Source organism: Sus scrofa, chromosome 14 (assembly GCF_000003025.6).
Source record: "Sus scrofa isolate TJ Tabasco breed Duroc chromosome 14, Sscrofa11.1, whole genome shotgun sequence".
NCBI classification, from domain to species: domain Eukaryota; kingdom Metazoa; phylum Chordata; class Mammalia; order Artiodactyla; family Suidae; genus Sus; species Sus scrofa.
Window position 1 is genome coordinate 11,827,857 of NC_010456.5, and position 144,179 is coordinate 11,972,035.

Below are 144,179 nucleotides of genomic sequence, written 5' to 3' on the forward strand. Positions count from 1 at the left end.
CCTGGCCCAGGAACTTCCACATGCTTGGGGCATGCCACCCCTCCAAAAAATGTGCTGTTATTTGTTTTCCATTTTAACAAATAAACACTCCCATGGACCCCAGTTTCCTTGCCAATTCTTGCCCCACTTCTCTGTACTTTTTTTTTCTTTTTGGGGGCTACACCTGTGGCATATGGAGGTTCCCAGACTAGGGGCTGAATGAAGCTGCAGCTGCCAGCCTCCACCACAGCCACAGCAACACCAGATCTGAGCAGCGACGGTGATCTACTGGTATTGCTAATGGCAATACCAGATCTTTAACCCACTGAGAAGGCCAGGGATCGAACCCACATCCTCATGGATACTAGTCTGGTTGGTAACCTGCTGAGCCACAACAGGAACTCCTCTCTGCACTTTTTTATGACAAAACCCCTCAAGAGCTGAAACTCATTATTTGAAATCTCTCTCGTCTCAGTCATAAACCCACTCTGGTCAAGCCTTCACTTCACCATTCTATAAAACTGTTCTTGTCAAGTTCTCAGCAATCCTAGTTAATTTTCAATCCTCCTCTCCCTTTTTTTATTGTTTTTTAATTTATTGATGTATATTTAATTTACAATGTTGTGTTAATTTCTGCTGTACAGAAAAGTGATTCAATTATACACATATATATTCTTTTTCATATTTTTCCATTATGGTTTATCATAGGATATTGAATATAGTTCCCTGTGCTATACAATAGGACCTTTTTTTTAATCCATCCTATATATACTAGTATGCATTTATTAGTCCCAAACTCCCAGTCCTTTCATCCCTCATCCTCCCTCCTCCTTGGCAACCACAAATATGTTCTCTGTGTCTGAGAGTCTGTTTCTGTTTCATAAATAAGTTCATTTGTATTGTATTTTAGTTTCCACATGTAAGTGATATCATATGGTATTTGTCTCTCTCATTATGACTTACTTCACTTCGTATGACAATCTCTAGGTCCACCCATGCTGCTGCAAATGGCATTATTTCATTCTCTTTATGGCTGAGTAATATTCCATTATATACATATACCACATCTTTATCCATTCCTCTGTTGATGGACACTTAGATTGTTTCCATGTCTTGGCTATTGTGAATAGTGCTGCTATGAACACAGGGGTGAGTGAATATTTTTGAATTATAGTTTTGTCTGCATATATGCCCAGGAGTGGGATTGCTGGATCATTTGACAACTCTACTTTTAGTTTTTTGAGGAACTTCCATACTGTTTTCCATAGTTGCTGCACCAAAGTACGTTCCCACTAACAGCATAGGAAGGTTCCTTTTTCTCTACACCCTCTCCAGCATTTGTTATTTGTACACTTTTTAATGATGGTCATTCTGACTTGTGTGAGGTGGTACCTCACTGTAGTTTTGATTTGCATTTCCCTAATAATTAGCAATGATTAGTATCTTGTCATGTGCCTATTGGCCATCTGTATGTCTTCTTTGGAGAAGTGCCTCTTTAGGTTTTCTGCCCATTTTTCAATTGGGTTGTTTGTTTTTGCTGTTGAGTTTATTAGCTGTTTGCATATTTTGGAAATTAAGTCGCTATAGGTTTCATCATTTGCAAACATTTTCTCCCATTCTGTGTGTTGTCTTTTCATTTTGTTTATGGTTTCCTTTGCTGTGCAAAGCTTATAAGTTTGATTAGGTTCCATTTGTTTATTTTTGCTTTTATTCCTATTACCTTGGGAGACCTAAGAAATAACCTAAGAAAACACTGGTACGATTTATGTCAGAGAATTTTTTTTTTTTTTTTTTTTTTGGTCTTTTCTAGGGCCGTACCCGCAGCATATGGAGGTTCCCAGGCTAGGGGTCTAATTGGAGATTGGAGCTGTAGCTGCCGGCTTATGCCAGAGCCACAGCAACGCCAGATCCAAGCTGTGTCTGTGACTTACACCACAGCTCACGGCAATGCCGGATCCTTAACCCACTGGGCCCGGATCCTTAACCCACTGGGCAAGACCAGGGATCGAATCCTCAACCTCATGGTTCCTAGTCGGATTCATTAACCACTGAGCCACGACGGGAACTCCTGATGCAGTTTTGAAACCCTCCTCTTGTTGACCCCTCAACAGCACTAGAGCTAGTGGCTCACTCCCTTCTCCATAACATACTTTCTTCACTTGGCTTCTGGGACTCTCATTTGCCTGATTTTCTTCTCACCTCTCTGGAGGCACCTCCTCAGCCTCCTTTCCAAGTTATTCCTCTTTCCTGCTGATAATGAAGTGCTCTAAAGCTTAGTCTTTGGTCTCTTCTCTTTTTTATCCACGTTCACCCTACTTCATAGATTTATCTTTTTTTTTTTTTTTTTTTTTTTTGCTATTTCTTTGGGCCGCTTCTGCGGCACATGGAGGTTCCCAGGCTAGGGGTCAAATCAGAGCTGTAGCCGCCGGCCTACGCCAGAGCCACAGCAACTCGGGATCCGAGCCGCGTCTGCAACCTACACCACAGCTCACGGCAACGCCGGATTGTTAACCCACTGAGCAAGGGCAGGGACCAAACCCGCAACCTCATGGTTCCTAGTCGGATTCGTTAACCACTGCGCCACGACGGGAACTCTGTCTACTTCATAGATTTAAAGATCACCTATAAGCTCATAACTCTCATTTGATATCTCCTGCCCCCATCTTTTTCCTAACTTAATGCTCAGTAGGCATCCCAAACACGTGTCCAAATTAACACCCCTACCCATACTCCCCCACCAAACCCCTCTCCATCTACAGTCTTCTCCATTTCAGCTCATGGCAAATACACAGTACTTAGTTCCTCAGTCTAAAAGCTTCTGTGTCACCCTTGATGTTGATGCCTCTTTCTCTCACATCCCGCATCTGGCTGTTGGGAAGTCGTGCTGACACCTTCAAAGCATATTCAGAGTCTGAACACGTCTCACCACCTCCACTGTTTACTACCCTGATTCAAGTCATCATCATCTCTGGCTGTGTTCAGTGGTTCCCAAAGTTTACCACACATTGGAATCACCCAAGGATCTAAAAAAATACTAATGCCTGGCTGCCACCCCTTGAAACTTTGATTTAATTGGTACTGGATGTGACCCGGACTTGGGTTTTTCATGTCTCTCTGGGCAATTCTAATGTGCAGCAAAGTTTGGGAATCCCTGACACAGGTATGATAATAGCTACCCAACTGATCCCCCTGCCTTTACCCTTCCTCCCTACAGTCCATTCTCAGCACAGCAAATAGAGCTACTTTTAAATCTCTGCTAAAAACTCTCCAATAGCTCCTCACATGATTTAGCATAAAAGGCAAAGGCTTTATATTGCCCTACAAGGTCTTAGAAGTATTGCACTGTCCCCCACCTGACCTCATCCCACCACTTCTCTGATCTCTATTCCACTTCCCTCACCCATTGCTCAAGTTACAGCAGCCTCCTTACCTTCCTTGAACACACCAGGCATCCTCTCCCCCTAGGTCCTTTGCACCCTCTACCTGAAATATTCTTCCCCTGCATATCAGATATTAGTACAAATGTCACATTCTCAATTAAAACTTAAAATTTCCAACTGTCCAGCCCATCTCTCTCTACTGAGTGAGGTTAAAGGGTGATGAAGTAGATAATGATGTCTGCAGATAAGAAAGATTGGGGAAAGGGGAGATTTGTAGTAAAGGCAGAGTTCCGTTTTTGGACATGTTAAGTTACTGATACGTATTAGACACCCAGATCTAACAAGATGTCAAATAGGGATGAAGTTGGGAATGGACTATAAAAATGGGAGCAGACAGATGGTGTTTAAAGCTCTTGTACTCTGGGGAGCACCTTGGGGAGATAAGGCTGAGAAGTGATCCCTGTGGTACACCAATATTTTGAGGTGAGGTATAAGAGGAGCCAACCAAAAAGACTGAGAAAAGTAGACAAAACCAATAGGGTGTGGGGTCCATTCGTAAAAGACATTCTGGGTAGCTAACTTATGCCACTTGGTACCAGAATAACAATAAGGACAGATAAATACTACTGCTTTTGTCCTGATGGGCAGTCACAAAAGTTGACCGGGATAGTTTCAGGGTCATGATGGAGTCAAAGACTTGGAGTTACCTCAGTTCTAGTGGGAAGCAAGAAATTGCAACAGCACATATTCCTGTCTTTATGTTAATGAGAGGGGTTCTTAATTTCTGGTCCATGAATCGAGAGGATCATGGATGGGTTTCAGGAAAACATGATCATAACTCCTGCCTCCAAACTTTACAAAACTTAAGTGTGTGTTGGGGGGTGGGGTGGGGAGGGGAGGGTTGTTGTTTGCTTGGGTGTTTTGGGGGTTTTGGCTGCACCTGTGGCAAATGAACGTTCCCCAGCAGGGATCAAATCTGTGCCTCCGCAGAGATCCAAGACAGTCCTTAACCCACTGCACCACACCAGGAATTCTGTGTGGGTTTTTTTTCTGGAGACACCTCCAGAGCTTTCATGATGGTTATTGATATGTGCCATTCATTTGAGACCAGGGTGATCAATAGGTTACTTCATTCCTGCAGGGTCCTTTCTTGGCTCTAAATTTAATTTTCACTCTGCCAGCTGGCTCCTCCTCCCAGATCCTCACTCACATTCCCACCCAGCCTGACAGAATGCACCCTGGGCTCCTACACCTTTATTAATTTTTTAATTTTTTAAATCAAAGCGTAGTTGATTTACAGTGTTAATTTCTGCTGTACAGAAAAGTGATTCAGTTATACACATATATATTCTTTTTAATATTTTTTTCCATTATGGCTTATCCTAGGATACTGTATATAGTTTCCTGTGCTATATAGTAGGACCTTGTTGTTTATCTATTCTACATGTAATAGTTTGCATCCACTAACCCCAATCTCCCATCCACCCTTCCCCCACCCACTGCCTTTGGCAACTCCAAGTCTTTTCTCTGTGTTTGTAAGTCTGTTTCATAGACAAGTTCATTTGTACCATCTTTTAGATTCCGCATAAAAGGTATTTGTCTTTTTGTCTTCACTTATAATGATAGTCTCTAGCTGCACCTACACCTTTATTTACAAACCACTCACATTCACCCTCTTATTGAGTTCCTGCTCAGCCTCTGTCCCTAAGCTTTGTCCAGCCCCTGACCACCACATCGACGTTTCTAATGCCTATACTGCCACTGTATTCTAAAGCTTGCATCCTGCAGCCCTTGACCCCTGCCCGACTGCCTCCGGAGCCGTTTTACCCCGCCTCCTGCGGCTCCGCGAGCCGCCGCTGGGAGGCGGGGCGGACCCTTGCCCTTTTCAGAGATCAGCTTTACGATACGTGGACCGTCATTTTACGACAGGACGGGGTTGCTTTGTGGCTGTCGATTTTCTCTGAAGTCCGAATTCGAAGATACTTTTTCTGCGGTGGCGGCTGGCACGGCAGTGGGGAGATGAGGCAGAAGCGGAAAGGTGCGCAAGGGAGGGGAATCTGGGCGGGAATGGTAGAGAAGGGGCGAACCTCGGGCCGTCACGTGCTGAAGCCAGTTGTTCCCTCGGGAATCCGCTGCCTGACCCAGTCGCCGCACCACCTGTAGCCCATCTGTGGACTCTAGCCTCTTGCTTTCTCATTTTTACCTGTTGTGCCTTTTAAACAAGACTATCCTTTCTCTTCCTTTTTGGCAGTCTTTTGCATAAATGACAAGAAAAGCTTTATTTCAGGGAACGCCCTCCAAGAAGTTAACGTGGTAGTTGGATTTAACGCGTTTGTTTTTACGACTCATTTCACGTGCTTTATAAAAAAAAAAAAAAAAAAACCAACAATGGTGCCTTTCAGGAGCCTTCTACTTAGTATCTAGGTTATGTGTATTCTCTTTATCTTCAGAATAATTTTTTCTATCTTTATTTTCTTTATTTTGTACACTGTTGACCCTTGAACGGCGCGGGGGTTGGGGGGCACAGATCCCTGCACAGCTGAAAATCTGAGCATTGCTGTCTCTGCCTTAGAAACGAAGGAACTGGTAAATAAAGCACCCCAAGGGCAGGAAGCCGAAACGTTTTGGATGGAATCAGGACACAAATCCTAGTTCTTTTGATTCCACATATTATAATCTCTAATCAAGCGCAAACTTCCCCATACTTAATTTAAGGATCTGTAAAATAAAAATATAGATACTATATTTATTGAAAAAATCCACATTATCAGTGGAGTACGCAGTTCAAACCCACATTGTTCAAGGATCATTTGTACTTATTTTCTTTAAATACTACTTTCATGTTTTTAACTCCCAAAACTTGAGAACATATAATTCTCCACCGTGTATTGTGTCCTATTTAAATGCTTTTGCCTTGTAGCCAGCTTGTGTAACCTGTACTCTGTTCTTACCAAACCCTGTCAAAAAGCCTCTATTCTAGTCAGCACTCCTGCACATATAGATGTTCCTTCTGGATTACCCTGTTTTGCTTGTCCAAATCTTGCCTTTTCTTTAAAAAATCCCTCTGTGATTGATTACTTCCATGAAGGCTTTTCTTACTGTTTTACTTCTTCAGTTAATTCTTGACACCTTCAGTGCTGTACAAGTGTTTTAAAAAATCTTTACATGCATACTTCATTTTATTGCACTTAGCTTTAGTGCACTTCACAGATATAGTGGTTTTGTTTTTTGTTTTTTTTTATTTTGTTTTTCATTTGAAAGTTTGTGGCAACCCTGTGGCGAGCAAGTCTATCAGTGCCATTTTCCAACAGCATTTCCTCACTTCATGTCTCTGTGTCACATTGTGGTAATTTCCACAATATTTCACGCTTTTCCATTATTTTTACCTTTATTATGATAATCTGTGATCAGTGATATTTGATGTTACTATTGTAATTGTTTTGGGGCCCCATAACTGCTGTGTAAGTTGGTGAACTTAATTGGTAAAATGTGTGTGTTCTGACTGCTCCACCTGTTGGCAGTTCCCCCCATATCTCTCCCTTCAGGCCTCCCTGTTCCTTGAGACACAATGATATTGAAATTAGTAACCCTACAGTGGCATCTAAAGGTTCAAGTAAAAGAGTCCTACATCTCTCACTTTAAATCAAAAGCTAGAAATGATTACGCTTAGTGAGGAAGGCATGTTATGTCAAAAGCTGTTAGGCTGAACACTAGGCCTTTTGCACCAGAATTAGCCAGTTGTGAACGCAGAGGGAAAATTCTTGAAGGGAATTGGAAATGCTGCTCTAATGAACATATAGAATGTTAAGAAAGTGGAACGGCCTTATTGCTGGTACGGAGAAGGCTTCAGTAGTCTGGATAGAAGGTCAACCAGCCACAACATTCCCTTAAGTTAAAGCCTAATCCAGAGCAAGGCCCTAACTCTTTAATTTTGTGAAGGCTGAGAGAGGTGAGAAAGCTGCAGAAGCTAAGTTTGAAGCTAGGAGGGGTTAATTCATGAGGTTTAAGGAACGAAGCTATCTCCATAATGCGAAAGTAAAATGGAAGCAGCAAAATACTGATATAGAAGCTGCAGCAAGTTATCCAGAAGGTCTAGCTAAAATAATTCATGAAGGTGCTACACTAAACAACAGATTTTCAGTGTAGATGAAACAGCCTTATATTGGAAGAAGATACACCATCCAGGACTTTCATAGCTTGAGAGGAGATGTCAGTGCCCTGGCTTCAAAGCCTCAAAGGGACAGGTTGACTCTTGTCAGGGGCTAATGCAGCTGATGACTTTAAGGTGAAGCCGATGCTTGTTTACCATTCTCCATATCCTAGGGTTCTTAGAATTATGCTAAATTGACTCTGCCTGTGCTCCATAAATGGAGGAACAAAGCCTGGGTGGCAGCACATCTGCTTACAGCATGGTTTACTGAATATTTTAAGCCCACTGTTGATAGCATATTCCTTTCAAAATATTACTGCTCATTGTCAGTGTACCTAGTTCCTCAAGCGCTCTGATGGAAATGTATAATGAGACCAAATATCCATTCTGCAGACCATGGAGCAAGGAGTCATTTCATCTTTCAAGTCTTATTATGTAAGAAATAGGTTCTGCACATGTCGAAACGGCAGGAGAACTAGAAGTAGAAATGGAGTTTGAAGATGGGACTGAATTGCTGCAGTCTAATGATAAAACTAATGGATGAGTTGCGTCTTATGGATGAGCAAAAAAAGTGGTTTCTTGAGATGGACTCTACTCCTGGTGAAAGATTGCTGAAACTACAATAAAAGATTTAGAATATTACATTAAACTTAGTTTATAAAGCAGCAGCAAGTTTTGAGAGGGATTGACTCTAATTTGAAAGACATTCTCCTGTGGGGGAAATGCTATCAAACAGCATTGCATGCACCAAGCAATGGTTCATGAAAGGAAGAGTTGGAGTTCCCGTCAGTCATGGCTCAGTGGAAACGAATTTGATTAGTATCTATGAGGATGCATGTTTGATCCCTGGTCTCGCTCAATGGGTTAAGGATCTGGCGTTGCTTTGATCTGTGGGGTAGGTCGCAGACACTGCTCGGATCCTGTGTTGCTGTGGCTGTGGTGTAGGCCAGCAGCTACAGCTCTGATTCGACCCCTAGCCTGGGAACCTCCACATGCTGCAGATGCAGCTCTAAAAAAGGAAAAAAAAGAGTCAATCAATGGGGCAAACTTTCACTGTTGTCTTAGTTTAGGAAATTACCTGGATTTCCTGTTGTGGCTCAGCAGTAATGAACCCGATTAGTATCCATGAAGACATGGGTTTAACTCAGTGGATTAAAGATCTGGCGTTGCTGTGAGCTGCAGTGTAGGTCGAAGATGTGGCTTGGAGCCGGTGTTGCTATGGTGTAGGCCGGCGACTTCTGCTCTCATTCAACCCCTAGCCTGGGAACTTGCATATGCCACAGGTATGGCCCTAAAAAGACAAAAAAAAAAAAAAAGGAATTATCACAGCCATCCCACCCATCAGCGCCCAGATCAGTAGGCAGCCTTCAACATTGAGGCAAGCCACTCTACCAGCAAAAATACTGTGATTTGCTAATGGCTCAGGTGATGGTTAGCATTTTTAGGCAATAATTCATTAAGTGGTTTTTTTTAAAAAAGAAATGCACATTTACCCTACAATACAGGGAAAACAAAAAATTCATGTAATTTGCTTTATTTCAGTATCTGCTTTATTGTGGTGGTCTGAAACTGAACCTGCAGTATCTCTGAGGTCTGTGTTTTTATCACCTGAGTCCCTCTTACCCTCTAAATAAATTCTTACGCAGAACCTCAATATTTAAACAGATAAAAGCCTAACTGCTTTCATTGAAATGGACAAAGAGACCCTCCCTCTTCTCCTGCTTCCCCTCTACCGTCACCACCCCCAGCCTCTGTTACAGGTTTCCTCGGGTGCTTTTATAGAACTGGGTTTCAGGGTTTAGAAAGAATTTAGCCTTCTGTTATAATAGACTCCTTTTTCTTTCATATTGTTTTGTAGGTGTTAGCTTTGCCTCATTAAACTAGAGGTGGCTTACTACTGTGGAAAAAAAACCACCTAAACTGGAGAAAAGACCTGGATTGGAGTCCTCACTATGTCATTTACAATGATGTCTTAACTTGCCTTAACTTTTCACACCTGTAGAATGGGATAACAGTAACTCCCTTCCAGTGCTGTTGTGAGGTTTCAAATGAGATAAAGTCAATGAAAGGGCTCCCTAAGCACTGTGCTTCTCTCTGATTACATCATTATTTTCAAACATCAGCTTTTTTTTGCGGGCAGGAGGACTGCTTGCTTGGAGCCCCCAAGCTGAAATCTCAGTTTTTATCACCTGAGAGGGACTGGTGTTTTTTGTCTTGAGAGAAAGAGGTTAGATTGGCCTGACTTGGGTAGCTGCCCATCCTTGAACCAGTCAGCTGTAATTGAGGAGATGGGGTCATGTAAGAACTTGTCAGCATCTGCTGTTGCCTTTTAGATAAGAAGGGCAGCCTAAGTTGCCAGGAAAAGGTTATGATGGTGGATAGACTATATTTTAGAGATGCGTTAAGATCACGTCTTTGTATTTCAAAGTAGTATTACATTGCTTTGTAATTCCACTTCTGGATACCTGAGACAGACAACTATTCCTATTCCATCTACCTCTACTCTGAGAATTGGATGAAATAATGCATCTGAATGTAATTTCGGGAAATAAAAGGAAGCTATTTTAACTACTTTGGCCTTTTCCTGTGTGATTAGGTTCTTTTTCCTCATGTTTGTCTTGACTCTTTCATGTATGTTTGCTTCTGAAGTGAGCTCTTCCCAAATATGGGTGAAGCCAGGTTTGTTTTAAAGATATAAAATATATGAAAAAAATTGTAAACAGTAAGGGTTTAGTGTCTTATGAACTTGAGCTATTCATTTAGCATATTGGAATGAGTTTGGAAGGAACACTGCTAATAAATTCAAAAGCTTTTACTGAATAATATGATTTTTTACATTGTCAAATGTTATCTTTCCAGGAGATCTCAGCCCTGCTGAGTTGATGATGCTGACCATAGGAGATGTTATTAAGCAACTAATTGAAGCCCATGAACAGGGGAAAGACATTGATCTGAATAAGTAAGTGAGTCTATAAAAAAGAAGGTAACCTTTTTCTTGGATAGTAGATCTCTTTTCTGGAATTATCAAATACTACTGATTCTATCTCATGTTTCATGTTTTAGTTGAGACTTTAGCTTTCTGCCCTGTCCAGTCATTATTTATGACAGAATTGTCTCATAACTTAATAATGCTGATAGCTTTAACATTTCTTGGGAAGTTACACTATAGCAGTCACTGTTAGTAGTGCATTGCATATATTAGCTCAGCTGATCCTCTCAAAAACTGTTAAGAGGTATGTGCTTATATCACCCTCATTTGACCAGTGGGTGCCCTGAGGCAGAGAAAAGTTAAATAACTTATCCAACAGCAAATAAGTGGTGATTGGCAGAGCTAGAATTTGGAATCAGGTCTTCTGTCTCCAGAGCCCGGGTTCTGTCCTTCTGTGTTATCTCATTTCCATCCTTTCTCTCTTCCCTGTGTTCTCAGAAGAAGCGGTAGCTCTCTCCCAAGAAAACTCTCTCTGGGGCCCTTGATTTCATCCAGCCATTCCCTACTGTTGAATCTCCTTGACAGGTTCATCCACTTCCACTACACAATCATGTTCGCCTTTGACTTTATTACATCTTCAAGTAAGAGTGGTCTTTCATCATAGAGAACAGACTTGTGGTTGCAAGGGGGTGGGGGAATGGGAGGAAGGAGCAGGAGTTTGGGATTAGCAGATGCAAGCTATTATATATAGGATGAATAGAAAGTTCCTTGGTGGCTCAGCAGGTTAAGGATCCAAACACACTGTCACTGCTATGGCAAGGGTTTGATCCCTAGCCCTGGAGCTTCTGCATGCTGTGGATGCAGCCCCCAAAAAGGGAGAGGGGGGATGGATAAACAACAAGTTCCTACTTTATAGCACAGGGAGCTATATTCTATATCCTGTGATAAACCATAATGAAAAAGAATATAAAAAAGAATGTATATGTATATATAACTGAATCGCTTTGTTGTACAGCAGAAATTAACACATTGTAAATCAACTATAATTTTAAAAAAGAGAGAAGAAAGGAAGAGTGGTCTTTCCTCTCTGCATCTTTTTGTTTACTGTATATTCACTATATAGGTCTGCTCTGGTGTAAGTGTCTTTCCCCCACCACCCCCAGGTCAGCAGCAGTCAAACCTCTACACACACAGCCTTTTCTCAGCCCCTGGCTTCTATTGCTTGAGATACTGCAGTGTTTTTCACCCCTTTCTTGGAACATTGTGCTCAATAAAGATTTGTTAAAGAAATAAGTAACCATTCTTTCTTTACTCTGAAGACATTATATGTTATTGATGTGTTTTTTCTATCACATATTTAGCATGTTTTTTTCCCTATCTTTGTTGGCGATACCCCTGATTACTCAAATCTTTTGTTTCTCATGAACATTTCTACTTCTTACATATTTTTGTCATTCTCTCTGATTTGGCACCTCTAAAGCTAAAGTGGTATCTTCCTTAAAACCAGCCCCTACTCAGATGTCCTCTTTGCCTAATGGTTTAAACCTTCATCCAGGCTTGAAACTCTAGTGTCATCTTTGAATCTTTTTTCCTTAGGTCCAATTAGGGTCGAAGTTTTGCCTACTCTTCAGTATGACTCCTACTTCCATTTCTTTTAAAACTTAAGTCTAGACTACTGCAGTAGTTTATGCTTTCAGTTCCTTTTACTGTCTAGCTGAATTAATTTTCCTTCATCTCATCTTTTATCGTGTCATTTCCATGCAGGAACCTTCAGCCTAACACCAATGCTTATGGAATTAAATGCAGCTTCCTCAGCCCCTTATGTAAGGCCTCTTGGTCTGGCTTCAGCTTACTTTTCAAATTTTATAAACTTCGCTACCTTTACATTGAAAACTACCTACTTTCTGTCAAGTTGGCCTACCTGTATTTTGTAAAATATGTTCATTCCTGGTTTTGCATCTTCACATAAGCTAGCCCATCTGCCCGCTTTTAGTGTCATTTCTGTGTCTTCACTGCCTTTCTGAAGCCTGTTCTCTTTTTCTGTGCCTGTTTTCCATGAATATCTCCCCAGCACACACCGAGTTCCTCTCTTGAACTCTGAAAGTGTTCATTGTTGTGTGTGTGTTTATTACATGCATATTTATGTCTGGCAGATTTTTTGTGCATACCTGTGTGCAAACATGCAAACATAAAGCATGAAACAGCTATGGCTTACACCTCCCAACATACCAAGTGGTCTCCCGTACTCATGTCAGAGACTCGATCAACATTTGTTGAAATGATTCAAACACCCCATAATATTTCTAGATGGATTAAAATGAGAAGAGAAAGGGACTATTAGGATTTGGCTAGCAGCCGCAAATCTAAGAGAAGCTGGTAAAACCATAGAGGAAAGCAAAGAATATGGGATAGGATTCCTTCTGGGGGTGAGGGGTAAGGTTACAATGAGAAAGGGACCAATGGGTCTTCTGAAGTGCTGATCATACTCTCTCTTGGAGTGAGTGTGGTTGTTAAAGTATATTTATATGTTTTATGTTCTGTTCTTTAATATTTTGTGTTAGAAAAATCTTAGAAAAACATATACTTTATTTCCTGTTTGGTTCTGCATAGCTTTGCTTTAAATTGTTTTTGTTTTGTTTTGTGGCTTGAGACAGTGGTTTGCAACCAGGCATGGCACCCTCCTCCCCCAATCAACCCTGAAGATATTTGGCAATGTTTGATGCATTTTTGGTTGTTATAACAAGAAGGGGTGCTGGTGGGTAGAGGCCAAGGATGCTGCTAAATATCGTAGCATGTACTGAATGGTCCCCCACAACGGAACTGATGTGATCCCAAATACAGGAGAGAAAATGGTAGCATCCTTTGAAGCTGGAGCCCTACTGTGAAGGAGACCTACATTGTGTCACTGTCCTGGGCCCCTTCCCTGTAGTCATTAGTACTCCACAGTGAGAACAGGAGGTCAGGGATTTTGTTCTCTTTCCCTCACAGTTGTAAATGTTAAAGCCACTTGTCATCTAGTGAAAGCATAGGGAGTGACCAGAGGTGATGATTTTATTTACAGATTATCCTCTTGGTAGCTTGTCCGTGAAATACTGTGGTCTTGATAATTCTAGATGCTTTATTTTCAGGGTGAAAACCAGGACAGCTGCCAAATATGGCCTTTCTGCGCAGCCCCGCCTGGTGGACATCATTGCTGCAGTCCCACCTCAGTATCGGAAGGTCTTGGTCCCCAAGTTAAAGGCAAAACCCATCAGAACTGCCAGTGGGGTGAGTGATTCAATTCATCACATATTGATTGTGTATCTGTTCTGCCACAGATTCCTGCCTCCATTTAACACCTAGGTGATGAGGTGGGGGTGGGGGATTCAGACTAATAAAATTCATATGTTATGATACATGCTGGAGTGGAGATGTGCAGAATTTGCTGTACTTTAAGGAGTAGCTGATGTTACGGTTTTTGGTGTCTTTAAAGTGTAGGTCACAGCTTGGTGACTACCATAAGGTGGTAAATAGTGTTCAGCTTAAGGTCATGTCTTAGAAGATTGATTTTATAAAAGGCACTTTTAAAAGTTAATTCTATATGAGGTATCTGTGAAACATTCGACACCATGGAGGGTGATATGGGAGTTCAGAGGACAGAGATGTCCCTGAGTAAAAGGGACCAGGGAAAGCCCAGGAGGAAACATAGAGCTTGATTGGCATATAAACGGAGCTCGTGTAAGCAGAGAAGAGCAGCTGGAAGAGCAAAGGAGGCAAGGGCATGGGACCTAAGGCACAGAGGGAAAGATGACATGAGAGGTGTGTGTGCAGGGAGCTGCGGGTGTACCAGACCCACTGGGGCTAACAATTCATTTTGGAAAGCAGCAGGAAATTGGGGTGAAGAGTTAGTTTGCGATGAGCTTGTAAAAGATCTTAAATGTCCTGCAGAGATGCCAGATAATAGGAAACTGAAAGATTTTTACAAAGGGAACTGATCAGAAGCAAATAGATTTTCAGAAAATTATTTTGGGAACAAGATGTAAGGTAGCTTGGAGTCAAAAAGACTGGCTGGGATATTCTTGGTTTGACCTAGGTGTGAAGCATTAAGAGCCTGAGTTAGTGTAGGGCCTCTAGGATAAAAAGGATGAGTGTGAGAGATATGAGGGAGGAATTGATAGGATTTGGGCCCTCTTAAAACGTGGTACCCAGAGTTGAAGTCCGTGTTCCTGATGTGATCTAAGATGTCCAGTCTGTTATTTGGATGGGGACAGTACACTTCTGGTAAGTACAGCTTATATCACTTGCTGGGGAGCCATATAACCTGGTTTTTATTGCATTTATGACTAACTAAACCCCCAGAACTTTGACGCATAATATACCACAGTCCTGGTCTCTTCTCCTTTGTACCTAAGTGTTTTGGGTTTGTTTGTGCCTAGTGTAAAAGGCTTTTACAGAAAATTTAATAGTTCCAAACCTCTCACCTCCCATTTTCCCCTCCAGGCAACCACTTTTAAGTCTTAGCTGATTTCTTGGCATTTACTTCTGTGTCCATAAATAAGGTGCTTTCTAGATGTCTTGAATTTTCAGTTTGTGGCATTATGCATGGCCTTGCCTCTATGGAAGACGCAGGTTTAGCAGCCTTTGGACTGGATGGTGCACCTGCTAGATAATACTAAATAATAAGGATGAAAGCCATACAAAATGGGATAAAGTATAGAATAAGTTTCCTATTTGTCTCAGCATATTTTCCATTCCACTTCTCTAGAGGGAGTCACTTAATCTGTTTCTTAAGATCCATGATATAATAATCTGTGTGAATGTAATTGTTTAAATGTATGTATTTTATTCTGTAAAAAAAAATAAAAGTTTCAAAAAAAGAAAAAAAAATTGCCTGTTAGACCTCTCCCCTTTGACTGTCTATACACCCTTAAGTGTAGTATGACTAGAACCTCAGACTTGCTCATTCATCTTTCTTGTCTGTCTTAGTTCATGGTGCCCCCATGCCCTTAGTTTCCAGAAGATCTGAAATGCATTGTCCATTCCTGCTACCACTGGGGGGAACATTCTGGCCTTTATTATTTCTTATTTAGATTATTTCAGCCCTTTCTTAAAGGGCCTACTTTGTCTTACCTGCACCAAATAAATCCATCTTCTGCAGTGTCAACAGAGTGACTTGTTGAAAACATCAGAAGTACACAGCTGATTGTCATTCCCTGGCTTATATGCATTTTAACCTCCATGCTTTTATTCCCTGTGATTACTGTGGTGCTTTGTTTTTATTTTTATTCATTTTTATTTATTGTTTTTTAATGGCCGCACCTGTGGCATATGGAAGTTACTGGACTAGAGGTCTAACTAGAGCTGCAGCTGCCAGCCTACAGCAACGCCAGATCCTAGCCACGTATGCGACCCACACAGCAGCTTGTGTCAACGACGACGAGTCCTTAACTCCCTGAACGAGGCCAGAGATCAAACCGACATTCTCAAAAAGACAACATTGGGTTGCTAACCTGCTGAGCCACAAATAGAAATCTCCTGTTTCTATTTTTATTTTTTATTTTTGGCAGAAGTTAAATGTGTTCCGTTACTTTGTGTGTAATGATTTTTATTTTTTTTCCATTATAGCTGGTTTACAGTATTCTGTCATTTTTCTTTTCTTTTCTTTTCTTTGTCTTTTTGCCTTTTCGAGGACCGCTTCCCACGGCATATGGAGGTTCCCAGGCTAGGGGTCAAATCGGAGCTATAGTCACCGGCCTACGCCAGAGCCACAGCAATGCGGGATCCGAGCCGCGTTTGCAACCTACACCACAGCTCACGGCAACGCTGGATCCTTAACCCACTGAGCAAGGCCAGGGACCGAACCCGCAACCTCATGATTCCTAGTCGAATTTGTTAACCACTGTGCCACAACGGGAACTCCATTCTGTCATTTTTCTACTGTATAGCGTGGTGACCCAGTTACACATACATGTATACATTCTTTTTTCTCACATTATCATGCTCCATCATAAGTGACCAGACATAATTCCCAGGGCTACACAGCAGGATCTCATTGCTAATCCATTCCAAAGGCAATAGTCTGCATCTATTAACCCCAAGCACCCCATCCATCCCACTCCCTCCCCCTTGGCAACCACAAGTCTATTCTCCAAGTCCATGATTTTCTCTTTTATGGAAAGGTTCATTTGTGCCTTATATTAGATTCCAGATATAAGTGATATCATATGGTGTTTGTCTTTCTCTTTCTTACTTCACTCAGTATGAGAGTTTCTAGTTCTATCCATGTTACTGCAAATGGCATTATTTCGTTGTTTTTGTGGCTGAGTAGTATTCCATTGTGTATATATACCACATCTTCCTAATCCAATCATCTGTCGATGGACATTTGGGTTGTTTCCATGTCTCGGCTGTTGTGAATAGTGCTGCGGTAAACATGCGGGTGCGTGTGTCTTTTTCAAGGAAAGTTTTGTCTAGATAGTTGCCCAAGAGGAGGATTGCTGGGTCATATGGTAGTTCTATGTATAGTTTTCTAAGGTGCCTCCATACTGTTCTTCATAGTGATTGTACCAGATTACATTCCCACCAACAGTGCAGGAGGGTTCCCTTTTCTCCACACCCTCTCCAGCATTTGCTATTTGTGAACTCATTAATGGTGGTCATTCTGACTGGTGTGAGATGGTATCTCGCTGTAGTTTTGTTTTTCATTTCTCTAATATTCATTTTTTGAGCTTGTTGGCCACCTGTATATCTTCCTTGGAGAAATGTCTATTCAGGTCTTTTGCCCATTTTTCAGTTGGGTTGTTGGCTTTTTTGCTGTTGGGATGTATAAGTTGCTTGTATATTCTAGGGATTAAGCCCTTGTCAGTTGCATCATTTGAAACTATTTTCTCCCATTCTGCAAGTTGTCTTTTTGTTTTCTTTTTGGTTGTTTTTATTTTTTTTATAGAGCAGCTTTAGGCTTACAGAATAATTGAACAGAATGCATACAGAGTTCCCCTGTACTTCATTTCCGCCTCTCTCAGGTTGCCCTGTTATTTATTATTAATACCTTGCATTGATTTGATACTTTTGTTATACTTGATGAACCAATAGTGCTACGTTATTATTAACCGAAGCCTGTAGTTTACATTAGTGTCCCTCACAGTGTTGTACATTCTGTGGGTTTTACCAAATGCATAATGTCCTGTGTCCACCATACAGTAGTATATGGAATAGTTTCACTGCCCTAAAACTCTCCTGATCATCCTTTCCTCTGCTTCATACTTCTGGCAACCACTGATCTATTTACTGTCCTTGTAGTTTTGACTTTTCCAGAATGTTACACAGTTGGAGTCAGTATGTTGTGTAGCCTTTGCAGATTGGCTTCTGTTACTTGAAGAGTACACTTAAGGTTGTGCCATGTCTTTTTAATGGCTTGCTAGCTCTTTTCTTTTCAGCACTGAATAACATTCCATTGTGTGAGTGTGCTACAGTTTGTTTATCCGTGAACCTATTAAAGGACCTCCCGGCTGCTTCCAGTTTTTGGCAATTGTGATGAACAAAGCTGTGATAAACATTTGTGTGAAGGTTTTTGTGTATACAAATTTTTCAACCCATTTGGGTAAATACATACTCAGGGGCACGATTGCTAGGTCATATGGTGAGAGTATGTTTAGATTTGTAAGAAACTGCCAAACTGTCTTCCAAAGTGGCTGCACCATTTTGCATTCCCACTAGCAGTGAATGAGAGTTCCTGTTGTTCCACATGCTTGCCAGCATTTGGTGTTGTCAGTGCTCTGGATTTTGGCTGTTCTGTTACATATGAAGTGATATCTCATTGCTGTAATTTGCAATTCCTGAATGACACATGATGCTGAGTATCTTCTCATTTTTTTTCTTTTTTTTGCTTTTTTAAAACCACACCCATGGCATATGGAGGTTCCCAGGCTAGGGGTCCAATCCGAGCTACAACTGCCAGCCTACGCCACAGCCACACCAGATCCGAGCTGTGTCTATGACCTACCTCACGGCAACGCCAGATCCTTAACCTCCTGAGTGAGACCAGGGATCGAACCACAACCATGTGGTTCCTAGTTGGAGTCATTTCTGCTGCGCCACAACGGGAACTCCCATTCTCATGTACTTATTTTTGCCTCCTGTATGTTGTCTTTGATGAGGTATCTGTTCAGATCTTTTGAGCTATTCTTAATTGGGTTGTTTGGGTTTTTTATTGTGAAGATTTAAGAGGTTTTTTGGTTTTAATATTTGTAAGATACATATTTTTTATCAGACATGTGTTCTGTAAATATTTTCTCCCAGTCTGCGGCATGTCTTTTTAGTATCTTTCTCAGAGCAGAACTTTCAAGTTTTAAAGTAGCCCAACTTAGCAACTTTTTCTTTCATGGTTTGCATTTTTGGTGTTGTATCTAAAAACTCATTTCAAAACCCAGAATCACCTAAATGGTCTCCTATGTTATCTTTTAGAAGCTTTTAAGTTTTGCATGTACGTTTAGGTCGATGATCCACTTTGAGTTGTTTGTATTTGGGTTTTTTGTTTGAACATCATGATTAGTATCATTAATTACAACAGTAGCTACCATGTGTTGCCCACCTACTGGAGCCTGGCCACTGTGCTGCTGTGTTTTCAAATTAAATCCTGAAAATGGTTTTGAGAATAGGTAGTATTGTCTTCACTTTACAAAGTCGGAAAATACACAGAGGCAGAGAAGAGATTCAAAGCTTCCTCTCTCTGGCTGACTCCAAAGTCATTGCTTTTTCTACCTTATTGGTAATTTTTAAGCTGTATCTTAGAAAACTACATGATCCTTACATGTTTTTTAAGAGCTGCTGTAGGGAATAATAGGGGAAGCCATGGGAGCAGGTTCCATCTCTGCTTCACCCAGGGCTATTGCTTTTCTCTCCTCTATAAATTGAGGTTTCAAGTAAAACATTACTTGAAAGGGGCATTCTACCACTTAAAAAATGTTTGAAAGCCACAGGACATTGCTTCCCCAGTCCACACTACCCCCTGCCTTCTTAGCTTAGTTAACCCTTACTCAGCAAGGCTATCAGCTCCTTAGGAAAGCGTCCCTAACTCCCTTGGTCAGGCTAATTAATTGCCTTCTCTGGGTAGCCTAGTATTTTCTACATGCTTCTTACCATGTGGTTTTGAAAAACCCTATTTCTCTTGTGCCTTTATCCCCTGCTAGGTGGTAGGATTTCAGAGGACAGAGGCAGTGCAGTCATATTTTTGTAGTCTTGGGACCCACCTGCTCTGTGTGTCTCAGAACCTGGCCTATGTAGTAGACCCTCAGTGAAAGGTTGGGAAATTAGATTGACCTCATCGGTGAGTGGTATGTGTGGTTTTGTCTCGTTTTAAATAAGAGCATTTGTTTGAAAATTGTAGTTGTTAATTCAGATCTGCAGATTATTTTAGAATTTCTCTAGATTGCTATTTAATGATTTAAATTTTAATAATTTTTGTTATGAAAAACAATCACAGACTTATAGAAAAGTTGAAAATCCAGTACAAAGAACCCTTTCTCCCAGAAACATTTGAGAGTCAGTTGCAAAGGCGATGCCTTTGAATACTAGAGTGTGTATTTCCTGCAAACAAGGACATTTTCTTCATCACCACAGTACAGCCATCAAAATCAGGAATTTAGCACTGATACCCTATCACTATCTAATCCTCAGACCTCATTCAAGTTTCAACAGCTGTTTCAATAACAACCCTACAGGACCCGGTTCAGAATCACTTGTGGTGTTTAGTCGTCATGTCTCTTCAGTCTGGACACTTTCTCTGTCTCTCCTTGACTTTGCTACCTTAATACTTTTAAAGATTTCAGGCAAGTCATTTTGTAGCATTTATCTGGATTTGGTTTAATCAGGTGTTTCCTCCTAATTAGATTCAAGTTTGCATTTTTGACAGGAACATCACAGAAGTGATACTGAGTTCTTCTCATACCTTGTCGGGTGGTGCATAGTTTGTTGTCCTCACAGGACATTCTGATTAAGGCGATGTCTACCAGGCATCCCTTTTGTAGTTAGTGATTCTTTTCCACTTTGTAAATGAGAAATTTTCTGTTTTGAAGTACTTTGACGCTATGTAAATATCCTCTTATCAGACTTCCAATTTCCTTATTCATTTGTATGAATGGATCAATGGTTTTACCTATTTGGTGGGTTGTAATCTGTTCGTATTTTTTTTTTTTTTTGATGTGCAAATTTCCCCCGCTTTTGACCAGTGGGGCCCTTTCACGCTCATTTCTGTTTCTTTTTTAAATGTCCTCATCATTCTTTGAGCAGTTTCTAGCTTTCTGTCATAATAAAATGTTTTAGGCTTATCTTGTACTTTCATTGCCCCATACCTGGAATCAGCAGTTTCTTCAAGGAGCCCTGGTTTCTTTTCATGGAGAGGGGTATTTAGAAATAAAGGTCTGGAGTTCCCGTCGTGGCGCAGTGGTTAACGAATCCGACTAGGAACCATGAGGTTTCGGGTTCGGTCCCTGGCCTTGCTCAGTGGGTTAACGATCCGGCGTTGCCGTGAGCTGTGGTGTAGGTTGCAGACGCGGCTCGGATCCTGCGTTGCTGTGGCTCTGGTGTAGGCTGGCAGCTGTAGCTCCAATTAGACCCTAGCCTGGGAACCTCCATATGCTGCGGGAGCGGCCCAAGAAATAGCAACAACAAAAGACAAAAGACAAAAGACAAAAAAAAAAAAAAAAAAAAAAAGAAATAAAGATCTGAGTGCTAAATGTGCTCAGGGATGTCAGCATGCTCCCAGACTCTCTCAGTGGACCAGGCTAGGAAATATATATGTATATGTGCATACATGTGTGCATACACATTTATGTAACACATTTGCATCTATTTATTTGTGTATATATATATATATCTATGTATATATTTAAAACTGTGATTCTTCAATAGTACCTTTAATTTCATCCAGCCCACAGAGTTCATTTTAGTTTTTTTCCATTTTCATAACTTTTTTCTCTGACAGTAAGAAACCTGGCTTGCATTCATCTTAATGCACACCCTTATTTGACCAGCTGCTCCCATATGTAACCAATCTTGTAACTCCGCCATCACCTGCTTTCACAAGGAGATGCTCTTCTTACCCCATTTGGGTTCTGAGAGACTTCTCTGAGAATATCTTGCACACACTCTGAAGTCTGGCTCCAACTAGTTACATAGTCTCTACGCTAAATATCGTGGTCTAGTGGGAGGAGTTTGAATAAAAAAGGTTAGGTTTAGATATAAAGTAATTTGTTTCTTGTAAGCTATTTTAGTAAAACCAATCAGACACAGCAAGGAAGAATAAAAATCACCATGACCTCAAAAATTAGTGTCTTACTTTGCACTTAGTTTATTGTCAAATGTAATACAAACCAGTGTATACAATGTATATGTACATTTTGACATTAACAACATTAATCTTCAAGATTAACAATATTGGAAAGAGATCACCCTTGTACTCATAGCTCAGTTAAAAAATTATAGCATTACCCTTTGAACCCCTTTGTGTGCCTCCTTCTGTTTGCATTCCTCTCCCACTTTCTTTCTTTTTTTTTTTTTGGTCTTTTTGCCATTTCTTGGGCTGCTCCTTTTGGGCCGCTCCTGCGGCATATGGAGGTTCCCAGGCTAGGGGTCGAATCAGAGCTGTAGCTGCCAGCCTGTGCCAGAGCCACAGCAACACGGGATCCAAGCCGCGTCTGCAACCTACACCACAGCTCATGGCAACGCCAGATCCTTAACCCACTGAGCAAGGGCAGGGATCAAACCCGCAACCTCATGATTCCTAGTCGGATTCATTAACCACTGCGCCATGACGGGAACTCCGTCTTCTCCCACTTTCTGAGAGATAACCACTCTCCAGAGTTTTGTGTGACTTATTTCATAATTGTTTTTTATTAATCTTTCCTTTATAGATTGCTGTTGTGGCTGTCATGTGCAAGCCCCACAGATGTCCTCACATCAGTTTTACAGGAAATATATGTGTGTGAGTATGATGGTTTTGATCAGCTGTGTATGTGTCTTTATGGAACCAGTAAGTCCCCTAGAGCCTTGATTGATCAAATCAGTGCATGCTGGTAATATTTAAAACTTTGACTTAATAGAGTCATAAGTTAGTTCTATGAAACAAGCAGCCGTTAATAGGATATTTCTTTTCTTTTTTTTTTTTTTTTTGGTCTTTTTAGGGCAGCACCCACGGCATATGTAGGTTCACAGGCCAGAGGTAGCCTATCAGAGCTGTAGCCTCTGGCCACAGCCCCACCAGATCCGAGCCAAGTCTGGGACCTACACCACAGCTCAGGGCAACACTCGATCCTTAACCCCCTGAGCGAGGGCAGGGATTGAACCCACATCCTTATGTATGCCGGTCAGATTTGTTTCTGTTGAGCCACAATGGGAACTCCTAATAATAGGATATTTTTTTTTTTGCATTTGCTTTTTAGGGCCGCACCCACGGCATGTGGAAGTTGCCAGGCTAGGGGTCTAATAGGAGCTAAAGCTGCTGGCCTATACCACAGCCACAGCCACGCCAGATCCAAGCCGTGTTGGTGACCTACACCACAGCTCATGGCAATGCTGGATCCTTAACCCACTGAGCGAGGCCAGGGATTGAACCCACAGCCTCACAGTTCCTAGTTGGATTCATTTCCACTGAGCCAGGATGGGAAGGGAACTCCTAATATTTCAATGCTATAAAAATGAAATATAAAGATTTTCTTTTGTTACAGTATACACTACAAGATACATAGGTTGGACTGGGAGTTTGGAGTTGGTAGATGCAAACTATTACATTTAAAATGGATAAGCAATGAGATCCAACTGTATAGCATGCGAAACTATATTCAGTCTCTTGGGATAGACCATGATGGAAGATAATATAAGAAAGGGAATGTATATGTATATATGACTTGGTCACTTTCTGTGCAGTAGAAATAGGCACAGCATTGTAAACCAGTAGTACTCATAAAAAATTTTTTTAAAGCTGAGAATGTGAAAAAGTGTTTAAAAATAAATTAAATGCATAGATCAAAAAAATATAGGTTACAAAACTCAAAGCAGTAGATTTTCTGTTAAACTTGATGAATGAAACATGGACATATGAGCTGCCTAAATTCCATATGTCAGCAGTTTAAAGTGAATTTGGACCAGAAAAGTGTCAAAATAAAAAGTAATCCTTGTAAATATTTTTTAATTTAGGTAATTGGAATAATTAGTATGTATGATTAATTTGTATGATTAAAAATTAACATGTATGATTCCAGATGAGAAGGTTGATCGGGAGAAAGATTTTCTTAAGGGTAATCACCATGGGTATTGATCCAAATTTAGGAAAACTTGAGCCCTGTTATTTGTCCCCAGAAGCTTATACTTGTAAAATAATAGTGACTTGGGAGTTTCCTGGTGGCTTAGCGGTTAAGGATTTGATGTTGTCACTGCTGTGGCATGGGTTCAGTCCCTGGCCTGGGACTTTCCACATGCTGTGAGCATGGGCAAAAAATAAAATAAAAATTGGAGTTCCTGCTGTGGCACACCAGGATCAGCAGCATCTCTGGAGTGCTGAGATGCAGGTTTGATCCCCTGTGAGGCACAGTGGGTTAAGGATCCAGTGTTGCAGCAACTGCTACATAGGTCGCAAGAGCAGCTCAGATCTGATCCTTGGCCCAGGAACTCCATATGCCACAGGGCAGCCAAAAAATAAAATTACATAAATAAATAAATAGCGACTGCAATATTCTGAAAATGGCTGAAATAGTGTACTATTGCAGATATTGCAAAGGTAGACTCTTCAGTTAGGATTTGAAAATGAAACTGGTTCAATGACGATTTTATGGAGACTGTAGATACTTGAACTAGACTGTTGAACTGGGTTTCGTATCTGACATTTTCATCCTTTTGTTGCATTGGCAGATACTGCCCTGGTGGACCTGATTCAGATTTTGAGTATTCGACTCAGTCTTACACTGGATATGAGGTAAAGTAATGTGACACTGTCCCGAGGCATGCTACATCCATGCTTGACCCATGGGGCGCTTTTACAAGTACTGGTTTTTAAAATTTTTGTATTTTTTAATTTTTTTCCTGATTACAAAAGTTATTCATTCACCAGAGTATTTGCTGAGTGTCTACATATATTGCTCTAGTCACTGGAGAAATACTTTCATAAGCCCTTACTGTTATTGCTGTATGTCAAACACCGTACTCAGTGCTTTACAACTTTAAACCATATAGCGGCATTTTGAAGGGTGACGCTGTTATTCTCCCAGTTTGTGCATAAGGAAACTGAGGCCTAGAAGGCTTACACAGCTGGCCTTGGAAACTCAATCCCTAATAAGTGACAGAGCTAGGCTTTGACTTCTGTGCTTCTCAGCAGTACATTGCCCTGCATACAGCCATGAAAAACAAGTCAGGACTCTGGTCTTGTGGAATTGTCATTCTAATCCTGGGGGTAAGACGGGTAAGGAAGCAAAGAAAGAAATAGCAGGCACTGGTAAATGCAAAGCAGGGAAGTAAAGTCAAGTAAGGTATAGTCCCGGGTACGTAAGGTGTATTTCAGCATTGGTGGCTTACGAAGGGATGGTCTGAGGAGGTGACATTTAAACAGCCCTCAGTGACAAGGAGGAGCCTTTCAAGAATATCAAGAAGGAGCGTTCCCAGCAGAGAGAATAGCTAGAGCCTGGAGCCGGGGTGGGAGTGATGGTGGGTGCTCTGGAGCAGAGCATGTAAGGGGAGAATGAAACTGGGGAGACAGATGACACAGGGGTTGTAAGCACTGCAGAGAGTTGAGGTTTTGTTATAGGGGTCATGAGAGGCCATTGGGGTGTGAGGCAGGGGAGTGATACACCCAGTATAGGTTCTTCGAAGATCATTTATTTGATGGCTCTAGGGGGGCAGGATTGGAGAGGGGGCGAGAGTGAAGCAGGAGGCCAGTGAGAGGCCTTCGAAATATTCAGCCTCTTCAGAAGAGGCCAGCAGCCAGCAAGCCATGTGACTTTCTTTTCATATATGTGGTTTTTCATTTTCTTACCTGTTTTTTCATAGTGCACATTTTTAAAAAATAAAAAAAGGAATTTTTCAGTGAAAAGATTGCCTTTCATTGCTCTCCCCTAAGCACCCCTTTTCTGCTCCCAGCCCCCTGAACAATCAGTATCATCCCTTTCCTGTTCAGCCCTTCAGAGATATTCTATAGATAGAAAAGCACAAACATATTCTTTATCCTACCTTTTTATGCCAAGGTAATCTGTCAAAACCAATCACCTTGCCTTTCCCACTTAACAGTGTATCTTAAAGAACTCTTTGTATCAGTGCATTGTTTCATGGCCATAGACTATTCCATTGTGTGATAGCATAAAGGCTTTTTGTTAAGCCATTACAAACAATATTGTATTTAATGACCTGGTTTAAAGGTTATTTTATCAAGTAACCCTGTTGAATATGTGTGCACATCTCTGTCTGTGAGCAGTAGAACCAGTTGGTGGCCCTGGGCATTCTACAGGGTTTACACAAAGATGTAACTTACATGATCCAAGAAGATGCCTGCTGTTGAGACACTTAGGACAGCGGGAGTGCGGGCCTCCAGATGCTATGCAGGACCTTATTTTGAACCCTGACAAGACTGAGAAAGAAGAAAGCCCAAGAGAATTTTATTTTTAATACAACCCTTTTGAAACTACTTTTTATTTTTAATTCAGTGTAGGCATAACAGAATGTTTCTCTTTTTTCTTAGCCAACCTCCATGCGAGCTATCCGTGCCAGGTATGACCCTTATCTGCAGACGAGACACCGAATAGAACAGGTGAGGTTTTAAAAAGCATTTTAAAATTAGATTTTTATACTTAGATGGTATTATTGCTTGATTTGAGTTGAACCTGAAATAAGAACTAAAAGAGTCTTTCTCTCCTTTGTAGGTTTTTAATACCTATCTGAGGGAGGGGTACTATTTTGCAGTACCTCCCAAGGTCAAAAACACCGCTTCCTTTAAAGCCTGTATTATTTTCTGTAAGCTTTTTATTCTCTGAAGTTCTTTCAATTTGTAGAAAGTTATTTATGGTATGAAATTTATGGAATGTGGATGTGTGGAAGGTCTTAGTAGGTGGGTGGATTAAATCTTAGCTTCCAAGAGGCAGGTGAGAATTGCTCTGACTTTTGTTGGGGAAAGAATAGGGAATTAACTGCATAGTGGGATGAGGGACACTTGGGAGTTTTGGAGTTTTTCTTTTCTTTCTTTCTTTCTTTTCTTTTCTTTTTTTTTTTTTTTTTTTTTTGACTTTTTAGGGCCACATCTATGGCATATGGAAGTTCCCAGTCTAGGGGTTGAATTGGAGCTACAGTTGCTGGCCTGCACCACAGCCATAGCAACGCCAGATCTGAACTGTGTCTGTGACTTACACCATAGCTCATGGCAACACTAGATCCTTAACCCACTGAGCGAGGCCAGGGATTGAACTTGCATCCTCATGGATACTAGTCAGGTTCTTAACCCACTGAGACACAACGAGAACTTCCTGGAGTTGTTCAGTATAACAATTGTGGTGGTGGTTACACAGTGCTAACTAAGGATTTATAAAAACTCACTCACTTGTACACTTAAAGTTAGTAGGTTTTATTGTGTGTAATTATACCTCAGTATAACCGATTGAAAACAAGTACTGTGTAAATGGTCTTGCCTTGTTCAAGAAATCTGAACTTAATACAGATTTTCTTTTTCCCAACTTTATTTTAAACTTGTCTAGTTTAAAATAACGTGAGGACTGTCTGTAGTTTTTACAGTTTCTAGTAGGGCAACTAGAACATCTCAGAGGGAAAGTAACACATACCATAGTCATAAGTTGCATCTGTGTTTAATTGTAATTATTAGTGAATACCATCCAGTTCTAATTTTCATGTCACTGTTCCCTAAGCATATGTGGGTCAGGATTGTCAGGTAGGAGACAACCAAACCTGGGAGGAGCCTACATAGATTCTAAACTGACCATTGTTCATTTTTGTTTTTAACCATGATACTTAATTCATTTGAAATGTTTCAGTAGAGTTCAGAATGTTGATGTTTATCAGAAAGGAGCATGGTTTTGAAAGATTTAGAAACCAGCAGAGAGCAGTGATTCTTTTCTGAACTGTAAATGTACTGGGATCACCTGAGTGACTTTCCCAAAACACATGCCAGATCTTCACCTCTGGAGTTCTGATTAAGTCTGGTTTAAGATCCAGGCAAGGTATTTTGAAAAAACTACCAGGAAGATTGTTATGTATCCTTTGTAAACACTCATAGGTATAGAGTATTATTTTAATGTTGATAGCTTTGTACACATCCTTACAAATATATATTACGTGTGTATGCATATGCATGCACGTATGCTTATGAATGGTAACAATTTACATATGTATAAGGATGTATGTATGTATAAGCTATTTACTATTTTCAGAAACAAATATAAAAAAAGGTAACTTTTTGCCTATATTAAATGTGGACATCCTCTTTACATTAGAGTTCATAATTTATAGTCTACCTGACCTAGTTTTTTCCAAGCCTAAGATATGGCAGGAAATTTAAATATTTGTTTTTAAAAATTAGAATCTGAGCTTATTGTAGTTGAAAAACTGAAAGATCTGTACCATTCTGTCCCCAAGTAGAGGAGACAACATATATCAGATTTTATCAGACTTTTCCTACTCCCCCCACCCCCAAACAGGCTGAAGTGCCACCTGTGCCTAGAATCTTCACAATTGATTTAAAATTTTAACATTTTAGGGAGTTCCCTTTGTGGCACAGCAGAAATGAATCTGACTAGAATCCATGAGGATACGGGTTCCATCTCTGTCCTCGCTCAGTGGGTTAAGGATCTGGCCTTGCCATGAGCTGTGGTGAAGTTTATAGTTGTGGCTCAGATCTGGTGTCACTGTGGCTGTGGTGTAGGCTGGCAGCTGCAGCTCCGATTCTACCCCTAGCCCAGGAACTTCCATATGCCATAAGTGCGGCCCTAAAAAGCAAAAAAAAAAAACAAAAACAAAAACAAAAAAAAACTTTTAACATTTACAATTGCTTTCTCACTTTTTCTTTCTGATCTCGTGTTTGTTTTCATTTGCATCAAGTCCTGATTATGTTGCGTATAATAGTCTTCTTTGTCCCCAGTGCTGACCACAAAGTCTGGCATAAAATATATAATCAGTAAATATTTGTTTATTATGTATTATTATATTTGCTTTACTGCCCTCTAATTTATATTCTGTGTCTTTTTAAATTTTCACTTAACTTTGCAGGTATTGACATCAAACTTCCTGTTCCTTACTTTTAATTCTTAATCTTCCTCATTTGAGCTATCATCATTTTTCTTTAATATCCTGGAGTCTTTTTTTTTTTTTTTAATCCCATTGAATTCACTTAATATGTTTAATTACTTCTGTCTCTCTCTCTCTCTCTCTCTCTCTTTTTTTTTTTTTGGTCCGCTCCTGCAACATGCAGAAACTCTCAGGCCAGGGATATAAGCCACACCACAGCAGTGACAACACGGGATACTTAACCTGTCGAGGAAGCCGGAAAACTCCTAATTGCTTCTCAGTTTTAAACTATACTGATGAAGACATTGGTGATGTAAAATTAGAAATTTGCAATACCCTCTTAGGGTAGTTGACTGTATCTTTCTAATGGCTAATGAATTTATATGTCTTTCAGTTAAAACAACTTGGTCACAGTGTGGATAAAGTGGAATTTATTGTGATGGGTGGAACATTTATGGCCCTTCCAGAAGAATACAGAGACTATTTTATTCGAAATCTACATGATGCCTTATCAGGGCATACCTCCAACAATATTTATGAAGCAGTCAAGTAAGAAATGCTTATTTTATCATATTCTCCACAGTGGTTGTCAGTTTATCCTCTGAGCAGCAGCTTATGAGAATTTCTTTTGCTCTGTGTCAACATTCCCAGTTCTTTTGGGATGGGGAGGGGAGAGGATTTCGTTCTTTTTATTTGCATATTTTTCATGGTTGTAAGATTAAATAAATTTGTTCCCCAATTTTTTGAGATATAATTGACACAAGGCACTGTGTAAGTTCAGGGCGTACACATAATGATTTGATTTCGCATGTGACATAAAATGATTGCCATAATAAGTTTAATTCACATTCATCTTCTCATGCAGTCCTAGTTCTTATAGTTACTTCTGTTTTGTGAGGAGAGGGATTATGTTTCTAAAAAGTGATATGGGTCATTGGCATTAGTATTCTCACAGAATCACTGTGAGATCTTTTCAGCCTTAGTAGGCTGGCCTAAACTGCAGGAGTAGCTTTGATTGGGCTGGGTGAGCTCACCCTAAAGAGCACTGGGGGTGCTCTTAATCTGAAAGACTGCTATCAAATCAACAAAACAAGTGACTGTTATCTAATAATTATTGCTTTATTAATAACTTTTTGAATGAATCATTTATTCATTTCAAATTCTAGTTGACAGAACAGAAGAGAATTACGCATTCTTTTAATATCTTACATCTTAATTGTTAGTAAGAAGAATACTCAAGTTTCATATATAGTTCTATGATTTAAAAAGTGAAAGTCTTAAGTAGTTTTATTGTCAGAAATTTCAGGAATGCCTAGCTAAGTTCCTACATACTATTCCCTCTTATTTACTAAACATTAATTGAAGGCCCGCTAGGGACCATGCACTGCCTGGACATTGGAACAACACAGTGAACAGGATGGATGTTGTCCTTGCCCTCATGAGGCTTACATTCTACTGGTTCAGCAAATAACAAACAGTGCATGCTATGATGGAGATAGACTACTGTGATGGAATGGTTCTATGGGTTCTGTCCATGAAGTGGTATTTAAGCTGAGACTTGAAGGCTAAGGAGAACTCAGTCAGGCCAAGCTCAGGGAAAAATGAGACAAAGACACTGAAATGAGGAAGAACTTGAAGTGTTCCAGGAACAGAGAGGAGCCAATGTGGCTAGATCCCAGCACACAAGGGAGTGGATGTTCTGAAGTAAGCTCGAAAAGTTAGGTATGGGCTGGATCATGCATGCTCTTGAGGACTTAAAAACTGTTTTGAAATGCTGTCGGAAGTAGGTGAATGGTTTTAAGCAGGAGAGTGACATGTTCAGGTCTGTAAGTAAGAAGGTCATTCTTGCTGCTGTCAGGCTTTGGTTGTAGGACGTGATCGAGGGCAGTGCAATACACTGAGATGGAAAAGACAGAGGGAAGAATACATTTGTGGGAGAAAAATCAAGAATCTTATTTTGGATTCCCCAAGTTCGAAATACCCAGGATACTTTCAAGTGGAGATGTCCATGGGCTATGCCAGAGATGTCTGGGCTGACAGTATAAAATTGGGGATTATCAGCTCATAGATGGTGTTTGTAGCCATGCAAATAGACAGGATCACCGTACGGGAGAGTTTCAGATCTCAAGATATACCACATGAAAAACAAAATTTTTTTATTCTTTTTTTTAAATTAAAGTATAGATGATTGACAGTGTTGTGTCAGCTTCCACAGTATAGCAAAGTGACCCATCATACATACACATCATTCCTTTCTTTTATTATCTTACATCATGATCTATCCCAAGAGACTGGATAGAGTTCCCTGTACTGTACAGTAGGACCTCATTGCTTATCCATTCTAAGTGTAATAATTTGCATCTGCTAACCCCAAACTCCCAGTCCTTCCCACTCTCTCTCCTCTCCCCCTTGGCAACCACAAATCTCTTCTCTATGTCTGTGAGTCTGTTTCTGTTTTGTAGAAAGGTTCATTTGTGTATTTTAGACTCCACGTATTAGTGATATCATGGTATTTGTCTTTCTCTTTTTGACTTCATTTAGTATGAGAATCTCTAGTTGCATTCATGTGGCTGCAAATGGCATTATTTCGTTCTTTTTTTATGGCTGAGTAGTGTTCCATTGTACATATATACCACATCTTCTTAATCCATTCATCTATTGATGGACATTTAGGTTGCTTCTGTGTCTTGGCTACTGTGGATAGTGCTGTTATGACTATATGGATGGAAAAAGCAATTTTTAGGGCAGTTTTTACGTATGATGCCATCATTTTTGTGTACATGCATGTGTTAATATAAACACCTGGAAGAGATGGTAGAGTGATAATGGTCATGGGCATTAGAGTTGAGAAATGGACTTGAGAAATGACATTTATATTTGTTCTGTGTACAGTGTGCTGGGCATTGTGAAAAGTATTCACTTATTTAATACTCATACGAAATCTTTGAGTTAAATGTTTAAATTATCCCTATTTCACACTAAGACACAGAGAGATTAAGCATTTTGCCCAGGTACACAGTTGGTAGAGTTGGGCTGAGAAACCCAGTCAGCTTTGCTTTCAGAGCCTGCATTTCGCTATAATGCAGGCCAGTGTACTGAGCATGTATCCATGTGTGTATGGGCACGTATGTGTGTATACCATCAGAGCTTCAAAATGCTGGGAGAATGTGGTTTCTTTTTGCATGCCCTCTCTTAGTGCCTTCAGGCTTTTTCTCTGGCTTTTCTTTTATATTGGGGAAGAAGGCCATGTAGCTAATTATAAGGTTGTTCAAATAGCACCCTCTTAGAGAGTTTTTGGTAGGGAAATAAGTAGGACCAAATTTTGAATGAACATAAGGGTGCTTTCATTACCCTGTAATTAAAACAGTTCTTGGCACATAGTAGCCATGAGCAAATGTGTGAATGCATTTTGAATGTTCAGTCTGTTGGCCAGATATTGACAGCTTATGCCTGGGTAGAGCTGCCTCTTGGAATTAGGGACAAGGGCATCTTTTTGTGCTCTCCCTTCTCCTATTTCTTAACTTCTTTTGCTCTCCTTTGGGTTTATAAAACTGAAAAAAATGGAGAGACCTTTTCATAAGTGTAACTAAATCTTGAGGGTAGTTTGGGAGGCCTGGGTAGAATTAACAACTGAGGGAATATGTGGGAGCAGCCTGCTTTGTTGGGTCGCCACTAGAGGATGCGACAAGTTAGTTCTATGTCCATGAATCTGGACTTTGAGCAACAGCTGGCCAGGGAGATCTCCATCCTGCAGGGGCTTTAGTAACAAGATGAGATGGGACCATATTTTTACTGCTCATTGAAAACCTTGATCATTCACGAATATGAGTCATACTTAGTAAAATGCTGAAGTCTGTCAAACTTTAGAAGAGTAATGATGTAATCCAGCTCATTCTTCCTAATAATACTGAAAATCAGATGATAGCTTAGAATAAAGTGCAGTTGGAGGAAAAACAGCCTTAAATAGTTCAAAGCCCCATAACATTAGGACATCAATAGTACCTAGGAGGGTTACTGACTGAAAACCATTGAACTCTTGAGAATTCCCTCTCAGGATAATGTGTTTGGACCATCTCATCTTTCCACCCGTGCTTATGCATTATATATTCTTTTCTCAGTGCAGCTGTTTTCGTGTTGCAGACCTTGCACATTAAGTGGATTTGAGCCATAAATATCTTGGTCTTCTCCGCCCCCAACCCCCTTGAAAGTTTGCCACAATGCTATTCAGCCTATAGTTTGGGAGCCCTGGGTCATGTGAGCTTGGCCAACTGGAGATCTGCATAATGAATTTTTAGGATGTGGTTAGTTTGACATTTTCACCAATTGAAACTTAAAAGTTTTTGTTTTGTTCTTTGTGTGTGGTTTTAGCCTTATTTTTACAAAATGGTCCTGTGTCTAGTGGGTAAATTATGTTTTGGGGATGAAAGTGACTTTTGTCCTATAACCTCAGATCATCATGTGGGTGTAGAAAAAGCCCTTTGGAGAAGAAAGCCTCTTTCTGTAATGGACTAGGCAGAGCCAGCGTTGTTTTGTTTCTGTTCTTGAATTTGCCTCAAGAGGGCAACAAACACTCTACTTTCAGATAAAAATTTATATGTGGTTTGAGTCTTCATTGCAACAAATCTCATGAATGGCTCTTGGGAAGTAATAAGAGTACACTGTGGGAGCCATAAAACCACCCATAAATGTTACACTGAATCCTGCCAACCCACTATTGACATGTTTTGCTCTTTTCTCCTGGTCTCTGTACTTTTATGAGATAATCTGCAAAAAGGTGATTTGTGGCATCATGTTTGCTTCATTGAGGTAAATGTTTACTGCCAACCCCCTATAATAGAATCGATATTTGTTTTTTAGAGAAACTGTACAATTTGAAGTAGTTGTTTGCTTCTAGAGACTAGAACTAGAGACATAGAACAGTATTTTCAGATGTTAACATCTTTGCAAAATAAAGAGCAGTCCAGAGATACTGTTTTTTGAACATGTTTTCTTCAAAATTTTTGGAAGATATATTTAACTTGCTATTCTCTAAGTTATCTTGCACAGAGGGTGTTCATGAAAACTGTTTGGGTTACCCAGGGAGGCCCACCTCTCAGATGTAGGGTGATGATTTCATATTTATTTTACTAGTAGCTGACATTAACACAACTCCACAGCTATAATACTGACTTTGACTAGCTTGGCATGGGTGATTGTTTTTCTTTTAAAGATTAATTTTAAGTTAAAGGTTACATTTTGTGACGGTTGCAGCAACGATATGTAAGGTTAGAAGTCTTTGTTCTAATTAGGGTCAGTTCTGCTATCAGCTCAGGTGTGTCCCTGCTTTGCTATCATGTGTCTTGTCTGATTCAAGTTCGGCTTTTTTCTTAAAAGATTAGAGTGAGGATAAGGAAAAGCCCTAACAAGGTGAACTTGGTTAGTAGCAAGCAGTATGTTGTATCCTTGCAGATGGAAACATTGGAAAGTGAGTGAACACAGAGTTCAAGGACAAAGCAGGTATGGTTTCTGTGGAGGCTCATTAAATCAAGCAAGGTGATAGTCACTCATTACTATCAGCTAGACTGAGACATCGGTGGTCTCCAGAGAGCATCAATTACTGGTGACTGTCATCCTCTAAAAGTCATAGCTCTGGAAATGAAAAGGACCGGTGGTGGGATCTGAGTCACCCGCTCGCCAGAGTGCAAATGTTGTCAAATAACTCAGAACAGCTTTTTAAAATAGTTTTATTCCTTTTTAATCAGCCTTGCCCAGAAGCAGTTTTGCATTCAGTTTTTAATGCTCCTTGGCTCTTTTTACACGATGCAATTTAAGAGGGTAGTTACCCATCAAGAAGTGGGTGAGTCATACCTTCTCCCTGTGGAATTTTTAATTCATTTCCGTTCTTTCCTCTTTTCCCCCTCCATCAGTGACTTCAAATCTTCCAGTTATCTCCTCCATTGTCTTGAAAAAGTGAGGGTGCGAGATTATGCTGAGTACCAGGCTCAGAAGACAATTTCATAGACTTGCAGAGTAATGAAGAAAGCAGAGCAGCTTGAGCAGGCCTGAAAGTGACCGCTCTCCTCCTGGCGAGCCTCAGAACCTCCTGCATTTCTGGGCTTTGGCTCTCATACCTGCCAGCCCTCCCTTTGCATATTGACCACTTTTACTTCCTCCCTTGGTCAACTAGATTTTTATAGATGGTGACCAGGATTATTAGCATTGGCAGGCTGCCCTAGGACATGATCTTAGCCATCATAGAAAGAGTTGATATTAGTTATTTTCTTCCAGTGTTTTATTTCAAACAGAAATTGAAAGAAATTTCCAGTGAACATTACATACCTGTTAACCTAGATTCTTAAACCTCCTTATCCAACTCACCAGTCTTCTCTCCATCCATCAACCCCTCTTTTTTTTTTCCCTGAGCTATGGCATTTGGAAGTTCCCAGGCTAGGGGCCAAATCAGAGCTGCAGCTGCCAGCCTACACCACAGCCACAGCAATGTAGGATCCAAGCCGCATCTGCGACCTACACTGCAGCTCACTCACCATCCTGAATGAGGCCAGGGTTTGAACCTGCATCCTCAGAGGCACTGTGTGGGTTTCTTAACCTGCTGAGCCACAATGGGAACTCGTGCTCTCTCTCCTTTTTCATTGCATTTCAAAGCAGGCTATAGGAGTTCCCTTTGTGGCTCAGCAGTAACATACCCGAGTAGTATCCATGAGGACTCGGGTTCGATCCCTGGCCTGACTCAGTGGGTTAAGGATCCAGCGTTGCCATGAGCTGTGGTGTAGATCGCAGATGCAGCTTGGATCCCATGTTGCTCTGGCTGTGGCACAGGCCGGCGGCTACAGCTCCGATTCAACCCCTAGCCTGGGAACTTCCATATGCCGCATGTGCGGCCTGAAAAGACAATTAAAAAAAAAAATTACGCTGCAGACTTCAGTCCACTTCTCTCCAAATACATCGTCATGTACATCATTAGTTCACTGTGGTATTTTCTTTTCAAGTAAATTTACATATAGTGAAATGCACAAATCTTTTGGGTATTATTTGATGGGTTCCAACATGCATATATGTGCACAACAAAGCACTAAGATATAGAACATTACCATCATTCCAGAAAGCTTCCTCCTGCCTCTTCCCATTAAATCCTTACCTGCACCTCCCAGAGGCAGCCATGCTTCTCATTTTTTTTCCCTTTCATAGATTGGTTTGCCTATTCTAAAACCTCATACAAATGAAACCAGATAGCAATATACTATTTGTATAAGGGTCTTTCACCGAGCATTATATTTTGAGATTGATCAGTGTTGGGTGTTTCAGTAGCCCTCACCTTGTTAGTGCTAAATAGGATCCATTGTACTCAGAGACCCAGACCACAGTTTGTTATCCATTCTGTTGATGAGTAGCTGAGCTGTTTTAGTTTGTAGCTATTGTGGTAAAACTTCAGTGAACATGCTTGTGCTAGTCTTTGTGAATATATGTATTCCTTTCTCTTGGGTAATAACTAGAAGTGGAATTGCTGCATCATATGTTCAGATTTAATTGCCAGACATTTTTCCAAAATGGTTGTATCATTGGGCTCCCACCAGTAATGTAAGAGTGTTCAGTTGTCCCATATCCTCACCAGCATAAAGTGTTGTCAGTCTTTGTAAGTTTAGCCCTTCCACTGGGTATGTATTGGTATCTCACTGTGGTTTTAATTTGCATTTTCCTGATAACTAATGGTGTTGAACACTTTTTTTAGGTGCTTATACTTTCTGTATATATTTCCTTCGTGAAGTGTATGTTAAAATCTTTTGCCCATTTATTATTGGGCTGTTAGATAACCTGGATTCTAGTCCTTTGATAGATCTACATTTTGCACATAGGAAAGCCCAGTCTGTGGTTTGACTGTTCATTATGTTAATATCTTTGAGCAGAGTTTTTTGTTTTGGTAATCTATTTTAGCAGTTTTTTCCTTTCAGTTACTACCTTTGTATTAGCTCTAATAAACCTTTGCCTGCCTCCCAAAGCAAGAAGATATGCTCCTGCATTTTCTTCTAGAATGATTTTAGCTTTTGTATTTATCTTTCATACTTAGGCTTGTGACCCATCTGGAATTAATCTTTATGTGTAGTGTGCGGTAGGAGTTGAAGTTTTTTTCCATATACGTATCTAATTGTTTCAATATTACTTGTTTAAAAACTTCTTCCCTTTCCCATTCATATTGTATTGGCATCTTTATCAAAAATCAATTGGCTATAAATTTGGGACTGGACTGTCTTCCGTTTGATCTGTTTTTCAGTCCTTGTCAATACCACACTGTCTTGATTACTGTAGATTTATAGTTTATAGTGTATGTCTTCTAACTCTGTCAGTGTCTTTCAAGATTGCTTTGGATACTTTAGGTCCTTTGCATTTCTATATAAAGTTTATTCTGTCAATTTCTATTAGAAAGTATGATTTTCAGGTAGATGTAAGGTAGGATTGAAGTTGTGTTTAAACTATATAGCAATATGGGCTAAATTGCCTTTTTTTTTTTTTTTTTGGCTGTACCTGTGGCATGTGGAAGTTCCCAGGCCAGGAATCAAATCTGCACCACAGCAGCAACCCAAAAGCTGCTTCAGTGACAGCACCAGATCCTTAACCTACTGTATACCACAAGAGAACTCTAAAATTGACAACTTAACAATGTTGAATAGTCCTATCTATGAACATAGTCTGTCTCCTCTTTTCCTTCAGTGTTTTTTAAAATTTCTCTTAGTAGTCTTCATTGGAGAGATTTTGTAAGATTTTCATTAAATTTATTTAAAAATATTTTTGTTTGTTGATGCTCTATTAAATGAAACCTTGAAAAATTTTATTTTCACATTGTTTGCAGCTAGTGTCTAGAGGACACAGTTCCTTTCTGTGTATTAACCTTATATCATATGACCTTACTAAATTCACTGTTTAGTTCTAAAAGTTGTTTTCGTGAATTTGCTAGGATTTTCTTCAAAAACAATCATGGAATCTGCAAATATAGTGATTTTTAACTTTCCTTTTTGAATTAGCATGCTTTACTTTTTCTTGCCTTTTTACTCCGGCAAGGACACTGTACAGTGTTAAATAGAAGTGGTGAGAGCAAGTCTCTTTGTTTTATGCCCAGTAAATATAGGGAAAACATTTAATATTGCAATATTAAGTACAGTGTTACTTATGAGTTTTTGGATACATTTATTGGATTGAAGAAGTTTGCTGAAAGTTTTATCATTAACTCATTTGTTTAATGATTTCTCTGCAACTATTAAATGATCAAGCTTTTCCTCATTATTCTGATAATGTAGATTAATTTGATTGATTTTTATTTGGTCATAATGTATTTTCTTTTTTATATATCACTGGGTTCATCTTGCTAGTACTTTGTTAAAGGATTTCGTTCATGAGAAATGGTGGTCTGTGATTTCCTTGTATGTAATTTCTTTGTCAAGTTTTGGTTTTACTGCTATGCCAGCCCCCTATAAAACAAGTTACAAAGCGTTTCCTCCTCTGTTTTCTGAAAGAGTTCATATAAGATGAACATTATTTCTTCTTTAAGTGTTTTCTATCCAACTATTCAAGACTGGAGTTTTCTATATGGGTTTCAGATGGGTAATTCAGTCATTTTTAATAGGTAAAGGGATATTCAGATTTTGTTTCATCTCTGTCCATTTTGTTAAATTGTATTTTTCAAGGAATTTGTCTGTTTCATCCAAGTCATCAAATTCCCGTATTCATAATACTCCCTTACTATGTTTTTAATGTTTATAGGATGTTAGTGATCGCCCCTCCTTCAGGCCTGATGTTGATAATATTTGATCTCTCTTTTTTTCTTGACTAGTTAAGATTTATCAATTTTGTTGTTCCTTGCAAAGAGTTAAGTTTTGGTTTTGTTTATGTCCTCTACTTCATTCATTTCTGCTTTTATCTTTATTATTATATTTTCTTTGAGTTTTCTTTGCTCTTCTTTTTTCTGTGCCTAAGTATATAATGGTATAGAGCTTTTTTCTTTTCTAATATAAGTATTTAAAACTTTAAGTTTTCCCCCTAGGCACTGTTTTGGCTGAATCCCACAAATTTTAATATGTTGTATTTTAATTGTTTTTCAATTCAAAATGTTTCCTAGGAGTTCCCATCATGGTGCAGCAGAAACAAATCCGACTAGGAACCATGAGGTTGTGGGTTCAATCCCTGGCCTTGCTCAGTGGGTTAAGTGGGTTAAGGATCTGGCGTTGCTGTGAGCTATGGTGTAGATGGCAGATGTGGCTCGGATCTGGCGTTGCTGTGGCTCTGGCATAGGCCAGTGGCTACAGCTCTGATTCAACCCCTAGCCTGGGAACCTCCATATGCCACAGAAGTGGCCCTGAAAAGACGAAAAAGACTAAAAAAAAAAAAAAAAAAAGTTTCCTAAAATCCTTTGTATTGTGACCCATAGATTATATAGAAATGGGTTGTTTAATTTCCAAATTTCCAAAAACGTGGAATTTTTTTCTTGATTTCTTAATGTTATTGAATTCTACCTTAATTCTGTTTTGGTCAGAGAAGGGTCCATTCTGTAGAGTTTCAGTTCCTTAGTGTTTTTTTGATTGTTTATTTGTTTGTTTGAGACTTATTTTGTGGCCCAGCATATATGGTCTCTCTTGGTGAACATACTTATATATATTTGAAAGAACATGTGTTCTGCAGTTGTCAGATGTGATGTTCTATAAATATCAATAAAGTCAAGGTGGTTTATAGTGTTGTTCAGATGTGATTAGAGAATTACCTATTTCTCCCTTTTGTTATGTTAGTTTTTATTTCACTTATTTTGAAGATCTGCTGCTGGGTGATACACATTTATCACTGATATGTTTTCCTGGTGTATGAGCTTTCTATTATTAGAAGTCACCTTTATATCATTGTGAAATGTTCTTTATCTCTGGTCTTGAAGTTTTCTCTTTTTTTTATGTTACTACAGCCATTACAGCCTTCTGGTGCTTACTGTTTTCCCTATGTATTAGCTTTTTCTATCCACTTTCCATTCAGATGTGTCTCTCTATTGAAAATTGGTTTCTTACAGATAGTAGTCTGCAGTAGTTGAGTCTTGTATTTTTATCCATTTTGACAATATCTTCCTTTTGTGTGTGTGTGTGTGTGTGTGTGGTGTGTGTTTGCCTTTTCTAGGGCCACTTCCTTGGCATATGGAGGTTTTCAGGCTAGGGGTCTAATCAGAGCTATAGCTACCGGCCTACACCACAGCCACACAACGCCGAGATTTGAGCCGCGTCTGCAACCTACACCACAGCTCACAGCAACGCTGGGTCCTTAACCCACTGAGTGAGGCCAGGGATCGAACCCGCAACCTCATGGTTCCCAGTCGGATTTATCAACCCACTGAGCCACGACGGGAACTCCAGTGTCTGCCTTTTAATTGAAGTGTTTAATCTGTTAACATTTGACATAATTATGATATGATTGTATTTGCATCCATCAATTTAGTCATCCCCCTACTTTGATTTTCAGAGGCCAAGAGTAATGGTTTTAGTTAGTGCTGTCATTATCTAATCCTGTATGATGCATTTTTTCTATATCCTTTAATAGGGAATGTCTTAAGAGAGAGAATCCCATATGTCTAGCACAATGCCTTGAAGCGAGAAGGTACTTAGTATATGTTGTTAGATGAATGTAGTGGAAAGAACCAGCATTATAATTTAAGAATTAGATTTCGGGCTTATTTCTGTTATTATATTATTATCTGGTTTAAGCCACTTATTTGTTCTGCGCTTTAGTTTCTTTTATAAAATATGAGGAGTAGGACTATTATCTCTAAAATTACTTCTTTTTCTAATATTCTGTGGTTTGAAGATTTCTCTTAGAATGAGAATCTTTATCTAAAATGTGTGTTTGAAAATTATTTTTCATCTGGCAGTCACTTTCTGCTAATGACAATTTTTCTGTAATGCATTTATGTGTATAGCCTTTAAATTGGAACATGAATACCATAGTAAACGAATGTGTAATAACCGTGATTGCTTTTTTCTTTTCTATAGTACTGTGTTGCTGTTGGTTCTTCAGCTGTCTCATTAGGAGTGTAAAATGGTAGCATTCCTGTCAACTAATGAAAGAAACAAAACCCAAAATATCAGGAGCTGTTATTCATTTATCTTAAACTTTGTCAGCTAGCGTGGTCCTTGATTAGACTCTAAGCTGTGTTAAACAGGTTAGTTTTTCATAGGGTTAACTCATTTAAAAATCAGAACTCTGTTCCTCTCTATATGATCAGTTTGTGTTGGGCAGAACCTTTATTTTATTTTATTACTCAGTTTATTACATTTATAGTTGTACAATGATCATCACAATGCAATTTTATGGAATTTCCATCCCACACCCTGGTGCATCCCCCCACCCCCAGCCTGTCTCCTTTGGAAACCATAAGTTTTTCAAAGTCTATGAGTCAGTATCTGTTCTGCAAAGAAGTTCATTGTGTCCTTTTTTCAAATGCCACTTGTCAGTGAAAGCATTTGATGTTGGTGTCTCATTATCTGACTGACTTCACTCAGCATGATAATTTCTAAGTCCATCCATGTTGCTAAAAATGCCTGTATTCCATTCCTTTTAATGGCTGAGTAATAGTCATTGTGTATATGTACCATATCTTCTTTATCCACTCCTCTGTCAATGAACATTTAGGTTGTATCCATGTCTTAGCTATTGAAAATAGTGCTGCAATGAACACTGGAGTACATGTGTCTTTTCGGGTCATGGTTTTCTCTGGATAGATGCCCAGGAGTGGGATTGCCGGATCAAATGGTCGTTCTAGTTTTAGTTTTCTGAGGAATCTCCATACTGTTTTGCACTGTGGTTGCACCAATTTACAATCCCACCAAAGTGTAATAGGATTCCTTTTTCTCCACACCCTCTCCAGCACTTATTGTTTGTAGACTTTTGGATGATGGCCATTTGGGCTGGTGTAAGGTGGTGCCTCATAGTGGTTTTGATTTGCATTTCTCTAATAATGAGTAATGTTGAACATTTTTTCATGTGTTTTTTGGCCATCTGTATGTCTTCTTTGGAGAACTGTCTGTTTAGATCTTCTGCCCATTTTTTGATGGGGTTGTTTGTTTTTTTGGTGTGGAGCTGCAGAAGGTGTTTATAAATTTTGGAGATTAATGCCTTGTCAGTTGATTCATTTGCAGAGATTTTCTCCCATTCTGTGGGTTGTCTTTTCATTTTGTTTAGGATTTCCTTTGCGGTGCAGAAACTTTTTAAGTTTGATTAGCTCCCACTTGTTTATTTTTGTTTCTATTGTCAATACTCTGAGAGGTGGATCTGAGAAGATGTTGCTGTCAGTTATATCAGAGAGTGTTTGGCCTATATTTTCCTCTCAGAATTTTATAGTGTCTTGTCTTATATCTAGGTCTTTAATCCATTTTGAGTTTATTTTTGTGTATGGTGTTAGGGAGTGTTCTTATTTCATTCTTTCACATGTGGCTGTCCAGTTTTGCCAGCACCACTTATTGAACAAGCTGTCCTTTCTCCATTGTATATTCTTACCTCCTTTGTCATAGATTAGTTGGCTGTAGGTGTGTGGGTTTAATTCTGGGCTTTCTATCCTGTTCCACTGATCTATATTTCTGTCTTTGTGCCAGTACCATACAGTTTTGATGATTGTTGCTTTGTAGCTGGGGAGCCTGATTCCTCCAGCTCCGTTTTTCTTTTTCAGGATGTCTTTGGCTGTTCTGGGTCTTTCGTGCTTCCAAACAAACTTTAAAATATTTTGTTCAAGATCTGTGAAAAATGTCCTTGGTAATTTGATAGGGATTGCATTGAATCTGTAGATTGCCTTAGGTAGTATAGTCATTTTGATAATACTAACTCTTCCAATCCAAGAGCATTTGTGTTCTCTTTGATTTTTTTGATCAGTGTCTTAAATAGTTTTTGGAGTACAGGTCTTTTGTTTCTTCAGGCAGGTTTACTCCTAGGTATTTTATTCTTTTGGATGTGATGGTAAACGGGATTGCTTCCCTAATTTCTCTTTCTGATCTTTCATTGTTAATGTATAGAAATGCTGTCAATTTCTCTGTATTAATTTTGTATCCTGCAACTTTGCCAAATTCATGGATGAGCTCTAACAGTTTTCTGGTAGTCTTTAGGATTCTCTAGGTATAGTATCATGTCATCTGCAAATAGTGATAGTTTTACTTCTTCCTTTCCAATTTGGATTCCTTTTATTTCTTTTACTTCTCTAATTGCTGTGGCTAGGACTTCGAAAACTATGTTGAAGAGTAGTGGCGAGAGTAGACATCCTTGTCTCGTTCCTGATCTCAGCGGGAATTCTTTCAGCTTTTCACCATTGAGAATGATGTTTGCTGTGGGTTTGTCGTATATGGCCTTTATTATGTTGAGGTAGGTTCCCTCTATGCCCACTTTCTGAAGGGTTTTTATGAGAAATGGGTGTTGGATTTTGTCAAAGGCTTTTTCCGTGTCTATTGAGAGGATCAGATGGTTTTTTTTCTTCAGTTGGTTGATGTGGTGTATCACACTGATGGATTTGCAGATATTGAAGAAACCTTGCATCCCTGGGATAAATCCCACTTGATCATGATGTACAGTCCTTTTAATGTACTGTTGGATGCAGTTTGCTAGTATTTTGTTGAGGACTTTTTTTTTTTTTTTTTTTTTTTTTTTAGGTCTTTTTGCCATTTCTTGGGCCACTCCCATGGCATATGGAGGTTCCCAGGCTAGGGGTCCAATCGGAGCTGTTGCTGCAGGCCTACACCAGAGCCACAGCAACACGGGATCCGAGCCGCATCTGCAACCTACACCACAGCTCATGGCAATGCCAGATCCTTAACCACTGAGCGAGGCCAGGGATTGAACCTGCAACCTCATGGTTCCTAGTTGAATTCGTTAACGATGGACCATCACGGGAACTCCCATTGTTGAGGACTTTTGCATCTATGTTCATCAGTGAAGTTGGCCTGTAGTTTTCTTTTTTGGTGGTATCTTTGGTTTTGGTATCACGGTGATGGTGGCCTCATGGAATGAGTTTGGGAGTGTCCCTTCCTCTGCAATCTTTTGAAATGGTTTCAGAAGGATAGGTGTTAGCTCTTCTATAAATGTTTGATAGAATTCGCCTGTGAAGCCATCTGGTCCTGGACTTTTGTTTGTTGGACATTTTTTAATCACAGTTTCAATTCCAGTTCTTGTGATTGGTCCATTCATCTTTTCTATTTCATCTTGGTTTAGTCTTGGAAAATTGTACTTTTCTAAGAATTTTTCCATTTCTTCTAGGTTTTCCATTTTATTGTGTATAGTTGCATATAGTAGTCTTTTATGATCCTTTGTATTTCTGTGATATCTGTTGTTACTTCTTTTGCATTTCTAATTTTATTGATTTGAGTCCTCTCTCTTTTTTTCTTGATAAGTCTGGCTAAGGGTTTATCAATTTTGTTAGTCTTTTCAAAGAATCAGCTTTTCGTTTCATTGATCTTTTGTATGGTTTTCTTCGTTTCTATTTCATTGATTTCTGCTCTGATCTTTATGATTTCTTCTTCTACTAACTTTAGGTCTTGTCTGTTCTTCTCTCTCGAGCTGCTTTAGATGTAAAGTTAGCTTGTTTATTTGAGCTTTTTGTTGTTTCCTGAGGTGCGCTTGTATTGCTATAAACTTTCCTCTTAAAAGGGCTTTTGCTGCATCCCATAGGTTTTGGAGTGTTGTAACTTTGTTGTCATTTGCTTCTAGGTATTTTTTAATTCCTCTTTGATTTCTTCAGTGATCCATTGATTGTTTAGTAGCATGTTGTTTAGTCTCCACGTGTTTGTGTTTTTTGCAGTTTTTTTCTTGTTGATTTCCAGTCATATAGCGTTGTGATCGGAAAAGATGCTTGATATGATTTCAATTTTCTTAAAGTTACCAAGGTTTGATTTGTAGCCCAGTATATGATCAATCATAGAGAATGTTCCATGTGCCCTTGAGAAGAATATGTATTCTGTTGCTTTTGGCTGGAGCATCCTATAAATATCTATTAAGTCCATCTGGTCTAATGCTTCATTCAGGGTCTGTGTTTCCTTATTGATTTTCTGTCTGGATGATCTGTCCATTGCTATAAGTGGGGTGTTAAAGTCCCTGACTATGATTTTGTTATTGTCCATTTCTCCTTTTATGGTTGTTAGCAGTTGTCATATATATTGTGGTGAACCTATGTTGGGTGCATAGATATTTGAAATTGTTATATCTTCTTCTTGAATTGATCCTTTGATCATTAGTTAGTAACCTTCCTTGCCCCTTAAAATGTTCTTCCTTTTAAAGTCTATTTTGTCTGATATGAGTATTGCTACTCCAGCTTTGTTTTGATTCCCATTTGCACAGACTGTTTTCTTCCATCCTCTCACTTTGAATTTGTATGTATCCCTAGAAGTGAAGTGGGTCTCTTGAAGACAGCATATATATGGATCTTGTTTTTTTATCCATTCAACCAGTCTATGTCTTTTGGTTGGGGCATTTAGTCATTAACATTTAAGGTAATTATTGATATGTATGTTTTTATTGCCATTGTATTAATTGCTTTGGATTTGCTTTTGTTGCTATTTTTTCTTTCCTTCTCTTGTTCTTTCCTCTTCTGGTTTGATGACTATCTTTAGGGTTGTATTTGAGTTGATTTTTCTTATTTTGCTTGTGTATCAATTGTAGATTTTTGGTTTGCAGTTATTCTGAAGTTTTGGTATAAGAGTCTATATATATACAAGATTGTTTTAAGTTGTTGGTCTCTTAATTGTAAGTGCATCTCCAGTGTCCTGTATTTGTACCCTCGTCTCTCACTAGTTCTGATTTTGGTGCCATAACTGTGTGTGGATGATTTCGTATCTTTATTGTATACATTCCTTTACTGGTGAGCCTTGTCATTGGTGGTATTTTTGTTTCTGGTTTTGGCCTTTTCTTTTCTGTCTAGAGAAGTTCCTTTAGTATTTGTTGTAAGGCTGGTTTAGTTTTGCTGAATTCTCTTAGCTTTTGCTTATCTGTGAAGCTTTTGATTTCTCCTTCAAATCTGAATGAGAGCCTTGCTGGGCAAAGTAGTCGTGGTTGGAGGTTTTTTCCTTTCATCATGTTAAGTATATCATGCCATTCCCTTCTAGCCTGCAGCGTTTCTGCTGAAAATTCTGCCAGTAACCTTATCAGGGTTCCCTTGTATGTTATTTGTTTCTTTTCCCTAGCTGCTTTCAAGATTTTCTGTTCGTCTTTAATTTTGGTCAGTTTGATTAATGAGTGTCTCCAGGTGTTCCTCCTTGGGTTTATTTTATATGGTACTCATTGTGCTTCCTGGATTTGAGTGAGTGGTTCCTTTCCCATGTTAGGGAAGTTTTCAGCTATTATCTCTTGGAATATTCTTTCTGTCCCTTCTCTCTCTCTTCTCCTCTTTGCACCCTATAGTACGGATGTTGGTGCATTTAATGTGTCCCAGAGTTATCTGAGACTCTCTTCATTTGTTTTCAATCTTTTTTCTCTTTTCTGTTCTGCTTCCGTAATTTCCACTAATCTGAACTCACCACACTTATTCATTCTTCTGCCTCCTGTATTCTGCTGTTGGCTGCTTCTAATGAATTTTTTATTTCAGTTATTGTATTTTGCATCTCTTCTTGTTTAAGTTTTATATCTTGTATCTCTTTGCTTACTGTTTCCTCTAAATTATCCATCTTTGCCTCCAGTTTATTTCTGATGTCTTGCATCATCTTCAGCATCAACAGTCTAAAGTCTTTTTCCTGGAGGCTGAGAATCTCCTAATCACTTAGCTGTTTTTCTGGGGTTTTTCCTTTCTCCCTCATCTGAGTTATAGTTCTCTGTCTTTTCATTGTTATAGGTTTTTGGTATGGTGACCTTTTCACAGATAATAGAGTTGTAGCCTCTCTTACTTCTGGTGTCTGCCCCCCTTGTGGCTGAGGTTGGTACAGGGGCTTGCTGTAGGCTTTCTGATGGGAGGGCTGATGCCTGCCCACTGGTAGGTAGAGCTGATTCTTATCCCTCTGGTGGGTGGGGCTTAGTCTCTGGATGGATTAGATGCACTCTGTGCCTGGAGGGTCTTTAGCAGCCTGTTTACTGATGGGTGGGGCTGTGATCCCACCTGGGTTGTTGTTTTCCCTGGGGCTTCTCAGCACTGATGGGTGGGGCCAGATTTTCCCAATATGGCCACCTCCAGAGAAAGGCACACTGCTGAATATTCCCAAGAGCTTTGCTTCCAATGTCCTTCCCCCACGACAAGCCACTTTCACCCCTGTTTTCCCAGGATGTCCTCCAAGAACTGTGGTCAGGTTTGACCCAGATTCCCATGGAGACTTTGCTTTGCCCTGCCCATGGGACCCTGTGCAGGTGAAAATCTGTGTGTGCCTTTTAACAATGGGGTCTCCTCCCCCAGTCCCATGGAGCTCCTGTGCACCAGCCCCACGGGCCTTCAATGCTGGATGCTCCAGGGGGCTCTTTCTCTCAGTGTCAGATCTCCACACATGAGAGTTTGATGTGGGGCTCAGAACTCTCACTCCTGTGGGTGAGTCTCTGTGAAACAGTTACTTTCCAGTCTGTGGGGCTTCCCACCCAGGAAGTATGGGGTTGCTTATATGGTGTAATTGCCCCTCCTATCTCTTGATGTGGCCTCCTCTTTGTCTTCTGGGGTAGGACATCTTTTTGACAGTTTCTGGTCCATTTGGTTGAAGATTGCTCAGCATTTGGTTGTAAATTTTGTTGTTTTTAGGCGAAAAGTTGAGCTCCAGTCCTTCTAGTCCGCCATCTTAATATGAAGTCCAAAAGCTTATTTTATAGACCCTCTTGACGTAACTGCCAGTGTCTAGAAAGCAAACTTGACAACCAGACCACCATCACAAAAGGAAAATATGTTATTTTTAAATCCTCAAACATCCAACTCAATCATTCTTAAAGTTAGAATGTCATTAGCAAGCATTATAAAGAACATAAAATTTTGTTGAGATATTTTCTAGATATGATTATAGCCAAAAAAGAGAATGTGTTTTGTGGTGCTGCTACTGAAGAATTACACCAGTAACCCCAGATTTTATTTGGCAATTCAAACAAACCTTCGGCTGTCCAATGAAGCTTATAAATTCTGCTTACTTGTTTTGGGACTGCAGTTGCAGAAGAGAGTTTGTACATTGTGAGTAATAAAAATCAATATTTTGTCTACATACCGTTACTGTTTTCTTTGTGATTTGGTTTGAGCAGGTTGAGTTTGAGGTGGAGAGATGTCCACATTGGAAAGGTTCCATAAGCCTCTCAGGAATTTGGCCTAGACCTTCAGTGACATTTCACAAAGGAAATGTAATGTAAGGCACATCCAACTTAATGAATGACAGAGGTTTTAGAGAGGACTGCAGCATATTACTCAGTAATCAGAGCTGTCCTTTGATGCCACAGCCTTTTTGGAGTGAATCAAAACCAGTTTATAGAAAGTAATAAAGGGTCTTGCACATTGGCGTGCTGTCTTCCTTCTGTGTCCCCCTTTGGCAGGGGGAGCTTAGTATGAGGGGACAATAAGTAGTAATAATAGATGTCACCTTTATAGGTCACTTTCTTTCTTCCAGAAATAGAAGCATGCTTTGTAAGAAATCATTTATATTCACTTACATTTCTGCCACTTCTAGCTCTTTGTTTTTAAGTGGTTCTTGGTTTTACCTGTGTGTCTTATCCCACAGCTAGATTGTTGAGCATCTCTTGGACAAGAACTGCTGTATCTTTTACTTTCTGTAGAATACCCAGCCTAGTGTTAGATACCTTCTAGGGTTAACTGCTTGCAAGAGTAGAATTATCTAGAGGCTGCTGTGGGAATAAAGAGAGACCTTCTATATCTTCAGTTATGCCTAATTCATTTATTCATTTTCATGTTTGTATTTTTCCCTTAATACTGAGGGAGCATTTTTATTGCTGAAGCCCCTATCTCCAAACATATATGAGCCTTCTGCCTTCCAGGAGCTTCTAGTATAGGTGGATAGACAGACATATCCACAAATAACAGGACAAACTCTATTCATAGTACTGGCAGGGTACTTTGGGGATGGGAACACATACCTACTGAAGGGCTCTGGGAAGATATCCGGGAGGAGACATGTATTTGAGCTTTGTCTTAAAGACTGGGTAGCATTTGGTTTTTCTTTGCTTTTGTATTCCCAGGTGATTGTCCCATCTTCTCCTGCTACCCAAATGCCCCCTAGTTTAAAAAAAAAAAATGCTATCAACATAAGTTATTGTCTTAAGTTACGCTTCACAGAGCACATTAGCATCTTTTATAGTTGGTGCCCCTCCTATGACATATAAAAAAGTATAGGATTCAACATAGCCCCACACTGGTAGAGTATAGGCTTATATAAAATAACCCCATAATGCCGCAAGAAGGGAAGTGGAATTGGAATCAGAAAACCTGGGCAGAAGTCCTGACTTTGTTCCTTGAAAGCTCATGATTAGAGTTGGAAAATGTACATTTCCTAAATGCCCAAGAACATAACAAGTCTGCATCCTCTCCCTACCCCCCAAAGGTATGGTGGTTGAATTCATTACTAAAGGCTGGCTCTCTTAAATGATATGGCAGGTTATGGCAGGCCATAAAATTCCGGCTCAGATATTTTGCTTAGATAAATTAAAAGCCTTTATGCACATATTTGCATATTTTAAAAACCAATCCTATTGATGTCTTCACATCTGTGTTAAATGAGGAGGCAAGATTTATTGATATGTAGGACTAAATATAGCATTAACAAAAAATCCTTTAAAAATGATCTTATACTGTATAAGATGACCTTATACTCTGTCCTTTAGAAAATACTCCACTGTTTTTGCTCAAATTTGGTAAGAATTTCTGCTTAATTATTTTTCAGAAGAGAATACAATTCTAAAGCGAAGATAACAGTAAAAGCCTTTTGTAAATAGAAAATAATATCTTTTTAAAACTTCAGTTATTTTTTATTCCTCCATTTCTGTTTCTGTAAAAGGTAATGGCATCCTCCCCCCACCCCAAGGAAAGATGTTTTTGAAATAGAATTAACTTATTGTTTGAGAATGAAGTTTTTCTCTATGTCCTGTACTATATTCTAACTGCTTATGAAGAGACCTTATCATCCTTGCAGCAGCTTTCTCTATCAGTCTTGCGTGCTGCTTTGATGATTTGTGCAACAGAGATTAGCTAGTGAACGTCTCTTTCCTCTAGACAAATTCCCATCTGCGCAGTTGCCTATGGTTTTTCTCAGTAACATGGGGTAATATTGTACTGCCAGGCTTGCTTACCTAATGGCATCCTTTTCAGAAATACTGTTCTTTGGAAGTTCCTGTCATGGCTCAGTGGAAATAAATCTGTCTAGTATCTATGAGGATGCAGGATTTGATCCCCAGCCTCGCTCAGTGGCTTAGGGATCCGGTATTGTGGTGAGCTGTGGTGTAGATCGAAGACTCAGCTTGGATCTAGCATTGCTGTGGCTATGGTGTAGGCCAGCAGCTACAGCTCTGATTCGACCCCTGGCCTGGGAACCTCCTTATGCCTCAGGTGCAGCCCTAAAGAGACAAAAAAAAAAAAAGAAATACTGTGCATAGATTTCCCACTGTGGCTCAGCAGGTTAAGAATCTGACTAGTATCCAGGAGGATTCGGGTTTGATCCCTGGCTTTGCTCAGTGGGTTAAAGGATCTGGCATTGCTCTGAGCTGTGGTATAGGTCGCAGACGTGGCTCAGATCTGGTGTTACTCTGGCTATGGCGTAGGCTGGCAGCTGCAGCTCTCATTGAACTTCTAGCCTGGCAACTTCCATCTGCCACAAGTGTGGCCCTAGAAAGCAAAAAAAAAAAAAGAAAAAGAAAAGAAGAAGAAGAAAGAAAAATACTGTGCTTTATAGAAATATCAATTAATAGTTTTATGATATAGTTTTGGAATACCTGGTTATAAGATGCTCTCCCTTTGTTAAATACACTCATTTATAACTTTCTGCTTCTTGGTTTTGTTTTGTTTTGTTTTGTTTCCAATTAACCTTCATGCAGTTTACTTTCTCCATAATATATTAGTGTTTTAATTTTAAAAAATAATGTTTTTCTCCAAAGACTATAATTGGTATTCCAAGAAGGTGAGTTGAGTATATTCCTGTGGCATTACAGACTGCTGTTACTGCATGCATGCCTTGGTCCCTACCTCTTTGAGGGCATGGGACTTTCTGATCTGATTGTCTCAGAGAAGCCAAGTGGTTCAGTATCCTGTCATAGGCAAGATGTGATAAGATCCAAGTCCTTTTTCATCTTAGGATTCATCATTTGGTAACTGTGAACTAGTTCTTTAGTTTTTGCTGCCTCTGGTAATCCTATATAAAACCTTAGAAGTACAGTAATAGTGCAAAAGGCTTTGAATGTCTAGAGTAAATGACTTCAGAATCATTAAGGTGATTCTTAACCTTTTTACTAATGATTATTATTAACATTTAAATAAGTTAGTTTTTATTGACAGTTTTGAATGAATGAACTTAAAGGGAACAGTAGTTAGAAAACTATGAAGGTTTTATGTTTTTATTTTTTACGAAAAAATATGAACTTCTTTGGAAAGAAGGAGATTAAATGGTTAATAAAAGACTTCTCTCATCCTACCCAAGGCATTGAGAAAATTGTGAAAGGGGGCACCAAGAATATTTATTTCATTCTAGAACGTTTGAGCAGTTGCAGAGTGAGAAGAATTATTTCATTCTAGAAGTTGAAGAGGAGACATCTAATGTCCTATGCTGAACTGTTCAAGCAGTGTGGTAGAGTGAAACACACAGCAAGGATTTTGAAGTCAGGTAGACCCACCTTCAAATCCTGACTTGAATTGAACTCTGTGCCCTTGGACAAAGTATTTAATCACTTTAGGCACTTCAGTTTCTTTATCTGTAAAATGGGGATGGTAGACGCTGTGCAAATTGCTGCCGGGAGCATGCACTGTATGGAGAGTGTCGCACAGTCCCTAGCCACAGTGGCTTCTGTAAATACTAGTTCATGTCCCATCACATCATCAAAGAGCCCACTCAGCAAGTCATTTTTTACTTTTCTGGATTTTAGGCCACCATGAAGGCTGTTAACTCAAACTGCTTGAATCTAAAATGGTACTCATGGAGTTCCCTTTGTGGCTCAGTGGGTTAAGAACCCAACTAGTATCCATGGGGATGCAGGTTCAATCCCTGGCCTCACTCAGTGGATTAAGGATCTGGCATTGCCACAAGCTGTGGTGTAGGTCTCAGGTGTGGCTCGGATCCTGAGTTGCTGTGGCTGTGGCATAGGCTGGCAGCTGCAACTCCGATCTGACCCCTAGCCTGGAAACTTCCATATACCACAGGTGCAGCCCTTAAAAGAAAAAAATAAAATACAATGAAATAAAATAAAATGGTACTCACTACTCTGATACCTGGTTTTCAGTGAAAGAGAAAAGTGATTTGTAATTTTGTAAGTCATTGCAAAAATTAATAAGTTTGGCAAAAAGACTTTGTGTGTGTAGAAGACATTTCATGTGAATTATTCCTGTGATCATTAAATACCCCCGCCTCTCCACTTTCTTTTGTTTTATTTAATATGACTAAAATATGGAGTGGAAAATAATAATGCAGCTGGCTTTCACTTACATGAAAAATCGTTGCTAGGAATTGGAAAGTGGGGTTTTCACAGTTGAAATCACCGCTTTCAGGAGATGATGGTTGCAGCACCCTGCAGGAGATAATAATGATAATGGTGATGATAGCATTACTGTGCTGGCTCAGTCACGGCCATCCCAGGAGGTGTAGGGACTATTATCCTCATTTTGCAGATAATGAACCTGGAGCACAGAGAGGTTAATAACATCCCCGTTTTCATAGTTAGGAGGTAGCAGAGCCGGGATTTGAACTCAGACGGTCTTGCTCCAGAGCCCATGCTCTTAACCACTGGGCTAAAGCTGGGAAGACAAGGGGAAGATGTCCTTTAAATGAGAGCGAATGTCCTGAAGTTGTATCAGGTTGCTTACCTTCGGTTTGCTTAACAGGTATTCTGAGAGAAGCCTCACCAAGTGCGTTGGGATTACTATTGAGACCAGACCAGATTACTGCATGAAGCGGCATTTGAGTGACATGCTGACCTATGGCTGTACAAGGCTGGAGATTGGGGTACAGAGTGTCTATGAGGACGTGGCCAGAGATACCAACCGGTAAGACGGTGGCAAATAGTCTTGCACAAGCCTTCCTCTCCCCCACTGATTAGATCTGTGTTCCACCCCGTCTGAGGCAGAGGTCTAGGTCCCCTCCTTGCCAGGGTCATTCTTCCATCTGCTTAATTTCTCCATCCTTGAGTTTTTCAGTCTTTCTCTGCTGGCTCTTTTCCAGTGGCTTATAAACATGCTCATCTCTCTTCCTAGTCTCGTCAAAAGAGCCTTTCCCATATGGAAAGCAGAAGGCAGGGCTCAGGGTCGGTAGTTTAAAGTAGAAAGAAGGCCAAGGAGAATAGGCACAAACAAAAAGGTTTGAACAAGAAGGAAGCCAGGATGAGGCTGAAGAGGTTAGTTCTTATAAACCAAATGCCAGTTGGCAGGGTGGTGAAAGAAAGGCTAGTGAGGTGATGGGTATAAACTTGGAGACATTTGGGAGTCTAAGGAAGGAGAGGAAGGAGGGTCGATAGAGCCATATGACATTCCGGCTTCAAGGAGGAAGTATATGTTGAGCTGGACCTTAAAGGCTGCTTCATTTTAATCGGTAGACATGGTGGAGGGTGGTGCTCGGAGATGGAAGAAAGAGAAAGGCACAAGTCAGCATCTTAGAAACAACCAAGAAGAATCAGGCTGAGGGGGGTGAACACTTCCCTTGAGCTAATAGAGGTCTATGAAATATTTTTGAGCACAGGAAGAATCTGATGGATCTCTGACTTGAGAAAGCTTACCTTGACCCGGGTGCATTCTTGTAGGGGAAGGTTTGATACCAGAACGTGGGTTGAGCTGCTGCAGTAACCCAGGCTGTGCTGGAGAGGTGCCTTGGAGATGGAAGGTCTCTCGAAGGTCAGGGAAACTTCCTGAAGACAGTGACATCGAAGCTGAGACTTCCAGGAAGAGTATCAGAAGTCAGGTGGAGAAGAGGAAGATTGTTTCAGGCAGAAATTAAAATACGAGAAAACTCCAGAGGACAGGAGCACATAGCGCATTTAGGGAATCTGAGTGGTTTTGTTTGGTTGGAGTGCAGAGCGTGAGGTGGGAGAGTGGTGAGAGGTGAGGCTGAAAAGGGTAAGCAGAGGGCCCTAGGAGTCAGCCCAGCGAGTCTGGGCTTTAATCCAAGGACAGGCCGCAAGCTGAGTTGTGCTAATAGCATATTTGCATTTTAGAAACATCGCTTTATGGGGGTCTCAGTGTGAGGGTGAATGAGGAACAGTCTAGAAGGGAGACCAGGTAAGAAGCTATTACAGCAATTTAAGCAAGAAATAATATCCTGGAAAGAAGTGTTTGGTGACTGAATGGAGATGAGGGTAAGAGGGATGGGTAGTAGTGAGGCTGGAAGGAAGATGAGTTTCATTTTGGATAAACTGACTTTTTAGATACCTGTGGAACAACCAGTTGAAGGTTTGCTTTAGAGCAGGGCTGCCCAGCAGAACATTCCACAGTGACTGGAATGTTTTGTACCTGTACTGTCCACTGTGAGAGCACAGCCGAGGAACTGAATTTTTCATTTTAATTAATTAAAGATAAACTTGAGGAGTTCCCATCATGGCTCAGTGGAAACGAATCTGACTAGTAACCTCGAACATGCAGGTTTGATCCCTAGCCTCGCTTACTAGGTTGAGGATCTGGCGTTGCCTTGAGCTGTGGTGTAGGTCTCAGATGTGGTTTGGATCTGGCATTGCTGTGGCTGTGGTGTAGGCCAGCAGCTACAGCTCTGATTCACCCCTAGCCTGGGAACCTCCATGTGCCTCAGATGTGGCCCTAAAAAGATGGGGGAAAAAAAAAAAGCTTAACTTGAATAACACATGTGCCTCGTGACTACAGTATTGTCCAATACAAGTTTGGAGTGTAGGATATTTGGGTGTGGTGTCGCAAGAGAGGCCTGGCCCAGCTGTAAGTGGAGAAGTCATTAGCAAAAAGCCATTCGAGATTGAAGCCGTGGAAATGGATGGGAACCTTCACAGAGTAGGATGGAGTCCATGGTTTCTAGGATTTTTTTGTGGTGAATGGGAACGTCTCAGTGGTGAAAGGATTGACACAGGGCTTCAGTCTATGGTAGCCCCAACTGTTATTAGGTTTGTTTCTTCCTTGGGTGTAGCATTAAAATGTTAAGATGATTTATCCTGCTGGCCCCAAATGAGTTTGTCTTGTCACTAAATCATTCTCTTACTTTTTTTAGGACTCTCCAACCCACCAGAGTGAAATCTACTTTGCATATAGATATCTCTCTCTCCCTCTCTCCTCTCCTTTCCTTCTCCCCTCTCCCTCCCATCCCTCCTCCTCCCTCTCTTTCTCCAAGTGAAATTATTTGTAAAAAGAGAGAGCAGAACAAGATGTTGCTTCTGCATGGTTTTGAGCTCATTATTTTTGTGTGTGTGTGTGTGTGTGTGTGTGTGGCCACACCTGTGGCATGCGGAATTTCCTGGGCCAGGGATCAAACCTGAGCCAAAGCAGTGACAATGCCAAATCCTTAACCACTATACTACCAAGGAACTCCCTCATTATTCTTGTTTTTTTACTTATTTACATTAGCAAGCTTATTTGCGTTGATGCTGCCAAACCAAATAATTTGAATTTACATTGACTCTTGTTACCCCCAGTTACTTACTGTCAGAACTTTGAGTAGGGGCATAAGGGGATTCTGAGAAACAGCTCAGAAGTAGAATTATCTTTTCCAGGCCTTCTCAGAGGTGGAGATGTAGAAATGACTTTCTAGGATTTCTTTTACCCTAACCATATTATTCTTTATTGTGGAGCTGCTGCTACATGTCTCAGAGATCATTTTCCTTCTGTACCTTGTACTCATGTATTTGTGTAACAGATAGTGACTTTTCTTTACTCAGGGGCCACACTGTGAAGGCAGTTTGTGAGTCATTTCACCTGGCCAAAGATTCTGGTTTCAAAGTTGTGGCTCATATGATGCCTGATCTGCCAAATGTGGGACTTGAAAGAGACATTGAACAGTTTACGGTAAGTGTCCTGAACTCCTGGAGCGTGCCTCTGCATGCTGCCTCTGCCCTCTCTGCTCTTTTTGATTATTTACTGTTGGTTTTCTCCACAGTATTAAAGCAGTACATCCTCATTATAACAGAGTAGAAAGGAGGGGTCACTTATAGCCCCAACACCAGATAAAACCCTCATGTTGTAATACACTCCCGGGACTTCCTTATGCATTAGCTTTTTTAGGGCATGAGGTGGTTTTTACATCTGTACACACAGACAAAACTAACATGTGTGACAGGTAATTATTTTCATAGCTTTTTCACTTAACATTATAACAAGCATTTGTTCCTGTTATTGCCTGGTCTCTGTTAAAATGTGAGTATGCTTAAATGCTTAATTTCTTTGGATAAATTGGCCACACTTTGCTTAACCACTTCCAACATTTTTTTAAACTGAAGATGTTATTAATTTTTGATATTATAAATAGACTGCATGTAAACGGTTTTATGCCTATAAGTTTTTGTAGTATTTAGGATTATTCCTTTAGGATACATTTCCTAGAGTAGAATTAACAGGTGAAGGTATAAACACTTTAAGAATCTTAACCATATTAATTAGTTGCTTTTCCAAAGGTTGTAACAATTTATACACATTTTAGCAGAGTTATGTTTTTCCCCAGATAATTCTCTCCTGTTTATGTATTTTATACACACACACATACACATACATACATTTAATGTTTTTATTTTTGTTGGTTTGTTGGATAAAAGTGCCATTTCAATTTGTATTTTGTGGAGTTCCCATCGTGGCACAGTGGTTAACGAATCTGAGTAGGAACCATGAGGTTTCAGGTTCAGTCCCTGGCCTTGCTCAGTGGGTTAAGGATCCGGCGTTGCCGTGAGCTGTGGTGTAGGTCGCAGACTCGGCTCGGATCCCGCGTTGCTGTGGCTCTGGCGTAGGGCCACAGCTCCGATTCGACCCCTTGCCTGGGAACATCCATATGCCCAGGGAGCAGCCCTAGAAAAGGCAAAAAGACCAAAAAAAAATTTGTATTTTGTAATTATAAGTAATAAATTTTCAGGTTTGTATTTAATGTGTATAATTCTTTCATCTTTTTGGATTGTATGTTTTTGTCCTCTGACTACTCAATTGAATGTGAATATTTTTAATATTAACTGTATGAACTTTCTAGGTAAGGACATTATGGATTCATTGCTTTTTATATTTGTTAAAAATATTCCCCCCCAAAAAAAACCCAAATATTTTCCCCAACCTAACGTTGGCCATTTACTTTTGTCTCTGTTGTCAGATCTGTCGTATTTACTTATTTATCTAGTGATGATTTCTTCAATACTTCTAAGCTTAGAACTGCCTTTTTCTTCCAGGATTTCATTAAACAGTGAAAGAAAATGTTCTGTTTTCTTCTAGTCTTCTTTTCTTTGAATTTTTATACCTAATTCTGGGGCTTGGTTTTACTTCTCACATGTTAGCTTGATTCATGTTGTCTTGGGAAATGGGATTGGTCAAAACTCTATTTTCCTTCAGATTCTCAGGTAGGGAAAGGAAAGTGCCTGAGGGATATCCTTTTATCTTATGGCTGCAAACACAGCACACAGCAGTTCCCGCCAGGGATCAAACCCATGCCATAGCTGTGACCTGAGCAACAGCCGTGACAACGCTGGATCCTTAACCTTCTGCACCATCAGGAAACTCCAGGGATATCCTTTTAGAGAAGAGGATGAAAATAATTATCAAGTTATTTCATCTACAAAAATACATTTATTTTGCTCTGATTATTAGAGTAGAATTTATCATGCCTTATTTATGAAGTTAATAATTCTTTTAAAGTATATTTTTATTATTTCTAAGCCTATGAATTACAGCTAAAGTCCCATTTATAAGACAGCATTAATTCACATGTTCACAGATATTACTAATTTCCCCACATTGACTGTATAATAGACATGAAGTCTAATATCTTCTCATTAGTACTCTTAGCCGAGTACTCAGACTTCAAGCCCTAAAGGTACCTAAGACACACTTTTCTTTAATATAGCTTAGGTGGGCCAGTGATATAGCCAGAACTCATAACTTTAAGTACCCTTGGAAAAAAAGACATGTCAAGTAATAGCAAATGGCTGAATCTCACTATTCATTTTCCTATAGTGTCTTTAAAATAAAGAATAGTTCAGAAATAATATTGCAAAGACAGCCCTTCATGTAAACAGCTTTATCTGCTTGTTTATAATCTTCTCAAAGAAACCCACAGGGAAAATGCGTAGACCATATGCCTTTCCTATTGCAACCTAGCAAATGAGTGACAAAATAGAGCTAAAATGAGAAATCTGATTTCTCTCTAGAGGAAAATTCTCTGAAAAGTTAATTTATAGATTGCTTTCATAGGATAATGGGAAAAAATAATAACAAACCTGAACATGCACTTCACAAACAGGATATTCAGATATTCAATAAAACTATTCAAAAGTTCTCAAAGTCATTAATCTTCAAGGAAATGAAATTTAAAATTATAGCGCATGGCTACTATATATTTGTCAGAATAGCTAAGAATAGCTAAAATTAAGAAAGACAATAGCAAGTGCTGGTAAGAGTATGGAACAACTGGGATTCTCATTTACTGCTAGCAGGAATATAAATTGGCACATCATATTAGAAAACTGTTGGACAGTATCTGCTAAAACTGAACATATATGCATACTCCATGACCCATGACCCAGCAATTCTACCCCTACGCATATGGACACATATATTTACAAAAGACATGGTCACAAATTACTGTGGGTATTATCATCAGATTGGGAACAACCCACATGTCCATTAAAGCAGAATGTATAAATAAGTTGCATTGTAGTCAAACAATGAAATACTATAAAAGTAAGAGTCAATTAATTATGACTTCATGCACCAACATGGCTGATTCTACTCAACATAGTATTGAGCAAAGGAAACCAGGTTCAAAAGATGACCGAACATACAGTTCTATTAACATGAAGTTCAAAAGCTTTGGGTGGAATTGTAACTGGAAACAGACATGTGGTGGGCTTCTAAGGTTTTGGTAATGTGTTTTTTTCTTGATTTGAATATCTGGGTGCTGGTTACATGATTTGTAAAAATCTCTCATACACTTAAGTTTTGTGTACTTTTCTATATCTAAGGTATTTCCATAAAAATTTTACTGAAAAATCTCAAAACTAGTTTTTGTTTAGGAACTCTTGTTTGGGCCTATTTGGAATTCACAACTTTTCCTAAATTAGTAGGCAGTACATTTTACACTTTTAAAACTTTTTTGGAGTTCCTGTCGTGGCTCAGAGGTTAACGAATCTGACTAGCATCCATGAGGATATAGGTTCAATCCCTGGTCTTGCTCAGTGGGTGAAGGATCCGGCATTGCCATGAGCTGTGGTGTAGGTTGTAGATACAGCTCGGATGCTGTGGCTGTGGCGTAGGCCAGCATCTACAGCACCTCTTGGACCCCTAGCCTGGGAACCTCCATATGCCTCGGGTGCAGACCTAAAAAGCAGAAGGAAAAAAAAAAGCCTTCTTTTTTCCCTATTTGGATTCTGGAGCCAGACTGGGCCTAGTTTGAGACTCCTGGTCCCACCACTTAGTAGTGGGTGGTTATAGTTTGTTCCACAGTTTCATTTCTGAAATGAAGCTTTTGGGAAGATTGGCAGAGATGATACATGCAGCACACTTAGAAAAATGCCTGGTGCATTGTGAGGTTCGGTACATCTTTGCTGCTGCTGTTGTCACTGCTCCCACTACCCTGTATGTCATCAGACAAGAAGTCCTGTTTGCCACTCCCTCTGAATATCTTTCAAAGCTGTCTCCTACTCTTCATCCCCACTGCCACATCTTTATAGTTGATGCTTTTGTCAGCTCACTGCAGAGGTAAACAGCTTAGTTAAGTCACATGGCCACAGTAATGTTCTCTTCTAATGTATCATCCACATTGCTACCAGAATGATATTTACTAAATTAATTTTTACCTTTATAATATAAAAGGTATTAGTTAATAAAATTGTTATTAAATAATATTTGAAAATCCACTGAGTCTTTTAGGAGTCGTCTCAAAACACAGTTGTCCTCTGCTGCTTTCAGCTGTTGGTGGGCTTGGGGATCCTAATATTTACCGCTGTTTTCTTCAATCCATTGCTTGGCTTGCTTTTTTCTGATTATCAGTAGATAGATTCTCTTATAACCTGTTAATTCTTTTTTTTTTTTTTTTTTTTTTTTGGTCCTTTTTGCTATTTCTTGGGCCGCTCCCGCGGCATATGGAGGTTCCCAGGCCATAGCAACTCCAGATCTGAGCCGCGACTGCAACCTACACCACAGCTCACGGCAACACCAGATCGTTAACCCACTGAGCAAGCGCAGGGACCAAACCCGCAACCTCATGGTTCCTAGTCGGATTCGTTAACCACTGCGCCACGAGGGGAACTCCTAACCTGTTAATTCTTTTAACTCTCTTCCCATTCTCCCAGTATTGTTAAGTCACTATTTTAGTGACATTAGTAGTCAATGTTTACACTACAATTTTTATGTAAATTATTATGGTTCACATGGAACCAAGTAATATACTATGCTATACTTTCTTTTCTTAAATAACTTTTGTTTTTCCTAGCATTGGCAGTAAAAATGTCTTTTTTTAAATTTGCTTATCAGTTACCTGAGTTGCTGTAACCTTCAGATGTGCCTTCTGGGTGTTAAAGCCTCTTTCTCTTTCTCTTGCACATGCCTATCAGGTCTTCTCTGAGATTCTGCCCCCCCCCCTTTTTTTTGGCTGTTTGGGCTGTACCCCAGGCATGTGGAGGTTCCCAGGCTTGGGGTCAAGTCGGAGCTACAGCTGCTGACCTACACCACAGCTCACGGTAACGCTGGATCCTTAACCCACCGATCGAGGCCAGAGATCAAATCCACAACCTCATGGTTCCTAATCAGATTCATTTATGCTGTTCCAGAATTCCTCTTAATTATTTTTTTAGGCCAGAGACATAGCTCCTGGAGGTCTTATCTTCTAGCTCCACACTAGACTGGCACTTCTCTGTGCCTGGTTCACAGGGCTCTTCCTGAGGGCTCCTCAACTCTACTCTCTGGGGTTAGATCCTTTGGTTTTGGAAATCAAGTTAATGCTTTTTATTGGTTTATTCCTTTATTGAAACACATTCCCTGGAAGCTTTCTAAGAGATAGTTCATCATGGGAAGTGAGCTTTTTACATGCTTAAAAATGTCTCTCTTCTACCATTACTCTTCAAGAATTCTATAAAATTATTTCCCCTCGTTTTTTAAAGACATTGGACCACTGTCATATAGCTCTTGTAGTGCTGTTTAGGAGCATAATGTTCTTATTCCTTAATCCTGTAGTATGTATTACCCTATTACCTGTTTTTTTTTTTTTTTCACTCTGGAAAATTTTAGGACCTTCTCTTTGTCCTATATGTTGTGAAAATTCGCAGGGGTATGTCTGAAAAGTTTTTTTAAATTAACCATACTATGTTTTGAAGGACTCTGTCATCTGAGAAATTTCCTTGTACTACTGTGTGTTTTTCCTCTTTCATTTTCTGTGTTCTCTTTCTAAAACTCCTATTATGCATATTCTTTTTCATCTGTCTTCTTTTTCTGCTTATTATTTTCTCACTTTATCTTTCAATTTTCCTGTTAGATGTTTTTGTTACAGGTTTAATTTCCAAGAGTTCTTATATTATCATTGTTTGGTTTTCTGTAGCATCCTATTGTTCTATGGGTGTAATATATCTTATCTCTCTAAAGGAATTATAGGATTTTTTTTAAGTTTTATTTTTCCTTCATGCAATGCCTCTGTTTCTTTCAAGTTCCTTTTTGTCTTTTTGTTTTGGTTTGACCTTCATGTTCTAGACTTTGCTCCAAGTATCTGCTAATCCTTAGCCAAATGGTCAACTTTAAAAGTAAGGGGTGAAAAACCAAGCTCTTTGTGGCTATCTGCTGGGATGCCTGTGGGATGTTCATGCAATAAGCCCTCCTTTCCTTAGGGGATTCCCATATGTCAGTATCTTGAACTCGTATTTAGGGCCATTTGATTAAACCAGAGGTGAACTCTCTTTTTCTTGGGGAGTGTGTGTAGGTCACAGAAAATTGGCTGCTGGCGTCCAAAGCACTGGGCAGGAGTCCACCAGTCACTGTGCTGGCTTTCACTTTATCTTCCTGTTGTCAAGCTTTGATCCTCACCCAGATCTTCTTTGTACCTGGAATCTCAGAGTCCAGTGACTTTTAGTTTCTCCAGGGAATGAACAGGTAGGTGACTGCCTATAGAAGGACTAAGGAATAGGGGCAAATCCCTCTGTGTACAGACTTTGCTCCCACGCTCTCTTGCATCCTGCCTGGTTCCTGCTACTTCTGCTCCATGAGCTTTCCTGGGACTCTGATGTGACTGAGCTACTCTTTCATCCATATCCCCTTGTGCAGATAGTATGTTTGCTGTTTTCTTCATTTGCAAAGTCATTTACCAATCTTCCATTTTCTGTCTTGCCAAAATTTATTGCCCCTCCTGTCTCATCTGATGTTCTCTTTGTTCTTCTGGGTTTATGCTTTTGAAAAAATTATTTGCTGTTATTTTAGTATGATTTTGAACACGAAGGGAAAAAACTCCACATATTTTAATTCTCTATGTTTAACCAGAAGTCCAAAACTAATTCTATTCATCAATATTCTTATGAAAGAAGTATTTCAGCCCACATGTCTCCTAAATTTATTATGTAAGTAACCAGAAGTAATTTACTGAAGTCCTTTGTTCCAGTATGGATGCAGACTAGGTAGAGAGTGACTTGCATACATACTCTTTGTGGATGGCTATAGAATATTTATTACAGATGTGATGAATCTTTAATATATAAATGTTACAGAGAAAATTACAGTTGCAGTAGAATAGCCCTAAGAGCAAATGGTGCACAAAGATTATAGCATTTAAGACTACAACAGAAATCAATGAGAGAGATCGAAAAGTCTATAGTCATATTTCTTCGAAAAGCAAGTTAAACAATAGAAAGCTCTGCAAGAAAAATGTAGCACAGGATAAAAAAGCATTTTCACAGTTCACAGATGCAGTACCACTGGCTGCATAGACGCCAGCGCTGGGATCGGGGTGAGAGGGAGCTGTGTGAGTCCACCCTGACTCCTCCATCACATGCCAAGCAAAAGCAAGATAAGAGCAGCTTGGCAGTGCAGAGTCCTGGGAAGGAGAATGCCTGTGTCTCCTTGCTCCATCCCAAGTCAAGAAATAAGGCAGCCAGCGGGGACGATACAGCACAGGAAATGACTGTGTCAGAGGAGACAAATCAGATGTATTGCTCAGTGGCCAGATAATGAATGGCAGTGTCTATCTGGGTTAGGATTGGTGCCAGTTGTCCTGAGGACAAAATACTCATATCCAGGGGTAGGCATACTTTTTCTGCAGGGGGCTATTTAGTAAACATTGTAGGTTTGCAGGCCAGCTGATGATCGGTGTCAGAACTTTCAAAAGCTTAAACAGCTAAAGGTATTCCAGTATTTATTTATTGATTTATTTGCTTTTTAGAGCTGCATCTGTGGCACATGGAAGTTCCCAGGTTAGGGGTTGAATTGAAGCTGTAGCTGCCGGCCACAGCAACTCGGGATCTGACCCACACGTCTGTGACCTACACCACAGCACATGGCAGTGCCTGATCCCCAACCCACTGAGCAAGGGCAGGGATCGAACCTGCATCCTCATGGATACTAGTCGGTTTCCACTGCGCCACAATGGGAACTGCCTTTTTTTTTTTTTTTTTTTTTTTTTTTTTTTTGTATTCCATTTTTAAAGGAGGAGACAGTCTGGAGGTGAAAGGTGAAGACAGGCATCAGAGAAATTGTCACTGTGATGATGTTAAGAAAGCAATAATACAGAATTCCAAAAAAATTGTTTTAAATGAAACAATTTGTATTTGAAGGTCAGGAAGGCTTCTCTAAAGAATTGGCATTCGAGCTGAGACCTGAAGATTAGCTCGATGAAGAAAAACTGATGAAATTTCCAGGTGGAGGAAATTGCTTCTGCAGAGGCAGAAAGGCGAGGTGGTGAGGGTGGCATGCCGTGACAGCGTGGCAGCGGACAGGGGCTGGGTTAGCAAGGGCTTGGCCGTCCAGCACACACATTATTTTGCTCCGGTGAAGACTGTAAAAATAGTGAGTTTCTATTCTGTCTGCCTTCCCTCACTTGATGGAAAGGAAGGGCAGTCTAAGGACCAAATAGGTGTGAGAGAAACCAGTCCAGAATTGCAGCCTTACTGTGAGTAACCTCTGCCTAACTAATGGAGAAGTCACTTTCTCTCTTCACAGGAGTTTTTTGAGAACCCTGCTTTTCGTCCCGATGGTTTGAAACTCTACCCTACCCTGGTGATTCGTGGAACTGGGCTTTATGAGCTGTGGAAATCAGGAAGATACAAGAGTTACTCTCCCAGTGACCTGATCGAATTGGTGGCCCGGATCCTGGCCCTTGTACCCCCATGGACTCGAGTGTACCGAGTACAGAGGTACTGTGTTATTTTCTGTGCCAGAAATAATCAGTGACAGGTCTTTCTGTCCACAGTTCCAATGAGAATAGTCTGAGTGCAAATTGAAGGGTTTGATTTTTTTAATTAAAAAATGGGACACCTAGAATGCTATCTGTAAATAGGATGAAAATGAAAGAATAGCAGGTCCAAGCCACTTTGCCAGTATCACATTTATTCCTGTGTTCATTCATCCACGAGCCAGGAGATGAGGATGATGGCAGGTAGGCATGGTGTTTGGTTCCAGGAGCTGATGATCTGTCTAGCATTTCCTTTTTCAAAGATCTGCTTCAATCCAGATACAGCAACTAGTGTGGGGGAAGACCTGTAACCATGTATCTGATTTCCTTGTTCTGGAGCCTCTGATGAAAAAGAGTAGCAATAAGCATTCTTTACAGATATTAATGTAAACGTGGGGAAAGAGTGGTGTATTCCTAATGGTGTGAAGGAAATCATCTTAACAGGTTTTTTTCCCCCCAGGAGTGAGAAACTAAGATCTCATTTACAGTTGTGAACATTTTTTAGACTAGAAACATAACTTTGAAGAAAACATTTAGAACCGTAAATTTACCTATTTACCTACAGTCCTGACAAAGCCGTTCCTGCGTTTCCTGGTCATTAAGGCACATTTCCACCACCCTGCCAAAAATTGCCCAGATTCCAGTATTACCAATATAAAGTGAAATGGGGACTGGCAGATGCTGTCCAGTTAGCTGCTGTGACTAGTACTCCACTGAGCACAGAGATTGTGCTATTAATAATAGAAAGCAGAACTGTCAAGTAAAGGAAAAGTATCAAGGATATATAATTATGAATTTGCTTAAAGGTCAAAGGCTATACATATTTCTGCCACAGTGTATTGATTTTCTTAAATTTTTAAAATGATTGGCCCACATTAAGAACCTAAACTGCTTAATGATCTCTATTTCTTAAAATTCAGTTAAAAATACTAAGGAGATAGTGGATAGAAAATTCACCTTTCAAAATCATTTGCATTAGAGTTCCCATTGTGGCTTAGCAGGTTAAGAACTTGACTAGCATCCATGAGGATGTGGGTTTGATGCCTGGCCTCCTTCATTGGGTTAAGGATCCAGCATTGCTATAAGCCGTGGCATATGATGCAGATGCAGCTTAGACCTGGTGTTGCTGTGGATGTGGTGTAGGCTGGCAGCTGCAGCTCTGATGTGACCCCTAGCCTGGGAACTTCCATATGCCATAAGTGCAGCCATAAAAAGAAGAAGAAAATTATGTACATTATCCTTCCTCTTCTTTTCAACTCTTCTGGAACAATTCAGTCTCAAAGACATTAGGAGATACTGAGCAGTGCAAGCATCCACATGGGGTGCCACAGGGCCCAGAGCTCAGAGGGAGGCTGCTTGAAGAGGAGAAAGAGGTGTGGTTCAGGCTGTTGCAGCCCAGATGTGTAGGAGGGCATCTCACTGCGGGCTGACCTGGCACCAGCTGTCAGAGCTTAGCAGGGGGAGGAGGATGTCTCCAAGGGCTGCAGAGACAAGGACAGCAACAAAAGGTCGGTAACTTGTAGGGGGTTGATCTGATAAGCAGATAATATTAAAGATAATGGGAACTGGGTTTTTTGTTATCCCAAAAGGTAATTACAAATATGAAAAAGGAGAAAATTAGAATGTCCCCCATGGTGTTTTGAAATAGGAGATATTGGTGTGAACTGGTGGTTTTTGCCATATTGGTAGATATAGAAATAATTGTAAATGTAACAAAGGATAATAAGTGCCATGTGTGCATGCATGTGTCCTTTTCACAGGCTATTTAATGGCCATGGTTTTTGCATTTTTGTGCTATTTATTGGTGATTTTACTGTTTAAAATGGCCTCTTAAGTACAGCGCTGAAGTGTTGTATAGTGTTTCTGAGTGCAAGAAAGCTATGCTGTGCCTTGTGGAGAAGATGCATATGTTAGATTAGCTTCATTCGGACATAGCACCATTGGCTGTCAGTTCAATGTTAATGAATCATCTATCTATCTATTTAGAGAGAGAGACCTTAAACAGAAACACATGTACAACAAGGCCATGTATTGATCAGTTGATGGGATGTTGTGACCAGAGGCTCACAGGAATCTAACCCTGTATTTCTCCTAGGAATAGTGTTTTCATATTCACTAAGTTAGTGTCCCTGGCAACCCTGTGAATAAGGAGAATTGACTGTACATTGTTTCAAAGTTTCAAAGTACCTCCCACAATATGCTCTTTAGTTACAAAGTGAAAAAGAGTAACTTGACCATTGATAAGCCTGGCAGCTGATCAAAGTCAATAAAATTGGTAATAGTACCAGTCACAGTTGTGTGCCACCTGAAATTATGTGTCGAAAACACAGCATCACTTATGTGTTACGCAGCCAGAAGTCCATAATGTGAATCTAGTTATGAGGAAACAACAAACAAATGCAAATTGAACATTCTGAAAAATAACTGGCGGAGTTCCCTTTGTGGCACAGTGGCTAATGAATCCGACTAGGAACCATGAGGTTGTGGGTTCGATCCCTGGTCTTGCTCAGTGGGTTGAGGATCTGGCATTGCCACAAGCTGTGGTGTAGGTTGCAGATGCAGCTTGGATCCCATGTTGCTGTAGCTGTGGTGTAGGCCGGTGGCTACAGCTCCGATTCGACCCCTAGCCTGGGTACCTCCATATGCCGTAGGAGCAGCCCTAGAAATGGCAAAAAGACAAATAAAATAAAATAAAATAAAATAAAATAAAAAACTGGCTTGTAACCCTCAAAAGTATGAAAATCAAGGAAAGAGTTTCATTTTGAAGGAGACCAAAGAGATTTGATAATTAAACACAACACAGTGTTCTGACTAGGTCCTTTTGCTGTACAGGACAGTATTGAGACACTGGTGAAGCTGGAATGGAGTCTAGGATCCATCTGTAGTAAAGTGCCAATGTCTGTCCTGATTTTGATGGTTGTATTATGATTATATAAGAAAATATCCTTGTTGTAGGAAATATTCTGGGCGAGTTGAGACATCTTGTTCCCAAATATACTTTTAAATACTTCAGGAGTGTAGTTATTTATACTGCACTTGGGAATTTTTCTGTGACTTTGAGATTGTTAGAAAAATGAAAACAATAGAAAACAAATATGCAGTTAAGTAGTTAACAACAGTCAAAGGAAAATATCATTTGCATTTAAGTGACTGGGGCAGCCAGACAACAGTGTAGACACCACTTCCCAGCAGTAGAGCTTGACAACAAACATCACAGACTAGATAGAAATTTACAGCCATATACACCATAGTTGTTTTTTGGTTTTGGTTTTTTTTTTTACCAAGAGTAACAAAGCATAGATCACATGGGCAATCAGATAAGAATTCATATTCTCCTCATTCATTTTTAGTTTTAAATTTCTTACTGCTCTAACCTTTGGGTCAAAGCAACAAACACATTACTATAACATTAAAAGCTTAATTTTATAGACATTATGAAATATCATTGTGGACATTATCCTGACTTCCCACCAGCTGAGAAAATAAGGACTTGAGACAACAGGAGCAGCAAGTATAATCTCTTTAGGAAAATTGTAAAGGAGTCATAACAGGAAGAATTAAAAACACATATTATACAACCAAAAGATTGTATGGGGAGAAAGGCATGATAGTATGGATAACCAACTTGAGGCTGATTTAAAAAAAAACCTCCATGGCTCAGCAGCTAAGGATCCTGACTAGCATCCATGAGGACATGGGTTCAATCCTTGGCCTCACTCAGTGGGTTAAGGATCTGGCATTGCTGTGATCTGTGGTGTAGGTCACAGACATGGCTCAGATCCCCCGTTGCTGTGGCGTAGGCCAGCAGCTACAGTTCCAAATGGACCCCTAGCCTGGGAACCTCCATATGCCACTGATGCAGCCCTAAAAGACAAAAAGACAAAAAAAAACCAAAAAACCTCCCTGTTCCCAGTTCTGTCTTGACTGCGTCCCAGCTCCCTGGAGAATCGGCCAGTAGAAGAGACCCCTGCTCTAGTCCAGGAGGCAAGACTGTCAGTTATATTTCTCTATCAATACATCACTTACAGGGTTTATGTGGAACAGGTGGTGCAGAGGGATGTAGACTTGAGATTTTATGACACTCTATTACTTTACCAATAAGCGGCTGAATGAAAACTTAATAGGATCGTGTAAAACAAGAGGTAAAAATCTCTTTCAAAATGTAAAATTGGTGATGTCCTCAGTGAGTCTGAGGATAGTTTGTTGTTTGAAGAGAGTAATGACCCAGTTCTTAACACAGCGAATGCCTTTGGTGGAGAGTCATCTGCAGTCTAGCTGTGATGTCAAATTTTCATGCTTTGGGACTGATAATTTACTTTTTTTTTTTTTTTTTTTTTTGGCCTCCCTGCAGCATATGGAGTTCCCAGGCCAGGGATCAGATCCGAGATGCAGTTGCAGCCTAAGCTGCAATTGCCGTAACACCAGATCCTTAACCCATTGTACTGGGCCAGGGATCAAACCTGCGTCCCAGGATGCCGCTGATCCTCTCGCGCCATAGTGGGAACTCCTGTTTAACTTTAAAGGCAATTATTTTCTGCATTTTTTTAAGATAAAATCTATAATATTTTTCATTTTATTTTTATACTTTTTATGTTTTTCATATAGCTATAATATTGTTATACAAGTTTCCATTAGAATTCTGGTTTTTATGTAGCTTACTGTGGACTGATGGTCAATAAAGCATTTGTTTTTCTATAAGCATGGGCAGAATTCCTTAAATATATTATGTTACTTTATGTTTTACATTGACTATTACCAAACTGTTATTGTGGCTACCTACATAGGAATTTATTCAAATTTATTATATTTTGCTATGTTTTTTATTCATTTTATATATTTTTTTCTTTGTATATTATATTTTGCTTAAAATGATTCAAATTTATATTGACTTGCTTTTTTCCCTGTAGCTAATTATTTTTCTTTCGATAACAGTTATCTCTTTATATATAATTTGCCAGTCATGGAATTTGGATCGTAAAGGAGATAGATGATGCTTTTTATTGAGATATTTTCAGAAAAATCTTCATAAATTTTACCTTTCAGAGGACTTTTGAATGATCTTCTCTTTACTGGTCAAATATGGAGGCTAAGGAACCAACAAAGCCATGTCCACGTTCATATAGTACACTAAACACTTAATAACAATTGATAGGTGCATTTTGGTAAAACAGCTTCCTATCTCTACATAAAAACTTTATACTCCATTAACTATTGTTTTAAAGTTATATTCAGATATAGCTAGAATTTGGTATATCTAGACTTCTAGAAAGAGACTTGCATCAGAAGCGCTAAGGAAAGTGTTAATGGGTAGCTCAAGCATTATATACAAATGTGAACAAGAGAAGCTAGTGTTTGGACATTGTTAAGGGACTGAGAAACCTTCTGATTTGGGAAAAGAGAATCATATGGTTCTGACTGCAGTGTGTCTTCCAGCTTCAGTTTTGAACTTTTAATTAAAACGTATCTGAAAATGTAGAAAACTGATCGTGGTCTTCAAGTGCAGTTCACCACCCTCACTCTGTTGATTTGGAAGCAGTTGGTATGTTTTACTAGAAAAAAAACGTTGGCAAAGCAGAAAACCTCCTCCCAGTATGTTTAAGCCATGTGACTTTAATAATTATAGTTTATTTTTGTTTTAAATCATAGTAATGGAAAATCATATGTGTCTTTGTGTTCTGTGCCTTTGGGAAATCTGGCTATTTCTTTGTAGGTTCATCTAGTGACAGCTTCTACTCATTATAAGCAATTTGCTTAGTGTTGGCTAGTGAAGCTAAATTTGTACATGGAGAAGATGATTTGGGAATTATTTTTTAGACATGTTATCAGAAAGGAGGAACAGAGAAAGGAAAGTGGGAGGAAAGATATTTCAAGTGAAAACAATGTTTTACACTTGTCTTAAAAAAAAAAAAAAAGTACAGGTGTTCCCATATGGCTTAGTGGGTTAAGGATCCGGCATTGTCACTGCAGTGGCTTGGGTCATTGCTGTGACACAGGTTCAATCCCTGGCCTGGGAATTTCTGCATGCTACAAATGCAGTGCCCCCAATTAATTAATGTAAAAATTTTTTAATAAAAAATACTATAATTTACTGTTAGATTCCCTGATTTTTTTTAATTGGTCATTTTTCCCTCACTGCCCCCCCCTTTTCTTAACAAACTTACACATTAAATGTTTTGACAGTTGATTTGATAACATCTTACTGGGTGTTTTTATGAAGTAGCAACCCAAGAGATGATTCTGTACTGCAGCCCTGAAGGGTGCAGTCAATGATTAAATGTAAAATTCTGTCCAGACACATGATGGAACCACATTAAACGGCAGCTGCCCACAGGCTATTTGACAGCTGTCTGCCTTGATGTGATTTTTAAGTCACTATGAAGCATTAGAATAGAATACTAATTTGCAACCAAAACATGCTTCTGAAGTGTGAGAAACTTCAGACCACAAAAGCCCTAGACATCACTTTGAAAGGTTTTTGATGAGCAAATTGCAAATATTTGTGCCTCTAAGCTTGAAACATTCATTGCCTGTTGAAATAGAAAAGCGAATATTCTTTTTTTTGTCTTTGTCTTTTTTAGGGCCTCACTGTGGCATATGGAGGTTCCCAGGCTAGGGGTCTAATTGGAGCTGTAGCCGCTGGCCTACACCACAGCCACATCAATGCTGGATCTGAGCCGCATATGCGACCTACACCACAGCCCACAGCAACGCCAAATCCTTAACCCACTGAGCAAGGCCAGAGATCGAACCCGCAACCTCATGATTCCTAGTCAGATTCTTTTCCCCTGCGCTATGACGGTAACTCCAGAAAAGTGCATATCAAGCCAAGAAAGTGAAACTAGTTTGAAACAAATTGAAAAACCTAAAAAACAAATTGAAAAACCTAAAAAATAAAACCTAAAACCAACTAGATAGATGTGGCAAGTTCAGATGGTCAGTAATCTCACCTGGGTTTTGAACTCCTCAGAGACTGTAGTAGTGTCTGTTTATTCTTAATATATTACTTTGCGGAGAGATGATGCTCAGCATATATAGAACATGCTCCCTTCATTTTCAGTGAAAAAACTTTATCATTGAAGGTGGAGTTTACCACATTTTTGTTACCTAATGAGGAAAAACTCCCATCTGGTATGCTCCAGGCATTTCACTGCCAAAGACCATTAAAGCCATGTTGCATTTTTGTACTGACAGACATAAGTTTAAGGACATTCATGAACTGTCAGCATCATCATTAAAGCCCTATGTCACCAGATCCACAATGACTTGTGCTTCATGGTAGTCAGTGCCAGGTTCAGGGACCTGGGACCTGTGTTCCATAGGTCCTTAAACTTAATGCTCTGCTCTCACCATCTTGAAATTATTAATAATTTTTTAACAAGAGGCCTCCCTCCCCTCATTCACATTTTGCACTAGGCCCCACAAATCATTAGCCAGCCCCTTTTTTTTTTGTATTGACAGCAGCATACCTGGCATCTGAAGAAATGGAGAGTAGAAGTAGTGAGTGCAGGGGTGGCAGCTAAAGTAGTTGGGAGATTGGTTACATTGAGCAAAAAGTTGTCTGAATGAGCAAATTATCCACATAATCTCACAGCTTTTTAAATTTATGTATAGAAATAGTTATATATATAGATGGAGTTCCCGTCATGGCTCAGTAGAAACTAATCTGACTAGTATCCACGAGGACGCAGGTTCGATCCCGGCCTCACTCAGTGGGTTAAGGATCTGGCGTTGTCATGAGCTGTGTTGTGTTGTAGGTTATAGATGCGATTCAGATCTGACATTGCTGTGGCTGTGGCATAGGGCAGCAGCTACAGCTCCAATTCAACCACACTAGCCTGGGAACCTCCATATGCCTTGGGTGCAGCCCTAAAAAGACTATATATATATATATATATAATATTTTATTTATTTATTTATATTTTATTTTTATTTTTATTTATTTATATTTATATTCATATATATATACAAATGTATATACATATGTATTTATATTCATGTGTGTGTATATATATATATGTATATATATATACACACACATATATACAAACATAAATTTCTTAGTGGCATACATTGGGAAGATCTAGAGGCAATGATACCTCAGTAGTGATGAGCACAGTGATGCCCAGATCTTGGTTCCTAAATACCACTGTCCTCTAAAAGGAATCAGGGTTGCTTGGGTAAATGGCCGACTCCAGGGCTGGGGCAGCAAACATCTTGTTGTTCCAGAAAGTCAGGAAATATTCAAAGAATGATGGGGGCATGTCAAAAGCACCAAGAAGCTAGTCTAAATTCATGCCCACGGACCAAATCTAAACAACAAAATAAATAATGTTAATATCAGATTAAATTTCATTGAATAAAATAGAAATCTATGAATTCATAAATAAATGAATAAATAAATAGAGAAGGGAACATTCTTCCTTGAAATAAAAGCTCAACTAATAAATGCAGAAGGGGCTCTAGAACCACTGACGACCGTTACGGGGAAGGTAATAGAGCAGGAGTCATCCGTGGATGCTAGACTGTAGTTGGAGGGTTGGAGATCCAGCTCTCATACTGTAACAAGTGTCCTTTCAGTCTGGTTACTAACAGATTTTGCACATTTTTGTGCTTTTTGTTGATTTTGCTTTTTAAAATGGCCCTTGAATACATTGTAGAGGTGCCATCTATCTAGTGTTCCTAAGCAAGAGAAAGATGTGATGTGTCCTAGGAAGAAAATAAGTGTGTTAGATAAGCTTCATTGTGGCATGAATTACAGTGCTGTTGGCCCCAAGTTCAATGTTAGTGAATCAATTCTGTGTTAGTAAAGCGTCTTTAAAAACATAAAACAAGGTGCTGTGTTGATCAGTTGAAGGAAACTAAAGGCTCACAGGAACCTATCCCTGCATTTCCTGTAGGAGCAGTGCTGCAGAATTTGCTAGTTCTTGGCACATTATAGAACTTCACTGCCCTGAATAACCAAAATCAAATGTATCTCTCACATAATGGGTACTAACAGTCATTAATAACAGCAGTTGATTTTATCAGATTAATTTCATATCATGCATAACAGTGTTTTAAAAAAAAGTTGCTTGCACATTCCTTGCTAAAATAAATTATTTTTTACTTCACTAACCTTATTTCAGTTTCATCAGATTACTAATTTAAAATGTATTTGATTTTAAGAAATTATAGTTCCCAAGATAGTTTATTTTACTAAAAAGTACAAGTAAACCATATGAATTAAGTAATCACTCTAAAAATTTTCTTATATCACTCTCGTTTGTTTGTTTTGTTTTGTTTTTTAGGGCCGAACCCATGGCATATGGAAGGTCCCAAGCTAGGGGTCAAACTTGGGAGCTACAGCTGCCAACCTACGCCACATCCACAGCTATGTCACTCTCACTTTGAACTCTCTAATACACCATTGTCTTAAAGGATTTGGGCTTATTATTGCTTTATGGTAACTTACAGAGCCTAATAGATTTATTGAGTATAGTTTTTAATGCTAATTGATTGGCTTTTGATACTTTTGAGTGAGTGGGAAATATGAGAATCAAATGGATGAATTAACTGTTTTTATGTAACACTTGGAGAGATAAGTGAAAAGGAAGACTCAAAATGATTCAAAAGCAAAAATGAGAAGAAAAGAATTGGCATATTCTTTAAGTCTTCTAATGGAATACACATTAGACAAAACAAACTGGAGACATGTCTTTAAATAGGAGATGGGCTGAGCACATTCTTCAGATTTTTTTGAACTGTTCTGTCTTTAGATACTCATTTTTGTATGGAAGGGGTGTTGAGGGCTACTAAAATGAAACTCATAATTTCAACTTTTGGTTGAAATTTCCTTGATACCTGGCACTTTACACAATATTAAATGCCAGGAAATAAATTTTATCTACTCCCATCTTTAGGCGGGTTCTTATTCTAACGTGAAGTCACTTCTAATTTAGAGTTTTAGGAAACAAGAATTTATTCTTTGAGACCAGTTGTCATCTAAGCCAGGCTTTTGCTCTCTGGTTACTTGTCATTTAGCAACTGTGTGGGAAAGTGTTTATAAGCTACAAATCAGTGTGTCAGTAATAATTTTTACTTTTCCTCTTTAAACAAGTTGGATTTTGTTTTTTTAAAAGTTTTATTTCTTGTTTTGTTTAGTACAGATGCCTCTTCAGCCAAAAATCTTTAGCGATGGTTATTGGACATTTGTTTTGTACTTTGTAATCTTATACAGTGATTTTCATTAGGTGTTTCTCACAACAACCCTGAGTGATAGGTAAAAATCATAATTGCATAGATGGGAAACCTGGGGATAGAGAAGCTGTGAACCTTGCTTTCTGGTTAAGAAAATTCAGCCTCTGCTTTCCTGGTCTGCTTTGTAGGTTTTGGGAGGGGGGGCTTTTTTTTCCCCCTTTTTAAAAATATCCCTGCCATACTGCTGTAGGGCATGATTTATATTTTGCAACAGCTGATGTTCTTCTCCTACAGAGATATCCCAATGCCTTTAGTGAGCTCAGGAGTAGAGCATGGTAACTTGAGAGAGCTGGCATTTGCAAGAATGAAGGACCTTGGAATACAGGTAAGAGTCTATCCATGACTATTGAGATTAAAGTAATCTGAGACACAAAAACTTGTGATACTGTCACATTACAAAGTTATAGGTTTCATGTATCAAAAGCTTTCATGTATCAAAGCCATTCTTACTGTGTAACGTGTTGAGGTTGAAGCTAGTGGTTGCAAAGCCTGCATCCTATTCCTTACACCCCTCTGCTTTCTTCCAAAAGAGTGTAGGTTTGTCGATTTAGTGGTTGTTTTCTTCTACCTACTCAAATAGCCAACTATGTGTTTGACTCCTTTTTAAAGAACATTTTTCTTTTAAAGTATTGGGTGTTCAATTTTTGACTGGTGGTTATAGAAGAATATGACATTTGAAAAAATGTGGATTACTTGCTGAAATAATTACCAACGTGATTCTCTGGATATACCAGTCTCCCTCGCCCCAACCCATGTCTATTCATTAACTTATTTATTTCACAAATAGTTACAGAGCATCTCCTTTTTGTTCTCCCTGGAAATACAAAGAACATAGGAATCTGCAATTTCACAGTCTTTGTGGGTGGTTTTGAAGTCATGATAAGGTTTCCATGCCCAGGGAACTGCTTCTTAGAGCTAAAGAGAAAAAGCCAGGAGGGTGTTCAGGCCTGAGCACTGATTCCTGGCCTCTGCCTTCAGAGAGCCTGATTCACTAGGTCTGGGATGGAGCTACAGGATGTTCTCACGCACGGCACAAACATGGAGCACACTTTGAAAGACACTATTTTAAAGACTGCATATCATGTTTGTGAACCTACCCAAAACATTTCGTTCTCTCTATTGCGGAGGAAACTTTTCAGAAAATTGTTTGTCCAGGGGAGAGTTTGTGAACGTTATTGGTTTATTCTACTAAAAAAAATAAACAAAGTTCTAGAGAAACAGCAAATGTGTGTACAGTAATTAACAGCCCCAGACAAGAGTGTGTACTTGGCTCTGCTTCCCAGTCCCCTTGTTCTCCAGCTTCTCCCTCCTCTGAGAATATCGCACATGGCCAGAGTGACCTCCTTGGCCTGATTAGCCTGATAACCTCATCATCCAGCCATCATCTTTAACCTTGTAGCCCTCATAAACCTTGATAGTCTCTTGTAAATAAACTGGGATCGAGCCTAAAGACTGGAATTCAGTCATAGCCAAAAAAACGTCTAGTTCGTACTGGCAGTGTCTTTACTAGAAAATTAAGCACACACCAATCTCTGCCTTAAAAAGCATTCACCTCCCTTCCAAAAAAAGCAAAAATTATGCAAGTGTTCATTATGAGCATGTAATATGGGTTCCTGGGACATAGAAATAGCTTTGTTTTTACAGAACTAAATAATGAGCTCTTACTTTCCTCATGAAATTCCATCCATATATAGCAGTCTTTGCTAAATAGGCTGTTAGTAGTATAGCTATATGGTATCATCACATTTCCTAGGGCCATCTTTTCTCACTGGTAGAAAATATTAGAATCCTAGAAATAATTTTTACAGTTTGTTCTATAGGGGAAAATATGCCATAGAACATAGAGCAGATTACTATAAGTGTTTTGTAATTATAAATGTCAGGCTGTATAGCATGCACATTGGGTTATGGAATAGAAGTGAGCATTGCATCCTTTAATTTGGCCATGCAGACCTGTCACTGCTTCCATATCATCTCCAGGCAGCTTTGTGCCTCTCAGGGCACTTGAAGAGCCAGTCTCTGACCATGGTTCAGATTGAATAATAAATAGCTCAAGTTTTTTTCTTTCCTTTCTTCTTTCTTCCCTTCCTTCCTCCCTCCCATCTTTTCTTCCACAGAATGCTTCTCTGCAAAAAAAAGCCATCTTAGCATCCCTCTTTTTGATATTTCTAAAATGATACAAATATGGTGATGCTAAAAATAGTAAAGGAAGAATTAAGAATTCACTTTTTACTCTTCTATAAACATAGGTTTGGATTGCACTTTCAGATCATTTATATCATCTGGGTAAAAACTTTTCAGATTTTTAGGATGTATGTTCTTTACTTTCATTATTACCTATTGATCTCCTTTGGATTCTAAACTTATTTTAATAGCAGTACTGTACTAACTTCATGTATTTCCATTTAGTTTTTCCCTGTCCTCAGATTTATTAAAGGTAGCTTCATTTTTAAATTCATTTGTTTTTTCTCAATGTAAATTATGTCTAAACTTAATTTTGAGCCTAGGATTTGGTGAAAGTTTCAATAAAAATTGAATTAGTTACCAGTTTTATATTTGCCCCTCCTTCCCACTTGTTTTTCTTTTCTCTTTTCCCTTCCTTCCTTTTTTTTTTTTTTTTTGGCAGTGTCGAGATGTGAGAACCAGAGAGGTTGGAATCCAAGAAATTCATCACAAAGTACGGCCATACCAGGTTAGTTAGTTTCTTCATTTTATAGAAAGATTTGGTCCTGTCCATCAATCTTTGTCAAGCCTGGGCCTACACCTACTTACCAGTAGAATCCTAGAAGTTATTGAGTAAACTAAGAGCAAAGAATAATTGAGAATCAGGTAAGATGTCAAGCCAGGAAAACCAGATATGAAGAATCAGGTTAGGAAGACCAAGTTTGAACTTCATTGTAGGTCAGCACTGTATGGTAGAGCTTTCCAAAGTGTTGGGAATGTTCTGTAATCTATGCCACTTAGTATGGTGTCAACTGCCAGTCACAGATGACAGTTAAGCACTTGAGAGGTGGCTAGTGCGAAGAGTACTTAAGTTTTTAATTTTATTTAATTTCAAATAATTCAAATATAAATAGCCAGATGTGACTTGTGGCTACCTTCAGGTAAAGCTGAATGTGGTCTGCTTATTTCTATGTGCAGCTGTTAAATTATTGCCCATTGGTGGTAATCAGGTGAATAGATCAGCCCTATTATAGGGGTTCCATAAATTTTATTTATAATGAATTAACTTCTCTCCTACAATGTTATGTTAGCTATTTGTCAGCTTTGCTGTGGGGTTTAGCTCTCCTGTGGGAACCCATTTGAAAAAGGCTAGAATAGATGATGTTTCTGTTCTCAAAATGAATTGTTTATTTAACTGACATTTTTCACATTTCAGACCTTTTGAGGAACAAAGTTTTAGACCCAGGCACAGTTAGCTGATTGCCAGATTCATGTGCAATCCAGTTATTCAGCAAACATGATGTACAGAAGGAATGTAAATATTATTCTAATTACTCACCTCACTGTGGGTCCAGTCTGCCCATTGTCAGAATATATCTAGGTGTGACCATCCCCACAGTTGTGGCTTTCCATGTATTGTTTGTTTATATATTCCATGTAGGTATATCGTTTATTTATGCAAAGTACAGGGGCCACTTGAGCAGTGAGCAAGGGTCAGAAGCCCATGTAGATTGCCAGCATAGAAGCTTCCCCCAAAAGCTACTCTCTGGTGATTAGATTTTATTTGATATGTTAATCTCATAACTAGACATACTATTTTAAAGGTCCTGTGGGGTATTTTTTTCTTAAAATCCCATCAAGGAATAAGTGGCTAGTAACACAGTTTTTCCACCAAAGCAGGTTTTAGCGGCAGAGGGAGGGACTAGAAAATGACACCCTGGAGTTCCCTTCGTGTCTCAGTGGTAGTGAACCCAAATAGTATCCATGATGATGCGGGTTTGATCCCTGGCCTCACTCAAGTGGGTTAAGGATCTGGCGTTGCTGTGAGCTGTGGTGTAGGTCACAGACGCATCTCAGATCCTTCATTGCTGTGACTGTGGTGTAGACTGGCAGCTGCAGCTCTGATTAGACCCCTAGCCTGGGGACTTCCATATGCCTTGGGTGCAGCCCTAAAAAAGACCAAAAGAAAGAAAAGGAAAGAAAAATAAAATAACACATAACAATTCTGGGGCCCCAGGGGGCTCGAGAGAGCTACACAGGTGACATGATAATTTCACCTTGGAGACTCTTCAGGAAGGATCAGAGATTTAAATACATGGGAGCATTTACTGAGCCAATCTCTGTAAGAATCTCAAGGTTAATGAGGTTCAAATATTTATGAAATTGTGAAATTGTTTTCCTTTTATAGTAGTCCATGAACAAGGAATGAGCTCTCACTTAATCTGTTATTTAAGAGACAAGTAAAAAGAACTTAGTTTGTGATTATTTAGTCTTTACCCCTAATTGTGGATATTAGTCTAAATAAATACATGTAATGATAAAAATGTACTTTGCGCTCTAATTTTAAAGTTTTTGGTGTGCTTATTGAACAGGTCGAATTGGTAAGAAGAGATTATGTTGCAAATGGTGGCTGGGAAACATTCTTATCATATGAAGATCCAGATCAAGACATCTTGATTGGCCTCCTGAGGTTACGAAAGTGTTCAGAGGAAACATTCCGCTTCGAATTGGTTGGAGGTGTTTCCATAGTCCGAGAGCTGCATGTGTATGGAAGTGTCGTCCCCGTAAGCAGTCGGGATCCCACTAAATTTCAGCATCAGGTATCCTGGATTCCATGGCTAGTTGACTCTAATTAAGAAATTGCCCAAAGGAGGAAAAGAGAAAAGGAATTGGGGGGTGGGGTGGGCACAAGTGGGAGCAGAGGAAGAGGAGAGGGGAAAGGGAGGTGCGGAAACACAGGAACCAATGTTGTTGTTCAGAGATGTTTCCTCCTTAAACTACATCCCTCTGGGTGTGGGGGTGGGGAAGAGACAAACTGAGACTCAGTCAAGTGGAATATAATAATAGATTGAACCGCATGAAATTGCTATTTTTGAAAGTCAGAAATGCTCTAATACCAGCAATTTTGTGTGATTCAACTATTTTGGAATCAAAGGAGATGATAATGTGAAAGAGGGCACTTACGAAATGTTAAAGGACGTCATAAACGCAGCTCTGTGGTATGTGGTGGAACACTGTTCCACTCCCCCCAAACAGCCTAAATAAGGAACTCACTTTTTTAAATTTCTGGAAAATAGGTTAAAACGACGAGTGGAGGATACAGTTTACACCCCCAAATTGCTGATTTAAGAATACTGCCTGGTTTCAAAAAGCCTTTTAGAAATTGAAGGGGTGACTAATAAATACAGGATTAGATGCCCCAGACTTTCATCACCTGGAGATTGCCCAGAACATGTTTAAAAAGAGACCGAGGTTGAGAGGCAGGTACCCCCTTGCTGTGACTGGATTATATCGTTCACAGAACACCCTTTGATGACTTCTGTTGCAAAGTTATTCCTAGTCTGCTGCCGTGTGCTTTGGGTGTAACTGAATGGTTTCTTTCCTTACGTGCATGAATGGTTCTCTCTCTTTTTAAAAGAGTTTAGCAACTAAATGTAAATATTAGCTTTCTTGATGACTTCTTTCTTTCTTCATCCCTAACCTTTGTGTTGCTTCATTTAGGGATTTGGCATGCTGCTGATGGAGGAAGCAGAGAGGATAGCTAGAGAAGAACATGGATCTGGGAAGATAGCTGTTATATCAGGTAACTGGGGGAGGGCAAAGTTCACGGTTCATTCACATTTTTAACTTGGTACCACAATTAAAAGTACCTCAGGCCTCTTTTGCCCTTGTTTGTCACTGTTAGGTTCAAAATTGGGCAGAGTCAAATAGGGAAAGACGGGGGCTCAAACGTAAAATTCCTAGAAGCAGTGTGGCAGAGTAGAGCTGGCAGAAGCTCCCCATCTCTGAGGGGCAAGATCAGTAATCTGTACACTGTCTTCCCCGTGGTCTGTCAAGCAGGTCATCGTTCTCAACTCCTCTCTTGTGCTTTGTGCCCAGTGACTCTGTCTGGGAAAATGAAATTTGATGATATGGATCCAAGAAAATCGTAAATCAGTGTGGAGATTGTCAGTATGGTTGTTCAGAAAATTAGAGTAGACGCAGTTGCCTGTACAAGATGTTTGAAGGAAGAGTTCCTTGCACTTAAAAATTGTCTTCAATGACTTTGTTCCTTGGGAACAGCCTTCCCCGTTTGGAAACTTTCCCCTTACCTAACCTAGGACATAGGTAGTCGGGGAAGTAGGTTTGAAAAGGAGAGTCTGGTTGTAAGTGGAGCAAGAAATAACATATATACCCTTTCACTGCTTCTCTTACAAAATTTGCTATTCCTAATGTGAAGCTAACAGGGTAAAAGCCATTTTCCATCCATCATTTCCTTTCCCATTAGACTATAGCATTCTTAAAGTTGGAATGAGGCTTTTTTTTTTTTTTTAAAGAATAAGTTGTTACCAATCAATAAGTCGGTAACTTTGCCTAGATTTTAATGATTATAATTATGAAAATGTAATGACCCGGGCTCACTTAATTATTTAGTCTGACTGTGTTTTTTGGCATTACCCAGACATATTAATAAAGCTTTTTTTGGAGGGCGTGTTGTGCAATGACTTGATATGAGATCTCAGTTCCCAGACCAGGGTTTGAACCCAGGCTGCAGCAGTGAAAGTGCTGAATCCTAACCACTAGACCACTAGAGAACTCCCAATAAAGCAATTCTTAACATGGCCAGCTCTGTATATTTCTCTGTTATCTTTAATCCCACTAAAAAAGTAGCAACTAAATGAGGTTCACCTGGTTGGTACTGATACTGGTAATAAAAAGAAAATATTTGCAGAATTCCCCCAGTGGCACAGGGGGGTTAAGGATCTGGTGTTGTCTCTGCTATGGCTCAGGTCACTGCCTGCCCCTTCCCCGAACATCTGCATGCCATGGGCATGGCCAAAAAAAAAAAAAAAAGTTCTCAGTTGTTTAGCCTGTGATTGACCAGAAGGCAGCCTCCCCAGGGAAGGGCCAGAATGATTCAGAACTCACTGTACATGTGCATCTGTGGATCACCTGAGAGTTCGGGGCCTCTTTTGCCAGAGCGCTGTCAGTGTTTTCTATGCACTTCTTCCCAAGCTTTGTGAATCATCTGGAGATCTTGTTAAAATGCAGATGCTGACTCATTGGGTCTGGGGTGGGACCTGAAAGCCTCAATTTCTATCCCACTCCCCATGATACGTATGCTGACCATCTTCAGACCACACTTTGAGCAGCAGGTTTTGGTATTCTCTTCCAGATCATGAAGGAAAGGTATTCTCTGTGGCACGGGCAGTACTTGCATTCCCAAAGTCTGATGTGTGTTTGTGTGATTTTCTGGTATCTGGGGGAACCTGATCAATTGTAAAAGTGAAGAGCATCTGTATTCTATCACTTCTCCACATTATTTAGTTTACCTTCATGATACCTATCTCTTTGGAGAAATGTCACATTCAGAGAGGGCCTCTGACTTGCCTGAGGTCACATTCAGTTGCCCTTAAAAACCTCAGTTGCTGCTTTTTGAGCAGTGTCTAAGTGGACGTCAGCATCTATCCTCTTCCTAGCTTTTATTGTAATCTAAATGATAGCTCAATTTCAGATCATCTGCTTGCAGACTCTAAAATAACAAGAAGAGACTTACTAAAAATAACAGGGAAGAACCTTTCTCCATATTAGTGTCACAGTAGGACTACTAGGTTTCTTCTGCACAGGGATTTCTTTGGCCAGCGGGATTCTACAGGAGCAGCCCTGGAATGTCTCCTTGGAATTCAGGGGAGTTCTGTACAAGGAGTTACTTCCTGTCTCTGGTCCATAAGCCCCATGGCTCTCTATTTAGGAAACCAGGGCCTTGACTTTGTTTTTGCCTCAAGATATGATCACCCTTCAAATGAAAACACCAAGTGGAACATTTACTCTGTGTATGATACGTCTTATTTCTCTAATTTAATAATATATTACTGTTCTATTTAAGTTTCTGAATCAGACACCTGAGGTGTCCATTATTTAGAACTTCCAAGAAAGCAGATTTAAAGTGTTTTTTTAATTGTAATGTGGGTTTTTTTGGTTGTTTTTTTCCTGTATTTGTTCAGTTTTGACTTTGATCTTTCTGATTTGAGTATAGTACTTTTTGTGTGTGTGTGTGTTGTTGGTTTTTGTAAAATGTCCATTATTCTCCATAGGTTGATCCTTAGAATGAAAATCTCTTTGTGACTGGTGTTTGTGTGCTGCATTTATTCACAATACTTCAGTAGATGTGTATAAGAAGAGACACCTGGGTGGGGTGGTGGGGAGGGTGTGTGTGTGTGTGTGTTAGGATTCTGTTTCTGCTTTGATAGTAACTCTTCTTGTGATCTTGAATAATATTGCTAGATCTCCATGGACCTTTATTTCTTTACTAAAAGTAAATGTGTCAAGTTATCATTTACAGTTCTAACACTCTAGAATTCTGCCCCTCAATATCTTCATTTCTTTTAGTTCTCAACAGACCGATTGTGTTTTACTGATTGTATTTTAAGTAGATTCTTTTCTGAAACCATGTTAGGAGACCATTTAATTTTATTAGTAATTGATCTCAGTCTCATTGTAGCTTGGGTATTTAGATGATAACATTTCCCATAGGTAGCCAATCATATCCATTATTTATGAATGCATATCAACCTGAGCATGCCAACTAGCGATACTTTGTGACCTGTAACCTACATTTTGGGGGGTTTTTGTTTTTTGTTTGTTTTCTGACCTTGTCCTTGATTTGTAAATCCATCCTTATTCTGGTCTGTAGGCTTTTGTATAACTCCTACACAGTGGTGGCCTAGATACTCTGTCCTGGCATAACTAGTGGCTCAAATAGGGGAGAGACAGATCATTTATCATTCTGGTTACTGTGACTGTAAGAGTAATGAATTTATGTAGCATTTATGTATTTATTTTTAATAATGCTTCTCTCTTTGTCTTTTTTTTTTTTTTTTTTTTTTTTTGGTCTTTCTAGAGACACACTCGCGGCATATGGAGGTTCCCAGGCTAGGGGTCCAAGTAGAGCTGTAGCTGCTGGCCTACGTCACAGCCACAGCAACATGGGATCTGAACCCGCCTCTGCAACCTACACCATAGCTCATGGCAATGCCGGATCCTTAACCCACTGTACAAAGCCAGGGATCAAACCCGTGTCTTCATGGATACTAGTTTTGTTAATCACTGAGCCACGACGGGAACTCCATATGTAGAATTTTTTTTAAATTACATTCTGATTCATTATGACTTCGCTTCAACTTGCCAGCAGATTTCCTCTGTTACTTGGATTTATAATCTTTGATTCTGCTTCTAGACAGTTTTGTTAACTATATGGGAGACCTGATTTGAATCACCAGTCAGAAAGACTCCATACATACTACTTTTCCACATTAAAAAACAAATTGTTCTTTACCTATTACCTCAATATATTTTGTTTATAAAAGGTATAGGGCATGTCTTTCATAGCTGATTTATCTTTGAAAAGATTAACTGTACAGCTACCTGAGAAAATCAAAAACTCATTTCTCAGAGTCAAAGAAAGCACTTTATCACAGTGACTTTTAAGTTTATTCAATTTATTCATTCGGTTTGTTATGTATAATTGTCTTAGTAAACTGTTTTGAAGTTAACCATCAACTCTAAATGTGAAAATTAAACAAAGCAAAATGAAATGTCCAACTTGATCAACATCAAAGTCCCTCCATATTGAGCAGCTCCTCTGTGCCAGGGCCCAGGACTGAAAGGGCAGATAGAGGAAGGGGCGGGGGTGCCACCCTGACTATTTAAGGATGTTTGTGGTGGGCTAGAACAGCTCATTCAATCTTCAGCCTTCACATTGTCCTAAACTGCGAAGAAAAACAAGGTTTTCCCTACTTAGACTGTTTTCTTAACTCAGAATTAGTTGCTTCAGAGTAAAAAAATAATCTTTTTCTATGTAGACAAATGGGTAAATCAGTAGCATGAGAACAACCAGCTTATAAAATAATGTGTAGGCAGGAAATAACAGATAATTGCTGCTAAATATCTTGAGCAATTGATTAGCCCCTATTAAATCCAAGTGCTTTATTATCGTTCACCAACTTACTCATGTCGCTTCTGTCAACACACATGTGTTGAAGAGCAACAAATCTTATCTTCTTAAGTCCATGATGTTTATCTACTTGGTTGATCAGTATTCTTTCATTATACATGTTGAGATGGAACAGTTTTTTCTCTCCCCTCTCCCCTCTCTTATGGTGGAAAGTGCAAAGATTACACTGCAGAACCTAACCACAATATTTGAAATGCCATCACTAATAATCACCATGGAAACTGGAGATCTCTGATGTCACACTGCCCGTACCATTTCTAAAAGGGCAAATATAACTGTTGGTAGACACTATTTAAAAAGCTACTTAATACTCCCAACAAAACGATTTTTTTTTTTCCCTTTAGGCAGTTTTGGCTAGGTATCAGATCCAATCATGTTACCGTTCCTCTTTGCCAGGCTAATTGCTATGCATCAAGACGAACAGCTTATTCCCCAAGCTCCCCCTTCTACCTTCGTCATAAGCAGTATCCTATTTGTGTTCCTTCAAGTAGAAAATTAACATGGCCATTGGCCAGGAATTGTACAGGGCTGACGGATCAAACAATGGTGATGAGAAATGAGGAAAATGTCTGAGTGTTTGATGACAGAAATCACTGAAGTCAGAGACTGATAGCCATTTTGTTTAAACCTATTCAAAAGGCAAAGAAGAGGGAAGAGGAGAAGAGCTTAAATATAGCATGAGCAAACGAGGCCCTGTGGGGATGAGATCATTCTAAATCATGATGCTCAGAGTTGTATGACTCTAAAGCCACATCTCCAGTCCCTACTAGAGAAAAAAATTAGTGCGCCTGAGACATATATCATCCAGTATGGCTTCCTAGGACTGAAATTAATGGTCTTGTACTCGAGAACCACTGATTAATCAAATGACACGTGGGCAGAAAATAACAGTTGTTTTATGTCATTGAACTACAAATGGCTAAGATGTGCTTGCTGGACCCCAGAAACTTTGCCTGTATTCCAGGCTGTGACACACCTCCCTACATTCAAGGTGAAGGTAGTTTTATTCTTTGCATTATAATCTAGTTGGAAAAAAGGGTACATTTGTAACTAGATCTGTCTGGTAATGGACTCATAAGCCTTACTAAAATGCCTAAAAAAGCTTTTCCTCATTTTGGCTTACCTATTTGCTAATGGACCCAGAAAGCCTCCCAAGTGCAAGCCAGTTTGTGGCACATATGTTAATATAGGAATTCTCAGAAAGAAAGAAAAAGATTGCTCTTTTACAGTTTCTGTTTCGTCCCTTTACATAATTTATCTTTTTATAAATTATCCCCTAACAAAGTGCATGTTTGTTAGGGTTCTGTATAGTCCTCTGTTTCTTTCACTTTGATACTCTAACAGTGGTCATAAGTATTTCTGATGCACGTTCCAGTGAGATTTTGTGGTGGTGGTAAATATCTTTCTTTTCAGATGCAACATAAAATATTGCTTTATTACAGAGCTTTGTTAATTTCAGTATCATTATTAATTAGACCCACAGTAGGGACATAGAATACTGTTTCACTGGATAGCAAAGTAGCTAAATGTTTGCAAAGTGGTGACTGTATTGCAGCTAGACTGAGGAGGCACTGTTGCATAGCTCCCTCAGGATGGTTTACTCCCTGACTTGATGTTTATTCGTTTGTAGGTGAATCAGATACCATGTATAGTACATTGCCTGTCAAGTGCATAGGCCCCATCCCTCACTTGGCATCACATGTGTATATCAATGAGTATGTATTTTTTAAATATTCCCAAATAGGCCACTAGTGAGTTTCCACTGTTGGATCCTGTGGGCAGCTGTATTTTTGTTAATGTTTCCTGGGCAGAAACTAGTGATACTGGAGTTCCTGTCATAGCTGAGTGGTAACGAACCAGAATGGTATCCATGATGATGCAGGTTCGATCCCTGGCCTCACTGAGTGGGTTAAGGATCCAGTGTTGGCGGTGAGCTGCAGTGTAGGTTGCAGATGCAGCTAAGATCCCAAGTTGCTGTGGGATGTAGTATAGGCAGGCTGGCAGCTACAGCTCCAATTTGACAACCCCCGGGGAACTTCCATTTACTGCGAGTGCAGCCCTAAAAAGATAAAGAAAGAAAAAAAGAAACTGGTGATACCAGTAGATACGCTGATTGGCAAGTGCTGTTACTCTTCCCAGACCCATGTTGTTGGGTCTTCTTGTGTCTCCAAAACATGTGCACTAAAGTCCTGAGGACAGCCTTGCTGATGTTGACATAGCTATGTCTGTAGACTTTTTCTCCCCATCCTAGTCTCTTCATTTATGGATATTGGGGATGATGCTTGTATAGTTTTGCTTGGGTAGAGGAACGATGTTGGATTACGTGGTTCCTACTAATATTCCTGAGAGGTCTGGGAGCTTTGATAGAAAGAACTGCCTTTTTTGTAAAATTACACACTTCATAGGCTTTTTTCTGAGGAAAGATGTCTTTTCCAAAGTGGTCTAGCCCACACCGCTTACCATCTGCTGTCTATCACAAAGGCTCTTTTGTAGTTTGGTGCATGTCAACTCCTTATCAGGTGTAACGTTCATGTGATTTGTACTGTTCTTCTCTCTACGTATTTGGCATTGCTATAACCTATTTGGTTTGATAAAGCTTTTTTCTTTTAGATCTTTTAGAGGCAGGAATTTGGCAGATTCTTCCCCTTTGTGTGAGCAGATAACTAAATATGCTGGAAAATATTGATGGTGCCTTTTTTAGCAACAAGCAAGGTATTGATATTATAGAACCTTTTTAGTTGGGGCATTTATAATTCCAACAGGACACACAGGGAATTTCTTTGGTTAGCCTGGCTTAAACTGTCATCTCTAACCAACAGCTCACATTTATAAGACATTAAGTGGTAAATTTAGGGTTTTAAATGGTGGCTGTGGAATAATGTTTCCTTATGTTCCTCACCCTCTACCTCCCAAAGCAGTTTTCATGTTGTCCACCATTTATGAATGAACAGATCTATACCCTATGTTACCTCTTACTGCAGATTCTACTGATCAGTGCTTGTCTGGGTTATATTTGTGGTGTAACACATCACCCCCAAAATTAGTGCCTTAAAAGCAACCATTTTATTTGCTGAGTGATTCTGTGGGTCAGAAATTCATCAGGGCATAGCAAAGATGGCTCACCTCTGTTCCGTGAGGTCTAGGGCCTTGGCTGGTGGCTTAAAAGGCTGGCATCTGACTGGGGTGGCTTGTCTGGAGTGTCTCTTCTAGCTGGTAGGGGGTACTCGGCCAAGGCTGTCAACATGAGCGCCGTGGTTCTTCTCTATGACTTGAGCGTCTCCTAGCTTGAAGGAGGTGAAGCCTTGGCCTCGAAGTCCCAGAACACCTTATATGCATTATTTATTGCTATGTAATAAAAAATAAAATAAAAAAAAAACTTAGTGGCTGAAAACAAGCAGTTCTCTCACGGTCTCTGTAGGTCAGGAATCTAGAAATGATCTAGGTGTGTGCCTCTGGCTCAGAGCATCTCATAAAGCTGCAGTTAAGGTGTCAGCTGGGGCTGTAATCATTTCAAGATTCAAGTAGGATTGAAGGGTCCACTTCCAAGTTCACTGTGTGCTTTTGGCAGGCATGAGTTCCTCATAGGCCGTTGGTTTCAGGGCCACAGGTTCTCCCAGTCCCATGTGGGCCTCTCCGTAGCGCTGCTCATCACACGTCAGCTTGCTTCCCCCAGCAGAGTGACCACAGGCAGAGCCCCTTTGAGATGGAAGCCCTAGTTTTTATAAGCTGGTCTCAGAAGAGAGCCGACAAGTCCAACCCATCTTCAATGGGCAGGATTTAGACATGACTGTGAATGCCAGTAGACAGTGAACTTTGGGGGTCATTTTAGAAACTGTCTACCATGATGTGACTTCTGCCCCATTCTTTTGGTTAAGGAAGTCAGTGGGCCAGCCCAGATTTAAAGGGAAAGGAAAAGCTTCCACTGCTCAAAGAGAAAGGATGTGGTAGTGGCTGTCTTTGGATACTAAGTGAAAGGATACATTTTCATTAACTTGTGATTAGTAGGCATCCAGTCCCTTTCCACAGGAAACTTCATTTAGCCTTCTCCCAGGATGGACTCTCTTCGGGCTTACCTAGATTCAAAGGTTCTTGCCCCAATCCATCATACAGCCATCATGGCAGCGGTTACACCTAACGCTGTCCTAAGCAGAGTTTGGCAGGCTCCACAAGAGCACCTGCATCTGACCTTCAGTCTGCCATCGCTTCCATGAGGACATTCCTCTACTTCCCCTTACAGGCCTGTCTAAATATCTTGTGCTTTGGGTCTGTGATATTGACCATATATTGTCCTTCTAGGTAATGGATTATATTAAGGCTATCTTTGGGCTGAGGGCAATGTTTTCCCTGGGGAGAGCTGACCTAATTAGATATTCCTTCCTCTCCCTAACACGTGAAGATAGTTAATGCACTTTAAAGTTTTTTCTACCCCCATTTAGGGAAGAAGTGAATTGTATACAACATAAAATTTGCCATTTATAACCATTTTTAAGTGTACAGTTTAGTGGCATTAGTTACATTCACAGTGTTGTGCAATCATCATCACTACTTCCAAAACATTTTTACCACCCCAAACAGAAACTCTGTACTTACTAAGCAATAATATCCGATTGCTCCATTTCCCAAGCCCATGGTAACTTCTAATCTACCTCCTGTCTCTATGAAATGGAATCATACATCATGTATCCTTTTGTATCTGGCTTATTTCACTAACCATAATGTCTTTAAGGTTCATCCCTGTTACATGCCTGGGTGTGTGCGCGTGCGCGCACACTCACACACATTTGTGTTGTTTCCATATTGTGAATAATGTTGCTACCATATGGTGTACAAATACCTATTTGAGTCTCTGCTTTCAGTTCCTTCAGTTGCTGGATAAGTGGTTATTTTGTTTTAACTTTTTGAGGAATCACTAAATTGTTTTTTATAGCTGCTCCACCATTTTACTTTCCCATTAACAGTGCACAGGATTCAGTTTCTCCACATCCTTGCCTGCACTTGTTTTTTTTTTTTTTTTTTTTTTTTTTGTGTGTGTGTATAGCCATCTTAATGGATGTGAAGTGATGTTTTATTGGAATTTTAACTTATATTTCCTTAATGACTAAAATGATGTTGAACATCTTTTTATGTGCTTGTCATTTTTGTATCTTTAGAAAAATGTCTAGTCAAGTCCTTTGCTTATTTTTAATCAGATTGTCTTTTGTTTCTGAGTTGTAGGAATTTTCAGTATTTTCTGGCTACTAGAATCTTAAATGATCTCTAATGTGCAAATATTTTCTCCTGCATATACTCATAAAGATAGTGGTCTGTAGTTTTCTTCATGTCTTTGTCTAGCTTTGGTATCAAGGTATTACTAACTTCATAGGATGAGTTAGGAAGTGTCCCACTTCAGTTTTTTGGATGTGCTTCAGAAAGATTGGTATTGATTCCCTAAATGTTTTGTAGAAATCACCAGTAAAGTCATGTGGTCCTGGGCTTTACATTGTTGAGAGGATTTTTATTATTCATTCATTTGCTTTACTTGTTATGGAACTGTATAGACTTTCTCTTTGTTCTTGGGTCAGTTTTTATAGTTTGTATTTCTAGGAATTTGTTCGTTTCAACTGGGTTATCCATTGTGTTGGTGTACATACATATTCATATTGTTATTTGTGTTCTCTCATAATTCCTGTTATTGCTAGAGAGTCAGTAGTAATGGTTTTCATTTCTAATTTTAGTGACTTGAGTCTTCTCTTTTTTTTCTTTGTGCTTTATTAAGACCTGTTTTATGCCTGATATATGATCTAAGCTGGATAATGCTCTGTGTCCACTGTGGAAAATGTGTAAACTGTTTTTGTTGGGTGATGTGTTGTGTTAGGTCTAATAGGTTTAAAATGTTGTTCAAGTCCTCTATTTCCTTATTAATCTGACTTTTCTATCCATATTGAAAATGTATATTGAAGTCTTCAACTCTTACTGTAGAACTATTTCTCTCTTCAGTTCTTTTTTCCAGGCTTTCAGCAGTCTGCCTGTAATGTTCTCTGGTGCGGATCTCTTTGAGTCTATCCTGCCTGGAAATTGTTGAACTTCCTAGAAATGTAAATTTAAGTGTTTTATCAAGTTTGGGGTGTTTCTGGCCATTATTTTTGTAAATATTTTTTCCTACCCTTTGTCTCTTTCATCTCCCTCTGAGACTCATATAATGTGTATGTTAGTATGCTTAGTGGTGTTGATGTAACATAGGTTCCTTGTTTTAGCTATTATACTTTTCAGCTCCAGTATTTCTATTTGGTTCCTTTTTATAATTTCTTTTTATTGAGGTTCCCCCCTTCATTTATAGAGTGTTCTTATTTTTCCTTTAGTTATTTTTATTTTCTTTTTGTAATTGAAAAAATATTTGACATACCACTGTGTAAGCTTAAGGTGTAGGACCTGTTGATTTGATACGTTTGTGTAATGCAGTATCATTACCACTGTAATGTTATGGACAACTGCAAGATATCACACACTTAACATTTCTTTTTTGTGGTGAGAATAATGAAGATCTAGTCTCTTAGTAGATTTGATGTTTGCCATACAGTATTGTTATCTATGATCATTATATTGTATAGCAAATAACCACGACTTATTTATCTAGAGGTGTCAAGTTTGTACCCTTAGCAATATCTTTCCTATTTCCCTATCCTTCAGCCCCTGGTTACCACCATTCCACTCTCTTTTTACAACTTTGGCTTTTTTAGTTTACACATGTAAGTGTATACTAACTCTTTATCTGACATATCACTTAGCATAATGCCTCAAGATCCATCTGTTTTGTTTCAAATGGTATAGAAAAAGCTTTCCTCCTTTCTTGTTTTTTTAAATTTGTGTAATGATGTTTTTTTCCATTATATCTGGTTTACAGTGTTCTGTCAATTTTCTACTGTATAGCATGGTGACCCAGTTACACATACATGTATACATTCTTTTTTCTACATTATTGTGTTCCATCATATGTGACTAGACGTAGTTCCCTGTGCTAAACAGCAGGATCTCATTGCTAATCTGACTTCCTCCTTTCTTATGGCGGAATTATATTTGTGTGTGGTGTGTGTGTGTGTGTGTGTGTGATAGTTTCTTTATCCGCTGACAGACACAGGTTGTTTCCATATCTTGGCTATTGTGAATAATGCTGCAATAAACATAGGAGTGCGTGTATCTCTTCAGTATGCTGTTTTTGTTTCCTTTGGATGTATGCCCAGAAGTGGAATTTTCTGGATCATATGGTAGTTCTAAATTTTTGAGGAGCCTCCATCCTGTATTCCACAGTGGCTGTACGAGTTCACTTTCCAGCAGTGTGTAAGAGGCTTCCCTTTTCTTCATGTCCTCACCACCAGCACTTGTTCTCTCTTATCTTCTTGATGGTCATTCTAACAGGTGCAAGGTGATATCTCATTGTGGTTTTGACTTGCATTTCTCTGATGATTAGTGATGTTGAACACCTTTTCCTATATCTCTTGGCCATTTTGATGTCTTCTTTGGGAACATGTCTATTTAGTTCCTCTACCCATTTTTAAAATTAGATTGTTTTTGGTTATTGAATCGTATGAGATTTTATATATTTTGATATTAACCCTTCATCCATTAATATCGTTTGCAAATATTTTCTCCTGTTCTATAGGTTGCCTTTTCTTTTTGTCCTTTATTTCTTTTGCAATGCAGAGGCTTTTTAGTCCGATGCAGTCCCATTTGTTGACTTTTGTTTTGGTTTGTGCTCCTTTTGTTCTTTGTCCATGGTTTCCTGTAGCTCTGTAAGCATAATTAATACAGTTGACTTTGCCTAATAATTCCCAGTGTTTAGGATCCTCAGGCATAGTTTCTGTCAACTGCTTTTTTCTTGTGAATGAGCCTTAGCTTCCTGGTGTAATCATTACAGTTTTTTTGTTTGTTTACAGCTGCACATACTCAATTATAAAAGTCAGATTCTCTCCCTCAGGGATCTCTCCCTTGAGGGCTGCAGTCATGCCTTTATATTCTTCAAACTGCTTTTTTGCAAAGTCAGTATTTATTGTTGCATGTGGTCACTAAAATTTGTTTCATTCTCTCTGCCATCAGCCTGTTACCTGACAGGGATTTCCTTCAATATCTTGATCTTGAAAAGGGGGTGGTGAGGGAATCTATCTCTTCAAATCTTCTAGTAGATACGCTTATAGCCCACTGTGGCTCCAGCCAGCCCCTCTAGAACTGGGGGGCTGTCAGTGGTTCACTTACAAAGGTTCAGTGGCCTCTCCCTCCATCAGGCACTCCCAGGTTGCTCTAAGTGCCTTATCAGGATCTGGGATCTCCAAATAGTTGGCTTTGATTGTTTTTTCCAGCTTCATGCTTGTTTCAGCAAAACGACTGATCTCTAGAGTCATCTATTCTACCATTTTCCTTCTTAAAATCTATTTTTTTAAAGACTATAAATAGAAGGGATTCCTGTTCCTACCACATTATCCATGGCAGTCTTTAACTTCTGCAGAAACACACTAATGATCTGGGACTTGAGCAGAGTAGTGAGAATGATCTGTGACAGCAAACATTCTGTGCTGGTGGGCATAGAGCCACTCATTTTTGAGGTAGATGATTGTGGGCTCTCCTCTGTCAGACTCCCTCTGAAGAATAAACCCAAGAACTGTTAAGATTGCCCTCCATCATCACCCTACTGTAAGTTACCACAGTGGCTTCTATTAGTTTCTCTATACTGCTTTATATCACCTGCTTTTATTCTTTGTTCTTTTTACTTTGTTATCATCTTTGGTACAGCCATTTCAAAAGGGACAGGGGAACCTTCGGGCTGCTGGGTAACCAGCTGAATCTTAAGCCTCTCCTAAAATGTTCTCTGTATCTTCCAAGGTGGTGGAGAATAATGTACTAATGTGCTGTGTTAATGACCTGCAGTAGCTGACTACTTTGAAGAGCTAAAATTATTTGTGGGTAACCTTGTAAGAGTTTGTTTTTTTAACAGAACAGGGAAAAAAAATTCTCTCTCAAAGATTTTGGGTCATTGAGTTAATTGGCTCTTTTTCAAACGTTCAAAATAAAAACCTTTCCCCAACTCTGATATCAGTGTGCATTGTTGAAGAGTGAAATATTGCCATCCTGCTAAGAGATCAATGAGATGTAATAACATCTCATTTCAGTAGCAAATGAATGAAACTAATGAATACATTTGCCTTGTATTAATGCTGCAAGGCATATATCAAGCACTCAATAAATAGTTGATTAATTGAACCCAAAAATAATTAAAATAGTTTTTTGAATTTGTTTTTATTTCACTGATTTTTTTATTAAAAGGATTATGAATCATCTCAGTCTTGCAGCTAATCAGAAAAGTCAGAAATTTAAGTTTTAAAGAATAGATTTAGCATATTTTCTCTTTTTTCAAGTTTGGCTTTAGGAATGTGATGTGAGCTCATATTAATTCATTTCAACACCTAGCTAGCCATGAAACACAACCTTGTGTCCTACAAAGATAGTGTCAAAGAACAGAAGTGAACCTCTAGATTTCTAATTCATTTTCCTTCTTCAGACATGAAAATGTCTGCATTATTGGGCCAGAGTTTTTCTTTCCTTGAAGAATCCCAAGCAATAAAAATCTTTAATTTCCAGGCTCCTAGTATATACTCAGTAAATACATGATCAGTTAAACTTCCTTCATTATTTCTTCCTCTATTAAATAACAGTAGAAATTTCATATTCTTTCTTTGTCCAGTTGGAATCACTAAACCCGAGTTTTCTCATTTTCATTTTACATATGCATGAAGAATTGCTTTCCCCATTTAAACAAGGATTCATGTGGTGGGAATTACTTAATCCTATCTTCTCCTTTTCATTTTTAAAAGTTGGCAGTGAACTGTAAAAAATAAACAGCAAAGTTCATTCAGTGTTAAAAAATGAATTGTGGGAGTCCCTGGTGGCACAGTGGTTAACGAATCCAACTATGACCTACACCACAACTCACGGCAATGCCGGATCCTTAACCGGATCCCTGCCCTTGCTCAGTGGGTTAAGGATCCGGCATTGCCGTGAGTTGTGGTGTAGGTCACAGACTCGGCTTGGATCCTGCGTTGCTGTGGCTCTGGTGTAGGCCAGCGGCTATAGCTGCGATTCGACCCCTAGCCTGGGAACCTCCATATGCCGTGGGAGCGGCCCAAGAAATGGCAAAAAGACAAGAAAAAAAAATGAGTTGTTTAACCAATGCCCATTTAAGACAAGAACATAACCAACATCTAAGAAGTGTCCCCTCTTGTCCCTACCCAATCCTAATCCCCTCCCCTCTCCTTGCCTTCTTCTTTCCCCCAGTACCCTCTCTTTTCCTGTTTTCTTCCATCTGTTTCTTTATATTCCACTACCTAATTATGAATCAGTTAACTATATATACTTTTGTTATTTTTAATTTTAAATAAGTAGGATTTTAGTATATTTTCCTTTTTGTTCTGGCTATTTTGTGCAACATTATTATGAGATTGAGTCATTTTGTGTGGCTCTGTTCATTCATTTTCACTGATAGACAGGATTCCATTATGCCAATATCTCATAATTTACCTGTCTTAATCTTGCTGAATATTTGGGTAGTTTCCAATTGGGCTTATGAATATTCTTAAATATGTATCCTAGGGCCCATATACACACATTTGCAGGTATATATACCTAGGAGCAGCACTGCTGGATTTCATGGAGTACATATGTTTTAACTATAAGAGTCTGCAGAGTGGTTTTCCAAGGTGCTACCAATTTTCACTCCCACCAGAAATGTGTGAGAGTTTCAGTTGTTCAATATGATGAGTATATAGTATTAATTCTTTATAGTTTTTACATTCCCTGGTGACTAATGAAGTTGACCACCTTTTCATATGCATAGTGGCCATTTAGATAGCCTCTTTTCTGAAGTGTCTGTGTGTGAGATATATTTTTTCAAAATTCCACACATCATTACTATTACAGTTATAACTGTTGTTATATACAGTCAATATTCACTTAGATTTATTGGTATATTTACCACTTTCTTTGCTCTTCAGTTCTGCATCTCTAAGGTAGTTTATTCATTTTCATTGATGTGTATGATTCTATGTGTGGATATATCACAATTTATGTTTTACTTCTGATATATATTTATTTGGATAATTTGCAAGTATTATTTCCTCTGTGCCTAAATGATTTATTTTAGTAATAATCTGCTGGTGGCAAATTATTCTAGTTTGATTATATGAAATATATTATGCTTATTCTTTTCATTGTTGTTGAAACTGTTCTGTTTTATTATTGCTGAAAATCTTTCATTTTTTAAATTTTAATTGAAGTATAGTTGATTTTCAATGTTGTGGTAATTTCTGCTGTACAGCAAAGTGATTCAGTTATACAGATACACACATCCATTCTTTTTCAGATTCTTTTCCCGTATAGATTATCACAGAATATTGGGTAGAGTTGTCTGTACTATACAGCAGGTTTCCATTAGCCAGTCATTCCATATATAACTTGTGTGCATATGCCAGTCCCAAAGCCCTAATCCATCCCTACTCCCCCCAACACCAGTTCCCTTTGGTAACCGTAAGTTTGTTTTCAAAGTCTGTGTGTCTGTTTCGGTTCTGCAAATAAGTTCATTTGTATCCTGTTTTTAGATTCTACATATAAGTGATATCACATGATATTTGTCTGCTTACTTCACTTAGTATGATAATCTCTTCTAGGTCCATGCATGTTGCTGCAGATGACACTATTTCATTCTTTCTTATGGCTGAGTAGTATTCCATTGTGTGTATATATATATATCACATCTTCTTTATTCCACTGTTGATGGACATTTAGGTTGCTTCCATGTCTTGGCTATTGTAAATAGTGCTGCAGTGGACATTGGGGTGCATGTATCTTTTTGAATTATGATTTTCTCCCAATAGATGCCCAAGAGTGGGATTGCTAGATCATATGACAGTTCTATTTTTAGTTTTTTAAGGAACCTCCATACTGTTTTCCACAGTGGTTTACCAATTTACATTCCTACCAACAGTGTAGGTGGGTTCCCTTGTCTCCACATCCTCTCCAGCATTTATTATTTGTAGACTTTTTGTTAAAGGCCATTCTGACTGGTATAAGGTGGTACCTCATGGTAGTTTTGCATTTTTCTAATAATTAACGATGTTGAGCATGTTTTCATGTGGTTTTTGGTCATCTCTCTCTTTGAAGAAATGTCTGTTTAGATCTTCTGCCTATTTTTCTGTTGGGTTGTTTATTTTTTTTTATATTAAGCTGCATGAGTTGTTTGTATGTTTTGGAGATTAATCCCTTGTCAGTCATTTGCAGATTATTTTCTCCTGTTGGATGGGTTGTCTTTTTGTTTTGTTTATGGTTTAATTTGATGTACAAAAACTTTTAAGTTGAATTAGGTCCCATTTGTTTATGTTTATTTTTATTTTCATTACTCTAGGAGATAGATACAAAAAGATATTGCTGTGGTTTATGTCAGAGTGTTCTGCCAGTGTTTTCCTCTAAGAGTTTTATAGTATTGAGTCTTTTAGGTCTTTAATCTATTTTGAGTTTATTTTTGTACGTGGCATTAGAGAGCATTCTAGTTTTATTCTTTTACATGTAGCTGTCCACTTTCCCCAGCACCACTTAATGAAGTGTGGTGCTGTTTTTTTGTGCCAGTACCATACTGTTTTGATGACTGCAGCTTTGTAGTATATAGTCTGAAACCAGTGACCCTGATTCCTTCAACTCCGTTTTTTGCTGCATTCCATAGATTTTGGATCGTTGTGTTTTCGTTTTCATTTGTCTCTAGGTATTGTTTGCTTTCCTCTTTGACTTCTTCGGTGATCTGTTGATTGCTTAGTGACATATTGTTTAGTCTTCATGTGTTTTTGTTTTCTGCAGTTTTTTCCTTGTAGTTGATTTCTAGTCTTACAGCATTGTAGTTGGAAAAGCTGCTTGATACAAGTCAATTTCCCTAAATTTACTGAGGCTTGATTTGTGGCCCAGAATGTGATATAGCCTAGAGAATGTTTCATGTGCACTTGAGAAGAATGTATATTTGGCTGCTTTCAGATGGTATGCTCTATAAATATCAATGTTCTATAAATATCAATTAAGCCCATCTGGTTTAATGCGTCATTTAAGGCCTGTGTTTCCTTACTGATTTGCTGTCTGGATGATCTGTCCATTGCTGTGGGTGGGGTCTTAAAGTCCTCCATTATTACTGTGTTATTGTCGATTTCTCCTTTTGTGGCTGCCAGCAGTGCCATTATATATTGAGTTGCTCCTGTGTTGGGTGCATATGTATTTACAATTGTTCTGTCTTCTACCTCAGTTGATCCTTTGATCAATGTTGTGTCCTTCTTTGTCTCTTCTGTCTTTATTTTAAAGTCTGTTTTGTCTGATATGAGTATTGCTGTTCCAGCTTTCTTTTGATTTCCATTTGGATGGAATACCTTTTTCCATCCTCTCACTTTCATTCTGGAGGTATCCCAAGAACTGAAGTGGGTCTCTTGCAGACAGCATATATATGTTTTTGTATCCATTCAGCCAGTCTGTATTTAATTTAGAGCATTTAATCCACTTATATTTAAGGTAATTATTGATATGTATGTTCTTATTGCCATTTTGTTAATTGTTTTGGATCTGTTTTTGATTGTCATTTTTCTTCCTTTCCTCTTTCGTTCTCATCTTGTGGTTTGATGACTGTCTAGTGTTGTATCTGGATTGCTTTTTCTTATCTGTGTGTGTATCTCTCCTGTATTTTTTGGTTTGAGGTTACTGTGAGGTTTTGATATCGGAGTCTATTTCTATACAAGATTGTTTTAAGTTGCTAGTCTTTAATTGCAGTTGCATTTCCATTAACCTGCATTTGTACTCTCCTCATGATTGCTGGTTTTGATATCATATTTGTGTGTGGATGATTTCCTACCTTTACTATATGTTTGCCTTTACTGGTGAGCTTTCTCATTTGTAATTTTTTTTTTTTTCTAGTTGTGGCCTTTTCTTTTCCACCTAGAGAAATTCCTTTAGTGTTTGTCATAAACCTGGTTTGGTGGTACTGAATCTCTTACCTTTTGTTTGTCTGTAAAGCTTTTTATTTCTCCATCAAATCTGAATGAGAGTATTGCTAGGTAGAGTAGTCTTGGTTGTCATCACTTTAAGTATATCATGGCTCTCCTTCTGGCCTGCAGAGTTTCTGCTAAAAAATCAGCTCATAACCTTATTGGGGTTCCCTTATATGTTATTCGTTTTTTATTCCTAGCTGCTTTCAGTATTTTCTCTTTGTCTTTAATTTTGGTCAGTTTAATAGATACATATCTTGGGGTATTCTTCCTTAGGTTTTTATTCTATATGGTATTTACCATGCTTCCTGGACTTGAGTGAGTGATTCCTTTCCCATGTTAGGGAAGTTTTCAGCTGTTATCTCTTCACATATTTTCTCCGGCCCTTTCTCTCTCTCTTCTCTGGCACCCCTATAATGCGACTGTTGATGCATTTAACAGTTCTCTTAGACTGTCCTCATTTCTTTTCATTCTTTATTCTTTTCCATGTCAGTAGTTTCCACCAGTGTGTCTTCCATCTTGTTTATTCATTCTTCTGCCTCCTGTATTCTGTTACCGATTCCTTCTAGTGAATTTTTCATTTTGGTTATTGTGTTGTTTCTCTACTTGTTTGTTCTTTAAATCTTCTCTCTCTTTGTTAAATATTTTTTGTAATTTCTCAATCTTTGCCTCCAGTTTTTTTTTTTTTTTTTTTTTTCCTCCAAGATCTTGGATCATCCTGTCATTACTCTAAATACACTGCTTATCTCCGTTCTTCTGGGGTTTTTTCTTGTTCCTTCATCTAGAGTGTATTTCTCTGCTGTTTCATTTTGTCTAGTTTTCTGTGTTTGTGTCCTTCCTTCTGCAAGCTGCAGGACTGTAGCCTCACTTGCTTCTTATGTCTGCCCCTTGTGGGTGAAGTTGATACAGGGGCTTGTGGCAGGCTTCCTGGTAAAAAGGATTGGTGCCTGCCTACTGGTAGGAGGGTCTGTGTCTCTGGGTGTGTGCCTGAGAAGACTTCCCACAGCCTGTCTACTGATGGGTGGGGCTGTGTTCCCACTCTGTTTGGCCTGGGGCTTCTGAGCACTGAAGCCTGCTGGCTGTTCTTCCTTGGGACCAGATTTTTCCAAAATGGCAGCTTCCAGGGGAGCGCACACTGATGATTATTCTCTGGGGACTTCACCTCCAGTGTCTTGCCCCCACACTGAGCCACAGCCATCCCCTGCTTTCCCAGGAGACCCTCAAAGACCCACAGGTAGGTCTGGCCCAGATTCTTAAGGAGTCCCTGCTTTGTCCTGGGACCTGGTAGCCATGAAACCTTGTGTGTCTCCTCCAAGAGTGGAGTCTCTGTTTCCCCCAGTCCTGTGGAGTTCCCTGTGCTCAAGCCCCACTCACCTTCAATGTCAAATGCTCCAGCAGCTTCTCCTCCCAATGCTAGACCCCCAGGCTGGGGAACCTGAAGTGGGGTTTGGAACTCTCACTCCTGTGAAAGAGTCTCTGTGCTATAGTTATTTTCCAGTCTGTGGGTCACCCGCCCACCTAGTGGGTATGCAATTGCTTATATTGTGAAAGTGCCCCACCCACTATCTCATTGTGGCTTCTTGTCTTCGGGTGTGGGATATCTTTTTTGAGAGCTTCCAGTGTATTTCATCGATGGTTGTTTAGCAGATAGTTGTGATTGGGGTGTTTTCTTGAGAGGAGGTGAGCTCAAACCTTCTTTTCTTGTCTCCCTATCATTGTCTTGCTTATTCTTAAGTAAGTTTTCATATGTTGACTTGTCTCAGAGTATACCTCATCATTCTCATTATTTGCTGAGCGTTTTGAGAGAATTTGCCATCCCGAATACTTCAAGACTTAGATGATGTTAGCTTCCTCCAGGGAAGATCCCTGTTTTCTTTTGCCAGGCCTCTCTGAGGGCACTAGTTGTCCAGGAACAAGACTTGAGGTTCATGTATGTCATTTAGATGATCCTTCCCCCCACTTCAAAGTGGAGCCCTCCAGAGAACAGTCCAGAATGAGGACCTTTAGGCTGGGGTCTGTGCTTTTGCCAGGCTCTGAATTCAGACCCTTGTCCTTCACCTTCTTCAGTTTTCAAAGCAACTCTGCCTCTCATTTGCTCCCGTCTTCCTTGTAGTGTAGCTATCACCCTTCATGAAGGGGAGTGAGATGCAGGGTGTTACAGCTGCTTCTCTGCCTCTGGTGCTCATGTACCTCCTCCCATCCTGTTTGTCTCTGGCCAGCCTTTGTGGATCTCAGCTGCCCTTCCTGGATTGGGATCACCACTGAAGCAGAAGAGGCTCTACTCCCTTCTCAAAACTCACATTTTCTCCTTAGTCTCTGCCTGTTAATTAATAACTGTTAGATCTTTGATTTTTTTTTTTTATTTAGTGGAAGCATTTTTAATTTTGTCTAAAATTTTACAAAGTGTCTTCAGCTGGAAAGTTGATCCTAGTCACTTAGTCTGTCATAATCAAGCCTGAAGTCACCTTCTTTTTTAGCTTAAATACTCCTGATTTGTCTTCTTTTCCTCTGGGTCTAGCATCCACCATCAATCCATCTTTGTTGCCTTTTTAACCCAAACTCCATATCATATTTCTCTTCATTTTAAAAAGAGTGACCATGTTCATCAAGTTGTTATTGAAAACTATCTCCCTTCCTAATAGTTCCCACATTAAGCCATACCTGTTAACAAAGGTTTAATTACCTGCCTATGTTATCAGAACCTTTTATGCAATTAGTCTTTTCTTGCTGAGCCCTGTTAGTGAAATGGAAATACTCCACCATGTTTGTTTCATCCAGTGATTTATCCAACAAAGGACACCAAAAAACTGGAAAGAGATATAGGACGTAAAGTGACTGAGACAAGTCAGATGTCTTTTCTGTGCTATTAAAAAAAAAAAAAAAAAAAGATGTTCTCTTACCAGAGCTGACTTGATGTTTAAAGCCAGAGTGGGGGAAGCAGGGTTACGCATCACCCACAGCACAGGCTCTGTGGCTTCTTAGGAACACCCCTGCCAGCCATGGAGTCAAGCTGGCTCTGAATTACAGTTCTTCCATTTCCAAGCTCTCTGGCCTTGAATTGTGACCCTTTCTGAAACTTACACGCTTCACAGAATAGTGACCTCAGTCTCCTTGGTGCATGTCGAGCATCTGGCATGCGTGCCCAGCCTGTATTTAAAGGCTCAAAAAAGTGTCACCTTCCTCTCGCTTTGTACTTCACAGTCACTCAGCTGTTACTTCTTTTGTTTTGAGATGGGGTTAGCTAGAATCACAAGCTACACTGAGTTGAAGCTCATTTCCTGCTCCTGACTTATTTTCCCCTTTAAAGGGAAGATGTGTTGATTTTCAGTTTCTAAGCTTTCCTCTGGTATTGGATTTATCCCCTTAGAAAGAAAGGGCTCTAGTAACCTGGAGAAGCAAAGTGGTTTGCAGTCAAATCAGGTACCACATTGGCGAGTTTACTTTTGCCCACATCCTCTATATTTATATAAAAATAGATTCCATATTTCCTAATAGAGAGGCAGAGTAGAATTTTAAGTAAACAGGTAGGTGTGTTCCATTTTCATCTTTGATTCATCTTTTTAAGGTTTTGTCATCCCCCCCCCCAACCCAACCACTTTTATTGAAGTGCACTGAGCCAGCACATAATTAAGCTGCTCTGTGGCCCATGGCCAAGGCAGTTGGCATGTACATTTTAGGTGATTTCCTCTTTCCTCAGTATTTAGGGTAAGGGAGATTGTCTTAAGCTAAATAGTATACATCTTTCAAAGAGAGGGGGAGAAAGCTGAAGCGTTTTTGTCCACCTTGAGGGGCTTGAGTCTTGAAGGCACTTGGCACAGAGAAAGGCGGTCGCCCTGGCCTCGCCCAGCTGCAGGTTCACTGGGAGGCCAGCAGTTCTTGACAACCAGCCTTGGAGCTATAGGCCAGAGAGCAGAGTTGAGACACAGGCTTTCCCACCCAGTTGGGGCCTGCCCCGCCCTCTGCTCCTCTCATCCCACCTAGAACAAACAGTGTACTCTGCCCTGATTTAACACTGGGCCCTGCAGTGTGTCCGTGTCATTAAAACATCACCTCCCATTTTAATAATCTAATTTTTCATATGTAAAGCTTGTACACCCACACAAAAGTTTATTTTCTTCCAAAAGAGGTGCATGCTCTGGGGCAGTGTTGCAGCCAGGAAGGTAAATACAGAAGCTGGACACTAAAGCCCCAATCTCAGATTATCACTATCACTTTGGGCATGATTCAAGGTATTCTTTTTTTACCATATCTCCTTTCGCCTCTCATAGCTAGTAGTAGTGAAGATAGCAATATTTATCCTGCCTCCCAGGGTATAGGTAAACGCCACTTGTGGATTCGGGAACTCAGAGGATGAAACAAAGCAAGCATCTGGACTGCCCCACTCCCCTTCCTTGATGCTGTGCTGACAGCTGCAGATTCTGCCCGTAGGGTACCCTGGGGACTGCTGCAGGGAGGTCACTCCGCTCACCCTGCCCAGGCCATCGTGGAGAGGACCGTTACTTGTTACTTGTAAGGCTGCCGCCAAGCCTCTCCTCAAGGGCAGGAGCAGCCTTACGCAGAGGCCCGTGAGACAGCTGCCCGCGTCAGTCCAGGAGGCTGGCTGACGTCAGCTATGAAATGTAATTGCTTTTTCTTGGCAGGGTAACAAGAGGAAAGTTACCGTGACAGGACTGTCTGGGAGCCCTGCTAAACCAAGGAGAGGAGGTGGGAGCCGAGTGTGGCCTCCTCCCTCCCTTTCTAAACTGCCTAAGAATGCTAGTAATTTGCCAGCTTGCTCTGCAGAGTGTAGAAATAGAGGAAAGTCTTTCTTTCAAGAAACAAGAGGCACGAAGAAATACAAATGGGGAATATTTTTGTTTAGTTGTTTAAGTAAGAGATTGGAATCCAGACTGGCTAGAGGTCAAACTTGTCTCCCTAAATACTTAACGTGTCCCTGAAGGTCCAGAAGTAGACTTTCCATCTCAGTGCTATTGCATGTTATTGAAAACAAGAATAAGAGTTTGAAGATAGGCCCATCCTTCAAAAAGGCACATAATAAGCTTGAGTGCTTCTCCTCAAGCTGGAATTTGGTTCCAGGGCCCACCCCTGTATTAGGACACAAGTAGAGCATTCAGGAGGCCTCCTTGCTCAGGGGGAGTCTGACTAAGGAATGCTTAGTTGTACTGCAGTAAAGCTGTTCCTTCAACTGGAACACCTAAGAAACCAGGGCCCCCCAGATCACAGAGCTTTGTGGTTGTCCAGGGGCTGTCCTGTCCTTGGTAGGTGTAAGGAACAGCTTCTCTCTCACCTGCAGCTATTTATGATGGACAGATGTAGGCTGTGGCATGTTTAGAGAAGTAAAACACTTTGACCAACTGCATACCTTCAATCTGATAATAACTGGTAAAGAAGATGGTAAAGATTACCATCATCTTTATTTGAAAGAGAATTAGACATGTCGCTAGTGTTTGAGCTGAGCAGAACCAAAAGGAAATATTAAATCTGTTTTGTGACTTCAGGTGGGTAGAGAGCTAGCAGCTCTAAAAGGTCTGATGGATTAATTGATCCTTGTTAAGCTGGGTAGTGGGTATATGGAGGTTCAATATGCCATCATCTCTACTTTTATATATTTGAAATTCTCCATAGTAGGTTGTTTAAGCCCATGGGAAGTGACATCTGTTGTGTAAAAAGGTATAGGAATAATAAATGCTTATCATTTGTGGGTTTGAAGAAAAGGGAACCGCCCTCCTCCACTGTTGGTGGGAATTGGTACAGCCCCTATGGAGAAGAGTATGGAGATTTCTTTAAAAACTAAAACTAAAACTACTCTATGGTCCAGCACTTTCACTCCTGGGCATATATCTGGTGAAAACCATAATTCAAAAAGATGCATGCACCCCCAGGGTTCATTGCAGCACTATTTACAATAGCCAAGACACAGAAGCAACTAAATGTCCATCAACAGATAAATGGATAAAGAGGATGTTGTCTGTGTATATCTACACACACACACACACACACACACACACACACACACACACAATGGAATATTACTCAGCCATAAAAAAGAATGAAATAATGCCATTTGCAGCAACATGGATTGACCTAGAGATTATCACACTAAGTGAAGCAAGCCAGCCAGAGAAAGGCCAGTATCACATAATATCACCGATAGGTGGAATCTTAAAAAAAAAAAAAACATAAATGAACTTATTCACAAAACAGAAATAGACCCACAGACATAGGAGAAAGGTTGGGAGAGGGATAAATTAGGAGTTTGGGATTAACGTATGCACACTACTATATATAAAATAGATAAGTATCAAGGACCTACTGCATAGCACAGGAATCTCTATTCAATATCTTGTATGTATATAGAACTGAATCACTTCCTTGAACACTTGAAATAAGTAATGCAACATTGTAAATTAAATATATGTCTATTTTTTAAGAAAGGCCAGAAATATTTCTAAAAACTTTAGGGGAAGTTTCTATTAGAGATTATAGTGTAATTCAGAAAGTTGCCTCGACATCTTTAAACTGAAAAAGTAGGAAATCTAACTTGATTAAGAAGCCCTGCCTTTCATCCCTTTTATATTGAGTCATTCCCACTACCTAGCAGCTAACATAGGGCTAGTTCTTCTTTCATTTCTCTTTTTTAAAAAATATATCCCAGAGTTCCCATCGTGGCTCAGTGGTTAACGAATCCGACTAGGAACCATGGGGTTGCGGGTTCGATCCCTGGCCTTGCTCAGTGGGTTAAGGCCTGGCATTGCCGTGAGCTGTGGTATAGGTTGCAGACACGGCTCGGATCCCACGTTGCTGTGGCTCAGCATAGGCCGGTGGCTACAGCTCTGATTCAACCCCTAGCCTGGGAACCTCCATATGCCGTGCGAGCGGCCCAAGAAATGGCAAAAAGACAAAAAATATATATCTATATCTAGATATAGATATAGACATATCCCCCAGGAGCATATTTCCTTATGTGTTCACAACATAACAGTAACTGAATCTAGTACAGAAAATCTGCAAGCATTTATCACATGTTGATTATATGCAGCCCTGAAGATAGAACTCACTACTTCAGAAGGCTTACATTCTAGGAAGACCTGCAAGTAGAATAAAGCACAGTGTGACAGCTAAGTCGGTCGAACTCTACCTAAAGGATACAGCCAGCATGGAGAGGGGGATTATGAATTTCAGTTTCTCTGTAGAGAGGGTGGGTATGTGCAGAGTCTCCTGGTGATGGCAGTGTCTGGGTGGGAGTTCAAGGACAAAGAGGAGTGCCCTTCTGCTGATGGGCAGCACTGAGGGGCAATTGCCAAGCCAGCACAGTGGTTTCGTGAAATTATGCCTAGCTTGGTAATCCCGGTCTGTAAGGAGTAAGGTCAGTTGCAGCAGAAACTAAAGCTGAAGCGGTAAGCCAGCCTGAACGTGAAAGACCCTGTCTGTCAGGCTGAGGAATCTGAGCTCTGTCCTGGGACTTGCCCGCAGGAGAGCAGTGTGGTCAGGACTACCACCCTGAGTTGTGGTTTTAAGTGGTGACTGGACCTCAAGTGTATCTCTTCCTGTCCTCAAGCTCAGATGTCAGTTACAGTGTTTTCAGTCACAAGTAACACAAAACTCGATTCAAATAGCTTAAACTCACCACGGATGAACCAGGAACCGTGAAGATACTATGCCAAGTGAAATAAGCCAGTCACAACAAGACGAATACCGAATGATTCTACTTAGATGGCATACCTAGAGTAGCCATATTCTCAGAGACACAGTAGAACGGGGGCTGCCAGGACAGGGGGGAGGGGGAGTAGGGGCTATTATTTAATAGAATACAGAGGTTCGGTTTTACTTCTGGAGACACATGATGGTGAGGATTGCACAACAGTGTGAATGTACTTACTGCCACTAAAGTCTAGGCTTAATAACGGTTGATTTGGAAGCTCCCGTGTGGTACAGCAGGTTAAGGATCTGGCATTGCCTCAACTGCATTCCATCCCTGGCCTGGGAATTTCCACAAACCATGGGTGCACCACCCCACCAAAAAAAAATTGATTTGTCTTATGTATGTTTTATTATAATACAAAAAAATACCGAAACAAAATGGTGGAGTTCCTGTTGTGGCTAACTGGTAACGAACCCAGCTAGTAACCATGAGGATGCAGGTTCGATCCCCGCCTTGCTCAGTGGGTTAAGGATCCGCAATGCTGTAAGCTGTGGTGCGGGTCACAGATGTGGCTCGGATCCCACGTTGCTATGGCTGTGGTGTAGGCTGGCAGCTGCAGCTCTGATTGGACCCCTAGCCTGGGAGCTTCCATATGCCGAGGGTATGGCCCTAAAAAGAAAAAAAAAAAAAGCCTCAGTGAAATAGGAAACATTATGTTGTAACTCCTTCCTAGGTAGAACAGCTTCGGGGTTGGTTGGTTCATGGTTCAGCAATTTCAGAAAGGACCCCAGTTGTCTGCAGCTTCCCATTCTGCCAGCCTCCAAACATCTGCTTCCTCCTTGGTCACTTTTCCCCAGGAAGACACCTGCCCTGGTCAGAAGTTTCTTTCCCAGAGACTCACAGATATGAAGAAAAAACTAGTGGTTACCAGTGAGGAAGAGGCAGGGTAGGGGTAGGGGATTAAAAGATGCAAACTACGATGTATAAAATAAATATGCTACAGGAATGTATTGTACAGCATGGGGAATATAGCCAATATTTTATCATAACATTAAAGGGAATATAATCTTAAAGAATTTTGAATCATTGTGTTGTACACCTAAAACTAATTTAACATTATAAATAACTATACTTCAATTTTAAAAACATTATTTCCAAAGCATCCAAGAAAGGAGACCATGTAAAGAGCAAGAAAGGCTTCCAAAGTCACATATCATTCAACATTCCACTCGAATGTCTAATAGCAATTTCACCTGCAACAGAGCCAGAACCAAGCTCCTGATGTCTTGCCACACCCCTTCTTCTCATCATCTTTCCATCCCACTAAATGGCAACTCATTCTTTCTCCAAACCATTCCTTTACTCAGGCCAAAAACCTTAGAGTCTTCTTGGGCCCCTCTCTTTATATCACCCTCTACATCTGTCAACCAATTCTTTGTACTCTGCCTTTAGATGTTTCCAATTTCCAGCTACTCTTTACCACTGTGACTCTGTTTTGGGCCACCACCATCTCTTACCTAACTTTTGCAATAGCTTCTTAACTGGTCTCCCTGTTTGTGCTCTTGATTGCTTATCCACTCATTGAACAAATATTTATTGAGTACTTATGTGCAGGCGTTGCTCTGGGTACTAGCAATTCTGCAGGTACAAATCCCTGGCCTCCTGGAACTTTCATCCTGTTCTCAAAATAGTCAGACTGATGTCTTTGAAATGTCAGTCAGTCATGTCACTTCCTTGATCAGAATTCTTCTATTTATGCTGTAGTCTGTACATGTAACTGAGGAGGAAGAAAAGCACATTTTAATCTTAAGGTGCCTGTGCCTCAACCAAATGCTGTCATGTCACAGAGCATAGTTTGGGTTGGTTACTGACTTTAAGGTGGGAGAAAGAGGGTGGAAAAAAAAGTTTCTAGCAAGTAGGATTCTACAAATGAAAAGCACTTCATTGAGTGACTTCAGAGGCATCTATGTGATACCATGGTCACTCCATTAATTTCTTAACCACCTGCCTCTCATCCTGCTCTCCTGCCTTACTTCCAGCTCTCAGAACACACTGAACATCTATTAAATGGGTGTGTCCACTCTTGAGCTTTTTCTAATTGAGCTATATAACATACATGCAATCAAGTACAACCTTTTAAGTGTACTGCTTAATTTTTGCATGTGTTCGTTCCCATGTCCCAGATTAAGATATACCATTTTCAGCATTCCAGAAGACTCCCTTGTTCCCTCTCTCAAGTCCATATCATCTTCCAAATATAACTAATATTCTCTCACCAGAAAATTAGTTTTGCCTGTGTCTGAATTTAGCACTGGGGGAATCTCTTATATCTGGCTTCTTTTGTACAAAATTTGGTCTGTAAGATTTCTCCGTGTTGTTGCAGATAGCTACCGTTCCTTTTTGTTGCAGTATAATATTCCATTGTGTGAAAATATCACACTTTATCCATTCTACTATCAATGAATATTTCGGTTATTTCCTCTTTGGGGTATTATGAGTAACAGCTTGGCTATAAGCATTCATTTCTCTTTTCACTCTGGGAGTATCATTGCTGGATCATGGGATATGCTTATGGATGTAGGACTTTAGGAGATGATGTAAACCATAAAGTGGTGCCCTCTGGCGGGTATGAGATTTCTTCCTGGGCCCAATGCATCTGAGCTGCTGCCTGACCCTGTATTTGTCCTTCCTGGTTTTGTCTTCCCCCTACTCTATCCCAAGCCATGGTGTTAAGCAGAAGTAATGATTAGAACACAAAGACAAGGTAAAATTGCACAAGATAGAATGTCAGTAGTCCTTAGATTAAAAGGGAAATTCTCCAGGGACCTATTATTACACGGCACCGTTCTGTTACCTCCATCACATCAGCTTCAGTTCCATTTTCTTAATACTTGAACAGTTTTGAAGGAAGTGGGAAACAAAACACGGTGGGAAATCCTGTTCATAAGTAGCAGATGATTTTGCCTGAAGAATTAGGCTAGACTGGAGAGAGCTAACAAAGATTTGATTGCAGAATACACAGTGACCAACAAAATTCATGGAGCTTCCACAGGGGGAGGCCGCCTGGCATTCCCAGCACACCGTGGGGAGAGCTGTGGGCAGAGCCCTGGAAAAGACACTGTCTTCCTTTATGTTACACAGCAAACTACAAGACAGCTGACGCACATCCCGCAATTTTGCAACACCAGTGGGATGACCTACAGTTAGCTCAGTTCTGACACTATCCCCCAGGGAAGGCATCAGACTCCACAGGTTTCGGGCTGAGTCCCATAGGACTGCCCACCCTTCAGATGCCAATTCCGAGTCCACAATTCCGAGTCCAGGTTGTTGTCACCTATGCTTCTGACCAACAGGCTGTCAATCAGAGGTTCCCATGCCCCCCTCCCTGCCTTGGATTCAATTAATTTGCTAGAGCGCACAGCACGAGCAAAGCCTGAAAGCTAGACAAAGAACCAGACACACAGGGAACTTGGAAAAATTAAAAATTCACCAAGGCTGAAGCACAGTTTTTCAGGGGAGTCATAGCAAGAGATGAAGTGAGAAATGTAATCAGATATCACATCATGAAAAGCTTTAAAATAATAACAGCAGGAGCTGTGTTTAGGAGGAATTGGCTTTTTCCAGACTCTGGACTAAACACATCTCAGGGACTCTCTCATTTAATAGTCCACATCCTTAAAACATAGGTACACTATTACAGATGATAAAATGTAGGTACAGGGAAATTAAGTAATTGGCCAAGGCCACAGCCTTTAAAATGACAAGTCTAGGTCTTAAGCCCATATCCAACTGATCAAAGCCCACACTCTTAGCCACTCCTATAGATAATACCATATAAGCCGTGCTTTATCCTCCTGTGAGCTCAGCTTCTTATACATGATTGTTTTATTATAGAGGCACCATTTAGGATAATATTTCTCAGACTTAAGTAATATATGTATTCCTTTTAAAGGAAAAAAGTTAATAGACCTTTAGTATTAGCTTAAATCAACTAAAGTTCCTTAAATGTATGCAAAATAAAGCCAGCATAAATAAATATACCAATTAATACCAACAAAACTGTAAAACTAATGAAATGCAAATTAAGTGGCATTATTTTAATGTCACTGCTGGTGTTTTGCTGAAATCTGGCTGAGTGAGTGTCACTAACACTTCTCCCAATCGGCACACCTTCACTGCTGGTAGCTGTGAGGACCCCTCCCTGCACCCCTCTTCTCATCCACCCTTCCAGGAAACCGGAAGGCTGTGGCTTCAGTGCACACATGGACATCTCACACGTTACATCCACAACTCCCGTTCCCCTGTAACACCCAAAGCCCTGGCGCATTGTGCCACTGGGATTGTAAATCCCTAGGCTCTGATGTATAGTTTCTGTGTTTTAATGCAACTTGGATTCAGGATCTTTCAAAGTTTCAAACTTAATGAAATTCCATCTGGAATGGATTCTGGTCTGCGAATGAGAGTGGGCGAGGGAAACAGGGGCTGCCAGGAGGGCGCATGTGCTGGCTTTTGAGGGTTACTCAGGTTGGGCTTAGCAGAGGCTCTGCTCACTTTTGTTCTGCTCCTTCGCAGGGGTCGGCACCAGGAATTATTACAGAAAGATTGGCTACAGATTGCAAGGTCCGTACATGGTGAAGACGCTGAAATGACAGCCACGTCAGTCCACCTTGAGGCACATCCTCCCCGGCAGAAGACAGATTCAGAATGTCGTGAACACTCAGCAGAGAAGCTGAGCAAAGCAAATGGACCTCCCCGTCCCCTGTAAAGGAGCCTCCCCCTCCCCCTGCAGCCACCGGAACTGGAAACTGCGTTCAGGGCCGGATGGGCCGCTGACTGAGCCCTCAGAGCCTCGGCCTCCAGCCCTACCCCACCCTGCCCCTTCCTGCATGTTCTCAAGACGTCACTTCCATTTTCAAGACTCATGTCCTATATCCAGTTTCTACGTCCTGCATGAAACCTGCAAGTGACCTAACTGCCATTCGGGCACAGGGACAGAAGCAGATTAATCAACTCATTTGGACACCACACAGTTCATGAACTAAAACTGGCCATGTCATTGGAGGAGGAAACTTAGAAGTAGGTTATGTATAGGCTTTAGGGACAAAAAGGTTGGGACATGTGAAAACTGTCACACGTTGATTTCTGGCCTGTAACTACATATGCATTCCGGCATTAAGTTAGGGAAACAAGCTTTTGTGCTCATGGAGATCATTCTGGTTTCTGTGCTGCTGTTTAAAGTGTCTGGAAGAAGTGAGCCTGGAGGCCTGTGTTTCAAGCTTGAAACCAGCCTTTCTCATTTGGGCATCTACCGTCTACATTACTGACATGCATTTATTTCACATTTTTTTATCATCTGTACTTCCCACCTTCGACAAGTGCAAAAACACCGTGGGTGGCACTTTCGCCCAGAGGAGCTCTTGGCTTTGCTGGTCACCTGTTCTGAGCAGGCAGAGTCTGCTCTGCGCGTGTCTGCGCTTGTGTCGCCCCAAGTCAGGATGTGCATTCACAGAAGCTGTTCCTGCATTTTAATTCTTTAAGATGGATTTTAGTTTGTTCTAAATGGAGAAAGGCCAGAGTTGAACTGATAAAGGAAAGCAAAAAGAAAACAAGCCCAAATATAAAACTAGAAGAAGATTGGCTTTTTCAAAGGTTCGTCTTACAGAACAGCCTCTCTGTAAATAACCTCAGGCGACTCAGCCTGGAGAGGGGCAGTTCTTAAGAACATGGCTAAACCTGGCTTCCCTTGGCTTCGGTGGCATTTTACAAAGGTTTATTAAATGGAATTGATTCTTCTAAAGGTTCAAAAAATAAAACCGTCATCATACAAGGAAGAATCATGTAAGGTTTGTCCTCCTCCCCATGAACGCTGTGACATTCGCCTTGAGCTTACAGGTTCAGGTTTCCTGTCTGGGCCCTGTTTATTTCCTCCTGGGAGCCGTGTGCCATTTTGTTAAACCACCATAAGGCAAATGGCATTGGCTTCCCTGCGGGCTCGCTGTGGAACTGCAGATGTGTTCCATGAGGGCCGGTCAGGGAATTCAGCTACTTCTCAGTTATGCTGGTTTTTTCTTTTTAAAAATAAAATCATAAAACTAACAAAGCGCATAACCATCCTGGGCCGTTCGCACACGGCATAGAGGACTAGGTTCTGGACAGGCTCACCTCTGCCTGTGAGAACCTGAGCCCCATTTTCCCATCCGTCTTGCTTACCAAACCGAGGCCCATAGACCAGGAGACAACGCTCAGGTAACTAAGGAACTTCCCTGGAGAAGCATGGTTTTTCGGCACAATATTAAGAAAAAAACAAGCACAGATCGGCACATATACAGCGAATCCATATGGCCTTGGCACCGGGAAGGGAGTCTTAGCTTTGGAGGGGCCCCAGCATTGGTGTCCCAGGAAGAGAGGTACTTCATCTTTTTAACATGAACATTGTTTATTTCTGGTCAGTGTGCCCTTTTGCTGTTTGGGTCTTTTTTTTTTTTTTTTTTTTTTTTTTTTTTGGTCTTTTTTAGGTCCGCACATGCAGCATATGGGGTTCCCAGGCTAGGGGTTGAATTGGAGCTGCAGCTGCTGACCTACACCACAGCCATAGCAACACAGGACCCAAGCCACGTCTGTGACCTACACCACAACTCAAGGCAACGCTGGATCCTTAACCCACTGAGCGAGGCCAGGGATTGAACCTGTAACCTCACGGATGCTAGTTGGGTTCCTTAACCACTGAGCCATGACGGGAACTCTAGTGTGCCCTTTTCTTTAATAATTAAAGCAGATGCACATTGTACATTTGATAGGCCACAAACAGGCTGTTCTATTTATAATAAACTTCAAGTTAACTCCTGTATAAGCCAGGATGACTTCCTCAGGCCTCAATACGTGAGCATTTTTTCTGTCAAGCCTTTCTGCCCCTAGAAGCCTCAGCAGCTCCCTTGACTGCATGGCACCTCCACAGCCCGGCTGGCCTGGGCCCCTAGAGACTGGTGCTCTTAGTCCGGTGGCCCGCCTGGTAAGAGAGGTCAGTTAGGCATGAGCCCGTCGGCCTCAGCAAGAAACCTTTAAAGCTGCAGCCCGTGTTTCTGCTCTGGATTGACTGCCTCCTTAGCAACCACCTCAGGCCCAGTCAAAGCGCTCTGCTTTTGATTCAAGTTTTTGTTAAATCATCTTTTTTTTTTTTCAATCAAGCCCTTATCAAAAACAGACTGAAGTCTATTTGAATAGAAAATGAGATTTTAAAAACACATCAGCACCAAGTGAAAGGGCCTGGTAAAACTCACTGTTTCTCCAACTTGCGGATGACTATGGGACCTGTTTAAAGGAGAAAATTCCTACTGACCCGAAAGAAGATGGAAAAGTACAACTTAAAAAAACAAAGCCTAGAGTTCCCACTATGGCCCAGCAGGTTAAGGCATTGTCTCTGTGATGTCTCGGGTGGATCCCCGGCCCAGTGCAGTGGGTTAAGGATCCAGTGTTGCTGCAGCTGTGGCTTGGGTCGTAGCTGAGGCTCGGATTTGATCCCTGGCCCAAAAACTTACATATGACGCAAGTGCAGCCAAAAAAAAAAAAATAAAAACAAAAACAAAAAACCCTATTCCCTGAAAACATCTTTCAAACTGCAAATTTTCCTGTTTTTTTTTTTTAAGATTATCATCTAATTAAAAATATAAAATTTTGTTCACAAAGAACTTACCCTTGAGCTGATGAAAAAGCTCAAGATCTAAGTTCTGAAAACCAGGGCTTCTCTATTAACTGAAGTGATAGGCAAATCCCCTCACCTTTTTGAGCTCCATTTGTAACGTGAGAGAAATGCCTATCCAGGGTCAGCACAAGGATCAGAAGCGGTCACATTTGAGAAACGTGGCCTAAACCATGACATTCCCTGTATAAACCATTATTACTCTAGTGAAGTGGTTTCTAGACAGATGTGTAACCTCAGGCCAGGAAACTCACCTGCCTCTCAGCAAGTTTCCCATCTGTAAAATAGAAATGATAAACATTTCTCCCCTGTGCAGCAGTAGTCAGGATTAAATGAGCTCAAGTATGTAAGTTTCTGAGAACAGGGCCTGTGAGGCATAAACACACTGTTACTACCAGTATCTAATGAGTACAGTATTGGGCCCATTTCAACAAGGGGTTTCTTAATCTGATGGCAGTAGAATCTGATTTTTTTTTTTTTTTTTTTTTTTTTGCCTTTTCTAGGACCGCACCTGTGGCACATGGAAGTTCCCAAGCTAGGGGTCCAGTCGGAGCTGCAACTGCCAAGCCTATGCCAGAGCCACAGCAACGCAGGATCCGAGCTGCATCTGCAACCTACACCACAGCTCACAGCAACGCCAGATCCTTAATCCACTGAGCAAGGCCAGGGATGGAACCCGCAACCTCATGGTTCTTAGTCGGATTCGTTAACCGCTGAGCCACGACGGGAACTCCTACAATCTGATTTTTTATTCGAATCTAAATTTTGCTAGAAGCCCGTGTCAGAATAGTGTCCCGGTGCTCTGAGGCCTCCTCTGCCCCACCCTCTGGCTGGGCCTGTTTCATTCACACAAGCCTGGAGTTACAAATTGCCAGATCCACACTTTGAAGAACAGGAAGATAGCTGAGAGTTGCAACTATAATAAGCATGTTAAAATATCACTGTCATTCTGGGGCCTTCCTGGATAGTGGCCCAGGATCAGCGTGGACTCTGCTCTCCCCTGTGTGTGCTGGAAGCTGGGTCCCCTTGGGGGTGCCCTGAGGGAGTGTAGCTGTCTTTCAGGCAGGGAAGGGGAGCCATGCCCCATCTGGACATCAGAGTCTTTTGTGCCAGCTGTGTGTGTGCGTGTGGTGGGGGCCGGGGGCAGGGGTTCATTCCATGAGGGCAGGATCAAAAACGAACTTTACAGACCTTTTAAAGAAACATAGACAAATTAACACATGCCTATTAAAAGGAGCAAACGAGCTGCCTTTTCACAATAAACCTGCAGGCTTATCTCCTCCCCATCTCTTCCTAGGCCTAGAGTACCCTCCCATCCATGTGGAGAACCCCTCCTCCAAGGCAGGGGACAGCTGTCTGAGCCCAACTGCATGTACTTCTTCAGCCAGGTCACCCTCACTGCAGCCCTCTAGGTCAAGGCTAGTCTCCCCCCATTCACAAATGAGGACATGTGCTGGTGTCTTCATCACTGGGCCTGATGTCACAGGGCCACCACGTTGCCCGGCGCAGTCAGTACCAGCCCTAAACATCCACAGACTGTGTACCCTGCAACACGAAAGGCGCCTGCAGAGTAGCGCAGCACGGCAGCACTGATCTGCACTGCTAAGTGGATTGAGGATTCAAACCCGAGTCACTGACTCAGCCTTTCTCACTTCACTGCACCCCATGTGTCCATTTTCAGGGGGAAAAAATATTTTCAATCAGCTTATGTTTAAAGAAGATGCTAACGGAGGTCTCTTGTGGCAAAGTGCATCAAGGATTCCACATTGTCACTGCTGTGGCTCCAGTCACTGCTGTAACTCAGTTCACTGCTGTGGCTCAGGTTCGATCCCTGGCCCAGGAACTTATGTATGCTGCAGGCGTGGCCAAGAAAAGAGAATGGTCACAAGTAATGAGCAACAAGTCTGCTTTCGTATTATTTCACCCTCCCAGAACCCAACCTGTGAGCCTAGTCCTGTCACCAGGCCAAGTTTTCCCAAGTGCCGGCAGGAAGGACAGAGTGTCATCAAGAGAAAACACAAAGCAAAGGGAGAGGCTGCCCTTTCCACTTAAAGGAAAATAGCTTGATTGATTCTAAAGATTGTACATGCCCATTATAACACACTAAAATGAAACATAAAAGCACAAAATAACCTGAAATCAGAGACAGTAGGAAGCCCTATAATGGATGTCCTTCCATCCGTCTCGCCCACACACAAATCAGTTTTACATAAAGTGGTCACATAGCACTGTGGCTCTGTTACCTTTTTTTTTTTTTTTTTTTTTTTTTTTTTTAACAGCAGCATCTGCAGCATATGGAAGTTCCCAGGCTAGGAGTCAAATTGGAGCTGCAGCAGAGGCCTACGCCACAGCCAGAGCCACAGCCACGCCGGATCCTTCACCCACTGAGCAAGGCCAGGGATCGAACCTACATCTTCATGGAAACTATGTTGGGTCCTTAACCCACTGAGTCACAATGGGAACTTCTGTAACCTTTTTTACTACGCAAAAGTAACTAATACAAACTTTTCCCCATGTCAATACACACAGATCGACTTCATCTTTTTTAATGACTGCCTAACTTCCCACTGTCAGCAGAGGCCACACTTAAACAGATCCTTCATATTGTATAAACTTTTATATTCTCATTGTCACAACAGCTAGACTCATGTATGAAGCGTGGGGGGCTGCACACGTTTGTTGACTGGTACTAAGATTTGTCTTAGTTTTTTCTACAAGTGTCACTCATCTGCACAGTCTTCTGGGTCCCTTTCTGTGCTTCTTCACCCCCAAGCCTTTTGATCCCTCATTCGTGACCCACCTTTCAGGAGATGGGGGAGGAGCAACCTGTGTGGGGTTTGGCCTCCCTCCAGCAGAGGCAGCAGCACGTGAGACTGGGATCTAGTCCCATCACACAAAAGGCCAAGCTCTGTTGCACTGAAAGGCACGGGAGCATGAATGTACCTCTTTTGAGGTCAGAAGTGGAGGTGACCCATCTTTTCTCCCCTGATGGAAGTTACTGCTTCAGGTCAGCTTCCTCACCTGCCCAAGCCCCCAGGGAAGATTATCCTCCTGTCTCAGGCTGATCTTATCTGCGAAGTTTTGTGTGTGAGCTCAGAGCAGGCAGGGAGGGGCCCAGACGTGGTCCCTGGCCTCCAGCTGCCTGGGTTCAAGCCTGGCTTCCACCCCTGTCTAGCTTTGCAAAAGCTAGGGTGTTGGACCCCTGCATGCTTTTGGTACTGGGGCAGCAGGCAAAGGAGTATTTACATCTCCTGAAGGAAGGGAAAGGGAGAAACCACTGTGGAAAGGGAGGAAGAAAGAGAGATAATATCTAAGCAGATAGGCCTGGTACTGCCCTCACGACAACCCTCCGAGGTAGGAATTTTGGTCCCCATTTTACACATGAAAAACCAAGGTTCAAAACAGTTAAGTAAAGGGGAGTTCCCATCGTGGCTCAGTGATTAACGAATCCGACTAGGAACCATGAGGTTGCAGGTTTGATCCCTGGCCTTGCTCAGTGGGTTAAAGATCCAGCGTTGCCATGAGCTGGGGTGTAGGTTGCAGACACGGCTTGGATCTGGCATTGCTATGGCTGTGGTGTAGGCTGGCAGCTACAGCTCCAATTCGACCCCTAGCCTGGGAACCTCCATATGCCGTGGGTGTGGCCCTAGAAAAGGCAAAAGGACAAAACAAAACAAAACAAAAAAACCAACAAAAAAACAGTTAAATAAATTAACCAAGACCACAAGGCTGGGAAGTGAAAAGCTCAGTAGAAAGGCAATGGATTAAAATTCACAAACTTGCAAAGACTTAAGCACCCTAATACCTATGAGTGGTGGTGGCTCTAGAATTTCTAAAACAAATGGTTTCAGGCTGGCAATCGAGTTGGAAAGGGATTTTTTTTAAAGCTGTTTGCCTAGTAGACGCTGTTTGCTCTCCACCCCACCAACCTCAAGCCGCTTCTTGGCGCAACTGCCAATGAGCTTTTCTTTGAAAACAACCAGATGAATAAATAACCACCAAGAGATACATCCGAATAAAGAACGTAGAAATAAGGACAGTAATTAACCAATCTATTCAAATAGAGAATGGGAAGTTCCCATCGTGGCGCAGTGGTTAACGAATCCGACTAGGAACCATGAGGTTGCGGGTTTGGTCCCTGGCCTCGCTCAGTGGGTTAAGGATCCAGCGTTGCCCGTGAGCTGTGGTGTAGGTTGCAGATGCGGCTTGGATCCCGCGTTGCTATGGCTCTGGCGTAGGCCAGCGGCTACAGCTCCGATTCGACCCCTAGCCTGGGAACCTGCATATGCCGTGGGAGAGGCCCAAAGAAATAGCAAAAAGACCAAAAAAAAAAAAAAAAAAAAAAAAAAACAAATAGAGAATGGAAACCCAGTACTCTGGAAGTTACTCTCATAGAAAAGAATGGAAGCTTCTAGGTTAAAAGAGAGGATTGAATACACACCTCTAGTTTGACTTCCCAACAAAAGCTCACATGAAACTAAAGAGGAATTTTTTTTTTTTTTGAAATCCACAAGAATAAAAGAAGAGATAAAAGGGATACAATTTGGGAAGCTTTAAAGCAAATAGACAACAGTAATTCACGTGGCCCCTGCGACTGGACAGTGGAGAAAGTTCCAGGACAATTTAAGCCACAGGAACTGGCAGCACCCCACACAAGAGGAAGGGAAGAGCCGGAGGAGGCAGAGGAGGATGGATGGAGTTCATCCGACAAGTCCTGGATCCCCACAGCCTTCCCTCCATCTGGCGCATGCGCTGTTTCCCCCTTGGCAACAGATTGGCACTGCGATCTCTTAAGCAAGTGAGTCAAATAAGAAAAGGTCTTCAGATAAGGGTTCTCTAGACAAATCTGAAGGTTGGGTAAGAAAATTGAGAACAGGGTGATGAAGTAATCTGTGCATATTAAATCATGAGTACAGTCATTTGGGGGTACAGGCTTCAATATATAAATTTTGGGGAGACACAAACATTCAGCCCATCAGAGAAAGGCTTACTGATTCTGCCATGGAATGGCCATCTGGCTTGTTTCTTTCATTCTTTTTTTTTTTTTTTTTAATTTTCTTTTCATTTTTGGCTGCCCTGTGGCATATAGAGTTCCTGGGCCACGGACGAGATCCAACTATGCCATAGCTATGGCAACACAGGATGCTTATCCCAATGTGCAGGGCTGGGGATTGAACCTGCGTCCTGGTGCTGCAGAGATGCCACTAATCCTGGTGTGCCACAGCAGGAATTCCTGGAAATTCATATGAATCCTGGTGTGCCACAGCAGGAAATGCATATGATAGTATCTTTAAGTCTTTCCTCTGAGACTGGTTATTCTCCAGAAGAGTCTTTCCACTTCTGGCCTGTGGGGAAAGTCTTGCCAGCATTCTGCAAACAGCTGAGGAAGATGGTTGGAAGTCTCTGTACTCATGATTTTATTTATTTATTTATTTATTTATTTTTGCTATTTTAGGGCCTCATCTATGGCACATGCAAGTTCCCAGGCTAGGGTTCAAATCAGAACTCTAGCCACCAGCCTATCCACAGCCACAGTAACAAGGGATCTGAGCCTCGTCTGCCACCTACACCATAGCTCACAGCAATGCCGGATCCTTAACCCACTGAGTGAGGCCAGGGATCGAACCAGCATCCTCATGGATCAAGTCAGGTTTGTTAACTGCTGAGCCATGAAGGAAACTCCTGTACTCATGATTTAACAACACCCGGGAAGGTGCATAGCCCAGCAACACTCAAACATAGAAGAGGGTATGCAAGGCAGAGCGGAGGGCTTGCAGAGCAAAGCCAGTGGCACCAACTGTCCAGGCAACACGGGGAGTGGGTCATCTTGAGTCAAAACCACAAACAAGCCTTGCTGGACTTGGAGGGTTCTCCTCTTCACCCAAGTGGGGAACTTATCCATAGCCTTACCCACAGCTGAGTGTAGTTCCTGGCCCCTTCTGACCAGAATACCTCATCAGCAACATCTGGAAGGTTCTTTGGAGCTGGCCTTCCCTCCTGCCAGGCAGGGAGCTGAGTCACTTCACTTCAGAGTGTAGCTTCCAGCATCACCTGACCCAATAGCCTGGCCATGACAACTGGAAGCTGCACAACCGAGCAACACTCAAGCAGAGAATACAGTGTGTGAGCAGAGAACACAGGTGGGCAGAGAACACAGTAGGTGGGAAGAGCTGATCATGTGCAGAGTGAATCCTGTGGCCCTATTCATCAAGGGAACTTGTAGCATGGGTCAGCTTGAATCAAGAACACATAGAAATAGGCTTCTTGGCCTTTGAGCTGATTCTCCCACTCCACCTGGGCAGGCAAGGTAGCCTCACCAATTGCTAAATGCAGCCCTCAGCCCACCCTACCAGGGAAACTAACCAGAGCACATGGAAAACTGCATAGTCTATCAGTGGTCCTACTTAAAAGGCACTTGAACAGAGAGCACACTTGTGGCTTTCCCTATCTGCAGAGCAAAACCTGTTGTGCCATCTGGCCAGGGAATTAAGTGCAGTCTTGCCTACTTGGGTCCCCAAAGAAGGAGCTTTGAAGATCCTGGGGCCCATGCTTCTGCCCCCGTAGGGCAGGAGAGCTGATTCCATAGCCCCATCTATTACTGAGCAGAGTACCGAATCCTAATGAGTAAAATTGATTGGAAAACCAAGGCAACCACAGAACTCACCCTACAATCTTGCTTAGGCAGAGAACCAAGCTTGTTTGGGTGGGGAACCAAGCCAGCCATCCTAGCCAATTGTTCTCAGCCAAAGGCACAGCCCCATTCTGCCACCTCAGAGCAGAGGCAGTGGCTTCACACAAAAGTAGACCCTGTTAGCAAGTCTCACCTGCCCAAGAATGTTACTAGCACACACATACAGAAACCCAAACTGAGCTGACTTGTGAAGAGCTGGTTCTGCCAAAGGAAATCTGTAAAATCTGGAAAAAAAGACCACTTACTCAGATGGACAAATAGCAACATGAGGAATCAAGGGTTATGAAAAATCAGGTAAACATGACACCACCAAAGGAAATCAACAAAGGTCTGATGACTGACCCTAAAGAAATGGAGATCTATGAAGCATCAGAGAAAGAATCAGAATAATCCTCTGAAAGGATTTTTGTGAATGACCAGAACAGAGAAATAACTAAATGAAATTAGGAAAACAATACATGAACAAAATGGGAAGTTCAACAAAGAAATATAAACCATCAAAACAAACAAAAAACCCCAGAAATCCTAGAACTGAAAAATATTAATGACTGAAGAAAATACAATTAAAGAACTCAATGGAGAGCTTCAAAAGCAGATTTTATTCTGCAGAAGAAAGAATCAATGACCTAGAAGACGGGATATTTGACTTTATCTAGTCATAGGAGTAAAAAGGAAAAAGAATGAAAAATCGTGAAAAAAGCCTACAGGACTTATGCAACACAATCAAAAGAAATAACATCCATATTATGGGAATTCCAGAAGAATAAAAAGAGAAAGGGACACAAAGTGTATTTAAAGTAATAATGGCTGAAAACTACCCAAACCTGGAGAGAGAAATGGACCTCTAGATCTATGAAGCCCAAAATACTCTAAAGGGGTTGAACTTGAATAGGGCTGAATCAAGATATATTACAATTAAATTGTCAAAAGTCAAAGACCAAAAAAAAAAAAAATGGAAAATAGCAAGGGAAAAGAGAAAGATTTCATATAATGAAAACCCAATAAGACTTTTCAAGCCAGGTGAGAATACAATGACATATTTAAAATATTGAAAGAGAGTTCCGTGTGGCCAGTGTTAACGAATCGACTAGAACCATGAGGTTGGGTCGGTCCTGCTTGCTCAGTGGGTAACGATTGGCGTGCGTGAGCTGTGGGTAGGTGAGACGCGGCTCGGATCCTGCGTGCTGGGCCTGGCGTAGGCTGGGCTGCAGCTCCGATTCAACCCTAGCCTGGAACCTCATATGCCAGAGCGCCAAAAATAGCAACAAAAACCAAAAAAAAAAAAAAAATAAAATAAAATAAAATAAAATATTGAAAGAAAAAACCTGTCAACCAAGAAATTTATACCTGAAAAAACTGTCCTTCAAAATGAAGGAGAGCTACTTCTTCCAACAAACAAAATCTGTGGTGGTGGTGGTGGGGTGTTTGATCACCACTAGACCTACCTGACAAGAGTTCTCTGAGTGAAAGTAAAAGTATGCTATTTAGGAGTTCCTGTCATGGCGCAGTGGTGAACAAATCTGACTAGGAACAATGAGGTTGTAGGTTCGATCCCTGGCCTAGCTCAGTGGGTTAAGGATCCAGTGTTTCCATGAGCTGTGGTGTAGGTCACAGACGTGGCTCAGATCCTGAGTTGCTGTGGCTGTGGTATAGGCCGGTGGCTACAGCTCCAATTAGACCCCTAGCCTGGGAACCTCTATATGCCAAGGGTGCAGCCATAGAAAAGGCAAAAAGACAAAAAAAAAAAAAAAAGATGGTATTCAACATATTAAAAATATAAGAAGCTAGCATAAAACTTGATGGCTATGATAAATACTTAGTCAAAGTTAGAATCTGTAATATGACAATGCTGGTACATAATTCACTTACAGCCCTAGTTTAAAAGTTAAAAAACAAATGTCATAAAAATAACCATACTATAATAATCTATTATTCATTGCATAATACAAAAAATAAAAGCAATAGAAAATATTAATTAAACTAAGAGTTGGTTCTTTGAAAAGATAAAACTGACAAACCTTTAGCTAGACTAACCAAGGAAGAGAGAGAGGGCCCAAATCAACAAAATTATAAATGAAAAAGGAGACATTACAACTGATATGACAGAAATACAAAGGATCATAAGAGGCAACTATGAACAACTACGTACCAACAAACCACACAATCTAGAAAAAAATGAAAAAATTCTTAGAAACATTCAATCTACCAAGATTGAATCAGAAAGAAACTGAAAATCTAAACAGACCAATTACTAATAAGGAGATTGAGTCAGTAATCAGAATCACTCAGTGATGAAAAGCCCAGGAACAAATAGCTTCACTGGTGAATTTTATCAAACAAAGAGGAATTAACTCCAGTCTTTCTCAAAGCTTTGCAAAAATCATAGAAGAGCAAATACAAACTTATTTTATAAGGTCAGCATTACTCTGATATCAAAACCAGAAAAGGGCACTACCAGAAAAGAAAACTACAGGTCAATATCCCTGGTGAAGATGGATGTAAAAATATTCTCAATAAAATACTAGCAATCTGAATTCACATTAAAAGGAACATTCACTATGGAGTTCTCTTGTCTTACAGTGGGTTTGGGATCTGACATTATCATTGGGGCAGCTTGGATTACTGCTATAGCTTGGGTTTGATTCCTGGCCTGTAAACTTCTGCATGCCGTGGGCATAAACATTAAAAAAAAAAAAAAAAAAGAAAGAAAAAAAAAGCAACATTCACCATGTTCAAATTGAATCTAATCCTAGGATTCAAGGATGGTGCAACATATGCAAATCAGTTCTGTGATACATCACATTAATGGAATGAAATAAAAAATCATATGATCATCTCAATGGGTGCAGAAAAAGCATTTTACAAAATTCATTATACTTTCATGATTTTAAAACCTCTTAACAAAGTAGGTATAAAAGGAACATATCTCAACATAATAAAGACCACATATAACAAGCCCACAACTAACATTATATTCAATGGTAAAAGGGTGAAAGCATTTTCTCTAAGATCAGGCATAATACAAGGGTGTCCACTCTTACGACTCCTATCCAACATAGCACTGGAAGTCCACACCAGAGCAATCAGGCAAGAAAAAGAAATAAAAAGTATCAGAATTGGAAGGGAAGATGTAAAACTCTCTATTTGCAGATGACATAATTGTATATATAGAAAACTGTTAGATCTAATCAATGAATTCAGTAAAGTTTCAGAATACAAAATCAGCATACCAAAATGTTAGCATTTCTCAGAGTTCCCATCGTGGCACAGTGGTTAATGAATCCGACTAGGAACCATGAGGTTGCAGGTTTGATCCCTGGTCTTGCTCAGTGGGTTAAGGATCTGGCATTGCTATGAGCTGTGGTGTAGGTTGCAGATGCAGCTCGGATCTTGTGTTGCTGTGGCTCTGGCACAGGCAGGCTGCTACAGCTCCGATTAGACCCGTAGCCTGGGAACCTCCATATGCCGTGGGTGTGCCCCTAGAAAAGGCAAAAAGACAAAAAAAAAAAAAAAAAAAAAAGTTAGCATTTCTATATACTAACAATGAATTACCTAAAAAAAATAAAGAAATCCATACCATTCATAATAGCATCAAAAGCAATAAAATACTTGGGAATAAATTTAACCAAGGAAGTGAAAGATCTCTACAATGAAAACTACAAGACAATGATGAAAGAAATCAAAGAAGATATGAATAAATGGAAAACTATCCTGTGTTCATAGATCAGAAGAATTAATATAGCTAAAATGTCTGTATTACCCAAAGCCACCTATCAATTCAGTGCAATCCTTATCAAGATTCCAAAGGCTTTTTTTTTTATTGCAGAAGTAGAAAAAAATCCTAAAATTTATATAGACCCACAAAAACATCCAAATAGCCAAACTGATCCTGAGAAAGAACAACAAACTGGGAGGCATCATACTCCTAATTTCAAGCTATATTATAAAGCTACAATAATCAAAACAGTAAGGTATGGCATTAAAAACAGACACATTATGAATGGAACAGAATCAAGAGCCCAGCAATAAACCCTTACTTATCCAATCATCTATTATTGGGCAAGGGTACCAAGAACACTCAATGGAGAAAAGACAGTCTCTTCAGTAAATGGTGCTAGGAAAACTGGATATTCACATATAAAAGAATGAAACTAGACCCCTAACTTACACCTCACAAAAATTAACTCACTCTGGGTTAAAGACTTAAATATGTGACCAGAAACCATAAAACTCCTAGAAGAAAACATAGAAAAATGTTCCTCGACATGGGTCTTGACAGTGGTTTTTTGGAAATCATACCTTAAAGCAAAAGTAACAAAATAAAAGTAAACAAGTGGGATTCTATCAAATAAAAAGCTTCTGCATGACAAAAGAAATATTATCAAAATTAAAAGACAACTTACAGAATGGAAAAAATATTTGCAAGCAATATATCTGATAAGGTGTTAATATCCAAAATTATATATAAAGTATTCATACCACTCAATGGCAAAAACAAAAAATAATCCAATTAGAAAATAGGTAAAAGATCTAGACATTTTTCCAAATAAAATATATAAATGACCAACATGTACATGAAAACATATTCAACATCACTAATTGTCAGGTAAATGCAAAACAAAACCACAGTGATATATCACCTCATACTTGTTAGAATAGCTATCATCAAAAAGACAAATAATAAATACTGGAAAATATATGAAGGGAAACTTTATGCACTGTTGGGGGAAATGTAAGTCAGTGCAGCCGCTGTGAAAAACAGTGTGGAGTTTCCTCAAAAAACTAAAATAGAACTACCATATGATCCAGTGATTCCACTTCTGAGTATAGAACTGGAAAAATCAAAAACACTACTATGAGAAGATACATGCACCCCAATGTTCACAGTAGGACCATTTACAAAGCCAACATATGGAAACAACCCAAGTGTCCATCAACAGATGAAGGGATAAAGGAGATGTTATATACAATATACAATGGAATATTACCCAGCCATAAAAAAAGAATAAAATCTTGCCATTTGCAACAACATGGATGGACTTGAAGGGCATTATGCTAGTGAAATAATTCAGACAGAGAAAGACAATACTGTATGATATCACTTATATAAGGAATCGAAAGAAAATTTGTGAATATAACAAAAAAGAAACAGACTCACAAATACAGAAAATCAGCTAGTAGTCACCAGTGGGGAGAGGCAAGATATGGGCAGGGGATAAAGAGGTAAAAACTATGATGGATAAAATAAATAGGCTACAGAGATGTATTGTACAACACAGGGTATATAGTCTGTATTTTATAATAACTATAAATGGAGTATAACCTTTTTAAAAAAGCACACGGCTCAAAGATTTTAATTAATTAATGAGGTAACCCGAAAGATGTTAAAACCTATCAAAAGACCAGTTGAGAAGCTAGCTATGTACATATAGGTAATTAAATCATGGCTTAAATACAAAACTGGTTAGTGGCCAACAGGGTCATAAACCATAACATTTGAGGTTATCTATTCCACTAGACAGAATTAAGTTCCATCTCTGACAACCATCTGAAAGTTAACTTAACCTCTGTCCTTTGGGGCTTGTAAATTATCTATTAAATAGAGTCTGGCCCAGCATTGCACTGAAAGAACACCTAGTAATCTCTTTTTCCTATTTCCAAGTTTCAGATAACTTTTCTTGCAAAAACCACAAAAAGCCAAACATACAGAAAAACTGACAAGATGCGAAGCAATGGGAAACTAATTCATCTCTGTCAAGGTAAGTTCAAACAGGCTTTTAGGAACTCCTGCTGTGGTGAAATGGGTTAAGAATCCAACTGCAGCCCTGGCCCAAGAATATTCATTAAAACAAAACAAACACAATCTTTTAAAAAACAAGTGAAAATACAGAGCAGGGATTACAGTCTCAGAGCCCGCAGGGGATTAACATAAGTGAGTGAAGTGGATTTAAGAAAAAGATCAACAAACCAAAGTTTAATAACCTACGTGTAAGTAGATCTTTGAGGTAGGACATGATGATACTCTTCCTGTTGTCTCAGAGTCTGGGCTGAGGTCCCCAGGCTGAGGATAACAGTGACAAGGACTTCTACTTCTACAGCGAGCTGGGATCTAACAAGCTGTATGAGTTTAATAAATGAGAGCAGATCCAATAACCCAGCAAATTAGAGCAGAACCAACGTAGCTGGACACCCCTAGCCTAGAAAGAAAAGACTGAAAGGGGGAAGGGGAATTATTGGAAAGGAATTCAGGAGAAGAGAGGAGGAGGCAGGGGGGTCCTGGAAGGGAGGCCAGGGGTTGAACCCGAAAACCTCATGGTTACTAGTTGGATTTGTTTCCACTGCGCCACAACAGGAAATTTTTTTTTTTTTTTTTTTTTTTTTAGGGCAGATTCTTCTGATGGTTTTATTTATTTATTTATTTATTTATATATATATATTTTTTTTTTGCCTTTTCTAGGTCTGCTCCCATGGCATATGGAGGTTCCCAGGCTGGGGGTCGAATCAGAGCTGTAGCCACCAGCTCACGCCAGAGCCACAGCAACGTGGGATCTGAGCCACATCTGGGGCCTACACCACAGCTCACAGCAACGCCAGATCCTTAACCCACTGAGCAAGGCCAGGGATCAAACCTCATGGATGCTAGTCGGATTGGTTTCTGCTGAGCCACTTGACGGGAACTTCTCTGGGGTCTCTTTTATGAGGGCACTAATCCCATTCATGAGGGCTCCACCCTCATGACCTAATCACCACCTGAAGGTCCCAGCTCTTAAGACCATCACATTGGCAGGTAGGATTTCAACATAGGAACGTTGGGGTGGGGGCTCATTCAGACCACAGCAGAGGTCATAGGTGAGCGAAGGCCAGGATAGGAAGAGAATCCACTAAGTATGGCAAAGGGGTCAGGGCAAACATCTTTCCAGAACCCCAAAATGCACCTCATGCATACAGAGTAAAGAGATACCAGGTGGCCTCATCATAGCACCTCTTGTCACATAAGGTTTCATCCTTTTCCTCTGTGCCCCACCCTCACCTATGAGGGGCTTTAGCAGGAAGACAAGAAAGTGAGACAGAGCAAGACAGAGCCAGAGGAGTTCCCATTGTGGCTCAGTGGAAACAAATCTGACTAGTATCCATGAGGATGCAGGTTTGATCCCTGGCCTCGCTCGGTGGGTTAAGGATGCAGCATTGCTGTGGCTGTGGTGTAGACCCACAACTGTAGCTCCAACCGAACCCTTAGCCTGAGAACTTCCATATGCTGAGGGTGTGGCCTTAAAAGCAAAAGGGAACAAAAAAAAAAAAAGACAGAGCCAGAGTGGACACCCCAGACCCCTTCCTCATGCCTAGAGGAGGAGTCATGCCTCGAACTAGGCATGACTTTGTCATGCTGACTTAGGTCCTTGGACTCTTATGTGCCTGCAAGGAGACTGCTCTTGCAGCTAAAACGAGGAACCCATGGATCTGAGAGGCTGGGGGTACGGGGGTGCAGGGAGGGAGATTGATGGAATTGTGTGAAGATGATAGTGGTAAATACTAATAAGGCTGCTCCCTGACAGTGCCTGCTGAGCTGCTCCATATAAGGAAAGGCAACGTGGAAGCTCCAGTGGAGTTCCTGAGGAGAGAGCTATGAAAGTGGGGGACCCTGACGAGGGAGACTGGAGACTGACCTTAAACCTCTCATCCAGATGAGGAATATAAGTCAGATGGGAGAAGAGACTTTGAAAAAGGATTGCTTAGAGAGACCCCCCTCCCCTTTCCTCAAAGAGGGGAGGAGAGTGTACATCACATGAGTTAGGCTTCAGCAGACCCCTCTGTGGGCTTGCTCTGTGCCCCACCTGCGTGGGCACAGCATCGCCCTCCAGGGAAATCAAGAAGCTTCCAACAGCCCCTCCAGGGAAAGGGAGAGGAATGGGAGTGAGGAGGGAGGGAGGGACAGACTCCCAGGATGTACCTGGAGGCAGAGGCATGTGTGTTCCAGGGGCTAGAGGGGAGCCACACAGAAAGGGGCCAGCTTGGGGTCCCAGGGCTGGCCCAGAAGGGCGCCCTAGAGGGGCACCTAGGTCTCTGCCAGGAGAAACCAAAAGCACCCCAGACTCCCAGGGCTGCAGAAGGAGTTTAAGTGGCTGACAAAGATGCCTGACTTCTGCCCTGCGTTGGCCCAACCCTGTGCCGGCCCAGAGGGCACAAAGCCACCCTGCCTTGTGTCTAGTCCCAGCCCTTCATGCTGCAGGGGGTGGGGAGGAAGCCTGACACCACACCCCACAGTAGCAGCCCCCATCCCCCACCAGGAGAGGGCATAGGTCACACCCTTGAAGTGTGGCTATTATATGGGATGGGATATTCTCACTGTGGAATTGAGATTGGGTTGAGGGACTTGAAGAAAAGGAGGAGCATCTCATGACCTAAGAGAAGTCATAAAAGTCCCTGAGGCCCCCTAAGAACCTGCAGTAGCTGTGCTCATTCAAGATAATAGCGACATTCTTCGGATCCCGCCCCATCTGCTCAGCCCATTCGATTAGCATGGACAACACTGATTTCTATTTTAAATGGAAAACTTGAATAACAAATATTTAACTATCATTTTTGTTTTAATTTTTTTACCTATGTGAGAAAATAGACATGGTTTTTCCCTCTGTACCAAGATCTTGGTACCAGGTACAGGATCTGACCCTGCTCTGCAACTAGAGAACGCAGCCTGGAATCTGTGACAAAGCCTGTTGCCTGCCATTCTGGTAAACAATAAATTATTCTGGCCTTCAAGCCATCAGTCACTGCAGCCATCCTGACAGTGAGCCCTGAGGGGACTCAGGATAAAGAAAAACAGGACGCTGGTCCTAGACAGTTAAGGGGCATATCCAAGAAATCATTTCAACTAGTCCAGACTCTCTCATCTTCCTATACATAGAAAAGCATTAAAATCATCAACTGAGATGTCTGGGATATTTTTGTGATTAGCAGTAAACTTTTGCTGTTATACTACATTTTTTTCAGCAAAAACTCCTATATATCCTGGCTCCTTCCTTAGCTCTTTGGGGTTGCTTTTTGGTTTTGGGGTTTTGTTTTTATTTTTGTTTTTTTAGGGTTGCCCCCTTGGCATATGGAAGTTCCCAGGCTAGGGGTCAAATCAGAGCTGCAGCTTCAGTCCTACAGCACAGACACAGCAACGTGGGATCTGAGCCACACCTGCGACCTACATCACAGCTCACAGCAACAGTGGATCCTTAACCCACTAAGCGAGGCCAGGGATTGAACCTGCATCCTCATGGATGCTAGTCAGGTTTGTTACTGCTGAGATGATGGAAACTCCTTCCTTAGTTTTTTGGGGATGTCCCTCAGAGCTTTCTGAGAGGCTGCTTTCCAGGGCTGTAGTCCTCAGTAAAACCTCAAATAAAACATAATTCTCAACTTTTAGGTTGTGCTTTTTTTTTTTTTTTTTTTTCAGTTGACAAATCCTTAGCCTGGAATAATATACTGAATGAAATCGTTTTCAACCATGGAAAGTTTACAACGAAATGAAATTCATACTATCAATACTTTGGGGTTAAGGTTAGAAATAATCTATGTATTTGGTATTGAAAATGTCATTTGTCAGAGAATATGACATTTTAGATCATTTGACAGAGAAGCTTATCATTCCAATTTAAAATATGCAGTTGATTTTCAGACCTAATGATTTTAAGCGGAAGGGTGTGGTTTTGTCTAAATATGCAAACCATGCCTGGAGTATTTAAGAAAACTTGAGAGTTGTGATAGTGAAATATTTATGTATTAGCTGTCCAAGAAGTTTTAAAAATTACTTGAGAAGGTTTTACATGTTGAGGTCATAAATTGCCCAGTTAAGGATTTGAAGTGAATAAAAAGAAAATCAAGTGTATTGAATTTATATGAAGTTATCAATGTGATTTATCGTGTTTAAGGACATTTTATTAACTGAACTGAAATCAGGACTGGTTTTGAAGAAGGCTTAACCTGCACACCAGGTAGGGAGAGGTGAGAGGATTACAGCAGTCTGATAATCTGGAGCCACAGTCAATGTCCTTACCCTTCGTGGCTCTGGAAGCTACACAGCAAGGTTAGCTGAGCAAGTCAATATCCTAAAATGTCTCCATGGTGGGCAGGTCACAGCATTTGTTTATTCCCAAGAACTGATCATAGCAGGAAAATCTACAAAAGCCCAAGCGGGGGGCATTCAGTGAGAGGAAAGCCTGCTACGGGAGGGCCATGAGGATGAATAAGGGTGGCTGGGGGGCCAGCACACAGAACCCAGACTGAGGGCTCTTACAAACCTGCAGAGAAGCCACAGAGCAGAGTCCACTCCATAGCTGGACCCGGAGGAGGCAGGCCCAGCCTAGGACATTTTTTAGCACCTGGTGTTGTCAACTGAAAAAAAAATGCACAACCTAAAAGTTGAGAATTCTGTTTTATCTGGGGGATTTGCTGAGGACTTAAGCCCAGGAGGCAGCCTCTCAGATGCTCAGAGGATGGCTCCAAAGAGGTAAAGGGCAGAGCCAGGATATAGAGGGGTTTTGAAGAAAAAATAGCAATAAAAATAAAACAAAAAAACAGGTGATCAAACATCAAAAGTGTAGTGCTAATTATTAAAGGAAAAACGGACGTCTCAAATTAATGAACTTAGCACTGTTCTGTGTATGGGAAGATGCAAGAGTCTGGGCCCACTGAAATTATTCCTTCAAAAATGCACTTGAACTATCAAGGGCCAGTATGCTGTTTTCTTTGTCCTGAATCCCCTCAAGGTACACAGGCTTCAGTGGCTGCAGTGGCTGATGGTGGCCGCAATGTCCTTTTGTTTACTGATATGACAGGAGACATTCTTCATCCTTAGGGGAAAGACCAGTGTTAGAAAGAAGTGGGCAGAACAAGATGAAGGAGGGAAGACGTCTGAGAGCTCAAAACACAGCAGCGAAATGGACAAAAGGCAGGGGGTACACAGAGCTGCAAATACAGTGTGTATCCTTGACCCCACTCTGACGTAGGAGGTAGATGCGCCCCGGCTGAGACAGTGGGGGCTTGTTAGGCTGAGGAAACTGGGCCTTGCTTCTCTTGACACCTCGGAGAGCAAGTTAATGGCAGAAGCTGAGCTCTGCTGGCCTAAAAAAGATAAGATGACCACATCAACCATTCCTGGGGTCAAGCAGATGTCCCCAACTCCCATGCCCAGAAAGACTCCTAGGGGTCAAAAAGGAGGGGGCGCCAGGCCATTATAAGCCCTGATAACCATCCCAGAACCCTGTGCTCTGGAATCCATCTTGGCCAAAAATGTGCCCGCATACTGGGAAGGGCCCTGGGTCCCGTCAGGTGTGGAAAATACAACAAGGAAAACAAAGACCCAGAAGAACTACCCTGTATAAGTGGTTTAAATCACCTCCCTGGAGCGCTCCATTCAGGAGGATGCCTGCACCTGCGCTCCTCTTTTGGGTGTGTATTAGTCCTTTGCCTCTGTCTTAAATAAACTACTCTGGGTGCTCTCCCACATGTTGTACTATGTCTCTAATAATAAAACTTTGTACCCATTTTACAGTCCCGGCCTCCTTAAAACATTTTTGTTTTCAACAGGGGCAAGAATCAGGGCAATTCTGCTTTTAGCTCTAGCTGGTCTAGGGGTTAGGATTCCTAGTTTCACCCAGACTGCCCAGGTTCAATTCCTGAGCAGGGAATTAAGATCTTACTTCAAGCCATCACTCATTGCTGTCTCTCTGAAACCAGATCTACTCAGGGACAATGACACAAGGTTTTGTTTTGGGGTTTTTTGGTTTCTGGTTTTGGGGGTTGTTTTTTTGTTGTTTTGGTTTTTGAGTTTTTTGTTTTTTGCCTTTCCTAGGGCGCTCCAAGGCATATGGATTCCAGGCCAGGGTCGATCGGAGCCATAGCGCTGCCTACGCCAAGCCACAGCAACTGGATCCAAGCCGCATCTGCAACTACACCACAGCTCACGCAATGCCAGATCCTTACCACTGACGGGCCGGATTGAACCCACAACCTCATGGTTCCTGTCAGATTTGTTACCATGAGCCCACAGGAACTCCTGTTTTTTTGTTTTAAACACCATCTAAGTAGAGAGGCACAGAGCCTGGGGCTCACCCACTGCCCCTCAGGCTGCCTACCTTGTTCACTTGGTTTCCCAAGCTAGCACCCAGCGGCTCAGGAAACATGCTGGAAGAAAGGTAAAGGTCACGTCCTGCTGTGGATCATGAGTTTTGGAGAGAACTGAGCAGCCTCACGCAGGGTATTGCAGCACTGGTTGTTTTCTCGCTTATCTTTAGGCACTTGTCTGCTAGACACACAAAATAACCAAGTGCTTTATTTGGCAGCCTGCTTTTAATATTGAAATCAGGAAGTTCACTTCAATATTTTTAACAAAACTCTCCAGCTTTAATGCCACATGGATCTCCTACTGGGAACTCGGGAGACTTGTCCAAAGTGTTTTTCTTGCCTCTCTGTCCGATCATGACATTCCTTCACCTTCCTTGGGCTCAGTGGTTAGACAATTAAAATGCTCACTGCCTGACTCCTGTCAGCTCTCACATGGACATGGCCTTACTCATCGGAGACACGTCATGACTCCATTAGTGACCGTGGTGTCCTGTCTCCTGGGCTCCAGTCACCCATGTCCAATTGCATACTTGACATTTCTAACTGTAATGGCCCGCTGTCACTTCCAAAGACACCTAGAATTAAGCCCAAGCCCCTCCATCCCCACAAAGGAGCTGCCCCACCTGACTTCTACTTCTGTTAATGGCTCCCATAGCCTCCCAACTTCAAGTTCATGGTCGTTTTGGACTTGTCACTCTCTTGGCCTCCCTCCTCTCCCACTGCAGATGTGGCCCATTTGGAGTTTTTTCTTAACTCTTCTCTAAACATCATCTGAATTTTCACTGCTTTGACCATTTTTTAGGCTCACAACCTCTACTCCTAACAGAGCTCCCTGCCTCCATTTCTCGTCCTTAATCTGAACCAAAGATTAACTCCTAATTAGTAAAGTAAATAGCCAACTTTTAAGCACTCCTAGGTGCCAGGTTAGCCCTCAAGCCCACCCTACCAGAGGAACGTACCAGAGCACAATGGAAACTGCATAGTCTATCAGTGTACTTAAAAAAGGCAACTTGAACAGACACACAGTTGCTTTCCGCATCTGCAGAGCAAAACCTGTTGTGCCATCTGGCCAGGGAATTAAGATGCAGTCTTTTGGCCTACTTGGTGTCCTCAGAAGAGCTGTGAAGATCCTGGGGCCCATGCTGCTGCCCAGTCGCCAGGAGTGATTCTAGCATCTATTACTCAGAATCCAATCAATGAGTAAAATTGATTGGAAAAACCAAGGCACCACAGAACTCATCCTACAATTGCTTAGGCAGAGAACCAAGCTTGTTTGGGTGGGGAACCAAGCCAGCCATCTAGCCAATTGTTTCTCAGCCAAAGGCACAGCCCCATTCTGCCACCTCAGAGCAGAGGAGTGGCTTCACACAAAAGTAACCCTGTTTAGCAAGTCTCACCTGCCCAAGAATGTTTAACTAGCAAACACTACAGAAACAAAACTGGAGCTGACTTGTGAAGAGCTGGTTCTGCCAAAGAAATATCTGTAAAATCTGGAAAAAAGACCACTTACTTCAGATGGACAAATAGCAACATGAGGAATCAAGGGTTATGAAAAATCAGTAAACATGACACCACCAAAGGAAATCAACAAGGTCTGATGACTGACCTAAAGAATGGAGATCTATGAAGCATCAGAGAAAGAATCAGAATAATCCTCTGAAAGGATTTTTGTGATTGACAGAACAAGAAATAACTAAATGAAATTAGGAAAACAATACATAAAAAATGGGAAGTTCAACAAAGAAATATAAACCATCAAAAAAAAAAAACCTCAGAAATCCTAAGAACTGAAAAATATTAATGACTGAAGAAAATACAATTAAAGAACTCAATGGAGAGCTTCAAAAAGCAGATTTTTTCGCAGAAGAAAGAATCAATGACCTAGAAGCAGGAATTTGACTTTATCTAGTCATAGGAAAAAAGAAAAATAATGAAAAATCGTGAAAAAGCTACAGGATTTATGCAACACAATCAAAAGAAATAACATCCATATTAATGGGAAATTCCAGAAGAATAAAAAGAAAGGACACAAGTGTATTAGTAATAATGGCTGAAACTACCAAACCTGGAGAGAGAAATGGACCTCTAGATCTTATGAGCCCAAAATACTCTAAAGGGGTTGAACTTGAATAGGGCTGAATCAAGATATTTACAATTAAATTGTCAAAAGTCAAAGACCAAAAAAAAAAAAAATGAAAATAGCAAGGGAAAAGAGAAAGATTTCATATAATGAAAACCCAATACGACTTTTCAAGCCAGGTGGAATACAATGACAATATTAGATTATAAATATTGAAAATGAAAAAAGCCTGATCAACCAAGAAATTTAAACCTGAAAAAACTGTCCTTGCAAAATGAAGAGAGCTACTTCTCCAACAAACAAATCTGTGGTGGTGGTGGTGGGGTTTTGATCACCACTAACCTACTGACAAGATTTCTCTGAGTGAATTAAAAGTATGCTAATTTAGGAGTTCCTGTCAAGGTGCAGTGGTGAACAAATCTGACTAAGGACAAATGGAGGTTGTGTAGGTTCGATCCTGGCCTAGCTCAGTGGGTTAAGGATCCGTGTTTCCATGAGCTGTGGGTAGGTCAACAGACGTGGCTAGATCCTGAGTTGCCTGTGGCTGTGGTATAGGCCTGGGTGGCTAAGCTCCATATTAGCCCCCTAGCCTGGGAACCTCTATATGCCAAGGTGCAGCCATAGAAAAGGCAAAAAGACAAAAAAAAAAAAAAAAGATGGTATTCAACATATTAAAAATATAAGAAGCTAGCATAAAACTGATGGTTATGATAAATACTTATTCAAAGTTAGAATTGTAATATGACAATGCTGGTACATAATTCACTTACAGCCCTAGTTTTAAAAGTTAAAAAACAAATGTCATAAAAATAACCATACTAAATAATCTATTATTCATTGCATAATACAAAAAATAAAAGCAATAGAAAATATTAATTAAACTAAGAGTTGGTTCTTTGAAAAGATAAAACTGACAACCTTTAGCTAGACTAACCAAGGAAGAGAGAGAGGGCCAAATCAACAAAATTATAAATGAAAAGGAGACATTACAATAATATGACAGAAATACAAAGGATCATAAGAGGCAACTATGAACAACTACGTACCAACAAACCACACAATCTAGAAAAAAATGAAAAAATTTTCTTAGAAACATTCATCTACCAAATTGAATCAGAAAAGAAACTGAAATCTAACAGACCCAATTACTAATAAGGAGATTGAGTCAGTAATCAGAATCCTCAGTGATGAAAAGCCCAGGAACAAATAGCTTCACTGGTGAATTTATCAACACAAGAGGAATTAACTCCAGTCTTTCTCAAAGCTTTGCAAAATTCATAGAAGAGCAAATACAAACTTATTTATAAGGTCAGCATTACTCTGATATCAAACCAAGAAAAGGGCACTACCAGAAAGAAACTACAGGTCAATATCCTGGTTGAAGATGGATGTAAAAATATTCTCAATAAATACTAGCAATCTGAATTCACATTAAAAGGACATTCACTATAGTTCTCTTGTCTTACAGTGGGTTTGGGATCTGACATTATCATTGGGGCAGCTTGGATAACTGCTATAGCTTGGGTTTGATTCTGCTTAAATTCTGCATGCCGTGGCATAACATTAAAAAAAAAAAAAGAAAAAAAAAAAGCAACATTCACCATGTTCAAATTGAATCTAATCTAGATTCAGATGTGCAACATATGCAAATCAGTTCTGTGATACATACAATTAATGGAATGAAAAAAAAAATCATATGATCATCTCAATGGTGCAGAAAAGCATTTACAAATTCATTATACTTTCATGATTTTAAAACCTCTTAACAAATTAGGTATAAAGAGACATATCTCTCAACATAATAAAGACCACATATAACAACGCCACACACTAACATTATATTCAATGGTACAAGGGTGAAAGCATTTTCTCTAAGATCAGGCATAATCAAGGGTGCCACTCTTACGACTCCTATCCAACATAGCACTGGAAGTCCACACAGAGCAATCAGGCAAGAAAAAAGAATAAAGTAATCAGAATTGGAGGGAAGATGTAAAACCTCTCTATTGCAGATGACATAATGGTATACTTATGAAGATCATATAATTTATAATTAAAGATAAATTTATGCATGGCTATAGATCAAAGATATATAAAAGAAATAAATCGTAATCTTCAATGAACAGAAGTCAAATACAAATCACATACCAAAATGTTAGCATTTCTCAGAGTTCCCATGTGGCACAGTGGTTAATGGAATCGACTAGAACCATGAGGTTGCAGGTTTGATCCTGGCCTTGCTCAGTGGTAGGATCTGCATTGCTTGAGCTGTGGTGTAGGTTGCAGATGCAGCTCGGATCTTGTGTTGCTGTGGCTCTGGACGGCAGGCATGCTACAGCTCCGATTAACCGTAGCCTGGGAACCTCCATATGCCGTGGGTGTGCCCTAGAAAAGGCAAAAAAGACAAAAAAAAAAAAAAGTTAGCATTTCTATATACTAACAATGAATTACCTAAAAAAAATAAAGAAATCCTACCATTCATAATAGCATCAAAAGCAATAAAATACTTGGGAATAAATTAACCAAGGAGTGAAAGATCTCTCAATGAAACTACAAGACATGATGAAAGAAATCAAAGAAGATAGAATAAATGGAAACTATCCTGTGTTCATAGATCAGAAGAATTAATATAGCTAAAATGTCTGTATTACCCAAAGCCACTATCAATTCAGTGCAATCCTATCAAGATTCAAGGGCTTTTTTTTTTTATGCAAAGTAGAAAAAATCCTAAATTTATATAGACCCACAAAAACATCCAAATAGCCAACTGATCCTGAGAAGAACACAAACTGGGAGGCATCATACTCCTATTTACAAGCTATATATAAAGCTACAATAATCAAACAGTAAAGGTATGGCATTAAAAACAGACACATTATGAATGGAACAGAATCAAGAGCCAGCAAAATAACTTACTTATCAATCATCTATTATTGGGCAAGGGTACCAAGAACACTCATGGAGAAAAGAACAGTCTCTTGTAAATGGTGCTAGGAAAACTGATATTCACATTAAAAGAATAAACTAGACCTAACTTACACCTCACAAAATTAACTCACTCTGGGTTAAGACTTAAATATGGACCAGAAACCATAAAAACTCCTAGAAAGAAAACATAGAAAAATGTTCCTCGACATGGTCTTGACAGTGGTTTTTTGGAAATCATACCTTAAAGCAAAAGTAACAAAATAAAAGTAAACAAGTGGGATTCTATCAATAAAAGCTTCTGCATGACAAAAGAAATATTTATCAAAAATTAAAAGACAACTTACAGAATGGAAAAAATATTTGCAAGCAATATATCTGATAAGGTGTTAATATCCAAAAATTATATATAAAGTATTCATACCACTCAATGGCAAAAACAAAAAATACATCCATTAGAAAATAGGTCAAAGATCTAGACATTTTCCAAAATAAAATATATAAATGACCAACATGTACATGAAAACTATTCAACATCACTAATTGTCAGGTAAATGCAAACAAAACCACAGTGATATATCACCTCATACCTTGTTAGAATAGCTATCACAAAAAAGACAAATAATAAATACTGGAAAATATATGAGGGAAACTTATGCCACTGTTGGGAAATGTAAGTCAGTGCAGCCAGCTGTGAAAAACAGTGTGGAGTTTCCTCAAAAACAAAATAGAACTACCATATGATCCAGTGATTCCACTTTTGAGTATAGAACTGGAAAATCAAAAACACTACTATGAGAAGATACATGCACCCCAATTTCACAGTAGGACCATTACAAAGCCAACATTGGAAAACACCAAGTGTCCATCAACAGATGAGGGATAAGAGGAATGTTATATACAATATACAATGAATATTACCCAGCCATAAAAAGAATAAATCTTGCCATTTGCAACAACATGGTGGAGCTTGAAGGGCATTATGCTAGTGAAATAATTCAGACAGAGAAAGACAATACTGTAATGATACACTTATATAAGGAATCGAAAGAAAATTTGTGAAATATAACAAAAAGAAACAGACTCACAAATACAGAAAATCAGCTAGTAGTCACACAGTGGGGAGAGGCAAGATATGGGCAGGGATAAAGAGGTAAAAACTTGATGGATAAAATAAATAGGCTACAGAGATGTATTGTACACAACAGGGGTATATAGTCTGTATTTTATAAAACTATAAATGGAGTATAACCTTTTAAAAAAGCACACGGCTCAAAGATTTTAAATTAATTAATGAGGTAACCCGAAAGATGTTTAAACCTATCAAAAGACCAGTTGAGAAGCTAGCTATGTACATATAGGTAATTAAATCATGGCTTAAATACAAAACTGGTTAGTGGCCAACAGGGTCATAACCATAACATTTGGAGGTTATCTATTCCACTAGACGAATTAGTTCCATCTCTGACAACCATCTGAAAGTTAACTTAACCTCTGTCCTTTGGGCTGTAAATTATCTATTAATAGAGTCTGGCCCAGCATTGCACTGAAAGAACCCTAGTATCTCTTTTTCCTATTTCCAAGTTTCAGATAACTTTTCTTGCAAAAACACAAAAAGCCAAACATACAGAAAAAACTGACAAGATGCGAAGCAATGGGAAACTAATTCATCTCTGTCAAGGTAAGTTCAAACAGGCTTTTAGGAACTCCTGCTGTGGTGAAATGGGTTAAGAATCCATCTGCAAGCCCTGCCCAAGAAATATTCATTAAAACAAAACAAACACAATCTTTAAAAAAACAAGTGAAAATACAGAGCAGGGATTACAGTCTCAGAGCCCGCAGGGGATTAACATAAGTGAGTGAAGTGGATTTAAGAAAAGATCAACAAACCAAAGTTTAATAACCTACGTGTAAGTAAGATCTTTGAGGTAGGACATGATGATACTCTTCTGTTGTCTCAGAGTCTGGGCTGAGGTCCCCAGGCTGAGGATAACATGACAAGGACTTCTACTTCTACAGCGAGCTGGGATCTAACAAGCGCTATGAGTTTAATAAATGAGAGGCAGATCCAATAACCCAGCAAATTAGAGCAGAACCAACGTAGCTGGACACCCCTAGCCTAGAAAGAAAGACTGAAAGGGGAAGGGAATTATTGGAAGGAATTCCAGGAGAAGAGAGGAGGAGCAGGGGGGTCCTGAAGGGAGGCCAGGGTTGAACCCGAAAACCTCATGGTTACTAGTTGGATTGTTTCCACTGCGCCACAACAGGAAATTTTTTTTTTTTTTTTTTTTAGGGCAGATTCTTCTGATGGTTTATTTATTTATTTATATTATTTATATTTTTTTTTGCCTTTTCTAGGTCTGCTCTCCATGGCATATGGAGGTTCCCAGGCTGGGGTCGAATCAGAGCTGTAGCCACCAGCTCACGCCAGAGCACAGCAACGTGGGATCTGAGCCATCTGGGGCCTACACACGCTCACAGCAACGCCAGATCCTTAACCCACTGAGCAAGCCAGGATCAAACCTCATGGATGCTAGTCGGATTGGTTTCTGCTGAGCCACTTGACGGGAACTCTCTGGTTCTTTTATGAGGGCACTAATCCCATTCATGGGGGCTCCACCCTCATGACCTAATCACCACCTGAAGGTCCCAGCTTCTAAGACCATCACATTGGCAGGTAGGATTTCAACAATAGGAACGTTGGGGTGGGGGTCATTCAGACCACAGCAGAGGCATAGGTGAGCGAAGGCCAGGATAGGAAGAGAATCCACTAAGTATGGCAAAGGGGTCAGGGCAAACATCTTTCCAGAACCCCAAATGCACCCTCATGCATACAGAGTAAAGAGATACCAGGTGGCCTCATCAATAGCACCTCTTGTCACATAAGGTTCATCCTTTTCCTCTGTGCCCACCCTCACTATGAGGGGCTTAGCAGGAAGACAAGAAAGTGAGAACAGAGCAAAGAACGAGCCAGAGGATTCCATTGTGGCTCAGTGGAAACAAATCTGACTAGTATCCATGAGGATGCAGGTTTGAATCCCTGGCCTCGCTCGGTGGTTAAGGATGCAGCATTGCTGTGGCTGTGGTGTAGACCCACAACTGTAGCCTCAACCGAACCTTAGCCTAAGAACTTCATATGCTGAGGGTGTGGCCTTAAAGCAAAAGGGAAAAAAAAAAAAAAAGACAGAGCCAGAGTGGACACCCAGACCCCTTCTCATGCCTAGAGGAGGAGTCATGCCTCGAACTAGGCATGACTTTGTCATGCTGACTTAGGTCCTTGGACTCTTATGTGCCTGCAAGGAGACTGCTCTTGCAGCTAAAACGAGAACCCATGGATCTGAGAGGCTGGGGGTACGGGGGTGCAGGGAGGGAGATTGATGGAATTGTGTGATAGATGATAGTGTAAAATACTAATAAGGCTGCTCCCTGACAGTGCTGCTGAGCTGCTCCATATAAGGAAAGGCAACGTGGAACTCCAGTGGAGTTCCTGAGGAGAGAGCTATGAAAGTGGGGGACCCTGACCGAGGAGGACTGGAGACTGACCTTAACCTCTCCAGATGAGGAATATAAGTCAGATGGGAGAAAGACTTTGAAAAAGGATTGCTTAGAGAGACCCCCCTCCCTTTCCTAAAGAGGGGAGGAGAGTGTCATCACATGAGTTAGGTTCAGCAGACCCCTTGTGGCCTTGCTCTGTGCCCCACCTGCGTGGGCACAGCATCGCCCTCAGGGAAATCAAGAAGCTTCCAACACCGCCTCCAGGGAAAGGGAGAGGAATGGGAGTGAGGAGGGAGGGAGGGACAGACTCCCAGGATGTACCTGGAGGCAGAGGCATGTGTGTTCCCAGGGGCTAGAGGGGAGCCACACAGAAAGGGGCAGCTTGGGTCCAGGGCTGGCCCAGAAGGGCGCCCTAGAGGGCACCTAGGTCTCTGCCAGGAGAAACCAAAAGCACCCCGACTCCCAGGGCTGCAGAAGGAGTTTAAGTGGCTGACAAAGATGCCTGACTTTCTGCCGCTGCGTTGGCCCAACCCTGTGCCGGCCCAGAGGGCACAAGCCACCCTGCTTTGTCTAGTCCCAGCCCTCCATGCTGCAGGGGGTGGGGAGGAAGCCTGACACACACCCCACAGTAGAGCCCCCCATCCCCACCCAGGAGAGGGCATAGGTCAAACCCTTGAAGTGTGGCTATTATATGGGATGGAATATTCTCACTGTGGAATTGAATTGGGTTGAGGGACTTGAAGAAAAGGAGGAGCATCTCATGACCTAAGAGAATCTAAAAAGTCCTGAGGCCCCTAAGAACCTGCAGTAGCTGGCTCATTCAAAGATAATAGGACATTCTCGGATCCCGCCCATCTGCTCAGCCGCATTCGATTAGCATGGACAACACTGATTCTATTTTAAATGGAAAACTTGAATAACAAATATTTAACTATCATTTTTGTTTTAATTTTTTTAACCTATGTGAGAAAATAGACATGGTTTTCCTCTGTCCAAAGATCTTGGTACCAGGTCCAGGATCTGACCCTGCTTGCAAACTAGAGAACGCAGCCTGAATCTGTGACAAAGCCTGTTGCCTGCCATTCTGGTAAACAATAAATATTCCTGGCCTTCAAGCCATCAGTCACTGCAGCCATCCTGACAGTGAGCCCTGAGGGGACTCAGGATAAAGAAAAAACAGACGCTGGTCCTAGACAGTTAAGGGGCATATCCAAGAAATAATTTCAACTAGTCCAGACTCTCTCATCTTCCTATACATAGAAAAGCATTAAAATCATCAACTGAGATGTCTGGGATATTTTTGTGATTAGCAGTAAACTTTTGCTGTTATAACTACATTTTTTTCAGCAAAAACTCCTATATATCCTGGCTCCTTCCTTAGCTCTTTGGGGTTGCTTTTTTGGTTTTGGGGTTTTGTTTTTATTTTTGTTTTTTTAGGTTGCCCCCTTGGCATATGGAATTCCCAGGCTAGGGGTCAAATCAGAGCTGCAGCTTCAGTCCTACAGCACAGACACAGCAACGTGGGATCTGAGCCACACCTGCGACCTTACATCACAGCTCACAGCAACATGGATCTTAACCACTAAGCGAGGCAGGGATTGAACCTGCATCTCATGGAATGCTAGTCAGGTTGTTACTGCTGAGATGATGGAAACTCCTTCCTTAGTTTTTTGGGGATGTCCCTCAGAGCTTTCTGAGAGGCTGCTTTCCAGGGCTGTAGTCCTCAGTAAAACTCAAATAAAACTAATTCCAACTTTTAGTTGTGCTTTTTTTTTTTTTTTTTCAGTTGACAAATCCTTGCCTGGAATAATATACTGATGAAATCGTTTTCAAACCATGGAAAAGTTTACAAGAAATGAAATTCATACTATCAAATACTTTGGGTTAAGGTTAGAAATAATCTATGTATTTGGTATTGAAAATGTCATTTGTCAGGAGATATGACATTTTAGATCATTTGACAAGAGAACTTATCATTCCAATTTAAAATATGCAGTTGATTTTCAGACCTAATGATTTAAGCGGAAGGGGGTGGTTTTGTCTAAAATATGCAAACCATGCTGGATATTTAAGAAAACTTGAGAGTTGTGATTAGTGAAATATTTATGTATAGCGTCAGTTTTAAATTATACACAGAAAATTACTTGAGAAGGTTTTACATGTTAGGTCATAAATTGCCCAGTTAAGGATTTGAAGTGAATAAAAAGAAATCAAAGTGTATTGAAATTTATATGAAGTTATCAATGTGATTTATCGTGTTTAAGGACATTTATAAACTGACTGAAATCAGGAACTGGTTTTGAAGAAGGCTTAACTGCACACCAGTAGGGAGAGGTGAGAAGATTACAGCAGTCTGATAATCTGGAGCCACAGTCAATGTCTTACCCTTCGTGGCTCTGGAAGCTACACAGCAAGGTAGCTGAGCAAGTCAATATCCTAAAAGTCTCCATGGTGGGCAGGTCACAGCATTTGTTTATTCCAAGAACTGATCATAGCAGGAAATCTACAAAAGCCAAGCGGGGGCATTCAGTGAGAGGAAAGCTGCTACGGGGAGGGCCATGAGGATGAATAAGGTGGCTGGGGGGCCAGCACACAGAACCCAGACTGAGGGCTCTTAAAAACCTGCAGAGAAGCCACAGAGCAGAGTCCACTCCATAGGCTGGACCGGAGAGGCAGGCCCAGCCTAGGACATTTTTTAGCACCTGGTGTTGTCAACTGAAAAAAAATGCACAACTAAAATTGAGAATTCTGTTTTTATCTGGGGGATTTGCTGAGGACTTAAGCCAGGAGG

General features: G+C 40.4%; 1 protein-coding gene across 1 annotated transcript; it reads left to right on the plus strand.

The window, feature by feature from the left end:
• ELP3 (elongator acetyltransferase complex subunit 3) lies at positions 5,091–112,224 on the plus strand. The gene is made up of 15 exons (XM_021072278.1): positions 5,091–5,397; positions 10,369–10,468; positions 13,567–13,705; positions 22,327–22,397; positions 24,320–24,383; positions 26,136–26,204; positions 29,079–29,233; positions 52,656–52,817; positions 55,655–55,781; positions 64,098–64,291; positions 74,800–74,890; positions 77,192–77,257; positions 79,101–79,328; positions 80,230–80,311; positions 110,966–112,224. The coding sequence occupies exons 1-15, from the start codon at positions 5,106–5,108 to the stop codon at positions 111,040–111,042; spliced, it is 1,917 nt and encodes a 638-aa protein (XP_020927937.1). The 5' UTR covers positions 5,091–5,105; the 3' UTR covers positions 111,043–112,224.

What these genes read in the sequence shown, in the direction of transcription:
- ELP3 (XM_021072278.1), top strand. Translation starts at nt 5,106, where the DNA reads ATGCCTATACTGCCACTGTATTCTAAAGCTTGCATCCTGCAGCCCTTG. An exon ending in CGAGACACCGAATAGAACAG is followed by an intron (nt 26,205 to 29,078) that starts GTGAGGTTTTAA and finishes TATGTCTTTCAG; the next exon opens with TTAAAACAACTTGGTCACAG. An exon ending in GAGACATTGAACAGTTTACG is followed by an intron (nt 55,782 to 64,097) that starts GTAAGTGTCCTG and finishes CTCTCTTCACAG; the next exon opens with GAGTTTTTTGAGAACCCTGC.